Source organism: Hyperolius riggenbachi, chromosome 10 (assembly GCF_040937935.1).
Source record: "Hyperolius riggenbachi isolate aHypRig1 chromosome 10, aHypRig1.pri, whole genome shotgun sequence".
Taxonomy (NCBI): domain Eukaryota; kingdom Metazoa; phylum Chordata; class Amphibia; order Anura; family Hyperoliidae; genus Hyperolius; species Hyperolius riggenbachi.
Window position 1 is genome coordinate 240,004,142 of NC_090655.1, and position 113,195 is coordinate 240,117,336.

At 45.2% G+C, this 113,195-nt stretch overlaps 2 protein-coding genes across 3 annotated transcripts; both read left to right on the forward strand.

The window, feature by feature from the left end:
- The first annotated feature begins 10,187 nt into the window (after positions 1-10,187).
- LOC137535020 (gastrula zinc finger protein XlCGF57.1-like) lies at positions 10,188-47,317 on the forward strand. 2 transcript variants are annotated; one of them, XM_068256781.1, is made up of 8 exons: positions 10,188-10,354; positions 12,375-12,490; positions 12,618-12,785; positions 12,871-12,994; positions 13,113-13,210; positions 13,743-13,970; positions 21,059-21,188; positions 44,635-47,317. In XM_068256781.1, the coding sequence occupies exons 2-8, from the start codon at positions 12,398-12,400 to the stop codon at positions 45,918-45,920; spliced, it is 2,127 nt and encodes a 708-aa protein (XP_068112882.1). In that variant the 5' UTR covers positions 10,188-10,354; positions 12,375-12,397; the 3' UTR covers positions 45,921-47,317. The 2 variants fall into 2 exon arrangements, with proteins under 2 accessions (XP_068112882.1, XP_068112883.1); XM_068256782.1 differs by lacking the exons at positions 10,188-10,354; positions 12,375-12,490; positions 12,618-12,785; ... (2 more) ...; positions 13,743-13,970; positions 21,059-21,188 and adding exons at positions 31,932-31,994; positions 34,141-34,257; positions 34,385-34,555; positions 34,757-34,984; positions 41,831-41,960.
- Positions 47,318-55,069: 7,752 nt separating this feature from the next.
- Positions 55,070-95,025, forward strand: LOC137535016 (uncharacterized). The gene is made up of 19 exons (XM_068256778.1): positions 55,070-55,142; positions 58,367-58,483; positions 58,606-58,776; positions 58,885-58,963; positions 59,085-59,182; positions 59,288-59,420; positions 69,723-69,820; positions 69,905-70,132; positions 70,391-70,520; positions 72,497-72,594; positions 72,679-72,906; positions 73,307-73,436; positions 75,208-75,278; positions 75,362-75,589; positions 75,990-76,119; positions 77,618-77,715; positions 77,800-78,027; positions 79,319-79,448; positions 92,083-95,025. The coding sequence occupies exons 2-19, from the start codon at positions 58,391-58,393 to the stop codon at positions 94,230-94,232; spliced, it is 4,521 nt and encodes a 1,506-aa protein (XP_068112879.1). The 5' UTR covers positions 55,070-55,142; positions 58,367-58,390; the 3' UTR covers positions 94,233-95,025.
- The last annotated feature ends 18,170 nt before the right edge of the window (positions 95,026-113,195 follow it).

Here is a 113,195-nt window from a genome sequence, read left to right on the forward strand (position 1 = left end):
CTGAGGCGGGGGTGTTTGGCGGCGGGTGGAACCGGATCAGAGCTGGAACCTGCTGCGCTTCCCCTGACCCTGCTGCGGGGTGGCACCACCCACTGGGTTGATGATGCTGCTGTCCATTCCTCGCCCCCTTCCACCAAACTGACCTAGTGCGCGGTGAAAGAGAGGTACCGGCCTGTCCCAAACCGACTTGACCAGGAGTCCATGGTCACATGGACGCGTGCACCCACCGCATGATCCAGCCCATGCTCCATGTTGACCTTCACAAAACGGTGCAGTGCTGGAATGGCCTTGCGTGCGAAGTAGTGCCAGCTGGGGATTGGCAAATCTGCCGATGCGCACTGCAGGAGCGCACGCATCTGGCTTCCCTCCTGCACAAACGAGTACGGGAGGAGCTGGGAGGACATGGCCCGTGTAAGCAAGCAGTTCAGCTGGCGTATGTGACGGCTGCTGGAAGGCTGAGCCCTGACCACGAATGAGTCACTAAGGGTCTGGTGGTGGTGGCGTTTTAGGCTTGCACGGGAAGCCAAGGAGGGAGCAGAGGAGACCACTGAGGAGGACTGGCTGCCTGGACAGGCCTTAGTGTCAGCAGGAGTGGCAAAGGTGGTTATGGTGCTCTGACCTCTGCAAGGGCCAGCGCCAGCTTCCTTCAGCCTCTTGAATTCCTCATGCTCAGGTTTGTGCATATTGGCCAGATGATTTATGAAGCTGGAGGTGCCATAACTGGAGGGGTGAGACCCTCTGCTCAGCTTCACATGGCATAATTTGCAAGTTACAAACTTGCTATCAAGTGAGGGCAGATGGAAAAACTGCCTTACGTGGCTCAGAATGGGATGCTGATGTGGATCTTCTCCCAGTGGTGGTTCGGGCCTGGGGTTGAGTGGTGCGGCTGGTGGTAGTAGTGCCACTGGCAGATGGAGCAGCAGCCTGTGGGTCACGCATTCCATGCCCACTGCTGCTCCTGCCAATCCCTGAAATGTTGATCCTGCGTGCCGGACCCACTGACTCCTCCTCCTCAGAGTGAGAGCTGACATCCCCTCCGGTCGCTGGTAGTCCGGGTCCTTCACCTCATCATCAAACTCCCCCTCGTCAAACAACTGCTGGGATGATGAGCCCTCTTCTGCTGACACATCATGGACGGGCTCCCCCCAACAATTACTGTCAGTATCTCAGACTCTTCCGCAAAGCCAATTTTGCTGAGAATGTTTTCTCTAGGGCTGGTGGTGGGCTCACTGGCCTGCTCGTCATCATCCACCTTCAGCTGCATCACAGGCGCGGAGTCTTTCTCCTCCAATTTGCGCCACTGACCCTGCTTGAAAACTGACGCAACACGCTGCTGCGTCTCTGCAGCGTTTCTCCCCCTAACGGCTGGACGGCCAGTGGGTAGCAGCGGAATGACTGATGTGGCAGAACTTCTGCCTGAGGCCGCAACGTTGCTCCCTCTCCTTTTGGTCTTGCTGCCCCACCCCCCGCTGCCAGTGCCAGACATAGTACAAGACTGATGACGTCACAGATGATGTGTGGGGTACTTGCACTTTTATTATTGGCGGCGGGCTTGGACTGTGAATCAGCACGGAGTGACAGACAGAAGCAGAGTACAACAACTAAACACACTGACACTGCTCAGTCAGCAGCACAGCAGCTGCAGCACTGCAATAATCTGTAGTAGCAGGCTAGCAGCTAACACAGTAGTAGTACTACTCTCACTCTCTAACAACTAATAGCACTGCAACAACACAATATAACACAGTAATACTAACTACCTAAGTTAAAGGGGAACTGAAGTAAGAGGTATACGGAGGCTGCCATATTTATTCCCTTTTAATCAATACCAGTTGCCTGGCAGCCCTGCTGGTCTATTTCTCTGCAGTAGTATCTAAATAACACCAGAAACAAGCATGCAGCTAGTCTTGTCAGATCTGGCTTTAAAGTCTGAAACACCTGATCTGTAGAGTTGGGCCGAACAGTTCGCCTGCGAACGGTTCCATGCGAACTTCAGTGGTTCGCGTTCGCGTCCCGCAGGCGAACCTTTGCGGAAGTTCGGTTCGCCCCATAATGCACATGGAGGGTCAACTTTGACCCTCTACATCACAGTCAGCAGGCCCAGTGTAGCCAATTAGGCTACACTAGCCCTTGGAGCCCCACCCCCCCTTATATAAGGCAGGCAGCGGCGGCCATTACGGTCACTCGTGTGCTGCCTGCGTTAGTGAGAGTAGGGCGAGCTGCTGCAGACTGTCTCTCAGGGAAAGATTAGTTAGGCTTAACTTGTTCCTGTCTGGCTGTGCTGTGAACCCACCACTGCATACCTGTGCTGTGAACCCACCACTGCATACCACTGCATACCTGTGCTGTGAACCCACCACTGCATACCTGTGCTGTGAACCCACCACTGCATACCTGTTCAGTGAACCCACCACTGCATACCTGTGCTGTGAACCCACCACTGCATACCTGTTCAGTGAACCTGCCACTGCATACCTGTTCTGTTCAGTGGACCCGCCACTGTATACCTGTTCATTGAACCCACCACTGCATACCTGTGCTGTGAACCCACCACTGCATACCTGTTCTGTGAACCCACCACTGCATACCTGTTCAGTGAACCTGCCACTGCATACCTGTTCTGTTCAGTGGACCCGCCACTGTATACCTGTTCATTGAACCCACCACTGCATACCTGTGCTGTGAACCCACCACTGCATACCTGTGCTGTGAACCCACCACTGCATACCTGTTCTGTGAACCCACCACTGCATACCTGTTCAGTGAACCCGCCACTGCATACCTGTTCTGTTCAGTGGACCCGCCACTGTATACCTGTTCAGTGAACCCGCCACTGCATACCTGTTCTGTTCAGTGGACCCGCCACTGTATACCTGTTCAGTGAACCCGCCACTGCATACCTGTTGTGTTCAGTGAACCTGCCACTGCATACCTGTTCTGTGAACCCGCCACTGTATACCTGTTCTGTTTAGTGAACCCGCCACTGTATACCTGTTCTGTTTAGTGAACCCGCCACTGCATACCTGTTCTGTTCAGTGGACCCGCCACTGTATACCTGTTCAGTGAACCCGCCACTGCATACCTGTTGTGTTCAGTGAACCTGCCACTGCATACCTGTTCTGTGAACCCGCCACTGTATACCTGTTCTGTTTAGTGAACCCGCCACTGCATACCTGTTCTGTTCAGTGGACCCGCCACTGTATACCTGTTCAGTGAACCCGCCACTGCATACCTGTTGTGTTCAGTGAACCTGCCACTGCATACCTGTTCTGTGAACCCGCCACTGTATACCTGTTCTGTTTAGTGAACCCGCCACTGTATACCTGTTCTGTTTAGTGAACCCGCCACTGCATACCTGTTCTGTTCAGTGAACCCGCCACTGTATACCTGTTCAGTGGACCCGACACTGCATACCTGTTGTGTTCAGTGAACCTGCCACTGCATACCTGTTCTGTGAACCCGCCACTGTATACCTGTTCTGTTCAGTGAACCCACCGCATCAGTGCGCATACCTGTGCAGTTAAGTGAACCCACCTACCTACGTGAGTGCACGCAGTGTGATATACCACTCCGTGCATACCCGATATGGACAAAACAGGTAGAGGAAGAGGTAGTGCCAGAGGAAGGCCACCCGGCAGGTCTGCGCGAGGTCGTGTAAATGTAATTTCGTGTGGACCTGGCCCACAGTACAGTGCTCGGAAGAAGGCACATCCCATCACCTCCCAAGATTGTCAGGACGTGGTTGAGTATTTAGCAACACAGAACACCTCATCTTGCTCAGCCACCAGCGCTACTACTAGCACCACTTCCGCTGCATTTGACACTTCGCAAGAATTATTTAGTGGTGAAATCACTGATGCACAGCCATTGTTGTTACAGCCAGATGAATTTTCACCAGCTAATATGTCTGAGTTACGCGGCAACACTATGGATGTAACGTGTCAGGAGGATGAAGGACCTACTGATGGTGCAAGTTTGGATTTGTCTGAGGCAAGCGAAGCTGGGCAGGATGACTACGATGATGACGGTAATAGGGATCCTCTGTATGTTCCCAATAGAGGAGATGAAGAGGGGGACAGTTCAGAGGGGGAGTCAGAGAGTAGTAGGAGGAGAGAAGTTGCTGAAAGAAGCTGGGGCAGCTCTTCGTCAGAAACAGCTGGTGGCAGAGTCCGGCACCATGTATCGCCACCTATGTACAGCCAGCCAACTTGCCCTTCAGCATCAGCTGCTGAGGTCCCCATAGTGCCCACATCCCAGGGTGGCTCAGCGGTGTGGAAATTTTTTAATGTGTGTGCCTCAGATCGGACCAAAGCCATCTGTTCACTCTGCCAACAAAAATTGAGCCGTGGAAAGGCCAACACTCACGTAGGGACAAGTGCCTTACGAAGGCACCTGGAGAAAAGGCACAAACAGCAATGGGATGGCCACCTGAGCAAAAGCAGCAGCAGCACACAAAAGCAAAGCCACCCTCCTTCTCCTCTTCCTCCTCCATCAGGTGCATTATCTGCTTCTGCCGCTTTCTCCCTTCCACCTTCACAGGCACCCTCCTCCACTCCGCCTCTGCCCTTGAGCGCTTCCTGCTCCTCTGCCCACAGCAGCAGTCAGGTGTCCGTGAAGGAAATGTTTGAGCGGAAGAAGCCAATTTCGGCCAGTCACCCCCTTGCCCGGTGTCTGACAGCTGGCGTGGCGGAACTGTTAGCTCGGCAGCTGTTACCATACCGGCTGGTGGACTCTGAGGCCTTCCGTAAATTTGTGGCCATCGGAACACCGCAGTGGAAGATGCCAGGCCGCACTTATTTTTCGAGAAAGGCCATACCCCAACTGCACCGTGAAGTTGAGAGGCAAGTGGTGTCATCTCTTGCGAAGAGCGTTGGGTCAAGGGTACACCTGACCACGGATGCCTGGTCTGCCAAGCACGGGCAGGGCCGCTACATTACCTACACAGCCCATTGGGTGAACCTGGTGGTGAACGATGGCAAGCAGGGCGCAGCGGACCAAATTGTGACACCTCCACGTCTTGCAGACAGGCCTCCTGCCACCTCCTCTCCTCCTGCTACATGCTCTTCGCTGTCCTCCTCCTCCTTGGCTGAGTGGCAGTTCTCCTCTCCAGCTACACAGCCCCAGCTCCGCAGGGCCTATGCTGCATGCCAGGTAAGACGGTGTCACGCCATCTTAGACATGTCTTGTCTCAAAGCGGAGAGTCACACTGGAGCAGCTCTCCTGGCTGCTCTTAAGAAACAGGTGGATGAGTGGCTGACCCCGCACCACCTGGAGATAGGCAACGTGGTGTGCGACAACGGCAGCAATCTGCTTGCCGCTTTGCATATGGGGAAGCTGACACACATACCCTGCATGGCACATGTCATGAATCTAGTGGTTCAAAGATTTGTGGCAAAGTACCCTGGCTTAGCGAATGTCCTGAAGCAGGCCAGGAAGTTCTGTGGGCATTTGAGGCGGTCTTACACAGCCATGGCACGCTTTGCGGAAATTCAGCGCAAAAACAACATGCCGGTGAGACGCCTCATTTGCGATAGCCCGACTCGCTGGAACTCGACCCTGCTCATGTTCTCCCGCCTGCTAAAACAGAAGAAAGCCGTGACCCACTACCTCTACAACTACAGTAGAATGAAACAGTCTGGGAAGATGGGGATGTTCTGGCCCGACAACTGGACACTGATGGAAAATGCATGCAGGCTCATGCGGCCGTTTGAGGAGGTGACCAACCTGGTGAGCCGCAGTGAGGGCACCATCAGCGACTTAATTCCCTACACTTACTTCTTGGAGCGTGCTGTGCGTAGAGTGGCGGATGAAGCTGTGAATGAGCGTGACCAGGAACCGTTACGGCAGGAACAGGCATGGGACCAATTTTCATCAGACCCAGCTGTTTCCTCAACACCTGCGGCAGCACAGAGGGGGGAGGAGGAGGAAGAAGAGAAGTCGTGTGCAGAAGACGAGTCAGACTCAGAGGATGATGAGCAAGGTGTTTCTTTGGGGGAGGAGGAGGAGGAGGGGACAGCGGCAGGAGAACAACCTCAGCAGGCATCGCAAGGGGCTTGTGCTGCTCAACCTTCCCGTGGTATTGTTCGCGGCTGGGGGGAGGAGGTTGACTTACCTGACGTCACTGAGGAAGAGCAAGAGGAGATGGAGGGTACTGGTTCCGACTTTGTGCAGATGTCGTCTTTTATGCTGTCCTGCCTGTTGAGGGACCCCCGTATAAAAAACCTCAAGGGGAATGAGCTGTACTGGGTGGCCACACTACTAGACCCTCGGTACAGGCACAAAGTGGCGGACCTGTTACCAACTCACCGGAAGGTGGAAAGGATGCAGCACATGCAGAACCAGCTGTCAACTATGCTTTACAATGCCTTTAAGGGTGATGTGACGGCACAACGCCAGCAAGGTACCACTGCCACTAATCCTCCTCCCGTGTCCACGCAGTCAAAGACAGGACGCTCCAGCGATCTCATGGTGATGTCGGACATGCGGACGTTCTTTAGTCCAACGCCTCGCCGTAGCCCTTCCGGATCCACCCTCCACCAACGCCTGGAACGGCAGGTAGCCGACTACCTGGCCTTAAGTGTGGATGTAGACACTGCTGTGAACAGCGATGAGGAACCCTTGAACTACTGGGTGCGCAGGCTTGACCTGTGGCCAGAGCTGTCCCAATTTGCCATCCAACTTCTCTCCTGCCCTGCCACAAGCGTCCTGTCAGAAAGGACCTTCAGCGCAGCTGGAGGCATTGTCACAGAGAAGAGAAGTCGCCTAAGTCACAAAAGTGTTAAGTACCTCACCTTTATCAAAATGAATGAGGCATGGATCCCGGAGGGCTGCTGCCCGCCCCAAGACTAAGTCAGTCCCCGCACACACAGCATCTCTGCCTGCAAGCCGTGTGACTGGCTGCCTGGCCTGCCCCAAGAAGACTAAGTCGCTCCCAGTCCCTCCACACAGCATGTCTGCCTGCAGGCCGCTTGACTACCTTCTCCGCCACCACCAACAGGGTCCGGGACTCCAGGCGGATTGCTGAATTTTTTAGGCCGCTGCTAGCAGCGGCCGCTGTAATAATTTTTCTGGTGCGTGTACATGACTGCCTAATTTTTCTGGCTGCACTGCGGGCAGCTGCAACAACAAAAGAAAAGGCATGTACATGCGCCCATTCCCCTTCGTGATCATTACCTTGCCGTGGTGAAGGGGCTTGCGTATCACAATGAAGCAATGACCGGCGCCTAGATGAGTGTCTCGGGGGGCACACCCACGATAATAAGGTCGTTGCCTCATTGTGGTCAGACCAAATCAGCTGGACAGTCACTGTTCTGTCATTCAGCTACATCAGCCAGGCGACCATATGGGCTGTAAAGCCACCAAAACCTGCACTCTCGCCATGGTGCGCACCAGTCCAGCACGGCCGTCACTACACAAACAGCTGTTTGCGGTGCGTTACACGGTGAGTTTGGTGTGTCAGTGTGAAGCAGTACCTTAATTACACTACCTGATTGATGTATACACATGCAAGATGTTTGAAAGCACTTTAGGCCTGTCATTTAGCATTCAATGCGATTTCTGCCCTTAAAACGCTGCTTTGCGTCAAATCCAGATTTTTCCCCGGGACTTTTGGCATGTATCCCACTCCGCCATGCCCCCCTCCAGGTGTTAGACCCCTTGAAACATCTTTTCCATCACTTTTGTGGCCAGCATAATTATTTTTTTTTTTCAAAGTTCGCATCCCCATTGAAGTCTATTGCGGTTCGCGAACTTTAACGCGAACCGAACCTTCCGCGGAAGTTCGCGAACCAGGTTCGCGAACCTAAAATCGGAGGTTCGGCCCAACTCTACTGATCTGTTGCATGCCTGTTCAGGGGCTATGGCTAATAGTATTAGAGGCAGAGGATCAGCAGGGCTGCCAGGCAACTGGTATTGCTTAAAAGGAAATAAACATGGCAGCCTCCATATACCTCTCTCTTCAGTTCCCCTTTAAGGCTAATAGCAGGCCAGCCAGCACCAAGGAGCCTGGACTGTGTGCACACACAGACAAAGACACAGGACCTAGCAGCCAGGCACAGGCAGCTGCTGCAGCTGAAAGACTGAGTGACAAGACTGACTGACACTAACAAATTACACAGACTAGCTAACTACAACACAGTAAAACAATTGTATAGAGAAGGTGTTTAAGTGTTAAAACGCTGGGTTTATCACTCAGATAATGCACTTGCTTCAGCCAAACACACTGGACAATGTATCTCAGTGGCAGTCACAAAGCAAGGACGAGATTCTCATCATGGCCCACTCCTCATATACAGGAGGGACTGGCCATGGTTCCCCTCTGTGATTGGTTGCTTGGGCTTAGGCTGGGAGCACTCTGATTGGCTGAATGACGTCATGGACGTCATCTCCATGGTAACAGTACCCGGATCCGGATATCCGCAGATATCCGTGCATGCGACCAACTATCCGCAGATAGCCGGATTTTGGCCCAGGTATCCAGAATCCGGATCCGATCGGATAGGCCTAAAAAGTTCGGATATCCGGAATCCTGTTGAGCAGCACTGATCTGGGGGCATACACAGCTACCTAATACTGCTATCTGGGGGCACACACAGCTACCTAATACTGCTACCAGGCACACACAGGCTACTTAATACTGCTATCTGGGGGCACACACAGCTACCTAATACTGCTATCTGGAGGCACACACAGCTACCTAATACTGCTATCTGGGGGCACACACAGCTACCCAATACTGCTATCTGGAGGCACATACAGCTACCTAATACTGCTATCTGGAGGCACACACACCTACCTAATACTTCTATCTGGGGGCACACACAGCTAATACTGCTATCTGGGGACACACACAGCTACCTAATACTGCTTTCTGCTCTTAGGGGGTGGGAGGCTGTGTAATTCTGTGGAGAGGCACAACAGTACAGGAGCAGCAGCTGGAGAGATGGGGAGAAGGCAAGGCAGCCACAGCAGCTCAGTAAGGGGTCCTGTCCTGCCTGAAAAATAAAAGGGCTGCCACAGTAACATCCTGCTGCCATTTAGTACCCACCAGGCTGTATCTTAATTTAGCGCGAGGTTTTTTAGTTTATTGCTAAGCAGAGCCGGGACAAGGTCCTCCAGCACCCAAGGCTGAGACACCAAAGTGCGCCCCTCCATCCCTCCACCCCAGCCATCACACACTGATTGCTATTAGACTAAGAGGCACCTCAGGGCCCCCAACACCTTAATCTCTAGTTATCTGGCTTGTAGTCACTTCCATGTATCTTCTTTTCTTATATCTTTCTGCTTCAAACACAATTAGGAATGAATGCTGAATGAATTGTGCGCCCCCTCCTACACTGCGCCCTGAGGCTGGAGCCTCTCCAGCCTATGCCTCGGCCCGGCCCTGTTGCTAAGTAATAGTGGGCTGTGAGGCTGTGATCTCTGCAGCCTCATCCCACACACATACAGTAGTGTTGTCTGGATCATGAACGATTCGGATCTTTGATCCGAATCTATTTTGTGAGTCGAATCATCCGAATCATCAAAATGAGTGATTCGGATCGCAAAAGGGGCGGGGCCAGGAGCGACACGCCCCCTCTAAGCGGGCAGCGGGGTCCTGGAAGCAGAGCAGAGATGGGTCGCTCTGTTGGAGGGGACTCAGGGGAGCCAGCCTTGCAGGGACAGGTAGAGAGGACATGGGTGCCACTGCCAGATATGTGTAGAGCACACATACTGGCTATAACCTGCTCCTCATTACAGACTGCCTGTTCCATAGTGCTGCACAGTGAACACATTGGAAACTTTTGGCTCAGCTCAGCTCAGTAACTTTGCAGGCACTGTGATTGCAGTGTAATATGATCCTCCTGCACTCGGCACTAAACAGCTGCACTTATCTTTGGGGAATGCTTTCTTTCACTGTGCGACGTTTCCATTCAAGGTATACAGATGAACATGTAGGTGAAATATATGTAAAGCACATGATTGCAGCATGTGGGTATTGTGTGCAAGCAAACATTTCTGCTCTCTGCTTGCCTTCCCTCCTCTCTTCTCTGTCCACTCCCTGCCCTCTGTCCATCTTCTCCCCTTCTCTGTGTGTCCACCCCCCTCTCCTTCTCCTGTCCACAGCAGGGAAAGACCTGTCCTGCTAGTCATTTCACCCCGAATGCTTCGGTAGTAAAATGATCCGAGATTCGGATCAAAGATCCGGATCTTTTCAATGATCCGATTCGAATCATCTGGATCATTGAAAAGATCCGAACTTCCCATCTCTAACATACAGAGCAGGGCTAGGAAGGGGAGGAGCCACAGACCGGAAGTTATAGACGAAGCTGGAGGAAGTAGAGAGGAGGCATTGCTGGTGCTGGCAACACAGGAGGTAAGGCGAGAGAACTTTATTTTATATGATTTATTTGTATGTAGATATCATAGTACATGAAGGATTTATATACCCTGTAACACAAAACACCCCTATGTCTCCTCCCAGCTGCTGCGACATATACACTGTACAGAGATCACTGATCCCTTCCCATCATCTCTGCACCACAGGAACTTACACTCTAATGTCCTCACCACACACACACACTGATAATACTGTGCACTGCTATTCACTCTCCTGTAGTCAGTGCCCCTTTTATGCTGGGAATACACGTTTCGTTTTTGCCTTCGTTTAAACCTTCGTTTCGATTGTGCCTTTTGTCCTTTTCGATCCCGAAATAATCGATCGTACGGTTAATATCACCACCCACGGTTTCGGGTTTTTTTCGATTCTGATGGTTTCGTTTTTCCAATGATCGAAGGCTGCAAAGAAACGAAACGTAGTACAGGGACGGACGGCATAAACGAATATATATAATCGATCTGAACAGCCATCAAGCCTACCAATGGTTCGATTAGATGTATAAAGAGAGATAATATCAAACATGTTCGATCACTAGTCGTTCGTTTTTGGGGTCTATTAATCGAAACTATAATGAGATTATGACTATTTTCACATACGTTTTCAACATTCAATTCGTTTACCAAACGAATCGAAGGCTAAAACGAAGGCAAAAACGAAACGTGTATTCCCAGCATTAGTCACCTCAATTTTTTCCTCAATCCTGTTGTCAGATATCGGCACAGGGTAGCATCCAACAGTCTAGGGAGAACGTGTCCTTCCTCTTGTGTAGCGAGATAAAAAAATATAAATTCATGTAATACTGTACATGTTACAATGAAAACAATATTTTTAATTCAACATGAAATAGCCTCATGGAGGACTAAATATATATTTTCATGGTATAATTCTCAATACAAAACAGACAGTAGTTTCCTGTGGAAATCACAAATCCTATTTTATGGAACGACATCCGCTTCTTCAGAGGGAAGTAATAATTTAGCATACAGGCTGAGACAAAGGGGGTTTATTCATTAACCACTTCCACACCATGAAATTGTGTGCTGATCTGTGCTGCGTGGGCTCTCCAGCCCACAGCACAGATCAGCTAGCAGCCAGGGCGATCAGACTTCCCCCCCCCCCCCTTTTTTCCCCACTAGGGGGATGTCCTGCTGGGGGGGGGGGTCTGATCGCCGCCGGCTGCTTGCGCTTGCGGGGGGGGCTCTTCAAAGCCCCCCTCCGCAGCGCTTCCTGGCCTCCTTCCCTCCCTCTCCCTCCCCCTGTGAGCGGCGCAGGACGGATTTCCGTCCTGCGCCTGATGGGATAGGCTTTAGCCTATCAGATGCCGGCGATCCCCGGCCAATCAGAGGCCGGGGATCGCCGATCTCCTCTACGGCGCTGCTGCGCAGCAGCGCCGTATGCATGTAAACACCGGGGAAGATCTTCCCCGTGTGTTTACATTTACCCTGCGAGCCGCCGATCGGCTCGCAGGGTGTTCACGGAGACACCCTCCGTGAACTGACATGGAACGTTTCCATGGTATACACTTCAGGATTCAGGGGCGTATATATACGCACCGAGAATCCGGAAGTGGTTAAGCTGCGTTATAGCAGCAGCGCGAGATAAAAATCAGCAAACACGTTATGCGCGGTCTTGCAGAGTAGCGTGTGCTGTCAAGTTACGGGCGCTTCTTTTACTTGCCGTCCGATGTGAAGTAGCGTGACCGCAATACTTCACTAGCACAGCCACTACTACATTAATTAACGCAGTAGCGGCCGCAGTAGGGAAGTATCGTGGTCACGCTACTACACATCAGGTGGCTAATGAAAGGAGTGCATGCAACTTCTGAAGCACAGAAAATAGGTATAAAACTTAGTAGATGACAATTTCATCAGTGGTTCCTACATAAGTGTCACCAGAATAGTGACATGGGGTTCCTCCTCTGTATCTCCAAGTCAGGGCAGAAAAGTGTGTGGCTTCCTAATCAATGATTTGTCCTCCTTTTATTATCGCTCTACAGGGAAGGCCTTTCTAATACATCACATGACCACATCACTGAGGATGGAGGACTGGAGTCACATGACTGCGAGGATATTAGACCTCACCCTGGAGATCATCTACCTGGTGACTGGAGAGGTGAGGAGGATTCTGGGAAGGTTATATGACATCACTATTATCTTTAATAATAAGACACGGCTCACTGGAATGGTGAGAAGGATTCTGGAAATGTACACAGTGATTGATATTGTATATGTTTATACAGAATTATAAGATAGTGAAGGAGGCATCTGGTGAGCCACTGACACCCAGCAGCCATCGCCATGGACCATCCCCCATCACAGAGCGACCACCTCACTCCCTGATGTCTGAGAGAAACAAGAAGAAGATTGTAGAAGTCATCAACAAGATGATAGAGCTGCTGACGGGAGAGGTGAGCAGAGCTGGGAATTATGGGACATTATCCAGTAACAGCAAGAGATGTGCTTGTATGGTAACTGTATCACTGTGTGTGTCAGCTTCCTATAAGGTGCCAGGATATCGCTGTCTATTTCACCATGCAGGAGTGGCAATACTTAGAAGAACACAAGGAGTTCTATAAGGATGCCATAATAAAAATGCAGCCGCCCATCACATCACCGGGTAAGAGGAGACTTTGATTTCTTGTAGAGGAGAGAACAGTATGGAGGGTCCACCTAGATCCCCATCATCTGATAATCACATAGAAGCAATGTACTCAGTCAGTGTTTGTTCCCTACAGATAGATCCAATACCAGAACACCACCAGTGAGATACACAGGTCCTCATTTATCCCGGGATTGTTCACAGGAAGATCACACCATCCCTCCCCATTATCAGGTAAAAATTATTAATTACCACAAACAATGACATTTAATTTATACTTTGGCTGGCCTGAGTCCCCCAGCGCAAATCTAATAGGTTTACTGGCTTTATTACAAGTTAGCTAGCACTAGGCTAGCTTGTTCAGGTGCCCCCACCCCCCGATCACCCCCTGATAGAGCCGCTATTTACATTGCCAAGCCTCTATCCAGCGTTTGTGCAGCCTCCATGCACAGCTCCATTCTTCTCTATGGGGATGATCGTACATGAGGTCACCGAGGTCATGCGCAGACCCGATCCTCCCCATAGAGAAGAGCAGAGCTGTGCGGGGAGGCTGCAGCAATCGCTGGAGCCAGGCTGAATTGAGGGATGCCGGCCACCTATACTAGCTAGCCTAGTGCTTGCTAACTTGTTATAAAGCCACTAAACCTATTGGATTTACACTGGGAACACCTAAGGCCAGCAAAACCTCTGAAGCGGCATGCCCAACACAGTGTCAGGCATACCACTCAGGAGGTTAATATTAATGCTATCCTTATTATGTATTCAGAATGTAATGCTTAACAATCTAAGCATTACTGTTAAAGAAGAGGTGAAAGAGGAGGAGGGAGCAGACAGTGTGATGGAGGAGGCGGAGCTCTCAGGAGGACACAAAGATCTCTGCAGTGACGTTAAAATTGAATCATCCATCAACACAATCCCGCCAGAGAGAAGCACAGGTCCTCTTTATCCCCTGGATTGTGCACAGGAAGATTACAGCTATGCGCTGCAATATCAGGTATGTGGAACTGAAGGTTTACAATCTAAATCAACCGGAACTGAAAAGGACAAAGGTTTAAATGCTAGGTGGGACTTAAATTTAGGATACGATACCCCAACCTGATTTTTATTACTTTCTGCGGATCACACTCTGCGTGTCTTCAGGAGTAAAATGTTTTTACATTAAATGGGTCTTTCTGGGACTTTCACATGAAGAGTTTTCACATGTTGAAAGGGAATTATTTTAGAGTGGAGCTGAACTCTTGCACAGGACATAGGGAAAACAGAGAAATGTACCCTGTATGAATTTAAAGAGTTTAGCCTGTCTAATTCTCTCTCATTTGTGTCTAATCACAAGTTGTAATTTTTACCTCTCCCCTGTGTCACCTATATGCCACGCCAGATAAGGCAGTTAAACTAATTTCAAAGCACATGATGCTAACAATATGCCTGCTTCCACAAAAGCAGGAAGCAGAAACACTGCAGATTTATTGCAGGATTTGTATCAGCTGTAACAAAGAAATGTTTTCGTTTAAAATTTATTCTTTAAAGGTTATTATGCTGTTGCTTATCTTTTAGAGCAGAGAGGAAGTTCTAAGTTCAAGTCCGCTTTAAATGTGTGTTTTTTTCCCCCTTTAAAGGGAAGGTTCACGGTCCTGTGTAAAAAAAATAAAAATATAAATCCACCTACCTGGGGCTTCCTCCAGCCCGTGGCAGGCAGGACATTCCTTAGGCGCTGCTTCGGAGGCTCCCGGTCTTCTCCAGTGGCGCACCCGACCTGGCCAGGCCGGCTTCCAGGTCGTGCTCTCCATCGCGCTCCAAAGTGCGCCTCACGCGGGTGCGCTGATGTCATCGGACGTCCTCCGGGCTGTACTGCGCAGGCGCAGAACTACAGCCTTTAACTACTCTTCCCTTTAAGACTGGTGTACCCACCCGATAGGGGCGTTACTCCTCCTCCTCCTCCTCCAGTGGCTCTACAGCCCAATTTGAACCTTGGCAGAAAACCTTCTTCAGTTTTCTGCCCCATCCATCTCTGTCTATCGCTGCCTGTTTCCAGTTCTGTATCTTTAGCAGTTCTTTCAAATCTTTGTCAACTTCGTCTGCCTATTTCTTTCTAGGTCTTCCAGTTGGTCTTTGTCCATCAATGCTCCTTGTATAAATTCTTTTTGGGATCCTATGGTCATCCACATGTCCTGCCCATCTCAGCCTTGAATCCTAATGTAGTCTGATAGTGGGAGATCTTCATATAATTTACACAGCTCATGGTTGTATTTCATTCTCCATACACCATTCTTGTAGGTGGAGCCATAGACTTTGTGTAATATCTTCCTTTCAAAAGCATCAATTTTGCTTGCTAGGTTTTGCACAAGTATCAGTGTTTCACACTCGTAGGTAAGAATAGGCCTGATTATGGCCTTGTATACCCTGGATTTGGCCTTGTATACCCTGGATTCTGTTGTTCCTTTTGGATATCCCATGTGTGGAAGATGTGTGATAGGGCAAAGTATGCTCTGTTGGCTTGAGTTATTCTTTCATGGATTTCTGATGTTTTACTTCCATCGCTGTCTAGGTTGACTCCCAGATACTTAAAATGTTTTATGCTGGGCATACACAGCTCGATTTTGCCACTCGATTCCTCGCCCGATCCATTTTCTGCACTCGATTCTGCAGGCGATTCTCTTATCTTCCGCTCATTTTTCTTATTTCTTCCCATTGTCCTCCATGCAGAATCGAGCGCGGAAACGATCGGGCCGGAGATCGGACATGTCGGAAATGATCTATCGAGCCATTTAAATCAATATTCCCAGTATTACGGATTCTAGATTATCGTCGCCTATTATTATGTTCTGGGATGGTCCTCTCTTTCTTCACTGTCTTATCAGTGTTTGTCTGGCCTACCTCCTTGGCCTGATTATTTAGCTCGATATAGGTTTCTCTTATGCTGGAAATACACCATACGTTTTTTCCAGTAGATAGATGGTTCGATAGATAATTTCCGACCTTATTTTCCATCGTTTTTCTGATCGATCTCTCATACAAGTGAATGGAAATGGATAAGAAAAGATAAAAAAATCGATCGAAAATACGATCGGACAGTAAATCGACTGAAAAATCTAATTGTGTATTCCCAGCATTGTTCTGCCCATTATGCTGCTATCGTCTGCGTAAACTATTATCTGTACAGATTTATTTCTTAGAATGTTTGTTGGGTTTATTGATATTTTTCTGATGATGTATTCTAGGGCTACATTAACCTCCCTGGCGTTCAGCTTTGCCTGGATTTCTGTGCAAAAAGTGATCCAATTAATTTTTATAACATTTTTTTCCTGTAACTTACCAAAGTGTGTCATAATGCAAGGGTACACATTTTGAGTTTGATAAAAGCTTGAAACACAAAATCTAAACTTAATTTCAAAATGACTCTCCAAAATCTCTGATCATTGATACTTTCAAGCTGCAGCTGCTCAACCTGCACTAATACGAATGTAAAGGTGGCCATACAGGGAGTGCAGAATTATTAGGCAAGTTGTATTTTTGAGGAATAATTTTATTATTGAACAACAACCATGTTCTCAATGAACCCAAAAAACTCATTAATATCAAAGCTGAATATTTTTGAAAGTATTTAGTTTTAGCTATTTTAGGGGGATATCTGTGTGTGCAGGTGACTATTACTGTGCATAATTATTAGGCAACTTAACAAAAAACAAATAAATATATACCCATTTCAATTATTTATTTTTACCAGCGAAACCAATATAAACCAATATAACATCTCAACATTCACAAATATAGATTTCTGACATTCAAAAACAAATCAGTGACCAATCTAGCCACCTTTCTTTGCAAGGACACTCAAAAGCCTGCCCTCCATGGATTCTGTCAGTGTTTTGATCTGTTCACCATCAACATTGCGCGCAGCAGCAACCACAGTATCCTAGACACTGTTCAGAGAGGTGTACTGTTTTCCCTCCTTGTAAATCTCATATTTTATGATGGACCACAGGTTCTCAATGGGGTTCAGATCAGGTGAACAAGGAGGCCATGTCATTATACCCTTTCTTGCCAGCCACGCTGTGGAGTACTTGGATGCGTGTGATGGAGCATTGTCCTGCATGAAAATCATGTTTTTCTTAAAGGATGCAGACTTCCTCCTGTACCACTGCTTGAAGAAGGTGTCTTCCAGAAACTGGCAGTAGGACTGGGAGTTGAGCTTGACTCCATCCTCAACCCGAAAAGGCCCCACAAGCTCATCTTTAAGGATACGAGCCCAAACCAGTACTCCACCTCCACCTTGCTGGCGTCTGAGTCGGACTGGAGCTCTCTGCCCTTTACCAATCCAGCCACGGGCCCATCCATCTGGCCCATCAAGACTCACTCTCATTTCATCAGTCCACAAAACCTTAGAAAAATCAGTCTTGAGATATTTCTTGGCCCAGTCTTGACGTTTCAGCTTGTGTGTCTTGTTCAGTGGTGGTCGTCTTTCAGCCTTTCTTACCTTGGCTCTGAGTACTGCACACCTTGTGCTTTTGGGCACTCCAGTGATGTTGCAGCTCTGAAATATGGCCAAACTGGTGGCAAGTGGCATCTTGGCAGCTGCACGCTTGACTTTTCTCAGTTAATGGGCAGTTATTTTGCGCCTTGGTTTTTCCACACGCTTCTTGCGACCCTGTTGACTATTTTGAATGAAACGCTTGATTGTTCGATGATCACGCTTCAGAAGCTTTGCAATTTTAAGAGTGCTGCATCCCTCTGCAAGATATCTCACTATTTTTGGCTTTTCTGAGCCTGTCAAGTCCTTCTTTTGACCCATTTTGCCAAAGGAAAGGAAGTTGCCTAATAATTATGCACACCTGATATAGGGTGTTGATGTCATTAGACCACACCCCTTCTCATTACAGAGATGCACATCACCTAATATGCTTAATTGGTAGTTGGCTTTCGAGCCTATACAGCTTGGAGTAAGACAACATGCATAAAGAGGATGATGTGGTCAAAATACTCATTTGCCTAATAATTCTGCACTCCCTGTACATATAGAGATGATGGGAAGATTTGACCAAGAGACAAATCTCTCTCTAATGGAGTCTGATTAGAGAGAGACCGGTCAGCAGCCCTTACTCCACAGGCCGATTCCCGATTGATTTCAACATGAAATCTCTCGGGAATCGGCTGCGTCCATTGCCTCGCCGCTCCCCACGGAGTATAAATGTACCCCCGTATGTGCATTTATACATTACCTTCCCTGTGTCGCCCACTGGGCGGTGCCAATCTGTTTTCAGAATCCCCCGCAGATTATTGTCGGTAGGTAGCCAAATACATGGTCCCCAGTAAAGGCTAGCTAGGTACAGGTGTCGCTCAGTATAGGCTAGGTACGTAAAGGTTTTCCCCAGTATAGGTTAGGCAGGTACAGGTGTCCCCCAGTATAGACTACGTAGGTACAGGTGTCCCCAGTATAGGCTAGGTAGGTAAAGGTGTTGCTCAGTATAGCCTAGTTAGGTACAGGTGTTGCTCAGTATAGGCTAGGTAGGTGCAGATGTCCTCCAGCATAGGCTAAGTAGGTACAAGTGCCCCCCAGTATAGGCTAGGTAGGGACAGGTGTCCCCCAGCATAGGCTAGGTAGGTACAGGTGTCCCTCAGTATAGCCTAGGTAGGTACAAGGGTCCCCCAGTATAGCCTAGGTAGGTACAAGTGTCCCCCAGTATAGCCTAATAGGTGTGTGTGTGTGTGGGGGGGTTCAGGTACATGTAGGCGGCAATAGGTAAGCTAATGTATGTCCACCCCAATCCAGCCGCATTACATACCAAGCCTTGTTTCAGCAATGGCTGCTGTAGCCTCTCTGCAGTCAGCACAGCTTTGGTATTCTCCACTATGGGGAGGATCGGACTGACGTCGGTGATGTCATGACATAGGGTGTCACGACGTCAGTCCAGATCCTCCCCATAGCGGAGCATACCGAAGCTGTGCAGACTGCGGAGAGGCTCCAGCAGCCATCACTGGAACAAGTCTCGGTATGTAAAGCAGCTAGATCGGGGGTTGGGGGACACATACATTAGCTTCCCTATTGCCGCCTACATGTACCTGAACACCCCCCCACACACACACACACACACACACCTATTTAATCTATACTGGGGGGCTCCTATGTAGTGCAAAACCTTCTGAGCGGCATGTCTGACACTGTGTCGGGCATACCACTCTCAGCAAAAATGTCTTGCCCGACACAGTGTCAGGAATACTGCTCAGGAGGTTAAACAGTGCCGGGGTCAACCCATCTCCTTGCTTCTGACCTTGCATGATTTTGAAAGGGACCGTCAGTTGATTTGCTATCCGTACGTATGCTTGTGTGTCCTTCATTGTGATTTTTATTCATTTTAACAGTTTATTGTGAATTACTCACCTGCCTATAAATGTTAATGTAACCATTTCTTGTATTTAGCTCTGATTAAGGAGCCATGCTTACTCTGATACACGTGAGCTTGTTGAGCTATTATCCATAGATGTCGCAATAATCAATCTGGGGAGGTGGTGTTCATCTCAACTTACACTATTTGACTTTAGGCTTACTGATCCCTTGCTCCCAGTTGATGTGAAGACATATGTGGCGTGGTTGCTAGTGGACGTTTCCCTTCTTGAAAATAGAGAAATGTACCTATCCTACTTCTGGACAATATTTTTCTTTTTTAGATTTCTACAGTTTTACTTTTTGCTTAAAGGGACTCCGAGCTGGGATAAAGAAAACATTTTATACATACTTGGGGCTTCCTTCAGCCCATCCACCTGGATCGCTCCCATGCCGCTGTCCTTCGCTGTCTGCAGCTTCGGTACCGGGTCCCCGCACTTCCATCAGTCAGCTCCAGTCTATGCAGGAGAAGTGCGCCCTTTACGTATCTCTCCAGCGGCAGCTGGAGAGATATACGCAAACAGCGCAATTCACTTACGTCAGACTGGAGCCGACTGGCGAAAGTGCGGGGACCGGTTCCGAAGCTGCGGGCAGAGGAGGACGGCGGCATGGGAGCGATCCGAGCACATGGGGCTGGAGGAAGCCCCAGGTATGTATAAAAAGTTTTTTTTTTTTTCCCAGCTCCGAGTCTCTTTAAAAAAAAAAAAGTAGGTGTAATGTTTTTACTGTTTCTGCTTGACACCGTATTTGTGTTCCAGAGCTATAATCTATGTCCTATTGACATTTTTTTTTTAGCTTTCCCCTTTGCTCAAATGATATTTTCTGCCAGGCAAGTGTTTGAGGGCTTGTAATTAGTTTTTAGTAAGAGGAGTGAAGCTTTAGTTAGACTAGAGAGAAACTGTCATTTGCATACCTGCATTACTAATCCTTACAGTGAGTAAATAAAAAAAGGAACATAGCCTAGTTATGTGTATGCTTGGCACTGTACATACACTCGTTTATCTCGTCATGTCACATGTCAGTTCAGGTACCCTTTAAAGAGACTCTGAAGTCTCTTTTTCCCCCCTGATTTTGTCTTCTAATCCTGTTCAGCATGAATGCCCAAGTGAAATCGCCGCATACCCACGGCAGATGACTGATTTATGACAGAGGAATAGCCCTGCAAAGCCCTGCGAGCCAGGGCAGCATGATCTGCGACCTGCAAAGTCGTAGAACTTTGCAGGTCGCTTTCTCTCTATTAAATCATTAATCTGCAGGGGGGATACGGTTATTTCACTGGGGCATTAATGCTTAACAGGATTATATGACAAAAGCAGGAAAAAAATAGACTTCAAAGTCTCTTTAAGTGTTTATATTCATAATTAACGCTGTATGAAGAGCCGATGGAATAAAGCTATTTTAATTTGTTTGGAACAGCAGTGTCGAATCAATTTTCTCTTTCACCTGAACCTTGCTAACAAAAGAATCCAGAGTAAGCTAAGATGACAAGTAGTATTTACAACCAGTACATTGAAATTCCCCCTCCAACTTTGAAAGGCCCTGATTGCTATATACACATTAATTATTGTGCCTGCTCTTTATCTTCTGTTGCATTTCAACCCTTTAAGTGTTTCCAGTCTCTGAAATGATACTCTTCTATAGAGTTTCAGTAAATTAATTCTAATGTGTGAAATGTACTTTCTTCTATGATTTGGTGGGTTTAGGCTGAAAAACTGACTGATATCAAACATGAGATTAAAGAAGAAGAGGAGGAGACAGAAGTGACGGGTGGCTGGCAGTGTATGGAGGAGGGAGACATGATGGTGACCAGTGAATTAGGAATGCCAGTTTCAGGTGAAGAAATAACCTTACCTGACCTATTCTATGCTGACACTGAGATCCTCTCCATCCCCTCATTTGTTATAAGCTGCTTGCCATTACTATGAATTATCCTGTAGTCTGGTTTGGTAGATGATGAGCATAATTTGCAGCAGAAGTACTCTGGCCAAATAATGATATAGTTATTAACCATTTTCAGATATTTTTTTACCTTATGGACGAGAGGAATTTTCCCCTTTAGGCGCTCCTCCCTTTCATTCCCCAATAACTTTATCACTACTTATAACAAAGAAATGATCTATACCTTGTTTTTTTCCGCCACCAATTAGGCTTTCTTTGGGTGGTACATTATGTTAAGAATTTTATTTTATTCTAAATGCATTTTGATGGGAATAATATGAAAAAAATGGAAAAAAATCATTAATTCTAAGTTTTCAGCCATTATAGTTGTAAAATAATATATGCTACCATAATTAAAATCCTCACATTTTATTTGCCCATTTGTCCCGGTTATTGCAACGTTAAAATTATATCCCTAGTATAATGTATGGTGACAATATTTTATTTGGAAAAAAAGGTAAATTTTTTTACTTTTACATCCATCGCAAATTTTTAGCCCATAAATGTATAATAATATTGCCCTCTTGACATTCATATTGTTTTTTTTTTTTTTTTATTCCCTAATGTCTGTAGATGTAATTTTACTATTTGGCCACAAGATGTCCCCGCTGAGCAAAATACTATGTAGCGTACAAGTACGCTACATAGGAAACAATGTGTTGCTACATTGTTACTAGGGAACTGACGCGGGTTTCGATGGAAGCCTGCATCATGGGTGGGCTGCAGGAAGATTAATGAATGGGAACAAAGCTTCCATTCATAAATCTAAAGATCAGGCGTCGGAAATCGTCGGAAGCGCGGCGGCTCTATTTAAGAAGAAAACACTGTTTTTGAACAAAAACAGTGTTTATTCTTGGCGGACGTGTTTGGATTGGCTGGCCCCTACAGCCAATCCCCCCTGCACTCGGAAACATTGCAATCGCGGGCAGATGCCCGCACTATCGCCTGCACAGCCCCCCAAGCTGCAGGGATGAGACTATCGTTCCCCTGCGGCTCTAGCAGCTGCCGCTGCGGACATGAAGCTCACGTCCTTGCGGCATAAATGGTTAATATGGAAATTTGTTATATTCTTTAATTTTTTTCAGTGGACCTGTAGGGCTGGTAGTAGTGGCTCAGTGTGCCATGTTCAGACTATTTGAAAGGCCCATCTGCATTCCTCAGTATAACCTCATAGTACCAACAAATGAGGAGGGGATACTGTACACCATATGAAAGGCCCATCTCCATTCCTCAGTATAACATCATAGTACCAACAAATGAGGGGGGGATACTGTACACCATATGAAAGGCCCATCTTCATTCCTCAGTGTAACATCATAGCACCAACAAATGAGGAGGAGATACTGTACACCATATGAAAGGCCCATCTCCATTCCTCAGTGTAACAATAAAGTACCAACAAATGAGGAGGAGATACTGTACACCATATGAAAGGCCCATCTCCATTCCTTAGTATAACATCATAGTACCAACAAATGAGGAGGAGATACTGTACACCATATGAAAGGCCCATCTCCATTCCTCAGTATTACATCATAGTGCCAACAAATAAGGGGGAGATACTGTACACCATATGAAAGGCCCATCTCCATTCCTCAGTATAACACCATAGTACCAACAAATGAGGGAGAGATACTGTACACCATATGAAAGGCACATCTCCATTCCACAGTATAACATCATAGTACCAACAAATGAGGAGGAGATCCTGTAACCTAAAAGAAAGGTCCATCTCCATTCCTCAGTATAAAATCATACCAACAAATAAGGGGGGAGGGGGGGATACTGTACACCAAAAGAAAGGTCCATCTCCATTCCTCAATATAAAATCATACCAACAAATGAGGAGGAGATACTGTACACCATATGAAAGGCTCATTTCCATTCCCCAGTATAACATCATAGTACCAACAAATGAGGAGGAGATACTGTACACCATCTTTCCTCAGTATAACATACTAGTACCAACAAATGAGGAGATACTGTACACCATATTTTTAAGTATTTTTTATAGTGCTGAAATATTACGCAGCGCTGTACAGAGTATATTGTCTTGTCAATAACTGTCCCTCAGAGGAGCTCACAATCTAATCCCTACCATAGCCATATGTCTATGTATGCATCGTGTAGTGCATGTATCATAGTCTAGGGCCAATTTAGGGGGAAGCCAATTAACTTATCTGTTTTTGAGGTATGAGAGGAAACTGGAGTGCCCGGAGGAAACCCATGCAGACACGGGGAAAACATACAAACTCCTTGCAGATGTTGACTTTGCTGGGATCCGAACCAGGGACCCAGCGCTGCAAAACGAGAGTGCTAACCACTATGCCACCGTGCTGCCATATGAAAGGCCCATCTCCATTCCTCAGTATAACATCATAGTACCAGCACATGAGGAGGAGATACTGTACACCATATGAAAGGCCCATCTCCATTCCTCAGTATATCATCATAGTACCAACAAATGAGGAGGAGGAGGTACTGTACACCATATGAAAGGCCCATCTCCATTCCTCAGTATAACATCATAGTACCAGCACATGAGGAGGAGATACTGTACACCATATGAAAGGCCATCTCCATTCCTCACTATAACATCATAGTACCAACAAATGAGGAGGAGATACTGTACACCATATGAAAGGCCCATCTCCATTCCTCAGTATAACATCATAGTACCAACAAATAAGGAGGAGATATTGTACACCATATGAAAGGCCTATCTCTCCATTCCTCAGTATAACATCATAGCACCAACAAATGAGGAGGAGATACTGTACAACATATGAATGGTTCATCTCTATTCCTCAGTATAACATCATATCACCAACAAATGAGGAGAGGATACTTTACACCATATGAAAGATCCATCTCCATTCCTCCCCAAATGGTATCCGTATACATGGATATATACTAGTGAACCATGTAGCTTTACCTGATTAACAGCAAACCTGAAGTGAAAATAAAGTGATGAGAGAAACAAATGGATTGTAATTGGATAAATAGTCCTAATCCCATATAGAATGTTTTTAAACACCTGAATGTTATCTTTTATCTAAAATTTTAAAATGTAGGTTTGAAGTTTTTGCTGTCTCAGGGTAATGTTGGTGGTGTGATGTATCAGCTGTGATTGGTTATCAGTTACTAAACTCAGACCCCAGAGAAACTATCATGCACAAACATAACGTATTTACTGTTACAGTGGGGAAATTAACACCGCCTAGTTGTAAGTAAGATTGGGACTTTACATGCACATATATCTCATCATGTTACGTCCCTTCATATTTTTTTTAATTTCAGGTCTTCATTTTGTTCTGCAGCTAAATCTATGCTGGAGCTCTGTGACACTTCTGCCTACTAGAGCAGCATACAGGATTCCCAACTACAAAACAGGAACTATAAACATTGTTTTATATTTGTTCCCCCAACAGGCAGAAATTATGTGAGGAACCCCTGGGAGGTCCATCCTATTTCACATCCAGATGGTGCTACAGAAGATGATGGCGTCACACAATGTTCTCCAATCACTGGAAATACACATCATAGAGATCACAGTGCAGATGGGTCACCCTCTGATCCTGAGGAATCTCCTGGCCAACCACATTTAACGAAGGGTCCATCTAATGCTGAGGACTCTTACAGTAACATAAGTGCTGATAGATATGGAACTGGTAAACGATTGTGTTCTGAATGTGGTGAATGTTTTGGTACGAAATATTCTCTTACTGTACATCTTAAAACACACTTAGAGGGGCAATCTAATACATGTTCAGAGTGTGGGAAAGGTTTTACTGAGAAGAAAGACCTTCTGCAGCACCACAAGACTCACACCGGTCCTTTTACATGCTTACACTGTGGCAAACATTTTGTTACTAAAGGAAACTTTGTTAAACACCAGAGATACTTTCATGAAAGTGAGCAAACTTTTTCAGGTTCAGAGCGTGGGAAAGTCTTTTCTAAGAATAGTAACCTTTTTAAGCTTCAGACAAATAACACAGGTGTTCGACCTATTTTCATGTCCAGAGTGTGGGAAGAATTTTTTAAGAAACAGTGACCTTGTTAGACATTACAGAAGGCATACAGGTGAGAAGCCTTTTTCGTGCTCAGAGTTCAAAGTTTTGCTGAGAGCGGGACTCTAATTAAACACACGAGAAGACACACGGGCGAGCTTCCTTTGTTTGAAATGCGGAAGCAGTTTCTTTGAGAGAAGAAGCCTTCAGAAACGCCTAAACACACACACAGGTGAGAGGCCCTATTCACCTGCAGAGTGTAGGAAATGTTTTACTGAGAGTGTTTAATCTTAATAGACACATGAGAATACACACTGAGGAGTATCCTACCTCCTGTTCAGAGTGTGGGAAAGATTTCATTGACAGAGATAAAAGTACATAGACCCCAAGTAACTCACACAGGTGATAGACATTTATGTTAAGTTTTACGGAGAGTGGAACTCTAATTAAACACATGAAAAGACACAATGGCGAGCCTCCTTTGTTGTGTTCAGAACGTGGGATCATTTTCTATGAGAGAAAAAAACTTTCAGAGACACCTAAAAAGTCATACATTTGAGAAACCTTATTGTACAGAATGTGGGTAATGTTTTACTCAGAGTGGGAATCTGAATAGACACATGAGAATACACATTGGGGAGCATTCTTTCTTCTGTTCAGAGTGTGGGAAAAATTTCCTTGGTCGAGATGGCCTTTATAGACACCAGAAAACCCATACTAGTGACAAACCTTTATCATGTTCAGAGTGTGGAAAATGTTTCCATTTGGAAACAAATCTTTGTTCTCATCGGAGAAGACACACTAGCGAGAGGCCTTTTTCATGTTCAGAGTGTGGGAAGGGATTTTTAACAAAAAGTGGCCTACGGGTTCTTTGGGGACTTTCGATGTGGGTGTCTAAAAACTTTTTAGTGACTCTAACTGCCTATATGAGACCATAACACATTCTGCATAATTATATTCCCTCTTTTTACTTGGGATTGAGTACAAGATTACATTTGCTGTATATATAAGACTCTGGCTATTGTATGTAACAGTTTTGGAATTGATGGGAAAATGCTGTTCAGGACATAAATGTGGTTTAATGTTCTTCGTTTTCGGTTATGTTATTTATTATTGCTGATTTGAATTAGGGGTGAAACCCCCTTTTGTTAAAGGGGAGTAATTTAATTGTCCCTAATTGGTTATTCTAGTTCAATTTAGATTTTTTTCTAAAAGGGCTCCTAACTGTCAAGTGTTATTTTGATTGAACCCAAATTTTACCTAGGAAGCCTTTTATGTCATTGTATATCAAGAATATACAAAGGAGGAGGGAGGGGTGAAAATGTTAAAAATATTGTATGGAAGCGGTTTGTTAAAATCGAAAGTGTACTTACTTTATGACATGTAACATTTCATTGATGTTTACCTAAGATGTTATAAGTACTGTATGATGTTCTCTGTCTACCACTTTGCTTATGCTTCCAAATAAAAAGTATTTGAAAAAAAAAAGTGACCTAAATCGATATTTTTGATGTCACACAAATGAGAGGCCTTATTCGTGTTCACAATGTGGCAAATGTTTTTCTGATAGTGGAACTCTTCATAAGCACATGAGAAGAAATAAAGGCAAGCATCCTTTTTTCATGTTCAGAATGCAGGAAAGGTTTCTTTGAGAGAGATTGCCTTCAGAGACACCTGAAAATGTAAACAGGTTAGAAGCCTTATTCATAGATGTGGAATGCATTGCCACAGGAAGTCGTTATGGCAAACTCTATACCTGCATTTAAAGGGGGCTTAGATGCTTTCCTTGCGTTGAAAGACATCCATGGCTACAATTACTAGGTAATGCCTAATGATGTTGATCCAGGGATTTTATCTGATTGTCATCTGGAGTCGGGAAGGAATTTTTCCCTTTAGGGGCTAATTGGACCATGCCTTGTAAGGGTTTTTTCGCCTTCCTCTGGATCAGTGGGGATGTGTGGGGAAGCAGGCTGGTGTTGTACTTTATACTGGTTGAACTCGATGGACGTATGTCTTTTTTCAACCAAAATAACTATGTAACTATGTAACTATATTCAGAATGTGGGAAATGTTTTACTGAAAGTAGAAGTCTTAATAAGCACATGAAAAGACATAGGTGAGGGGCCTTTTTCATATTCAAAGTGTGGGAAATGTTTCATAGAGAATAAAGATTTTGTTTGACGCCAGAAACTTCAGAGATAAGCCATCTTTTTGATGCATGCAGTGTGAGAAGCAGCATCTTAGTAAAGAAACCAGAACATTCATGAGCAGGAGCTTCATTTTTCATGTTCAGAGTGTGGGAAAGGCTTTCATGTGTAAAAAGATCTTTTTTTTTTTCTCATGGGAAACATCACACTGACAAGCAGCCATTTCATGTTTAGTCTGTGGGAAAGTCTTTACCCAGAAGAGTCACCTTTTTTAGGTAGAAGGCGTGTCACACAGGCTAGCATCCTTTTCGTTAGTGTTCAGAATGTGAGAAAAGTTTGTTTAAAGCTATTTACACTGCAGACATTTTGCAGCTGCTGAAAATTCTCTCTTGTCCCTGCCCACCTTGTCATGTGACTACCCTTGGTTTGCTTTTCTTATTTGGTCTGGTGGTCCCGCCCCCACAGTGACCAGCTATTCAGAGACAGAGTCAGGAGACTTGGCTCTTGTAATGTTAGAGGCCTGTATGTTACAGCATTAAAGTGAGAAGACTTCTGCTTACACAACTCACCAGTCACACTAGCAGGAGGCGCTCCATGAAATCAAATGTTTATTTGTAATACTTCACAGCAGGCTGGGGAGTGGGAAGGAGCTACATAGTTCCTGGGGAGGAGCAGCATAATGGCTGGAGAGGAGCAGCATAGATCCCGGAGAGGAGAAGCATAGCTCCTGGTAGGAGCAGTACAGATCCTGGGGAGGAGCAGCATAAAGGCCGCTGGAGAGGAACAGCATAAGGCTGGAGAGGAACAGCATAGATCTTGGAAAGGAGCAGCATAGATCCTGGGAAAGAGCACAGCATGGGTGGAGCAAAGGACTGGGGGAGGGGCTCAGGATGGGTGGAGTACAGGATGGGTGATACAAGTAGATACCAGGAAACTATATGGGGTAGGAAAGGCCACTAGATCCCCGGGCAATGCAATATGATGGGGGGCACAAGTAGACTGCCATGGAATATTGTAATGGAAGTGGAGCTACTAGACTACCAGGGATCTCTATATAAGGGAGAGCGCTATATATGGGAGGGGGAGCCACTGGACTGCCAGGGAATGCTGATTAGGGGAGGGGGACCACCAGACTGCCAGGGAACGCTGTATAGGGGAAAGGGAACCACTGGACTGTCAGGGAGTGCTGTATAATTTCCCATTCCGTCCCACCTTATTGGACCCCCACATAGCTATTATTTCATGCTACCCAGTTGGAAAGAAATTCTAGGGAGAACACAAAGTGTTTGGCAGCAGTACGCAGGAGATACTACTGACCTCAGCCTCATTTCCATCTCTGTGAGGAGAGTAGGAATGATTGGAAAGAGCAAATTCCATTCTGCTGGAATTCGCGGATTCCGCCAGCGCTGAATTCCGTCGCTATGAAAATTCCGCCGGATTTTTGCGAAATTCCGGATTCTGGCGGAAAAATTAAAATAATCGCAAATGGAACCTTGTTTATGCTATATGGAAGCCCATAGACCCTATTGACTGTTCCCTTAGTCCTTTTTCTCCTTCCTCCCGGAGGGTCTCGTCTTCCAGGGAATTGTAGGATTTCAAAAACCAGCTTACATACCTTGGCTGGGAATTGAACCCAGGTCTAGTGCTCGGTAGGTAGCTCTCTTCACCACTATACCACCACCAACACTACATGCTGAAGCCAGCATAACATGTACCATTGTGATGTATCCAAAATAAAAATTAGCTTGCTTAGGGATTTGTAGGATGCCAACTCACATACATTGGCCAGGCCCAGGAATTGAACCCAGGCCTACCGCTCTGTAGGCTGCTATCCTAACCATTAGACCACCAACACAACACACTACAATGCTACATGCTGAAGCTAGCTTAGCATGTACTATTGTGATATATCCAAGAGAAAAATGAGCTTGCTTAGGGAATTGTAGGATTTCAAAAGCCAACTCGCATACATTGGCCGGGCTTGGGGGCGAAAAAGTGCAACTTATAGTACAAAAAAACATGGTAATACTGCCATCTGAGAGGCACACACAGCTGCCTAATAGAGATGGTCAGAAATGCCCACTCCTGATTCCCCGGAATAACAATTTCCGCCAATGCCATTTTCCGATCTCTGTTTTTCTAGTTTTCCGATTTCTGTATTCTGTTATTTTTTGCATCAGAGGATGCAAAGAATTGAAGGAAAAAAAGAAAGAAAGATAAGAAAACGGAAATCTGAAAAACGCATTCTTGTGATTGGGCTAAAATTACAACGGTAAGCCGACTTTTGCAGAAAAATGTGGCATTCTCTGATTAGTCCAATGCTTCTGAGTTCTGAGAGATGTGAAGGGGGTTAAAATGACAGAGTTGTGGTAGTATATCTGATTTCCATTCCTATTTCCGAATTCCGATCGGAGATGCTGAAATTTTAATTCTGTGGAATCCAAATGACCATCCCTACTACTTAATACTGCTATCTGGGGGGCACCCACAGCTACCTAATACTGATATCTGGGGGCACACACAGCTACCTAATACTGCTATCTGGGAGCACACACAGCTGCCTAATACTGCTATCTGGGGGCACACACAGCTACCTAATACTGCTATCTGGGGGCACACACAGCTACCTAATACTGCTATCTGGGGGCACACACAGCTACCTAATACTGCTATCTGGGGGCACACACAGCTACCTAATACTGCTATCTAGGGGGGCACACACAGCTACCTAATACTGCTATCTGGGGGCACACACAGTTACCTAATACTGATATCTTGGGGCACACACAGCTGCCTAATACTGCTATCTGGGGGCACACACAGTTACCTAATACTGCTATCTGGGGGCACACACAGCTACCTAATACTGATATCTGGGGGCACACACAGTTGCCTAATACTGCTATCTAGGGGGGCACACACAGCTACCTAATACTGCTATCTGGGGGCACACACAGTTACCTAATACTAATATCTTGGGGCACACACAGCTGCCTAATACTGCTATCTGGAGGCACACACAGCTACCTAATACTGCTATCTGAGGGCATATACAGTTACCTAATACTGCTATCTGGGGGGACACACAGCTACCTAATACTGCTATCTGGGGGGACACACAGCTACCTAATACTGCTATCTGGGGGCACACACAGCTGCCTAATACTGCTATCTTGGGGCACACACAGTTACCTAATACTGCTATCTGGGGGCACACACAGCTACCTAATACTGCTATCTGGGGGCACACACAGCTACCTAATACTGATATCTGGGGGCACACACAGCTACCGAATACTGCTTTCTGGGGGCACGCACAGCTACCTAATACTGATATCTGGAGGCACACACAGCTACCTAATACTACTATCTGGGGGCATACAGTTACCTAATACTGATATCTTGGGGCACACACAGCTGCCTAATACTGCTATCTGGGGGCACACACAGTTACCTAATACTGCTATCTGGGGGCACACACAGCTACCTAATGCTGATATCTGGGGGCACGCACAGCTACCTAATCCTGCTATCTGGGGTCATGCACAGCTACCTAATATTGCAATCGGGGGTACACACAGCTACCTAATATTGCTATCTGGGGACACACACAGCTACCTAATACTGCTATCTGGGGACACACACAGCTACCTAATACTGCTATCTGGGGGCACACACAGCTACCTAATACTACTATCTGGAGACACATACAGCTACAGTACTTAATAGTGCTATCTGGGGACACATAAAGCTAACTAATGTTGCTATCTGGGGGCAGAGACGGGACAAGGTCCTTCAGCACCCAAGGCTGAGACAGCAAAGTGTGCCCCTCCATCTCTCCCACCCCAGCCTTAACACACTGATTGCTATTAGACTAACAGGTGCCCCAGTGCCCCCAACACCTTAATCTCTAGTTATCTGGCTTGCAATCACTGTCATGTATCCCCTTTTCTTATTTCTTTCTGCTTCAAACACAATTGGGAATGACAGCTAAATGAATTGTGCGCCCCCTCCTACACTGCGCCCTGAGGCTGGGGGCACACAGCTAATTAATGCTGCTATCTGGGGGCACACAAAACTAGTTAATACTGCTATCCAGGAGACACACACAGTTACCTAATACTGCTGAGGGCACATACGACCTACATATTTCTGCAATCAGGGTGTGTGTAGAGGCTATGTAATTCTTCTGAGGGGCACAACAGTACAGGAGAAGCAGCTGGAGAGATGGGAAGAAGGCAAGGCTGCCACAGTAACATCCTGCTGCCATTTACCATGATTCTGTTCTATGGCTAAAGGGATTTTTCTGAACTAATATTTTGTGCTGCACTGACTGTAATTTAGTCTGAGGTTTTCAGTTTATTACTTAGTGAGAATCAGAGTATGAGGAGAGCTGTGATCCCTCTGCAGCCTCATCCCGCACACACACATCATCACAGTACAGGCTAGGAAGGGGAGGAGCCACAGACAGGAAGTTGTAGAGGAGGTTGGAGGAGGAAGTAGAGAACTAGAGATAGAAAGAGGAGACAATGCTGGCACACGGGGTAATTACATAGAACTTTTTTATATATTTTTTTATATGTAGATATCATAGTACAGGAAGGCTTTATATAGCCCTGTGTCTCCTCCCCATTACTAGCTGCTGCTACATATACACTGTGCAGAGATCACTGATGATCCCATCCCATCATCTCTGCACCACAGGAGCTTACACTCTAATGTCCTCACCACAGTCACACACTATTAATGATAATATTATTATTATTACCGGCATGTATATAGCTTTGACATATATTCCACAGTGCTGTACAGAAATCGCTCATCCATTTCCATCATCTCTGCGTCGCAGGAGCTTGCACTCTATTATTCACCACAGTTACACACTGATACTACAATCATTGCACTTTTCGTCTTAGTCCTGTTGTCAGATATCAGCACAGGGTGGCATCCAGCAGTCTAGGGGAAAGGTGTCCTTCCTCCAGTTTCCATTGTAGATGCATGAGCTGGCAGGTCACACGATACTGGACAGAAGACTGGTTGGAATGCCTCTAGTCAGTGTGACTGGCGATAGACTGTTTCTGCTGTGTGCGGCCAGTACAGGGTGATAGGTGGTGAGAGCCATGTCTCTGCAGTGACCGGGCACAGAGATAATGCCTTGTTACCAATTAGTGAGTCCCTGGCTCTGGGACCATTATGTCACCTCCTGTTCCTCCATGTCACTTGGAACATCATCCCCATCCTAATAAACATAACCATAAATATGTACGGAACAGTAAAACACTAATCTCCCAGTAGAACAAGTGGGTTATTTATGGTATAGGATAGGCTTGAAAGATGAATCGAATTTAAATCGAAATCGCGATCACCAAGATCACAATTTCAGAATCGTCAAAGCGACGAATATCGCGATCACGTCATTTCCACATGAGGAAGTTTGAAGAAGCGCCTTCAAACTTTCCCAAAGTCCCAGTGCCCGCAGCGTTGGACATACCTTCCATCTTCTATCGCCCTCTGCCGCCTCTTGTGCTTGGCAAAACTTCGAGTTCCTGTATGTCACATGATATACAGGAAGTATGCCGTGCATTAGAGCCTGCAGGAGGCAAAGTGGATAGACGGGCATCGCTGGACTAGTGCTTGAAGCTATGTCCAGAACTGATGCAACTTGGGGGACAGAGGAGGCACAGAGAGAGAAAGAGCGGGCACAGAGACACAAAGGAGGCAAGAGAGAGACCCAGAGGAGGCATGAAGAAGCAAAGGAGGCACAATGAGAGATGGGGACAGAGGGGGAAAAGAGAGGCACAAAGGGGGGGGGACAAAGCTTGATTTGAAGGAAATCGTGAATCGAATCGAAATCGTAATTTTGGACAGAAATCGCTCTATTCAATTTTTTCCTAAAATCGTTCAGGCCTAGTATAGGAAGAATAAAATATAAATTGATATAATACTGTACATACTACAATGAAAAAATATTCTTATTAATTAAACTTAAAATAGCCTCATAGAGCAGTAAATATGTACAGTATTTCCATGGTATAATTCTCCATACAAAACTGGCAATTGTTTCACAGCCAAATCACAAATCCCAATGGGAGTTTTATGGAACGGCATCCACTTATTCAGAGGTAAGTCATAACTTCAGCTGTGCTGTACATTGGTTGAGACAAAATGGTTGATGCACTAAGCTGCACTGCTATAGCAGTGTGCATTAAAAACAGCAGCGCGGGTTAAGAAATCAATGTGTGCACACTACGTATGGTAGTGCTTGTAGCGTGTGCTCCTATGTTACCCAAGTACCAGGCGCTCCTTTAATGTGAAGGATCGGGATACTTCACGGGTGACTAGTGAAGTATTGCGGTCGCAATCCTTCACATCTTGCTGCAGATCTAAGGAGTGCCCAGTACTGGAAAGCAGTGTAGGTAACATAGGAGCGCAAGCTACAAGCACTACGATGTGCACACATTGATTTCTTAACCTGCACTGCTGATTTTAACTATAGCAGTGCAGCTTAGTGCATCAACCTCAAAGTCACTGAAGTACAGAAAGTAGGTATAAAAATTTCATCAGTGGTTCCTATATATGTGTCACCAGAATAGTGACCTGGGACTCCTCCTCTGTATCTCCAAGTCAGGGCAGAAACGTTTGTGGCTTCCTGATCTATGATTTGTCCACCTATTCCTTATCCCTCTACAGGGAAAGGATTTTCCAATAAATCACATGACCACATCACTGAGGATGGAGGACTGGAGTCACATGGCTGAGAGGATATTAGACCTCACCCTGGAGATCATCTGCCTGGTGACTGGAGAGGTGAGGAGGATTCTGGGAAGGTTATATGACATCACTCGTATTTCTATTAATAAGAAACAGATCACTGGAGAGGTGAGGTGGATTCTGGGAATGTACATGGTGACTCTTATTGTGTATGTTTGTACAGAATTATAAAATAATGAAGGAGACATCTGGTGAGCTACTGACACCCAGCAGCCATCTCCATGGACCATCTCCCATCACAGAGCGACCACCTCACTTCCTGATATCTGAGAGAAACAATGAGAAAAAGATTGTAGAAGTTATCAACAAGATGATGGAGCTGCTGACAGGAAAGGTGAGCAGTGGTGGGAATTATGGGTCAGCTTGTGTATATATATATATATATATATATATATATATATATATATATATATATATATATATATATATATATATATATATATATATATATATATATATATATATATATATATATATATATTCTTGTTACTTACTGTCCCTCAAAGGGCCTCACAATTATTTATTATATTTTCAGAATGTAAAGCAGAACAATGTAAGCATTGCTGGTAAAGAAGAGGTGAAAGAGGAGGAGGGAGCAGACAGTGTGATGGAGGAGGCAGAGCTCTCAGGAGAACACAACGATCTCTGTAGTAACTTTAAGACTGAATTATCCATCCATACAAACCCACCAGAGAGCAGTACCGGTCCTCTTTATCCCCAAGATTGTCCACAGGAAGATCACAGCTATATGCTGCAATATCAGGTAGGTGGAATGGAGGGTTTACAATTTAACAATTTAAAGTAAACCTAAACTGAATATAAACAATTGTATCTATCCTCCTACTCCTAATCGACACAGTTTTATTTGTGTTTAAAAGCCACAAAGTGTGCTTTAATGTTTTTACTGTCTCAGCAGATTGACATTGTTTTTCAGTTTTGTAGAGCCTTAATTGGTGAACTATTTACTTTTCTATTCCCTTCTCTCAAAAGTTGTTCTCTGCCAGGCAAGAGTTGGCTTTATGTATATGTATTTTTGTACACATCGGAAAAAGGCAGTGCTTCTTAGAACAAACTAGATCTGAATGACTAGCTGCATCAGTGTGTAGACTAGAGCCTACTTATAGACAACATGCACACCTTGCATTCAAGCCAGAGGCATCAAATTACTGTTGTTGGAGGATGTTAACATTTATATGTTTGCAGCTTGTGCATATGCAGTGCTTCTGTTTTGGATTCAAGGTGTGTTCATTATATCTGGGGGGCTCAGCACCTCTCTGTAGATACTCATTCAGAGGCAGCCTGGTGATGCGCTGATTTACCCTTTTTGTATTTTTAAATTCTTTCACGTCTATTCGGACCAGGTTATGCATATGCATGTTTTTTAATTTATTCATGGGGGCGTGGCCTGCAGCGCATGCAGTAGGACGCAGTAAGTCAGAGCTCCGTTCTGCTTTCCCTCTTTAATCGGCTCTAATCTGCCTTACAAAGCTCCAAATGTCCCTAGACAGCGGGGAGTTGCCGATGGACTTAGAGGCAACAAGAAAAAGGAAAATGGGTTCCGGAAAGCCGCAGAAACTTACGGACTATTTCAAAGAGCGGCAGCCCCGCTCGGGAATCATCAGCCAAGATGGCGCCGCGGCTCTCCTTCCCGCCCGCAGCTACACCTCACCAGATACAGCCCTGGATGCTCAGCCACAAAGCTCCGATAGACCAGCGCTCTCAGCAGATGAAGCAGCTCACCCGGAGGATGCTTCCCCTCCTTCCAGCTCTCCTGCCTCCAAAAGCCCGGTCAAGTCTCGGCCCAGACTGGCAGAGTGCTCGCAGCACACATCATCCACAGGATCCGAGGTTAGTAGCCATAATGCTCTTCCAGACTCCCTCTCACTAGAAAATATGCCAGCATCAGATCAAGCCCTCACTCACGACAGCATGAAAAGCATGCTTCTGATGCTAAAAGATTCCATAGCCAGAGACTTTGCATCCCTGTCCACGGCTGTGCAGCTATCAATTTCAGACATGAGAGACAGAATATCTGTAGTGGAGGACAGCATCAAAATCATCACAAGAGAGCACGACAAGGTGGTTGATACACTAGATGAGAACACAGAGGATGTCAGTCAGATTAAACTCAAGCTCATTGATATGGAGGACCGTAACAGGAGACAGAATCTTAAAATAAGAGGGGTTGAGGAACAGTTGTCAGGGGACCAGATCAAGCCATACCTATTCAAGTTGTTCAAATCCCTGCTACCAAGCACTGCAGAACGCGATATTATGATTGAAAGAGCTCACAGGGTGCCAAAGCCCAAACACCTGCCTGCTTCCTCCCCCAGAGACATCATTGTCCGGTTAGCCTTCTACCATATAAAAGAAGCAATCCTATTTGCCATGCAGAAACCTAACGCACTAAATGAACATTATAAACACATCCAAATCTATCCGGACTTCTCTCAAGCCACCCTGAAATTCAGACGCTCAATGCAGCAAATTACCCAAACCCTAAGAAACCACCAGGTGAATTATAAATGGGGATTCCCCCTCAAACTAATTATCTCCAGAGGCAACACCACACACGTTATTACCTCAGTCGAAGACGGTGTTAAGTTGATTAAAAGCTGGAAAATCAAGCTGGACAACCCAGCCCCAAATAGGGGCTACACCACCTCACCTGCTCAGCTCAAGGAAGGCAGACACAATAAATGAAAAGCAGACGGACGCTCTACTAGAAAGACCGGTCTAGTAACTTCTCCTTAAGGCCGCTGCTGCCTGATATTGTAGTCTAGTTACTGCAATACACTTACCCCACCCAGAGTGTCACCCACCCACATCTTGGTGACAGCTCTCGGAGGCAATTCAAATATGCCACAGTTTTGGTTTTTATTTCGTTCTCTGTTATGTTCTAGTTCTTCGGGCTACTTACCTTCTCTCTGCTTTCTCTCTCACAAAGCCTACCAATATCCTACAATACGACACTTAACTAACTGCCTGACACATAAACCCTGTAAACCAACGTTAAAACTATCCTGGATATTGGGAAAATGGCACTAAACGTTACCTCGTTAAACGTTAACGGGCTGAACACCCCTGTTAAAAGATTCTCCCTAAACAAAGAACTACAAAGACTGAGCACGGACATAATTATGCTTCTGATTGCCTTTAAACAAAATCTGGCAGTACAGATCGACAACGTAGTTAAAGATAATCAAGGGAGATACATGTTTATAATTTGTGAGATCAACAACCATAAATTAACTCTTGCAAACATATACGCCCCAAACACTAACCAATTAAACTTCCTGAAGACCGTTCTCAGAAAGTTAAGACTTATACAACAAGGAGATCTCATACTAGGAGGTGATCTCAACATATGCGCGGACAACAAGATGGACGCCACCAACCCTCTTCGGATAAGAACCCCTTCACTGAAGAAAACCCTCCATACAGAACAACTTTATGATGTGTGGAGAGTCCTGAACGCCAATGACAGAGACTTTACATTCTACTCAAATGTTCACAAGTCGTGGTCGAGAATAGACTATCTCATAGTAGGGAAGAACCTACTACAAAAAGTTAAAAGCGCAAAGATACACAACATCACATGGTCTGACCATGCCCCAGTCACTATGAATATTATTCTTGGGGGCCCGGGCCCTGATAGACCTTCATGGAGGCTGAACTCCAACCTACTGTTTCCTGAACAAAACAAACAATTGATCAATGACACCTTACGAGAATTTTTTTTATTTAACGACAATGGGGAGGTTGGAGCTGCTACTCTGTGGGCTTCCCATAAAGCAAATATAAGAGGTGTACTAATTAAATTAGGCGCCCAAAAAAAACGCCAACATACAGAAAATTTAAACAACATCCTAAAAGAAATTGATTCTCTGGAAAGAGTGGCCAAAGCCTCTAATAATCCACAGACCTTACACGCCCTCTACAGACGAAGGCAGGATCTGAAAATACTCCTACAAGGAGAACACGAATTTCTCATTAAAAGATCAAAACTACATTTCTACTCACAAGGAAATAAGGCTAGTAAAAAATTAGCTAACATAATCAAACAGAGACAAGCAAAATCTAACATTAGAATGATCATCCATCCCTTTACAAAACAACCCACCTACAATCCTAAAGAGATAGTTGACGCTTTTAGCGAATACTACAGTTCCCTGTACAATCTTAAAAATTATCCAGACACTACCCAACCCTCAAGCAAAACAATATTAAAATTCTTTGAAACTATTTCGCTCCCCCGCATCTCCCCCGACGACCTTGCACTCCTAAATAGCCCATTTTCACTAGAAGAAGTACTCTTTGGTATAAACTCTTTGAAACAAAACAAAGCCCCTGGGCCTGATGGCTATAGCAATGAATATTATAAAACATTCAAAAACATTCTTGCCCCCAAATTAACAGACCTTTTCAATTCCTTCCTTCAAACTGGCCACATACCGCAAGAATATTTGGCAGCAAAAATTATCATTTTACCTAAACCCGGGAAGGACGCAAGTAGCACCTCCAACTACAGACCTATCTCCCTTTTAAATGGTGATACCAAGCTGTACGCGAAACTTATTGCCTCTAGATTATTAAACATCATGCCAAAAATAATAGGAAATGAACAAGTTGGATTCACCAAAGGTAGACAAGCCAGTGACGGAACAAGGAGGTTTTTAAACATCCTCAGATTTGCTGAGTTAAATCGGGTGCCTTCTCTGTATCTCTCCCTGGATGCAGAGAAGGCATTTGATAGGGTACACTGGGGATTCCTAAAAGAATCTCTTAATAGATTCGGCCTAACAGGAAATATTGCAACAGGAATCATGGCTTTATATTCCCATCCAACAGCATTTGTAGCTTCCTCAGGTTTTAGCTCTAAACCCTTTAATATTTCAAACGGAACTCGCCAAGGGTGTCCCCTCTCCCCCCTCATCTTCACCCTCATAATGGAATCCCTAGCAGTCAAAATCAAATCTAATACAGCAATAAAAGGGGTCCCATGCCCCGACTCATCCCATAAAATTGGCTTATTTGCTGACGATACAATTCTAGCTATATCAGACCCCGTCAAATCAATGCCCCACCTAATTAAAGATCTAGAAGCCTTCTCCAAAGTCTCATACTATAAAATCAACCAGTCCAAATCATATATCCTCGGATCCAACATCTCCCCCGCCAACAAACAGTTAATAAAAGACTCTTATCCCTTCCCCTGGACAAAAGACTCCATACAATATTTGGGAATAAAACTATCCAACAAAGCGACTAATCTATTCAAAATGAACTACCTCCCCTTACTGACAAATATTAAAAAGGAACTTCAGGACATGTCCTTACACCATCTGTCCTGGGCAGGTAGGCTGGCTGCCTTCAAAATGTTCACACTGCCGAAAATAACCTACCTGTTCAGGACAGTAAACATCCCCCTAAGCAACAATTTTTTATCTAATTTACAATCACTGGTCTCCTCCTTTCTATGGAAGCACAAGAAACATAGAGTAGCACTGAACACTCTATTCATCCCAAAAAAAGGGGTGGTCTGGGAGTACCGTGTCTCAAAACTCTCTACTATGCTTGCAATCTAGATATTTCCAAACACTGGTGGTCAGCCACAAATCTACCTCTCTGGGTAGCTCTGGAGACCAAACTCTTGAAAAACGACCCAAAACACTTCTTACTAGCTTGGAGTTTATCCAACAAATTAACAATTCCCCCCTATCCCACCATCCAAACCACTATTAAAGCTTGGAAATATGCTATATCACTCCTTTTTCCAATCACCTCATGCTTTAAACCTCCACTCCCACTCCATAGCATTACTAATATAATAGGCAATATTAACATACACAAGTGGGTTACAGCGGGGGTCCTCAGTGTCCAACAGCTGTCCACAACATCAGGAGTACTTAGCTTCCAACAAATCAAAGAAACATTCAACCTCCCCAACACTGAGTTCCACACCTATCTTCAACTAAGGCATTTTATAACCAGCTACGAACATAAATTCCCACTCTGGCCCAAAGCACTATACACCCTGTTCGACAGGGGGCTCATTACCAAAAAAGGTATTTCTTCATGTTACAATCAGCTCACTTCACAACTCCAAGACAACCTCCTTGAATATACAGAATATTGGTCCTCAGAAATGAATACCAACCTGACAAGCGAAAAATGGGAAAAAGCCAGCAGGTATATTTCAAAATATTCAAAATGCACCACCCACTGGGAAACATTACAAAAAATCCTCTTGGACTGGTATTACACCCCCACAAAACTATCAAAATACTATAAAGGGGCCCCTGACCTGTGCTGGAGACAATGTGGTGAACCAGGTACACTATACCACATTCTATGGCATTGCCCTAAAATTAAGCCAGTATGGTCATCACTTTTCCAAGAAATTTCTAACACCATAGGTTATAATATACAACCCCAATCCCAATTAGCCCTACTTAATATTGACTTGGATCAAATCCATCCGACGCACAGATTACAGGTAACCCACCTGCTTTGTGCCACGCGACACCTAATAGTATCTAACTGGAAGGTGCGCTCAGCCCCCACAATTGACCATATCCTAAACCTAGCCAATCTCAACCTAAACATGGAATACAGGCTTAGAGGCATTCATGATCAGTAAACGTCAGTCGCCCCCGAGAGTCGTGTAAGCAGCCCATATTACCTGTTATATGTTTTATGTTAGTTGTTATCTTTTATCAATTAAAGCTGCACTATAAACGCCCATAGGCTAAAATTTGGGACCAATTCAGGGATCACAACATGCTATGGTTACGCCTTTCTCTTTCTCAGCAACACCCTTAAGAGGAGCACGGCTGACACACTCCAGGCCATATCTCTGTTTTGTCTGTTATAACTCGGTGTAATTGTAACCATATGTCCAAGGTAATCTGTTCTTCCCAAGCCATGTTGTAACCCCACATTATCGCTTTAAAAAAAAAAATTTAATTCATGGATAGGGCCCCTCTTGCAGAGGATGACTTCATAGTGGTGGGAGGGTCAAGTACTTAGAAATTTGAATACAAACTATTTTAAAAACTAATATTCTCCAACAATGGTTACTTGGTGCATGTGGTGTAAATGCAAGATGTGCACATTTTCTATAAATAGGCTCTACACACTTAAGCAGCTAGTCATTCAGATGTAGTTTGTCCTAAGAAGTGCTGCCTTTTTATGCTGTGTACAAAAACGTATGTATATTTTACGTCCAGCCGCTTCTATTTATATGTTTGCAACTAGTCAGGGCTGGATTCACCATTAGGTACTGTAGGTGCGTGCCTACAGGTGACCTATTTGTGAGAGGCGGGTGGCTCACTGCCCACCCAAAATCCCTCCTTCTCCCTCCCTCCCTCCCTACGCATATTTCTGTAGGTACCCATTCAGAGGCGTCTTGGTGACGCGCTGATTAACGCTTTTTGCTAGTTATATGTATGCTTGGTACTGTACATAAACATGTCATCATGTCGCAGTTCATGTCAGTTCAGGTACCCTTTTAGTGTTTTTAATCTGTGGAATGATATTCTTCTATAAAGTCTGAGTTCATTAATTCCAATGTGTGAAATGTACTTTTATGATTTTGTGGGTTTAGGCTGAAGAACTGACTGATATGAAACATGAGGTTAAAGAAGAAGAAGAGGAGACAGAAGTGACGGGTGGCCGGCAGTGTATGGAGGAGGGGGACATGATGGTGACCAGTGAATTAGGAATGCCAGTTTCAGGTGAGAAAAACACCTTACCTGACCTATTCTATGCTGACACTGAGATCCTCTCCATCCCCTCTTTAGCTGCTCACCATTAGTATGAATTATCCTTTAGTCTGGTTTGGTAGATGATGAGCATCATTTGCAGCAGAGGTAATCTGGCCAAATAATGATATAGTTATTTAGCTGGAATATTGTCTCCTGTGAATGACTGTAGATGGAGTTGTGTTTTTCCTTTGTACCATACAAGTGGGATCACAAATACGTATGCTGTGCAAAGCTTGTTGGGATCAGGCGAATCAGTATGCCAGGGGGACACATCATCTGTTATCCCCTCCCTCTCTTCCTTCATTCATCGTGTCCCCCACATAACAAGCGCATCATGTCCCCCATGTAATATGTGCAGCCATCATTCACTATATTTTTCCCTTCCCCATAAAACATCAGTTCACTCTTCTTGGGCTCCACTCACATTATACATCTGCTATGCCTACTATACAGCATACATTTACCTCTGATTCCAACTTACACTATACATTCCAAACTTCCCTGCCCTTCACTTACAGTCTTATCTCTCTCCTCAATCCCCCCTACACATACATCCAGTACTACGCTCCACCCTCCTGTTACATTGATGTTGTCTTCTTAACCAACAAATGAGTAGGAGATACTGTACACCATATGAAAGGACCATCTCCATTCCTCAGTATAACATCATAGTACCAACAAATGAGGAGATACTGTACACCATATGAAAGGCCCATCTCCATTCCTCAGTATAACATCATAGTACCAACAGATGAGGGGGAGATGCTGTACACTATATGGAAGGTCCATTTCCATTCCTCAACATAACATCATAGAACCAACAAATGAGGAGGAGATACTGTACACCATATGAAAGGCCCATCTCCATTCCTCATTATAACATCATAGTACCAACAAATCATGAGGAGATACTGTACACCATATGAAAGGTCCAACTCCATTCCTCAGTATAACATCATAGTATCAACAAATGAGGAGGAGATACTGTACACCATATGAAAGGCCCATCTCCATTCCTCAGTATAACATCATAGTATCAACAAATGAGGAGATACTGTACACCATATGAAAGGTCCATCTCTGTTCCTCAGTATAATATCATAGTACCAACAAATGAGGAGGAGATACTGTACATCATATGAGAGGCCCATCTCCATTCCTCAGTATAACATCATAGCACCAACAAATGAGGAGATACTGTACACCATATGAAAGGTCCATCTCTGTTCCTCAGTATAATATCATAGTACCAACAAATGAGGAGGAGATACTGTACATCATATAAGAGGCCCATCTCCATTCCTCAGTATAACACCATAGTACCTACAAATGAGGAGGAGATACTGTACATCATATGAGAGGCCCATCTCCATTCCTCAGTATAACATCATAGCACCAACAAATGAGGAGATACTGTACACCATATGAAAGGTCCATCTCTGTTCCTCAGTATAATATCATAGTGCCAACAAATGATGAGGTGATACTGTACACCATATAAGAGGCCCATCTCCATTCCTCAGTATAACATCATAGTATCAACAAATGAGGAGGAGATACTGTACACCATATGAAAGGTCCATCTCCATTCCTCAGTATAACATCATAGTACCAACACATGAGGAGGAGATACTGTACACCATATGAAAGGTTGATCTCCATTCCTCAATATAATATCATAGTACCAACACATGATGAGGAGATACTGCCAACATTAAAACTGATCTATAGTAATCGTGGGGCTCACAAAAAGTTTGATAGAGTATGTTCCAAATGGCTTTATCTGCAGGGTATAGACCTTGACTTGTAGAATGATGCGCCCCACTATTAGGTAGGTCCCTACCAATATTCATTGTCAGGTGACCCCCCCCAATATTAGCATAGCAGGTGGTTTCTGGGTGTGGCAACGGCCATGTTGCGCCTGAGTTTGTCACCATTATAACACTAGTGCTATAGTCCACAGCCTGGGCCACCCATTTAGGTGCTGGACCCAAATTACTTTTAAGTTGCTACAACTCGAAGGGGGAATAGTATTTAACGCCATCAGGAATTGAAGAGCCATTCGTCTCACCCTGAACCCAAGTCATTGACGGCGGGATAATATGTACGTGTTATTAGGTAGGTACCCCCTATATGCATAGTTAGGTATGCAAATTTGCTGCAGCATTATCTCTCCGTGCTAATCTGTCCTCAGCAGCTCCTATCTATGACTCCTCCAGCAGTGACACTGGAGGCGTCACAGAGAGGAGGCGCTGCAACTGCTAAGTACAGATCAGCAGTGGTATGTTATGTTGCAACATTCTCTGCGCACCTAACTCTGAAATGGCTGGGTTGGAAGCCTGCAGAGAGAAGGTTTCCGCCCAATCAGCAAACCAGGCAGCAATATAAAACCAGACGTATATGGCCTTCGGGCCGCAGTTTGCCCATCACTAGCCTTGTGGTAAGTATTATTGGGACTTTACATACACATGTATCTCATCATGTGACGTTGCTTCATATGTTTTCATTTCATGTCTTCATTTTCTTCTGCAGCCAAATCTATGCTGGAGCTTCTGTGACACTTCTGCCTACTAGAGCAGCATACAGGATTCCCAACTACATAACAGGAACTATAAACATTGTTTTGTGTTTGTTCCCGCAACAGGCAGAAATGATGTGAGGAACCCCTCGGAGGTCCATCCTATTCCACCTCCAGATGGCGCTACAGAAGATGATGGTGTCACACAATGTTCTCCAATCACTGGAAATACACATCATAGAGATCACAGTGCAGATGGGTCACCCTCTGATCCTGAGGAATCTGCTGACCAACCACATTCTATAAAAGCTCCATCTAATGCTGAGGACTCTGCCAGTAACACAAATGCTGATAGATGTGGATTATCATGTTCTGAATGCGGTGAACGTTTTAGTAGGAAATCGATCCTTACTCTGCATCTTAAAACTCACACAGAGTGGCATCCTTATTCATGTTCAGAGTATGGGAAAGGTTTCAGTGAGAATAAAGACCTTCCTCAGCATTTGAAAACCCACACACGTAAGCATCCTTTTTCATGCTTACATTGTGACAAACCTGTTGTTACTAAAGGAAACCTTATTCAACACCAGAAAATAAATGAAAGTGAGCCTCATTTTTCATGTCCAGAGTGTGGAAAAGGATTTTTAGCAAAGCGTGTTTTTGTTAGACACTTAAGAGGTCACATAGGTGAGAGGCCTTATTCATGTTCAGAGTGTGGGAAAGACTTTTCTCAGAAAAGTCACCTTATTAGGCATCAGGTATCTCACACAGGGGTGCACCCTTTTTCATGTTCAGAATGTGGTAAGGGTTTTTCAGCAAAGGCTGACCTTGTTAGACACTTCAGATGTCACACAGGTGAGAAGCCTTATTCATGTTCAGAGTGTGGGAAAAGTTTTATTGACATTGGAGCTCTTCAAAGACATGTAAAAACTCACATAGGTGAGAAGCCTTATTCATGTTTACACTGTGGCAAACATTTTAGTACGAAAAGAAGCCTTGGTAAGCACCAGAAAATTCATGAAAGTGAGCCTCGTTTTTCATGTTCAGAGTGTGGGAAATGCTTTCAGTTTAAAACAGATCTTTGTTCCCACCAGAAAAAACACACTAGCGATCGGCCTTTTTCATGTTCAGAGTGTGGGAAGAGATTTTTGAGAAATAGTCACCTTGTTAGACATTTTAGGAGTCACACAGGTGAGAGGCCTTATTCGTGTTTAGAATGTGGCAAATGTTTTACTGATAGTGGAACTCTTAGTAAGCACATGAGACGGCACACCGGAAAGCATCCTTTTTCATGTTCAGAGTGTGGGAAAAGCTTCTTGCAGAGAACAAACCTTCAGAAACACATGAAAACTCACACAGACAAGAACTCATCTACGATAAAATTAGAAACAGCTGATGTTGCCGGCTGCTGATGGGTGAAGGGGAACAATGATTCGGGATGGTGAATCATCTGGGTCTGTTATTATTTTGGCTCTGGGGACTTTCTAAAAATTAAGATGAATTATTGTGTAACTAGTCCCCCTTCCCCCCGGTTGGAAGTGGCCTCCCATGCGGCCCACCCACTTTCCTGCACAGAACGGATTTGGCACACATGGACACAGGTGGACGCAGACTCCTGGCGTCTTATTAGGTAGGATGCAAGCTGCCTTTCCTGCACAGGAAGTGAGGTCTGTGATGGCAGAATTTATTGTACATCTATTTGTAGAGTGATATTTTACACACTAACTTTAGGTAGTCAGAAGCCACCATTATTAATTAGCCCTCCAGTAATGGCAGCCAGAGATACCCTCCAGTATTAGACAGCCCCAGCCAAAAGTAACCCTCCTCAGTATAGGTAGCCAGAGAGCCCCCTAGTAGTAGATTAGTGGTAGCATAAAACAAGTGACTCACCTCTCCATACCCCACCAATGATCTATCATCTCCAGGCATCTCTGTCTTTATGATTAATAGTGGCTGGATAGTGTAATGCTTAAAGGCTCTGCCTCTGACACTGGAGACCTGGGTTCGAATCACGGCTCTGCCTGTTCAGTAAGCCAGCACCTATTCAGCAGGAGACCTTAGGCAAGTCTCCCTAACACTGCTACTGCCTATAGAGCGCGTCCTAGTGGCTGCAGCTCTGGCGCTTTGAGTCCGCCAGGAGAAAAGCGCTATATAAGTGTTTGTCTTTTAGAGCACCTTCTCTTGTCACATAATGTGATAAGAGAGGGCACTGTAGTTATGGAGACGAGCATGCCTATAGATTGTATATCAACATTATGTCGCTACTCTGCACTTTGGGGGGGGGGGGGGGTGCAATGTGGCTCGCCATGGACCCCCATATTACTGGCCATGCACACTGGGCTTCATAGCAGGTGCTATGACTGCTATGGTTATTGCTTACGCCAGTGGCTTTTGGATGCTGCATCGGTGACTTCTCAATGCCTCCATTCCTGGTTTTGCTCCTGCAGACATTTACCTGTTGCTGAAAAAACTCTCTGGTGTCCTCGCCTACCTTGTCATGTGACAACCATTGGTTTGCTATTCTTAGTGTCTGGTGTTCCCGTCCCCCACAGTGACCAGCCAATCAGAGTCAGTAGACTTGGTTCTTGTAGTGTTAGAGGTCTGTATGCTACAACAGTAAAGTGAGAAGACTTCTGCTTACACAACTCACCAGTTCCACCAGCAGGAGGCGCTCTATTAAATCAAACATTTATTTTTTATACTTAAAAACTTGTTCCTGATTAATGTTTATTTTTCTTTATACTGCTAAAGACCACAAATAAATTATATGAATATATAGAATAACACTAGATGTTATTTTTAAGATGGCATGTGATGTATGTTGTAAGTTTTTACTTTTGTTGTAGAAAAAGTAATAAAAAGTATCTGTATACTAGCTGTCCCAAGGCCCACCTGTACCATGCAAATTGCTCGCCAACAGACGCCTCCTTCCTAACAGGGACAATATATATTAAGGAGGTCACATTTATTCCATACTATGCTCCAAATGCACCTCAGTCAGGATTCTTCTCCCACCTGCTCCAGGTAATTGCTCACTGTAGTGTAGATTGTGTGATCCTGGCAAGAGACTCTAATGTTACGCTTCATTGCAGAATAGTTAGGCAGAGAGGCCAAAACCCATCGCAAACCATGGATGAGCAATGGGACAGGGTCCTGGACCTCCTAGTGAACTTTGGTTTCATAGACCTCTGGAGAGATCTGAATGACACCTGAAGTTAGAGGGATATGGAGACTGTCATATTTATATCCTTTTGACCAATACCAGTTGCCTGGCTGTCCTGCTGATCTTTCTAGTCTAAATCACACACATGAAACAAGCATGCAGCTGGACTTTTTGTTAGAAACATCTGATCTGCATGCTTGTTCAGCGTCTCTGGCTAAAAATATTATAGGCAGAGGGTCAGCAGGACAGCCAGGGAATGTCCATTGTTTAAAAAGGAAATAAAATGGCAACCTCTATATACATTCTCACTTCAGGTGTCCACTATTCCTATGCTTATTCAGCCATATACAGTAGATCATATTTCTTTTAGACAAGACCACCCTGGTTTCCGCCTGTTGTGCCTTAGCTCTACCAAAAACGTTCTCATGTCTCACTAGTAACTAATTTGGTAAATGCCGCTCAAATAAAGTCCAGAATTATAGGATACTTTAATGTCCTCGGGTTCAGTGTCCTCCACATTAGTTTTATGGGAAGCTCACAAGGCCATGATTTGTGGCTTCCTGATTGGCTTAGCAAGTGACATAATGTGCCAAAGAACCCATCAAATTGAAGTGCTAATGACAAAACTACAGGCAGAGCAAGGCTGAGAGGTATCTCCAACAACACTAAATAGAAAAGTCAGAGACAGACTTAGGACTAAGCTAGATTGACTTTTGACTAGGCGCATCGCTAGTAGTAAAGATCTGGAGCCCCGAATCTATGGTGTAGTGCGCCGTATGTCGGTAACTGGACCCCTACCCCCCTGACTTCCATAGGCAGAGTAGAGCAGCAGGCAGAACTATTTACCTACTCCAGCCACTCGGTCTCCAGAGACATCTTTAGTACCAGGTTTCTCACCATAGTGTCTGATAATTAATCAGATGCTTAAGCTCTAGCATTTGATTCTCAAACACTAGGGGGGAGAAGCCAGCTATAGAATTTGTCTCCAGACTCGGAGAGTGGCCAGAGCAGGAAAATAGTGCCACTTTCTACCTGCTGTGCTACTCCGCCTTGGATGGCGCGGGAGGTAACCCACTAGATGACCAGTGAATACTATTGGGAGAGTTGGGAGCAGCCACTACATGACCAGGCAATACTATAGGAGGAGGGGGACCCATTAGATGATTAGGGAATACTATTGGGGTCCCACTAGACTACCTGAGAATATTATTTGAAGGGACCAATAGACGACCAGGGAATACTGGGGGGGGGGGGGTGTTATTACTGTATTGCCCCCCTCCAGTGGAAGAATAAACACATCTTGTTCATCAGAGCTGACTTCCCCAAGTAGACAGTGACTGTCTGCTTGTGTGACGGATTCACCTGCGCCAGATGCTCCCATCGCAAGAAAGTACGTGCACAAGGCTTGCTGCAGAATACCACTTTACATATTAAGATTTGCTCAAAAATAAATGTTTCTGTCAGAGAAATCTAAAAATGTAAAGGGGCATTCCGCAGCAAGCCTTTTGCGCGTACTTTCACGCGGTCGGCGCATCTGGAGCAGGTGAAGTCGTCACATACACAAATTATGCCTGTCCCAGTATAGAGAGCCAGCTATGCCCTCAGGATATAGTAAGACAGATCTGCCCACAATATTACATTGGTCCTCGTGTTATGCTCCAATGCAGTGGCCCCTATGCTGTGCCAACCTGACAGTGGCCCCTGTGTCATGCCCCCTGTTGGTCAAGTTATTTCACTCCCCCCTTTCCATGCAGAGGCTGACAGAAAAGTGCTGGGTAAGCATTATCTCACCTCTCGCCATGCCAGTGATCAGTGCAGTGCTGTCACTCCAGACAGTTTCCTGTGCCAAGAGGTCCGAGTCACAATTAGAGATGGCCCGAACCTCCGATTTTAGGTTCGCGAACTGCCATAGACTTCAATGGGGAGGCGAACTTGTAAAACTAGAAAAAATTATGCTGGCTACAAAAGTGATGGAAAACATGTTTCAAGGGGTCTAACACCTTGAGGGGGACATGGCGGAGTGGAATACATGCCAAAAGTCCTGGGGAAAAATCTAGATTTGATGCAAAGCAGTGATTTAAGGACAGAAATCACATTGAATGCTAAATTGCAGGCCTAAAGTGCTTTCACACATCTTGCATGTGTATAATTCCTCCCTCCTCCTCCTTTTCCTTCCTCCCTCTCCTCCTCTTGTCTTTCAGGGATTTGTAGGATGTCAAAAGCCAGCTTACATACACTGGCCAGGAATCGAACCCAGGTCAACTGCTTTGAAGGCAGCTATGCTCACCACTGTACCAGCAACGTTACATGCTGAAGCCGGCCTAGCATATACCATTGTGATATACCTAAGAGAAAAATGAGCTTGCTTAGGGATTTGTAGGATGTCAAAAGAAACCTCACATACATTGGCCAGGAATCGAACCCAGGTCAACTGCTTTGAAGGCAGCTATGCTCACCAATGTACCACAAACGCTACATGCTCAAGCCAGCCTAGCATGTACCATTGTGATATACCCAAGAGAAAAATTAGCTTGCTTAGGGATTTGTAGGATGTCAAAAGCAACCTCACATACATTGGCCAGGAATTTAACCCAGGTCAGCTGCTTTGAAGGCAGCTGCCAGCTATGTTCACCACTGTATCACCAACGCTACGTGCTGAAACTTCTTGGAGCAGATAGTAAAAATATCACTAGATTACATTATTGTTATTATAGGACTTACCCTGCACCCATTCTCACACTAACCCCCCTCATAGTGCCTACCACTAACCTGCCCCCCTAATTCCTAACACTAACCCCTGGAGCCCAAACGACCGCAATTTGAAGCCGAGAGTCTACAAAATAGATAATTGGGTCCTCTAATTGTTCCCTTTATAGTAGCCGATCAGCTCAAAGTATCTTATTAGGTGCACAACTCACAGCATAGGTGTCCCAATACCAATATTTATAATTGCCATCTATTTGACACCTGCAAATACAGACAATCAAATGACCTGGTCTGCCCTAATACTGCTATCTGGAGGACACACACTGCTACCTCATCCTGCTATTTGGGAGGCACATACAGTTAACTAATACCACTATCTGGGGTCACACACAGTTACCCAATACTGCTATCTAGGAGGTACACACAGCTACCTAATACTGCTGAAAGCCCCCACAGCTACCTAATACTGCTATCTGGGGGCACACACAGCTACCTAACACTGCTATCTGGAGGACACACACAGCTACCTAATACTGCTATCTGGGGGCACACAGCTACCTAATACTGCTATCTTGGGGGGCACACACAACTACCTAATACTGCTATCTGGGGGTGACACAGCTACCTAATACTGCTATCTGGGGGTCACACAGCTACCGAATACTACTATCTGGGGGCACACACAGCTTCCTAATACTGCTATCTGGGGGCACACACAGCTACCTAATACTGCTATCTGGGGGTCACACAGCTTCCTAATACTGCTATCGGGGGGGGGGGGGGGGCACACACAGCTACCTAATCCTGCTATCTGGGGGCACACACAGCTAAGAAATGCTACCTTCTGAGTTTGGCACAGGGTGGTGTCGATAGTAAAAATATCAGTAGATTACATTATTGTTATTATAGGACTTACCCTGCACCCATTCTCACACTAACCCCCCTCATAGTGCCTACCACTAACCTGCTCCCCTAATTCCTAACACTAACCCCTGGAGCCCAAACGACCGCAATTTGAAGCCGAGAGTCTACAAAATAGATAATTGGGTCCTCTGATTGCTCCCTTCATAGTAGCCGATCAGCTCCAAGTATCTTATTAGGTGCACAACTCACAGCATAGGTGTCCCAATACCAATATTAATCATTGCCATCTATTTGACACCTGCAAATACAGACAATCAAATGACCTGGACTGCCCTAATACTGCTATCTGGAGGACACACACAGCTACCTAATACTGCTATCTGGAGGACACACACAGCTACCTCATACTGCTATCTGGGGGCACACATAACTACCTAATCCTGCTATTTGAGGCACACACAGTTAACTAATACCGCTATCTGGGGTCACACAGCTACCCAATACTGCTATCTGGGGGCACACAAAACTACCTAATAGTATCTGGAAAGCACACACAGCTACATAATAATGCTATCTGGGAGGCACACACAGCTACCTAATCCTGCTATTTGGGAGGCACATACAGTTAACTAATACTGCTATCTGGGGGCACACACAGCTACCTAATACTGCTATCTGGGGTCACCCACAGCTACCCAATACTGCTATCTGGGAGGTACACACCGCTACTTAATACTACTAGCTGGAGACACGCACAGCTACCTAATATTGCTTTTTGGAGGCACACTCCGCTACCTAATACTGCTATCTGGGGGCACACACAGCTACCTAATACTATCGGGGGCATACACAGTTACCTAATACTTCTACCTGGCGGAAAACACAGCTACCTGAATACACTTTCCCTGAAATGAAGAAATCCCCTGAAAGTAAGCCCCAGCAGGAATTTTGAGCATGCTTAAAATATAAGCCCTACCCCGAAAGTAGCCCCTAGCTGCAGTAAGGGAAAAAAAGCACAGCAACCTGTGTTTCTACTGGAGCAGATGGTCTCACAGGCAGGAACAAGGCTCCGTCATTGGGACAATCACTGCACTCAGCGACAACACTACTCAGAGAGTGCGGCCCAATAACAGAGCCATGGTCCCGCCTATTGGCTCCGGTAGAAACACAAATTGCCGCACTTCTTCCCCAAAAGCTTAAAATCTGTGAAACAGCAGAATGGAGCTGGAGGGAAAAAGAGGATTAAGGGGGTGATTCGCAGGACACAGGAGGCAGCACGACATGGAGGTAGGGGTAAGAGGAGGATGCAGGGGGACACCAAGAGGACATACAGTTACATAGAACACAGGAGTTTAGGAGATAGAGGAGGACACGGCTACAGAGGGGGACACCAGGAGGACACTAAAGGTGCAAGGGGAACACATAAGAGGTGGATCTAGCAGAGGAAGAGGTGGCACAGTGGGGAAAGCAGGAGGACACACAGCACAGGAACTTGTGTGTTCATAGCAATATAGAACATCCACTGAAACAAAGCCAGAGCACACCATTTGGAGCAAAAATGAATATAAGTATTATTTTTGGGGAAAGGCGGTACTACTACCTGGGGGTACACACAGCTGCCTAATACTGCTATCTAGAGGCACACACAGCTACCTAATACTGCTATCTGGGAGCACACATAGCTACCTAATACTGCTTTCTGGGGGCACACACACAGCTGCCTAATACTGCTATGGGGGAACACACAGCTACCTAATACTGCTATCTGGGAGCACACACACAGCTGCCTAATACTGCTACCTGGGGGCACACACACAGCTGCCTAATACTGCTATCTGGGGGCACACACAGCTACTTAATACTGCTATCTGGGGGAACATACAGCTGCCTAATACTGCTATCTGGGGGCACATACACAGCTACCTAATACTGATATCTGGGAGCACACAGCTGCCTAATACTGCTACCTGGGGGCACACACACAGCTGCCTAATACTGCTATCTGGGGGAACACACACCTACCTAATACTGCTATCTGGGGGCACAAACAGCTACCTAATACTGCTATCTGGAGGCACACACAGCTACCTTATACTGCTATCTGGAGGCACACACAGCTGCTATCTGGAGACACCCACATCTAAATAATACTGCTATCTGGGGGCACAAACAGCTACCTAATACTGCTATCTGGGGGCACACACACAGCTGCCTAATTACTGCTATCTGGGGGCACAGACAGCTACCTAATACTGCTATCTGGGGGCACACAAAGCTACCTAATACTGCTATCTGTGAGACACACAGGGCTCGGGATGTGGAGTCAGAGTTGAGGAGCAATTTTTGGGTACATAGAGTCAGAGTCTGGGGTTTCATAAACTGAGGAGTCAGATTCGGTTGATTTTTGTACACATTCCATTGCCCTCCAAGGGCTAAGGAGTCAGAGCAATTTGGGGTACTTAGGCTATCATTCATAAAGGACCAGTCGGTAGTGCGGGAAAACACCGTTCTTCTCCGCAAGCGGCACTTAAGACTTCTGGGTGGTCATTCATAAAGAAGTTGCCTGTTGCGATAGAAGTGCAGAGGTTTTCTGGAGGAAGCTGGCGGTAGCGTGGCGGAAGACATGCGGAAACATAAAAGCTGCCCGATTCCCTCCGTGCGCTCCTCTGTCTGATGCTGCTTGGGAGGTCCGTCCCATTCATTTACACGTAATCCGCCCGCCTATCGCTACTGTCGAGCAAGCGGTATTTTCCTTCTGCGTACCGCTTGCTCTAATCTTTATAAATGGACGTGTTTGTAACTATTTCTAGATAAATCTAGAAAAACTCCGCACAAGGCGGAAATGTATCGCTCTGTCAGCTTTTCATGCGGAAAGAGCCTTTATGAATGGGGATTTTGCTGAGTGTTCGGTAAAGTCACCGGTATTAAGCATTTCCGCATGCGGAAATGCTTTATGAATGATAGCCATAGGCCTCGATTCATAAAGCATTCCCGCATTCGGAAATGCTGAAAACTGCTCACTTTACCGACCACACAGCAAAATCTGTATTCATAAAGGCTTTTTCCGCATGAAAAGCCGACATTCGCGAGCAGAGTGATCAATCACCGCCTTGCGCGGTGATTATCATAGCAAAAGTAACAAGTAGTCAATTCATAAAGATTAGAGGTAGCCATATGCGGACGGGTATTACCGCTACCTCTGATGTGGCGAGAAGCGTGCGGAATACATTGCAGTGAATGGGACAGACCTCCCAAGCAGCTGCAGAGAGAACACCGCACGGAGGGATTCCGCCTGCTTCTCCTGTTTCCTCATGTCTCCTGACAGCCTAACGCCTGCCTACAGCGGAATATCTCCTCACGCCTGTCACAACTAGCAAAATTTTTATGAATTACCACCCTGAAGGCGGAAATACCGACAGCGGTGTTTCCCCGCTCGACGTTACCTTCCCGACAGCACTTTTATGAATCGAGGCCTTAGAGTCTGAGGTTTCATAGACTGAGAATGATTTTTGAACTGACACCACAGCCCTGCACAGTGTCACACAGCCACCTATTACATACTGCAATCTGCAGTCACGCACAGCTACCTTATTCCTGTTTTCAGCCCCGAGGTTGTTTCTATGGCTCAAGTGATTTTTCTAAACTAATATTTTGTGCTGCACATCCCACTGACTGTAATTTAATTAAGCATTTAATTTAGCGTTTCAGTTTATTACTTAGTGGAGTGTGAGAGGGGAGCTGTGATCTCCACAGCCTCATCTCACAGTCACACACGTGTGTCCAATCAATGCAGGGGCAGGAAAGGGAGGAGCCACAGACACTCAGACAGGAAGTTATGCAGAGGCTGGAGGAAGTACTAGAGACCAGGAGACATTGATGGTGCTGGCTGGCAGCAGAGGAGGTAATGACAGAGAACCTTATTGTATATGCGTTATACCTAGATATCATAGTACAGGAAGGATTTATATACCCTGTAACACATAACACCCCTGTGTCTCCTCCCAGCTGCTGCTACATATACACTGTACAGAGATCACTGATCCCTTCCCATCATCTCTGCACTACAGGAGCTTACATTTTAATGTCCTCATCACAGTCACACACTATTATACATTTATATGTCTTTGACATATTCCACAGCGCCGTACAGAGATCACTGATCCCTTCTCATCATCTCTGCACCACAGGAGCTTACACTCTAATGTCTTCACCACACTCACACTAATTATCATATATTTATGTACCTCTGATAAATCCCACAGCGCCGTACAGAGATCACTGATCCCTTCTCATCATCTCTGCACCACAGGAGCTTACACTCTAATGTCTTCACCACACTCACACTAATTATCATATATTTATGTACCTCTGATAAATCCCACAGTGCTGTACAGAGATCGCTGGTACATACCCACCAGTCTCTGCTCCACAGGAGCTTACACTTTAATGTCCTTACCACACTCATGATATTGTTATTATTATTCCATTTATAAAGCTCTGACATATTCCATAGTGCTGTACAGAGATCACTGATCCCTTCCCATTAGGCTCTGCACCAGAGAAGCTTACACTCTAATGTTCTCACCACAGTCGCACACTATTATTAATATACATTTATATAGCTCTGACATATTCCACAGTGCTGTACAGAGATCACTGATCCATTCCCATCAGTTTCTGCACCTCAGGAGCTTACACTCTAATGTCACCACCACACTCACACTAAAGTAGAATCTCGTTATAATAAACTCTGATATAGTAAACCTCCTAATATAGAATACTCAGTCCTCAGGTCCCAGCAAATGGGTCTGTATAAATACATAATGTATGACCAATTCTGATATAGTAAACTCCTTCTGGTATAGTAAACTACTTTTCCTGGTCCCTTGGAGTTTACTATAAAGGGATTATACTGTATTATCAATATACATTTATATAGCTCTGACATATTCCTCAGCGCTGTACAGAGATAAATGATCTCTTCCCATCATGGTCTGCACCAGAGTAGCTTACACTCTAATGTCCTCACCACAGTCACACACTGATAATACTGTACACTGTTATTCTCTCCCCTGTAGTCACTGCACTTTTCTTCTCAGTCCTGTTGTCAGATATCAGCACAGGGTGGCATCCAGCAGTCTATGGGGGGGAGGTGTCCTTCCTCCAGTTTCCATTGTAGATGCATGAGCTGGCAGGCCACATGATACTGGAGAGAAGACTTGTTGGAATGCCTCTATTCAGTGTGATTGGTTATAGAATGCTTCTGCTATGTGCAGCCAGTAAAGGGTGATAGGTGGTGAGAGCCATGTCTCTGCAGTGACCATGCACAGAGGTAATGCCTTGTTACCAATTAGTGAGTCCCTGGCTCTGGGACCATTATGTCACCTCCTGTTCCCCCATGCCACTTGGAACATCATCCCCATCCTAATAAACACAACTAGCTATACACGAATAACAGTAATCACCAATATCTATTTATTAATTAAACATAAAATAGCCTCATTATAGATGGCTAAATGTTTATTTCCATGGTATAAATCTCCATACAAAACTGGTATGTACACATATAAAACACCCCAATGAATTTACATTAAGCATTGATTGCACACAGTCCGCAGTTCAATATTTCATTATTCCAGTCCACAGTAAATAAGCTTCTCCTTATCGCCTCTCCTATAGGTTCTTTCTAAGATTGAACAGATTAGCCACCACCACACCCCAGGTGAGCCACTCACTGCATATTTTGACCCACTGGGTCTGATAGCACCTTGGGACCGTTCCTGAGTCATCCCCCACCTCTCTGACAATTTTACGCTACTCTCTGCAGACTTTTTGTGGCCGTTTCCTCGTATAGTTGCACCTCAATGAAGACAAGACAAATAACATTTATATTGCGCTTTTCTCCTGGCGGACTCAAAGCGCCAGAGCAGCAGCCACTAGGGTGCGCTCTATAGGCAGTAGCAGTGTTAGGGAGACTTGCCAAAAGTCTCCTACTGAATAGGTGCTGGCTTACTGAACAGGCAGAGCTGAGATTTGAACCCTGGTCTCCCGTGTCAGCGGCGGAGCCCTTAACCATTACACCATCCAGCCACCAATGAAAATGCCTCAAATAGTGTAATATTGCTAAAACTTTTATTAAGCATAAAATAGATGTGCCCTCACAGTTTCCGTGTAGTAAAATGGGCGTAGAGTCACTTAGAACGGGCTCTCCCCCGTGTGTGGGCCGGTTGGCAGGCTCATTGTGTTCCAGGTCGATTCGCCACCATCGCGCAGTGCGGTGTCGGTATCGCCTCTAGTTCCTGGAGCCTCTCCCTCCCCGGTATCCGCCTCTCCACCCAGGGCGGAGACTGATGCAGAACTGAAATAAGCGTGGATGGGCACTCGGTGGTGGAAGCGGCTCCAGGAACTAGAGGCGGATACCGTCCATGCGCCCAATGGTGGCGAAGCAACCTGGAACACAATGAGCCTACCAACCGGCCCACACATGGGGGAGAGCCCGATCTAAATGACTCTACGCCCATTTTACTACACGGAAACTGTGAGCGCACATCTATTTTATACTTAATAAAAGTTTTAGCAATATTACACTATTTAAGGCATTTTCATTGAGGTGTAACTATACGAAGAAACAACACCACAAAAAGAGTCTGCAGAGAGAAGCCTAGAATTGCCAGAGAGGTGGGGGGCGACCCAGGAATGGTCTCAAGGCGCTATCAGACCCAGTGCGGTGAATGGCTCACCTGGGGGTGTGGTGGTGGCTAATCTGTCCAACCTTAGAAAGAACTTATAGGAGAGGCAATAAGAAGGAAAACCTTATTCACTGTGGACTGGAATAATGGAATATTGAACTGTGGACTGTGTGCAATCAATGCTTAATGCAAATTTATTGGGGAGTTTAAAGTGGAAATATTAGGACTGCAGTCGTGAGCGCCACCTCTTGGTTATATACATTGTTTTGCATAAGAGGAGGTGAACCGACTTCTACTAATTCAGCTGAGAGCACATACCTCTTTTACTGAGAATAGTTACCTGTGGCTCCTCCTCTGTATCTCCAATTCAGGGCAGAAAAGTATGTGGCTTCCTGATCTATGATTTGTCCACCTATTCCTTATTATCTCTCTACAGGGAAAGGCCTTTCCAATAAATCACATGACCACATCACTGAGGATGGAGGACTGGAGTTACATGATTGAGAGGATAATAGACCTCACCCTGGAGATCATCCAACTGGTGACCGGAGAGGTGAGGAGGATTCTGGGAAGATTTTATGACATCACGCTTATCTCTATAAATAAGGCTCACTGGAGAGCTGAGAAGGATTCTGAGAATGTACACGGTGACTGTTATTGTCTATGTTTGTACAGAATTATAAAGTAGTGAAGGAGACATCTGGTGAGCTACTGACACCCAGCAGTCATCAACATGGACCATTCCCCATCACAGAGCGGCCACCTCACTCCCTGATATCTGAGAGGAACAACATAAAGAAAATAGTAGAAGTCATCAACAAGATGATGGAGCTGCTGACAGGAGAGGTGAGCAATGCTGGGAATTATGGGACATTATCCAGTAACAGCAAGGCATTTGCTTGTATGATAACTGTATCATAATGTCACGGTGCGTCTGTCTATTTCTCCATGCAGGAGAGGCAATACTTAAAAGGACACAAGGAGTTCTATAAGGAAACCATGATAGAAAATAAGCTGGCATTCACATCACTGGGTAAGAGGAGACTTTCATTTCTTGTGAAGGAGAGAGCAGTATGGAGAGTCCATGTAGACCCTCCATCATCTGACAAACACATAGAAGTAATGTATTCAATCAGTGTGCATGTTTCCTACAGATGGATCCAGTTACAGAATCCCACCAGATGGATGTACAGGTCCTTTTTATTCACAGGATTGTCCACAGGATGATCACACCATCCCCCAATATAAAAAGGTAGATGAAATTGTGAGTCTTCTATAATCAGCAGTGACTCCAAACTGTCTTTTCATGAATACTAATGTATTAAATATGTTTTCTTATATAACTTTCTGGTTTTAGGCTGAAAAGCTGAGTCATATCAAACCTGAAGTTGAAGAAGACATAGAAGAGGAGGCAGAAGTGACGGGTGGCCGGCAGTGTGTGGAGGAGGGGGACATGATGGTGACCAGTGCATTAGGAATGCCAGTTTCAGGTGAGGAAATAAACTGATACTGAAGTGATCTTATTTTACTTCTTAGTTTTATGGGTGTCTCCAAGAGTAAGATGACTATAGGTGCAGTAACAGCATCAAAATATGTTATGTCATTTGTGATAATCAGTTTATTTGCACTAACAAAAGCTGTTATAGGATTAGCTTTTGAGAATCACTCCCTTTGTCACATTAGCTGTATTAGTAACAAACTGTAACACAGGAACATCAGGTATGAATAATTATTATTTTTTTTGTTTCACTAATTTTCATTTTAGTATAGATAAAAGTCAAACAAATCTTTATACATACAGATATTGAAGCAGGGACAAACAATATATAACTTGTCATTTATCATGAACAGATAATTACGTAACATCCAAATTATATTGCCTGGATTGAGCTCTACAGGCATGCTGAGATGAAGAGAGTAGTACAGAGTACCTTTAACCAGGGCTGTGGAGTCGGAGTCGTGGAGTCGGGCAATTTTGGGTGCCTGGAGTCGGAGTCGGGAAAAAATGCACCGACTCCGACTCCTAATGAATTTGTAACTGTAATTAAAATAGAAAATATGATAAAATGTTCTATTTCTCAGATAATAGTCATTAAAAATAATGTATATATACAGTAATAGCTGTGCTTAGTCCACAAAAATGAAATAAACCAATCAAAATTAGTTACTTGTGCTGCTTCAAAAAAGCAGTCCCCGTATTTTTAAGGTCAGATATACATATCTGATTGTGACTGTATATATGATGTGTACACAGGAATCTCTTATATATACTAAATAACATCTATGCTGTAAGAATAAAGCCTGATGTGTAGCCGTGTCACTAATAGAGATGGTCAACGAGATGGAAATAATTCTGCATTGATGCTGATTTATGCAAATGTATGCACTCCCTTTGCTGATGAAATCAAATAATTTGATATGTTATTAAAATTTGGTTTGGTGACTACAAATTAAAGGGTAACTGAGACGGATGAAAAGTAAACTTTTATACATACCTGGGGCTTCCTCCAGCCCCCTTCAGGCTAATCAGTCCCTCACTGTCCTCCACCACCCGGATCTTCTGCTATGAGTCCTGGTAATTCAGCCAGTCAGCGCTGTCCGGCCGCATGCCGCTCCCACAGCCAGGAACATTCTGCACCTGCGCAATAGTGCTGCAAAGGTGTAGTATGCTCCTGGCGGCGGAGTGTGTGCATGCGCACTACGCCTGACTGGCTCAATTACCTGGACTCATAGCAGAAGATCCAGGTGGTGGAGGAAGACAACGAGGGACTGATTATCCTGAAGGCGGCTGGAGGAAGCCCCAGGTTTGTATAAAACTTTAATTTCATCTGTCTCAGGTTTACTTTGTTACACAGTAGTACTATACTCTACATATGCACTCCCCACAGAGCTGCAGGGAATCCACTGAGAATGCTGTGCACATTGAACACAGAGGTGTTGTCTGTTTACAATCTCCTCATTCCCCTGCAGAGTACCTGCACATCATTCTTACATGCAACCACACTTACATTGCCTAGGGCCTGATAGATGTTCTTTGTTCCGGTTTGTACCTTTTACAAGTACTCTTACCAAGGACTAGTTTTAGTCTAAAGGGAATAAATATAGTAGTCTACATATCCTTCTCACTTCAGTTGTCTTGTAAAATTCCTAAGCGTTGGCAGTTAAGAGACGAATTTCATGTTACATACTTTTAATCAACAAAATTGTAATATGCAAATTAGAGGAGTCGGAGTCGTGGAGTCGGAGTCGGTGGAATCCTAAACTGAGGAGTCGGAGTCGGTGGATTTTTGGACCGACTCCACAGCCCTGCCTTTAACAGTCTATGGACTTCAGTTTGAGGCATATTTCCTCTTATACTGAGTTTGGTCACTTTTAAGTGAGCGTGAAGGGATTATAGAGCATCAATCCGCAGAGTCCGGGTTATACAATCATCGATATAAATGATAGTAAAGATATCGTGGTCCTGCTGATTAAGCTGTTTTGAAGATGCAGAAGACATTCTAATAAGTAAATAGTATCAGCAGTAAAATAAAGTAACATAGAACAAATAAACATGAAGGTCATAATATAAGGGTGGGTCACAATGGTTCAGGACAGATTAATTCAAGAATCTTTGTATGGTTGAAGATAGTTGCAAGGGCCTATCACATCTCCTGACCATTTTTTACATAAGACTGTATCATTTGGGATTTCTGAGAGGATATTTTATAGATACTTGCCCCTTTATGGAGGATTGTGGTCTGTAGTGGTATATTCCCATGGGTCCCAAACCCTATGGAAGTTGATTTCTGTGTCTCTAAGTGTGGCAGTCATCTGCTCCATGGTTTTAGTCCATGTTATTTTATTTTTAATTTTGGAAATGGTAGGTGGAGCTATATTCTTCCATGCTGTGGATATTGCGAGCCTGGTGGCTGTTAAAATGTGGGTTATGAGCCTGGAAGTATGTCGGTTAACATTTAGAGGGGGTTTACCCAGTAACATTAGTAAGGGGTCCATGGGAATTACAGTGCCTGTGGTAGATAAGATTAAATCTTGAACTTGTTGCCAAAGGGGTAAGATCAGTGGACAGTGCCAGAAAATGTGTTCTAAGGTTCCTTTCTCACCACACCGTCTCCAGCATAAATCAGAGGTGCCCGGGTAAATTTTTGCAAGTATGGAGGGAGTCAGGTACCATCTGTAGAGAATCTTATATATATTTTCTTTAATTTGTATACACATTGAGGAATGTTTTGCATTCTCCCAAATGTCTTTCCAGTCTTCTAGAGGGATAAGTATGGATAAGGCTTTTTCCCATTTTTGCATATAGGGGTGGGAAGGAATTGCTGTGCCTGATTTATTATGAAGCTTATTATATATTTACGATATAAGGTTTTTTTGGTGTCCTCTATATAGGCAGATGGTCTCAAAGAGGGTTTGTGAAGAGTTATGAGTGTATTTACAGGCCCTGGATTGTTGCTGGAGGTAGTGTGCGATTTGGTTAAATTCCAATAGGGTTTGGGAATTGAATTGTATCTTATCCTTTAGTGTGGATCTATTTAGTAATTTATTGGTCTTCGGGTCTGTCCAATCGAGGAGGTTGAAATAGCCTAGATTAAACCATTTTGTCATAAAGGTTTTTGATATACCTGGAGGGAAAGATGGATTTCCTAAGATTGGAAGAAGTGGTGAAGGGCTAGATTTTAGATGGGCTGTGTGGGCAATAGATTTCCAAATGTGTATTGTGAAAGTAATGGTAGGTAGGAGTTCAGATTGGGTCAATTTGGGGGGGATATCTGACCATATAAGTGAGGCCAGTGATATAGGGAGTAGACTAGTGGCTTCCAGGAGACCCCATTTAGTAAACACTTTAAAGTTAGTCCATTCCTTTATTTGTCTAAGGTGTGCGGCTAAGTAGTAATATTTAATGTGTGGAAGACTGAGCCCCCCCATCTCACTTGGAGAGAGTAGAACCGATTTAAGAACCCTGGGGTGCTGGTGGTTCCATACAAATTTGAGAAATTCTGATTGTAGCCTTTTTAATTGTGTCGAGGGTACCTGGACAGGTAAAGTTTCAAAAAGGTATAAGAGGCGTGGTAGGATATTCATTTTTAATGAGTATAGCCGGCCTAGCCATGAAATTTTATAGGCGGTCCACTTGTGAAGGTCTTGAAGGATTTTTTTGAAAGAGGGAAGGAAAATTCTGTTTATATAGTGTAGAATAGGAGGGGGTGATGTATACACCTAGATACTTGAGAGCTTGGGTTTTCCATTTGTAGGGATATGAAGCTTTTAGAGTGGCCAATAGGTTTGTGGGAATCTTGATTGGGAGGGCTTCCGTCTTGTCACGGTTTAGTATGAAGTTTGAGAAGGATTTAAATTCAGATATGGTGGCGTGTATGGCAGGGAGTGATGTTATGGGTTGCGTGATAGATAGGATGATGTCATCTGCAAATAGGGAGATTTTATGTTCAAATTTATTTTGTTTGATTCCTTGGATGTTTGGATTTAATCTAATTGCTGAGGCTAGGGGTTCAATGCTAATAGCAAACAGAAGGGGGGAAAGGGGACAGCCCTGCCTTGTGCCATTGTTTATAGCAAAGGGTGATGGGGAAGCAAAGGGGAGTTTAACTGTAGAGGTGGGGTAGGAGTAGAGGAATTGTATTAGAGAGATGAATGGGCCTGTGTATCCCTGGGAGTCCAATCATTTGAAAAGAAAGGGCCAGGAAAGTCTGTCGAAAGCCTTCTCTGCATCCAAACTTAGGAGCAGAGAAGGCTTTCCAGATTTATTCATCAGTGAGACAAGGTTTATGGCCTTCCTTGTATTGTCACCCGCTTGACGGCCTAGAATGAAGCCAACTTGGTCATTGTTAATGAGGGTGGTTAATATGTGGTTAAGGCGATTAGCCATTGTTTTAGTGATGATTTTTAGATCTGAATTTAACAGAGAAATTGGGCGGTAACTCTGGGGTAATTGGGGATCTTTTCCTTCTTTGGGGATCATTGTAATAAGGGATGAAAGGATGGAAGTTGGGGGTTTCTCGCCCTGCATAATTTTATTTGCCAATGTAGTTAGGTAGGGTAAGAGTATCTCTTTAAATTTCTTATAATAGGAGTAGGGTAAGCCGTCAGGGCCTGGGCTTTTCATTGATGGGAGAGATTTTAATACTTCCTCTATCTCAGAGTATGAAAAGGGGGCGTTAAGTTGAGAGCTATGTTCGTCAGAAAGTTTAGGTAGATTAAGAGGTGTGAGGAAGGATTCTAGTTTAGTGAGGAGTGAAGGGTCGGAGTATTGGTCAGGTAGGTTATATAGTTGTTCATAATATTCTGAGAATATCTGGGAGATTTTTTGGGGATCATAATGGATAGTTCCTTCAGAGTCTTTCATGGAGTATATTGCCTGTTGAGATGTTTTAGGATTTAATTTACGCGCTAGTATTGTGTGAGGCTTGTTGCCTCTTTCAAAAAATTGCCTAGACCACCTCAGGCTTTTCTCTAGCTGGGTTGTTTGGAGGGAGCGGATCTCTTGTTTGAGTTGTTGGATATGAGAGAAATGAGCTTGTGTGGATGAAGTTTTGGGTATATCAATTGTGCTTTGGCCAGGGTGGTTTGGAGTGTTAGTTTTTGGGAGGCTTTCTGCTTTCGTCTGGTACCCTCAGCTATAAAAAGGCCACGTATAAATGCTTTATGTGATTCCCAAACCATTCCATATGAGGTTATTGAGTTAATGTTAGTGTTGAAGTATGATTGTAATTCTATGGTAAGTTTAGAAATCAAAGATTTATCCTGGAGCAGGGATTCATTTAGTCTCCAATGCATTGGTTTGTGCGGTCTATGTAACCAGTTAATGTTTATCGTGACACTTTGGTGGTCTGACCACGCCATAGGGGAAATTTCTGAGGAGTCTAGGAGAGGTAGTAGTGGGGTGTTAGCAAAAAAGTATGCGTGAGTGAGAGGCATGGCGGGGCGAAAAAAAAGTGTATTCAATTGACCTAGGGTTCGCTATTCTCCATAAATCTAAAAGGTTATATTTTCTCATCAATGATCTAAATTTGCGGGAGTTACGATCATGTGTGGATTTTGATGAGAGAGATGGAGTGCTTCTGTCTTTAATGGATGAGAATGCGAGGTTGAAATCTCCTCCTAGTATAAGGGTGCCTTGAATGTTTTTGTGGAGTTTGGTTAGGAAAGAAGTGAGAAAAGGGATTTGCTGGTTATTGGGAATGTAGACATTAGCTAAAGTGATGGGCTTACCGGTTAAAGTGCCAGTTAAGATGATGAAATGGCCTTTGGGATCTTGGATTGTTTTGGAAATCTGTAGGGGTAGGTTAGTTTTGTGAATAATTGCTACTCTAGCTCGTTTGGACAGACCCGAAGCAAGATATACCCCAGAATAATGTCTGTCTCCTAGGCGTGTATTATCTTGTTGCCTGAGGTGAGTTTCCTGGAGCATGGCTATATCAATATCCATGCGTCGGAAGTCTCTGAGGAGAGAGAATCTCTTCTGGGGAATATTGAGGCCCTTGGTATTAAGTGTTAGGAGCTTAACCATAGTCAGTGTTGTAAGGGGATTTGGAGTAGGACTGGGTTAGCCATTGTGACAGGGTGGTAGATAGGAAAGGGAAGGTGTATGACCTATTTTTACAGCATCCATTAAATAATGGTAATGATAATATCAACGATAAAACAGAGCAACAAAGACAGAAACAAAAACAGGTGTCCGAACGGACAAACAGATTCAAAAACTGCGTTCTCATAACTGAGTAATAGGATAAGCCACTGTGGGTGTTGTGGCCACAAGAAGGGACAACTAAACCATGTTGTCCTAAACAGAATGTTTCGGAAGTGCCTGGTCCCCGAAGGGGCCCAGCAGATCCGAGAACCAAACTCCTGAGGGGCATGTGGTATCACCAAGAAAGGGGAGGCCCATGATCCAGAGGATCCAACATCAATAATAGGTTATAACCTAGGCATATTTAAGCATATATGCAAACATGGCAGCATAACAATTTAAGATTGTGATATGAGCTGTGAAGGAAGTCTCGGAGATGGTCATATGATAAAATTATCAAGTGGGTGGTAGGTCATAGGAGAGTTATATTCAGGTTGGAAGGGCTTCTATGTCTTCTGATTCCTGCATGCAGGTAAGGGCTCGAACTGGGTTCCTTGTTCCATTTGAGGTGTGGCGAAACTTCCTGGGTGGTGAGTAGAGTTGGGCCGAACCTCCGATTTTAGGTTCGCGAACCCTGTTCGCGAACTTCCGCGAAAGGTTCGGTTCGCGAAAAAGTTCGCGAACCGCCATAGACTTCAATGGGGAGGCGAACTTTCAAAGTTTTAAAAAATTCTATCAACTGGAAAAATGATAGAAAACATGTTTCAAAAGCTCTAATACGTGGAGCCACACCTAATTAAGTGAAATACACATCACTGCTGGAGGACCCCCCCCACCCTCCCTCCAAGCAAGGTCCTTTATACCATTTGCCTACCTACACTAATTAGTTATGGGACAGCTGCTACACACTCTGCTAGAGAGATTTTAATTCCTCCCACCTCCCTCCTCCCTTCTCCCTTCTACCCTTCTACCTATTCCCTCCTACCGGAGGGAGGAGGGTCTCTTCTGCCAGGGAATTATACTATTTTAAACACCAGTATACATCATACCATAGCTGGTACATCATACCATAGCTGGTACATCATACCATAGCTGGGAATACATACATGAGTATACATCATACCATAGCTGGGAATCAAACCCAGATCTCACTGTGTGGTGGGCACGTCACCCTAAGCACTGTACCACTACAGAAGTAAGTGAAGCTAGCCTAAAATTTAACATTTATGCTCAATGCAATAGAACCATTAGGTTGCTTAAAGGAGAACTGTAGTGAGAGGTATATGGAGGCTGCCATATTGATTTCCTTTTAAGCTATACCAATTGCCTGGCAGCCCTGCTGATCTATTTGGCTGCAGTAGTGTGAATCACACCAGAAACAAGCATGCAGCTAATTTTTCCGTTTAAAATAATACCAGTTGCCTGAATTGCCTGCTGATCCTGTGTCTCTAATACTTTTAGCCACAGCCCCTGAACAAGCATGCAGATCAGGTGCTCTGACTGAAGTCAGACTGGATTAGCTGCATGCTTGTTTCAGGGTGTGATTCAGCCACTATTGCAGTCACAAAGATCAGCTGGACTGCCAGGCAACTGGTATTGTTTACAGGAAACAGCCATATCACTCTCAGTTAAGGTTTCCTTTAAAGGAGAACTGTAGTGAAAGGTATATGGAGGCTACCATATTGATTTCCTTTTAAGCAATACCAGTTACCTGGCTATCCTGCAGATCCTCTGCCTCCAATACTTTTAGCCCTAGACCCTGAACAAGCATGCAGCAGATCTGGTGTTTGATATTTTTGTAAGATCTGACAAGATTAGCTGCATGCTTGTTTCTGGTGTGATTCACACTACTGCAGCCAAATAGATCAGCAGGGCTGCCAGGCAACTGGTATAGCTTAAAAGGAAATCAATATGGCAGCCTCCATATACCTCTCACTACAGTTCTCCTTTAAGCAACCTAATGGTTCTATTGCATTGAGCATGAATGTTAAATTTTAGGCTAGCTTCACTTACTTCTGTAGTGGTACAGTGCTTAGGGTGACGTGTCCACCACACAGTGAGATCTGGGTTCGATTCCCAGCTATGGTATGATGTATACTCATGTATGTATTCCCAGCTATGGTATGATGTACCAGCTATGGTATGATGTATACTGGTTTTTAAAATAGTATAATTCCCTGGCAGAAGAGACCCTCCTCCCTCCGGTAGGAGGGAGGAGGGAATAGGTAGAAGGGTAGAAGGGGAGGAGGGAGGTGGGAGGTGGGAGGAATTAAAATCTCCCTAGCAGAGTGTGTACCAGCTGTCCCATAATTAATTAGTGTAGGCAGACAACTGAGTCAAATGGTATAAAGGACCTAGCTTGAAGGGAGGGTGGACGGGTTCTCTAACACTGAAAGCAGTGTGTTTGACAATAACATGTCTGCTGACAGTGAAATGGAGGCTAAAAATTTTGCTCAATACAGCATTATGGGGCGAATCGAACTTCCGCAAAAGTTCGCCTGATGCAGGCGAACGCGAACCCCCAAAGTTCGCCTGGAACCGTTCGCAGGCGAACCGTTCGGCCCAACTCTAGTGGTGAGGAGGTAGAGGGAGACCTCACGTTTTGAAAGGAGGTGGGAGGTGGTGGTCTAATTCCCATTTGCTTCAAGAACATAGGGGCATTGTCAATGTCCGTGAGTGTGAATAGAGCTCCTTGTCTCCTTACTCTAAGGCAGAAGGCGAATCCCCAGTTGTAGGGAATGTTCGCATCTTTCAGAAGCTGGGTGACAGGCTTAAAAGCTCTGCGTTTGGCAAGTGTGATGAGGGAGAGGTCATTGTATATATGCAACTCGTCTCCTTTAAAAGTTATGGATGACATTTTGCGGGTTGCTTGCAGCAGGGCTTCTTTGGCCTCATAGTAGTGCAGCCTGATGATAACATCTTTGGGCTTTTGAGAGGTTGCCCTTTCCCCCAGTGATCTATGAGCTCTGTCCATTCGCCATAATTCCTCTGTAATGTTAGGAGCAAGTGATTGAAACAGTTCTAACAAGTGGGGTCTAATCTGATCAGGTGTAATAGACATGGAAATTCCCTTTATCCGTAGGTTTTGCCTCCTCTCCCTGTTTTCAAGATCTTCATGAGAGACACAGAGGAATTTTATGTCAGAGTGGAAAAGCTGATGATCCTCCTCTATCTCAGCCTGTTTTTGTGCTATGGCTGTCATTTCGTCCTCTAAGGCACATGTGCGTTCCCCCAGCCCTGTGATTTCAGTTTTTAGCTCCCGTACTGCTGAAAGCAGGAGCTGCTGGAATGAGCTATTGATAGCTTGGAGCTGTCTTTCCAGAGCTGTCTCTAGAATGGCTGCAGTGATGGGGGGGGGGGGGAGTCAGGAGAAATACAAGCCTGTGGAGGTGGGAGCTCCGCTTGCTCCGGGTGTTGGGTTTCGGCTGGGCGGAGGAAGCGGTCGATCGTGCCCGTCTGTTGCGCCATCTTTGTGGCTCCTCTCCTGGACATTAGCTGCCAGGGGTCCTTAGGGTGCTGTCCCGGCAGAAACCGCGCGGTAAGGCTGCGTCTTAGAGCTTTATGCGGCTCTGTTAGCGGAAGGTAGGGCCAGAGCTCCGGGTCCAAGCCGCCATCTTGGTGACATCGCGCATGCGCCCTCATGAATAATTATTTTTATAATTAGAAGTCGGTAACAAAAAACAAAAGTTAGAGACTTACCTCAGTAGTTGAAAGCCTGTGGATAGTCCAGATTTGTCCTGGATCCTCAAAGATTCCACCATTACAGCATAGGATCCTTCTTCATCTTCTGGCCGGGCTCTTCACCATGGATGAGGGATTCTGGACTGAGTATGTGCAAGCAAGGTTCATGAATGCCCATTGTACAAACAAATAAGGAGGAAATATAGTACACCAAATGAAAGGCCCATCTCCATTCCTCAATACAACATCATAGTACCAACAAATGAGGAGGATATACTGTACACCATATGAAAGGTCCATCTCCATTCCTCAGTACAACATCATAGCACCAACACATGAGGAGGAGATACTTTACACCTTATGAAAGGTCCAACTTCATTCCTCAGTATAACATCATAGCACCAACATATGAGGAGGAGATAAGCCCAGGTTTGCTGATTCCCTTCTGCTATCCTCTCGGCATATGCATGAATATGTTTGTAAATTATGCTAAATGTATTCAGTCAGTGTGTGTTTCCTTCAGATGGATCCAGTAACAGAAACCCACCAGAAGGATGTACAGGTCCTCTTTATTCCCAGGATTGTCCACAGGAAGATCACACCATCTCTCACAATTACCAGGTAAAAAAAAGTGATTAAAAACCACAAACAATGAAATCTGATTTTTGCTTTGTTAATATTAATGTTATCGTTTTATATATTCAGAATGTAAAGCAGAACAGTCTAAGCATTGCTGGTAAAGAAGAGGTGAAAGAGGAGGAGGGAGCAGACATTGTGATGGAGGAGGCGGAGCTCTCAGGAGGACACATAGATCTCTGTAGTGACTTTAAGACTAAATCAGCAATCCACACAAACCAACCAGAGAGATGTACAGGTCCTCTTTATTCACAGTATTGTGCAAAAAAAGATCACAGCTATGTGCTGCAATATCAGGTAGGTGGAACTGAGGGCTTACAATTTAAAGGAACCGTATTGTGTACAATAGTAATACATGTATACGCATACATATAAAATGTACATTTGTCCCAGAGTAAAATGCACTATGAATTACTTTTTGCTTGTATTTCTGTCACTCACAGTAAGTAGTAAGACTCAAACAGATCTTACAGTTTTTTGACTAGTTCATCTCCAGTGTTATTCATTTATTCTAACGTGTGAAATGTACTTTCTTTTATAATGTTGTGGGTTTAGGCTGAAGAACTGACTAATATAAAAGTTGAGGTTAAAGAAGAAGAAGAGGAGACAGAAGTGACGGGTGGCCGGCAGTGTGTGGAGGAGGGGGACATGATGGTGACCAGTGAATTAGGAATGTCAGTTTCAGGTGAGGAAATAACCTGATACTGAAGTGGTCTTATTTTACTTCTTAGTTTTAAGGGGGTCTCCAAGAGTAAGAGAACTATAGGTGCGCTGATAGCATCAAAATATGTTGTGTGTTATTTGCGATAATCCGTTTTATTTGCACTGAAAAAAAAGCGTTATAGGATTAGCTTTTAAGAGTCACTCCCTTCTTCACATTAGCTGTATTAGTACCAAACTGTAACACAGGAACACCAGGTATAAATAATTATTTTTATAGTTAGACGTCAGTAAAAACAAAAACAAAAGTTGTGGTGGCCATACATGGTACAATTTTTTCATCCAATCTTAACAATTCTATGTAGTATAAGGGAACTGCCTAAATTATCCTTTCAGTATATTCACTTAATTTACCCTTATATTACATAGAAATAGTAAGATTGGATGAAAAAATTGTACCATGTATGGCAACCATTAGAGACTTTTACCTCAGTAGTTGAAAGTCTGTGGATAGTCCAGATTTGTCCTGGATTCTCATAGATTCCACCGTTACAGCATAGGTTCCTTCTTCATCTTCTGGCCGAGCTCCTGGCCATGGATTCAGTATGTTTAAGTTAGGTCCAGGAATGTCCATAGTATAAACAAATAAGGAGGAGCTATTGTACACCATATGAAAGACCCATCTCTATTCATTAGTAGTATAACATCATAATACCAATAAATGAAGAGGAGACACTGGACACTATATGAGAGGTCCATCTCCATTCCTCAGTATAACATCATAGTACCAACAAATGAGGAGGATATACTGTACACCATATGAAAGGCCCATCTCCATTCTTCAGTATAACATCATAGCACCAACACATGAGGAGGAGATACTGTACACCATATGAAAGGCCCATCTCCATTCCTCAGCATAACATCATAGTACCAACAAATGAGGAGGAGATACTGTACACCATATGAAAGGCCCATCTCCATTCCTCAGTATAACATCATAGCACCAACAAATGTGGAGGAGATACTGTACACCATATGAAAGGCCCATCTCCATTCCTCAGTATAACATCATAGCACCAACAAATGAGGAGGAGATACTGTACACCATATGAAAGGCCCATCTCCATTCCTCAGTATAACATCATAGCGCCAACACATGAGGAGGGGATACTGCACACCATATGAAAGGCCCATCTGCATTCCTCAGTATAACATCACAGTACCAACAAATGAGGAGGAGATGCTGTACACCATATGAAAGGCCCATCTCCATTCCTCAGTATAACATCATAGCACCAACAAATGAGGAGGAAATACTGTACACCATATGAGAGGCCCATCTCCATTCCTCAGTATAACATCATAGCACCAACAAATGAGGAGGAGATACTGTACACCATATGAAAGGCCCATCTCCATTCCTCAGTATAACATCATAGTACCAACAAATGAGGAGGAGATACTGGACACCATATGAGAGGCCCATCTCCATTCCTCAGTATAACATCATAGCACCAACAAATGAGGAGGAGATACTCTACACCATATAAAAGGCCCATCCCTATTCCTCAGTATAACATCATAGCACCAACAAATGAGGAGGAGATACTGTACACCATATGAAAGGCCCATCTCCATTCCTCAGTATAACATCATAGCACCAACAAATGAGGAGGAGATACTGTACACCATATGAAAGGCCCATCTCCATTCCTCAGTATAACATCATAGTGCCAACAAATGAGGAGGAGATACCGTACACCATATGAAAGGCCCATCTCCATTCCTCAGTATAACATCATAGTACCAACAAATGAGGAGGAGATACTGTATACCATAAGAAAGGTCCATCTCCATTCCTCAGTATAAAGTCATATTACAAACAAATGTGGATATAAGTCCAGGTTTGCTGATTCCCTTCTGCTATCCTCACTGCAGATGAATGTAGATATTTGTAAATTAGACTAAATGTATTCATCCAGTGTGTGTTTCCTTCAGATGGATCCAGTAACAGAAACCTACCAGAAGGATGTACAGGTCCTCTTTATTTCCAGGATTGTACACGGGATGATCACACCAGCCCTCACAATTACCAGGTAAAAAAAGTCATTGAACACCACAAACAATGTAATCTGATTTTTACTTTGTTAATATTAATGTTATCTTTTCTATATTTCCAGAATGTAAGGCAGAACACTGTAAGCACTACTGGTGAAGAAGAGGTGAAAGAGGAGGAGGGAGCAGACAGTGTGATGGAGGAGGCGGAGCTCTCAGGAGGACATAAAGATCTCTGTAGTAACTTTAAGAACGAATCCTCTATCCACACAAACCAACCAGGGAGATGTACAGGTCCTCTTTATTCCCAGGATTGTGCAAAAAAAGATTACAGCTATGTGTCACAATATCAGGTAAGTGGAACTGAGGGCTTACAATTTAAAGGAACCATATTGTGTACAATAGTAATACATGTATACGCATACATATAAGTTGTACATTTGTCCCAGAGTAAAAAGCACTATGAATTACTTTTTTCCTGTGTTGCTGTCACTTACAGTAAGTAGTAGGACTCTAACATATCTTACAATTTTTTTGACTAGTTCATCTCCTCATGGGGGAATCTCATGATTTTATTTATTTTTGAAAATCCCTGGACAGTAGTTGTTCAGGCCAACTGCCAAAGCAGTGTGGACACCAGTAGAAAGACTGCCCTGTATCCTTATCAATCTTTTATAATTATATTCTTCTGCAGTCTTATTCATGTATTCTAATGTGTGAAATGTACTTTCTTCTATGATTTTGTGGGTTTAGGCTGAAGAACTGACTAATATAAAACATGAGGTTAAAGAAGAGGAAGAGGAGACAGAAGTGACGGGTGGCCGGCAGTGTGTGGAGGAGGGGGACATGATGGTGACCAGTGAATTAGGAATGTCAGTTTCAGGTGAGGAAATAACCTGATACTGAATTGGTCTTATTTTACTTCTTAGTTTTAAGGGGGTCTCCAAGAGTAAGAGAACTATAGGTGCGCTGATAGCATCAAAATATGTTGTGTGTTATTTGCGATAATCCGTTTTATTTGCACTGAAAAAAAAGCGTTATAGGATTAGCTTTTAAGAGTCACTCCCTTCTTCACATTAGCTGTATTAGTACCAAACTGTAACACAGGAACACCAGGTATAAATAATTATTTTTATAGTTAGATGTCAGTAAAAACAAAAACAAACGTTGTGGTGGCCATACATGGTAAATTTTTTTCATCCAATCTTAACAATTCTATGTAGTATAAGGGAACTGCCTAAATTATCCTTTTAGTATATTCACTTAATTTACCCTTATATTACATAGAAATGGTAAGATTGGATGAAAAAATTGTACCATGTATGGCAACCATTAGAGACTTTTACCTCAGTAGTTGAAAGTCTGTGGATAGTCCAGATTTGTCCTGGGTCCTCATAGATTCCACCGTTACAGCATAGGTTCCTTCTTCATCTTCTGGCCGAGCTCCTGGCCATGGATGAGTGCATTTGGACTCAGTATGTTTAAGTTAGGTCCAGGAATGTCCATAGTATAAACAAATAAGGAGGAGCTATTGTACACCATATGAAAGGCTAATCTCTATTCATTAGTAGTATAACATCATAATACCAATAAATGAAGAGGAGACACTGGACACCATATGAGAGGTCCATCTCCATTCCTCAGTATAACATCATAGCACCAACACATGAGGAGGAGATACTGTACACCATATGAGAGGTCCATCTCCATTCCTCAGCATAACATCATAGTACCAACAAATGAGGAGGAGATACTGTACACCATATGAAAGGTCCATCTCCATTCCTCAGCATAACATCAAAGTACCAACAAATGAGGAGGAGATACTGTACACCATATGAAAGGCCCATCTCCATTCCTCAGTATAACATCATAGTACCAACAAATGAGGAGGAGATACTGTACACCATATGAAAGGCCCATCTCCATTCCTCAGTATAACATCATAGTACCAACACATGAGGAGGAGATACTGTACACCATATGAAAGGCCCATCTACATTCCTCAGTATAACATCATAGTACTAACAAATGAGGAGGAGATACTGTACACCATATGAAAGGCCCATCTCTATTCCTCAGTATAACATCATAGTACTAACAAATGGGGAGGAGATACTGTACACCATATGAAAGGCCCATCTACATTCCTCAGCATAACATCATAGTACTAACAAATGAGGAGGAGATACTGTACACCATATGAAAGGCCCATCTCTATTCCTCAGTATAACATCATAGTACTAACAAATGGGGAGGAGATACTGTACACCATATGAAAGGCCCATCTACATTCCTCAGCATAACATCATAGTACTAACAAATGAGGAGGAGATACTGTACACCATATGAAAGGCCCATCTCCATTCCTCAGTATAACATCATAGTACCAACACATGAGGAGGAGATACTGTACACCATATGAAAGGCCCATCTCCAATCCTCAGTATAACATCATAGTACTAACAAATGAGGAGGAGATACTGTACACCATATGAAAGGCCCATCTCCATTCCTCAGTATAAATTCATATTACAAACAAATGTGCATATAAGTCCAGGTTTGCTGATTCCCTTCTGCTATCCTCACTGCAGATGAATGGAGATGTTTGTAAATTAGACTAAATGTATTCAGTCAGTGTGTGTTTCCTTCAGATGGATCCAGTAACAGAAACCTACCAGAAGGATGTACACGGGATGATCACACCAGCCCTCACAATCACCAGGTAAAAAAGTCATTGAACACCACAAACAATGTAATCTGATTTTTACTTTGTTAATATTAATGTTATCTTTATTATATTTCCAGAATGTAAGGCAGAACACTGTAAGCACTACTGGTGAAGAAGAGGTGAAAGAGGAGGAGGGAGCAGACAGTGTGATGGAGGAGGCGGAGCTCTCAGGAGGACATAAAGATCTCTGTAGTAACTTTAAGAACGAATCCTCCATCCACACAAACCAACCAGGGAGATGTACAGGTCCTCTTTATTCCCAGGATTGTGCAAAAAAAGATTACAGCTATGTGTCACAATATCAGGTAAGTGGAACTGAGGGCTTACAATTTAAAGGAACCATATTGTGTACAATAGTAATACATGTATACGCATACATATAAGTTGTACATTTGTCCCAGAGTAAAATGCACTATGAATTACTTTTTTCCTGTGTTGCTGTCACTTACTGTAAGTAGTAGGACTCTAACATATCTTACAATTTTTTTGACTAGTTCATCTCCTCATGGGGGAATCTCATGATTGTATTTATTTTTGAAAATCCCTGGACAGTAGTTGTTCAGGCCAACTGCCAAAGCAGTGTGGACACCAGTAGAAAGACTGTCCTGTATCCTTATCAATCTTTTATAATTTTATTCTTCTGCAGTCTTATTCATGTATTCTAATGTGTGAAATGTTCTTTCTTTTATGATGTTGTTGGTTTAGGCTGAAGAACTGACTAATATAAAAGTTGAGGTTAAAGAAGAAGAAGAGGAGACAGAAGTGACGGGTGGCCGGCAGTGTATGGAGGAGGGGGACATGATGGTGACCAGTGAATTAGGAATGCCAGTTTCAGGTGAGGAAATAACCTGATACTGAAGTGGTCTTATTTTACTTCTTAGTTTTAAGGGGGTCTCCAAGAGTAAGATAACTATAGGTGCAGTAACAGCATCGGAATATGTTATGTTATTTGTGATAATCTGTTATATTTGCACTTACAAAAGCTGTTATAGGATTAGCTTTTGAGAGTCACTCCCTTTGCCACATTAGCTGTATAAGTAGCAAACTGTTAAACAGGAACATCAGGTATAAATAATTATATTTAGATTCAGAAGTCAGTAAAAAAAAAAAGTTAGAGACTTACCTCAGTAGTTCAAAGTCTGTGGATAGTCCAGATTTGTACTGGATCCTCATAGATTCTACTGTTACAGCATAGGCTCCTTCTTCATCTTCTAGTCGGCTCCTGGCCATGGGTGCGTGATTCTGGACTGAGTATGTGCAAGCAAGGTTCATGAATGTCCATAGTACAAATAAATAAGGAGGAGATATTGTACACCGTATGAAAGGCCCATCTCCATTCCTCAGTATAACATCATAGCACCAACAAATGAGGAGGAGATACTGCACACCATATGAAAGGCCCATCTCCATTCCTCAGTATAACATCATAGTACCAACAAATGAGGAGGAGATATTTTACACCCTATGAAAGGCCCATCTCCATTCCTCAGCATAACCTCATAGTACCAACAAATGAGGAGCAGATGCTATACACCCTAGGTTCTCAACATGTGGTACGCGTACCCCAGGGGGTACTTCTGATGGTTCCAGGGGGTACTCTGGTTTGATATACTTAACCAAGAACAACAAATTTAGAGTTTTAGAGAATGATAAATCTTATTTAAACTACACTAAATTAGTATTTTAGCTAATCAAAAGCAATAGTAAATGCTTGGAAATTGTTTAGCACCAATTATAATGTACTACGATTAAATAGATATTTGTCAAGGGGTACTTGGGATAATGTTTATTATGCTAGGGGGTACTTGGTGAGTACAGGGTTTTAAAAGGGGTACATACCAATAAAATGTTGAGAAACACTGCTATACACCATATGAAGGGTCCATCTCTGTTCTTCATATAACATTATAGTACCAACAAATGAGGAGGAGATACTGCACACCATATGAAAGGCCCATCTCCAGTCCTCAGTATATAACATCATAGTCCCAACAAATGAGGAGGAGATACTGTACACCATATGAAAGGCCCATCCATCTCTATTCCTCGGTATAACATCCTAGTACCAACAAATGAGTAGGATGTACTGTACACTATATGAAAGGTCCATCTCCAGTCCTCAGTATAACATCATAGCACCAACAAATGAGGGGGAGATACTGTACATCATATGAAAGGCCCATCTCCATTCCTCAGTATAACATCATAGCACCAACAAATGAGGAGGAGATAAGTCCAGGTTTGCTGATTCCCTTCTGCTATCCTCACTGCAGATGCATGAAGATGTTTCTAAATTAGGCTTATTGTATTCAGTCAGTGTGTGTTTTCTTTAGGTGGATCTAGTAAGAGAAACCCACCAGAAGGATGTACAGGTCCTCTTTATTCCTTGGATTTTTCACAGGAAGATCACTCCAGCCCTCTCAATTATCAGGTAAAAAAGTTATTTAAAACCACAAACAATGAAATATGATGTTTACTTTGTTAACATTAATGTTATATTTTATAATATATTTAGAATGTAAAGCAGAACAATGTAAGCATTACTGGTGAAGAAGAGGTGAAAGAGGAGGAGGGAGCAGACAGTGTGATGGAGGAGGCGGAGCTCTCAGGAGGACACAAAGATCTCTGTAGTAACTATAAGATTGAATCATTAATTCACACAATCCCACCAGAGAGAAGCACAGGTTCTCTTTATCCCCAGGATTGTCCACAGGAAGATCACAGCTATGTGCTGAAATATCAGGTAGGTGGAAGTGAGGGTTTACAATTGAAAGGAACCGTATTGTAAACAACTGTACAATAGTAATACATGTATATGCATACATATAAGATGTACATTTGTCCCAGAGTAAAATGCACTATGAATTACTTTCTTCCTGTGTTGCTCTTACTTACAGTAAGTATCATGATTCGAACAGATCTTACAGTTTTTGACTAGTTCATCTCCTCATGGGAGAATCTCAGGATTTTCTTTTATTTTTTGAAAGCACTGGACAGTAGTTTTTCACTCCAACTGCAAAAACAGTGTGGAAACCAGTAGGGAGACTGTCCTGCATCCTTATCAATCTCTGAAATTATAATGATATTCTTCTGCAAAGTCTTATTCATTCATTCTAATGTGTAACACAAGAAGTAAGAAGCCGGCACCATCTGTATCTTCTGCTCTTTTATTGCATTAAAGCATAGACATATTCCAGCAATAGTAATGCAACGTTTCAAGGCTGCACGCCTCTTTATCAAGCTAAGCTGGGAATGACACTTGCATAACAAACATACATGTATTTATACTGATCATGGATGGCAGCAGCCAATAGAATTCAAATACACTCGTACCAATCATAATGGTCCTAGTATTGCGGACCTGATGGGGAACTTTTATGCTGCTAACCTGATAGGATGCTGAGTCCAGGAACCTCCCATCTGGTGTGTCCCTCCTGGCCACCGGCTCGAAACCTCCTTTGTCCGCCTCCCTATGCCGCCCATAGCGTGACGACATGCAGGGCTCCCATCAGGTCCGCTATATGCGGAGGAGGTGGCGCCCGTGCATTGGGAGGCGGACAAAGGAGGTTTCGAGCCGGTGGCCAGGAGGGACACACCAGATGGGAGGTTCCTGGACTCAGCATCCTATCAGGTTAGCAGCATAAAAGTTCCCCATCAGGTCCGCAATACTAGGACCATTATGATTGGTACGAGTGTATTTGAATTCTATTGGCTGCTGCCATCCATGATCAGTATAAATACATGTATGTTTGTTATGCAAGTGTCATTCCCAGCTTAGCTTGATAAAGAGGCGTGCAGCCTTGAAACGTTGCATTACTATTGCTGGAATATGTCTATGCTTTAATGCAATAAAAGAGCAGAAGATACAGATGGTGCCGGCTTCTTACTTCTTGTGTTGCTGATTGATCAAAAGTGCTGTTGGATCGCTGGCCGGGCATGTCGATTTGAAAGTCTCACAGAGTGTGCAGTCACACAATTGCAACTTCATTCTAATGTGTGGAATATTGTGTCTTATATGATTTTTGTGGGTTTAGGCTGAAGAACTGACTGATCTGAAACATGAGATTAAAGAAGAAGAAGAGGAGACAGAAGTGACGGGTGGCCGGCAGTGTATGGAGGAGGGGGACATGATGGTGACCAGTGAATTAGGAATGCCAGTTTCAGGTGAAGAAATAACCTTACCTGACCTATTCTATGCTGACACTGAGATCCTCTCCATCCCCTCATTAGATATAAGCTGCTCGCCATTAGTATGAATTATCCTTTGGTTTTTTTTATTGGTAGACTAGTTGAAGACCCAGCATTGGTTGGGTATGTATTTGAAGTGTAACAAGTAGAGCAAAGAAACTGGCACTGCAGATAGTCAGGAAGCATGCATAGGGATAAGCATGAGGTGCTGAGGAGTTAGTAACGGGTACTGCTGATAATTGCGTGCTCAAACTAAGAAACAACAGCAATTTCCAATGTAGCAAATAGTAGGGAAGCAGTTGGCACATGCAATGTTTACAGCATAAAAAAGCTTTATTCCATTTGGCTTCATGCAAAATGCTAAGCAAACATGTCCATTTAAAATTGGTCCTACCCGATACTCAGATGGCTGTGGGGTGAGGTGGGAGCAGTGGGGGTCGCCTTACGATCGTTTCGCTCTCCTGAGCGTCTTCAGAGGCAATGCGCACGTGTTAAATGGGTATGTATTTGGTTGTTGCTGAGCCCGGACATTCTTCTAACCTTGGCAAACAGTCAATCAGTAACCAAGTTTGTGAGCTTTGGGGTCCTGGTCATCAATAATGTGAGAATGGATGCAGTTCAAATTTTCCCATTGAAATCAAGCAAAACTATAATAATAATCCAAACATTTGTATAGCGCTCTTCTCCTGTTGGACTCCAAGCGGTCAAGAGCTGCAGCCACTGGGATGCGCTCAAGGGGCCACCCTGTTGTGTTAGGGAGTCTTGCCTTGAACTCCTTACTGAATAGGTACTGATCCTAGCCAGGATTCAAATCCTGGTCTCCCATGTTAAAGGCGGTGCCCTTAACCAGTACACTATCCAGCCACTGGATAACAAAAGTTTATTTTCTTAAAACAGAAAGTATTTGCAATAATTCAGGTTGGTGTAAGCATATGATGCCTCCCAGTGCATCACTGCTGAAATATGCAAATTCTCCATTGTTGTCCCTGTAATCTAAACACGCCTCCAGATCCACTGGAATGCAATGATGTGTCAGCTTGTTAAATATACATAACTACAATAATCCAACATGCATACAGACCGTTTCAGACTGATCGGTCTTCATCAGTGCATGGCATGGATTAATGTGGCTCTATGGGGTAGGACTTGAAACACACAGAGTTACAGAGTACTCAGCAAGACCATGGTGAACCAGAACTCCTAGAAGTGTGTAATGCTGGGCATACACGGCGTCGAGGGAGGATTATCAATTGAGCCTTATGGCTCGATTGATGATATCCGACGTGACCGATCACCGCGGGGATCGATTCCGCGCTCGATACCCGCGGGCGGACGATAGCGGTGAATCGAGCGGAAGATAAGAAGCGTCGGCGGGGACGAGCGGGAATCGATCCGGGCACACGCGGGGATGAGGAGGGAGTCGATCTGGCGGCTAATCGAGCCGCCGAATCGCCTCGTGTATGCCCAGCATAAGAGGCCACATTGGACCAACAAGCTGACACATCTTTGCATTCCAGCCGATCTGAAGGTATGTTTAGCTTACAGGGACAACAATGGGTGATTTGCATATTTCAGCAGTGATGCTGCTATTTTACTAAGAGGGCCTTTTTGGTCCATTGTAGCCCCTTACACACCCCTAGGAGTTCTGGTTCACAATGAGCTTGCTGGGTACTCAAACAACTCTGATTGGCTGTTGCAGGCTCCACACACTTTCCTTAATATTAATCCCAGTCATCCAGTGACCAACCGTGCCAAGTTTGAGAACCCTGCCATTAACAGTGTAAGAATGGCTGCAGTTGAAATTTTACCATGTAAAAATGTTGTTGGCTCTGCCCACTTTTCTAACCTTGATGCACAGTTAGAGATGGCCCGAACGGTTTGCGCGAACAACGCGGGTTCGCGGTCGTGTAGAAATGCGAACGTATAGCGAGTTTGACCCGCCCCCAATACTACATCATTGGGCTAAACTTTGACCCTCTACATCACAGTCAGCAGATACATGACAGGCAATCAGGCTGCACTCCCTCCTGGACCCCGTCATCCACCCCCCCAGCCCCCACCCCCCGATAAAAGGCAGCAGCGTCGGCCATTTTCTCACTCTGTCTGCTGCTGCTATAGTGAGAGAAGGGAGAGACATTGGAGAGATAGGGAAAGCGTTAGTTAGGAGGTCTTGTTAGCTTGCGCCTTGCTGATATTTGATGCTGAAAAGCACCACAAAAAAGCTCTTTTGAGAGCTAATGTTCTTGGGATGTGTTTTTTTTTTTTTTTTTGTGTGTGGCCCACTGACACTGCATATGCAGCCCTGTCTGTCGCAGCTGGCCCTTGCTAATTGCTATACTGTGCCAGGCCCAACACATTCACTGCATACCTTTTCACTGCACCTGTGTGACTTCACATTGTTATACCACCAGTCACTGCATACCTTTCACTGCATCTGTGTGACAGCACACTGTTTTATATACCAGTCAGTGCATACCTTTTCACTGCACCTGTTTGACTGCACATTGTATTATAATACCAGTCAGTGCATAACTTTCACTGCATCTGTGTTACTGCACATTGTATTATACCAGCAGTCAGTGTATACTTTTAACTGCATCTCTGTGACTGCACATTGTATTATACCAGTCAGTGCATACCTTACACTTGAATGGATGGTATAATTGCCCTCCATAACAGATTCTCGTTATAGGATTTCAAGTGTATTCATCTCATCATTATACAGCAGTCAGTGCATACCTTTCACTGCTTCTGTGTGACTGCACATTGTATTACACCAGCAGTCAGTGTACACCTTTCACTGCATCTGTGTGACTGCACATTGTATTAGTCAAGACAGTGCACACCTTTCACTTCATATCCCCCCCCCCCCCAATATGGACAAAACAACAGGCAGAGCCAGAGGCAGGCCACCCGGCAGGTCTGTTCAAGGTCGAGCTGACGTGATTTTGTGCGGCCTTGGACCAAAGTACAGTGTTCAGAAGGCACGTGCCATCAACTCCCAAGATTGTCAGGATGTAGTTGACTATTTAACACAGAACACCTCATCTTCCTCAGCTTCCGCATGAAACCGTGACATATCTTCCTCCTCCTGCTCTGATTCTGGCAACCCACTTAACACTTAACGCTCCATTTGACAGTATGCAGGAGTTATTTGGTGGGGAATTAACTGATTCACAGCCATTATTGTTACAACAAGATGAAGGCGCTAAGCATGTTACACCACCTCATATGTCTGAGTTAGCCGTCACTATGGACGTAAGGTATGAGGATGATTAAGTACCTGCTGTTGGTGCAGTTTTTGAGGTGGCTGATACAAGCAAAGCTGTTGAGGATGATGATGATGATGATGATGATACTGCCATGGATGTCACGTAGGTTCCCAATAGACCAGATGAACGGGGGGACGGTTCAGAGAGGGAGTCAGAGAGGAGTAGGAGGAGATGAGTTGCTGAAATAAGCAGGGGGAGCTCGTCATCAGAAACAGCTTGTGGCAGTGTCCAGCGGTATGTATCGCCATCTATGGACAGCCAGCCAACATGCCCTTCAACGTCAGCTGCTGCCGCCACCACCACCACAATGCCATCATCCCAGGGCTCAGCAGTGTGGACATTTTTTCATGTGTCTGCCTCAGATGAGAGCGATGCCATCTACTCTCTGCCACCATAAATTGAGTCGTGGAAAGACCAAGACCTGCATAGGGACAACTGCCTTACCTAGGCACATGATGAAATAGCACAAACTGCAATGGGATGACCACCTGAGGAGAAGCAGCACACAAAAGCAAAGCCACCCTCCACCTCCTCTTCTTCCTTCAGATGCAGCATTTTCAGTCGCTTTAGTCCTTGCACCTTCACAGCCACCCTCCTTCACTCCGCCTCTCACCTTGAGCGGTCCTGCTCCTCTGCCTACAGCAGCCAGGTGTCCGTTAAGGAAATCTTTGAGCCCAAGAAGCCAATGTCTGCCAGTCACCCCGTTGCCTGGTGTCTGACAGCTTTGGTGGAACTGTTAGCTCTCCAGCTGTTACCATACCAGCTGGTGGACTCTGAGGCCTTCCAAAAATTTGTGGCGATTGGGACACCACAGTGGAAGATACCAGGCCACAATTATTTCTCAAACAAGGTGATACCCTAGCTGTACCGTGATGTTGAAAGGCAAGTGGTGTCATCTCTGGCACACAGCGTTGGGTCAAGGGTCCATCTGACCACGGATGCCTGGTCTGCAAAGCACAGTCAGGGCAGGTACATTACTTATACAACACATTAGGTCAACCTGGTGACCGCTGGCAAGCAGGGAGTACAGCGGACCTAGTTGTGACACCTCCACGGCTTGCAGGCAGGTCTGCTGCCATCTCCTTCTCTTCCTACTCCTCCTGCTACATCCTCTTCGCTGTCGTCCTCCTCGGCCGAGTGGCAGTGCTACTCTACTGGTGCTGCGATCTCCTCTCCAACTACACACCCCCAGCTCCCCAGGGCCTGTGCTGCATGCCAGGTACAACGGTGTCACACCATCTTGGACATGTCTTGCGTCAAAGCCGAGAGTCATACTGGAGCAGCTCTCCTGGCTGCTCTGAACAAACAAGTGGATCAGTGGCTGACCCCGCACCAGCTGGAGATCGGCAACGTGGTGTGGGACAAAGGCAGCAATCTCATTTCGGCTTTGATTTGGGGAAGTTGACACATGTACTCTGCATGGCACATGTGCTGAATCTAATAATCCAAAGATTTGTGTGTAAGTACCCAGGCTTACATGAGGTCCTGAAGCAGTACAGGAAGGTGTGTGGGCATTTCAGGCGTTCCTACATGGCCATGGCGCACTTGGCCGATATTCAGCAGAGAAAACACTTGCCGGTGAAGCGATTGATTTGCCATAGCCCTACTCGCTGGAATTCAATGCTTCTGATGTTTGACCACCTGCTACAACAGGAGAAAGCCGTCAATGAGTATCTGTACAGCTACGGTGCTAGAGCAGGCTCTGGGGAGCTGGGGATTGTCTTGCCGAGGTACTGGACATTCATGCGTAATGCCTGAAGGCTCATGCGTCTGTTTGAGGAGATGACAAACCCGGTGAGTCGCAGTAAAGGCGCCATCAGCGACTTGATCCCATATGTTTTCTTCCTGGAGCATGCTGTGGGTAGAGTGGCGGATCAAGCTGTAGAGCAACGTGAACAGGAAGAGTGGGAACAATCATCAGCAGAACAGATTTGTCATCGACACCTGCGGCAGCACAGAGGAGGGGGGAGGAGGAGTCGTCTGGGGAAGAGGAGTCAGATGAGGGAGGTAGGTTTTTTTGAGGAGGAGGCAGAAGAACAACCGCAGCAGGCGTTGCAGGGGGCTTGTGCTGCTCACCTTTACCGTGGTATTGTTCATGGCTGGGGGGAAGAGTAGAACTTCCAAGATGCCATGTAGATGGAAGAAAAAAGAAAAATGCTGGCACTGCACTAGCCGTATGCTGTCCAGGGAGGAGAGGGGGGGGGGGGGGGGGGAAGGGCGACACAGTCCAATGTTGACACGTATGTGCTGTATGTTGTATATCTTCAGCGTGCTCAGGTCAGAGTAGTATCTGAATGCCAAAGGAAAAGGAGGAAACCGGCACTGCTGTCATATACTTTAATCCAAATACTTAAAAAAGCGGAGTAACATTATCCATTTCAAGAATCAAAATCCAAAGACACATACCATTGGTGACTGTGGGTGGTGCGGTGGGTGCGGAGGGTGCAGAGCCTTACGGCCGTTTCACGCGTCTTGCGCTTCTACGGAGGCTGCAGGGGGGTACTGGCGCAAGCAGACTTATATATTGTAACTAAACCTGCGCGCGGCATCTCGCCGCTAAAGGCGCCGCCCCCCCTGGCCATCACAACAAGCCTCCCGATAGGCCGCTCAAACGAGCGGAGGCTACTGGGAGCGAGTGACGTCAGGCACTTCCTGACTACGGTGGCCTGTGTGTGAGACACTCTATTAGGTCTCCCAGGCAACCCATGCAAACCAGGCCAACAACGTAAGTCAGGAAAACCTGCTGCCATCTTGTGGCAATATAAAATATAGACGTTGTTTTCCGTCTACGCATTGTGGTGCCCCTGCGGTAGGTTTTATATGGGGGAAACCACTAGGTCTCTCAACAGGAGATTTCGTGAGCACTTCCACTCAATTGGGTCAGGCAGAGGCTCTACTCGGGTGATAACCCACATGAGAGAAGCCCATCAAGCAGACCCTACAAAGTTGACTTTTGCTGGTTTGTTGCACGTCCCACTCCCAAGACGCGGAGGGAACAGAGAAAGCAACCTGAAAAGGGAAGAGGCCCGCATGATTTTAAAAACTGATGCTATGGGCCCACTTGGAATGAACGACCACACTGACCTCTCATGTTTTTTGGACCCCTGACCCCTGGGAGTGTGGGTTGCACTCTCGTCTTAGATGAATTGACCTATTGTATTAGAGAATATTGGGAAATGTTAGAGTATTCCTTCCTATTTGCACAAATAGGGGCACCCTGTCTTTGAGTCTGCAAATGTGAGTGTGGTTTTTCCCCCCCTTCCTTCCTGATGCCTCTCCCTTGCTCATGGTTTCCTCCCCCCCCCCCCTTTTCTCCTCCCCCCCCCCTTTTTTTTTTTTCCCCAATACCCTCCCCTCCTCCCCCTCCCACCCTTCCCCTCCTTCTCACCCTCCCATCCGAACTTTTGTTCCCCCCCCCCCTTTTCTTTTCCCCCCCCTTTCATCCCTTTTTCCCTCCCCCCCCCCCTTTTTCTTTCCCCGTGCTCCTCCCCCTTCCACCTCCGGTCCCCCAGCACACACTCATGTCATACTAATAGCTCCCATTTTTTACTATTCCCTTTGATGTGCCCATCCTTCCAATAATGGTCCATTTCAGCCCCCCACAGGTATAGGCCTAGGTTTTGCCTGTACTTTTCATCATGCCTTGCTGACACAAACATTTTTTTGAAATTAATGTCCCATAACTTTCTTCTCTCTTGATTACTTTGGCCCTCTCCAGCATAAGGGGGAACAGGTAGTTATTTTTCCATCCCGGTTCCCCCTTGTTGATTGTTTTTAAGTTTCCAACATATATTCCCGTCACTTCTGGTCAGTATGAATAAATATTTGCACAAAAACCAGGGTCCCTGGCCTATTCACATGCACTTTTTCATTATGCATTTTTGCACAATATTTTACCTACTACCTCACCATACAAGTGTCCCAGCTATTTGCACTATCCATTACAGGTTTACCATGAAATATTGTCACTTAGTCATGTTTATTGATGCACAATCATGTTTTGATCTTCCATGTCCAGGGACAGCACTGATTGCACTTTAAAGATATGTAGGAATGTTTTACATGCATTAATATGCTCTTATAATTTTAACAATGTTTAAATTTCACACTATGTAAATGTTTTGAAGCCTGACAGACGCAATATTTTATATTGCCACAAGATGGCAGCAGGTTTTCCTGACTTACGTTGTTGGCCTGGTTTGCATGGGTTGCCTGGGAGACCTAATAGAGTGTCTCCCACACAGGCCACCGTAGTCAGGAAGTGCCTGACATCACTCGCTCCCAGTAGCCTCCGCTCGTTTGAGCGGCATATCGGGAGGCTTGTTGTGATGGCCAGGGGGGGGCGGCGCCTTTAGCGGCGAGATGCTGCGTGCAGATTTAGTTACAATATATAAGTCTGCTTGCGCCAGTACCCCCCTGCAGCCTCCGTAGAAGCGCAAGACGCGTGAAACGGCCGTAAGGCTCTGCACCCTCCGCACCCACCGCACCACCCACAGTCACCAATGGTATGTGTCTTTGGATTTTGATTCTTGAAATGGATAATGTTACTCTGCTTTTTTAAGTATTTGGATTAAAGTATATGACAGCAGTGCCGATTTCCTCCTTTTCCTTTGGAAGAGTAGAACTTACCTCACATTACTGAGGAAGAGCAAGAGGAGATGGCTAGTAGGTCGGCATCCATCTTTATTCAGATGGGGTCTTTCATGATGTCCAGCCTGTTGAGGGACCCCCGTATAAAAAAATTCAAGGGGAATGACCTGTACTGGGTGGCCACGCTACTAGACCCTCGGTATAAGCACAAAGTGGCAGACCTGTTACCAACTCAACACAAGGCGGAAAGGATGCAGCACTTGCAGAACAAGCTGTCAATGATGCTTTACAATGCATTTAAGGGTGATGTGACAGCATAACGGAATAAAGGGGACACTGCCAGTAATCTTCTTCCTCCTCCTCCCATGTCCATGCAGGCAAGGACAGGACGCTCTAGCGATCTCATGGCGATGTCAGACATTCGGACATTCTTTAGTCCAACGCCTCGCCTTAGCCCTTCCGTATCCACCCTCCACCAATGCCTCAACTGGCAGGTAGCCGACTACCTTGCGTTAAGTGCGGATATAGACACTCTGAGCAGCGATAAACCCCTGGACTACTGGGTGCGCAGGCTCGACCTGTGGCCAGAGCTGTCACAATTTGCCATCCAACTTCTGGCTTGCCCTGACTCAAGCGTCCGGTCAGAAAGGACCTTCAGCGCAGCTGGAGGCATGGTCACTGAGAAGAAAAGTCACCCAGGTCAAAAAAGTGTTCAGTACCTCACCCTTATCAAAATGAATGAGGCATGGATCCCGGAGGGCTACTGTCTGCCCCAAGACTAAGTCAGTCCCTGCACACAGCATCTTTGCCCGCACGCGTGTGACTGCCTGCCCCGAAACTAAGTTGGTCCCCAGGCACCACACAGCATCTCTGCCTGCAGGCCACTTGACTGCCTTCTCCGCCACCACCAACAGGGTCCAGGACTCCAGGTGGTTACCTGAATTTTTAAGGCCGCTGCTAGCAGCGGCCGCTAACAAAATCAATAATAATTTTTCTGGTGCGTGTACATGCCTTCCTAATTTTCCTGGCTGCACAGTGGCGGCTGCAACAACAAACAAAAGGCATGTAAATGGGTCAATTCCCCTTCGTGATCGTTACCTTGCTGCGGTGAAGGGGCTTGCATATCACAATGAAGCAATGACTTATATGAGTGTGTTGGGGGGCACACTTGACCCAAGATAATAAGGTTGTTGCTTCATTGTGGACAGACCAAAGTCAATCAGCTGGACACTCACTGTTGTTCTGTCATTGAGCTACCTCAGCCCGACCATATGGGCTTGAAAACCACCATCGCCTGCACTCTCGCCATCGTGCGCACCAGTCCAGCACGGCAATCACTACACAAACAGCTGTTTGTGGTGCGTTACACAGTGAGTTTGGTCTGTCAGTGTGAAGCAGTACACTTCTTACACTACCTGCTGATCCATGTCTACACACTCAAGATGTTTTCATGCACTTTATGTCTCCAATTTAGGAATGCAATGTGATTTCTGCCCTTTAGGGATTTTAACGCTACTTTGCGTCAAATCCGTTATTTTCCCAGGGACTTTTGGCATGTATCCTACTCCGCCATGCCCCCTCCAGGTGTTAGACCCCTTGAAACATCTTTTCCATCACTTTTGTGGGCAGAAACAGTGTCTGTAGTTTTTAAAGTTTGCCTGCCCATTGAAGTCTATTGCAGTTCGCATGGTTCACGCGAATGCGAACTTTTGCGGAAGTCCGCGTTCGAGGTTCGCGAACCTAAAATCGGAGGTTTGAGCCATCTCTACACACAGTCACTCAATGGCCAAGTTTGTGAGCCTTGGGGTTTTTTGGCATCAGTAATGTGAGAATGGAAGCAGTATATCGATCAAACAAATCTGATTAGCTGTATGCGGGTCCACCCTTTTTCTAAATTAAAATCCCAGTGCAGCCATCATGTCCACCACATAACAACTGCGGCTGACATGCTTCTACACGCACGCACGCACGCACGCGCACACACACACACACACACACACACACACACACGTGCTATCATCATCTCTTCCACATAGCAAGTGCCGCCATCAGAAACCTTCCCCCCCCCCCCCCCGCATGACAAGTGCAGCCATCAGAACCCCCTCCCCAACCGCTTGCATGACAAATGCAGCCATCATGTCCCCACATAGCAAGTGCAGCCATCATGCCCCCCCTTCCCGCTTGACAAGTGCAGCCCTCTTCTCACGCACATAACAAGTGCAGCCATCATGTCCCCCAGGTAACATGCAGTCTTCATTCACTATATTTTCCCTTTGCCTACAAAACTCCAATGACTGACATTATTCATCTGCTATGTTTAGTATACATTACCTATTATCCCTGGTCCCGACTTATGCTGCACATTCCCAACTTCCCAGCCCTTCACTTGTCTTATCTGTCTCCCCAACCCCAGCTACACATACATCCAGTACTACTCTCCAGCCTCCTGTCCCCACTGACGTTATATCTTCTTACTCCCCTCCTCCAATATACTGTATATTCTCTAATACCTCCCAGGCCCCACGCTCTATACTACCCCCTTAAATATCCCCATATTCCAGTCATTTATTATCATTAATCGTCTCAGTGCTTCCCTGGTGCCTCTATGTATTTCTCTTTAACGCTTTCCTCCCATTTACTCCGACCAACATAATCAGATTCAAAGAACTCGGTCCAAATATTTGCGGATATTGAAGGGGGAGGAAGTTCTGTCTGATTTAATACCACACCTTCCAGCTGTCATTTTTGGGAGAGCCCCTCAGGAGGGGTAAGCTTCTGGATCCTAAAGAGGCCTCCCCCATCCTCCTCAATTCCGCCGCTAGCACCCCCAGAAAATGGCGGGGGGGGGGGGGGCAGAAGCAGCTGCAGTATGTGCCACTATTTACATCTGCACAGGCGCAGTTCCAGCTCCCCCTCTGGCTCCGACGGAAATAGCTGGGGATCCCAGCACTGGAACGAAGAGACGGAGGAGAACGGGAAGCCTCATTAGGATCCAGAGGCTTCCCCCTCCTGAGTACCTTCCAGGGGCATTTTATTTTCCTTGCGGGTTTTCTTTAAACCTTGGTGGGACTTGATTGGTCCATTTTTACGGTGCATACAGATTTATCTAATCCTGCATGAACTTGGAAATATTTGCATGTCATTGGTCATCCTTAGCAGCTAATGCTTCATACACACTTGAGATAAAAGTCTTTGGAAAATGCAAGATCACAGACCAATTTTACCCCCTTCCATGTAGTATGAGAGCCATACTCTACAGAGTCTATTCTATGGAGCTGAACTCCCCATCAGATAAAACCTTTGCAAAATGCTGCACACACAGATGCCCGTACACACTCAAAAGATCATTCTCTGCAAAAGATCTGTTCCTGCAAAATGCATTCATAGTCTATGAGATCTGCAGATCCTCATACACACTTGGTTTAACAGACAATCATCTGCAGATCAGACAATCATCTGCAGATCAGATCCACCAGGATGGATTTTCAGATCTGCAGATGATTGCCAGATATGCAGATGAAGTCTGTTAAACCAGGTGTGTATGAGGATCTGCAGATCTCATAGACTATGAATGCATTTTGCAGGAACAGATCTTTTGCAGATAATGATCTTTTGAATGAGTATGGGCATCTTTGCGTGCAGCATCTTGCAAAGATTTTATCTGATGGGGAGTTCAGCTCCATAGAATAGACTGTGTAGAGTTTGGCTCTCATACTACATGGAAGGGGGTAAAATTGGTCTGTGATCTTGCATTTTCCAAAGACTTTTATCTCAAGTGTGTATGAAGCATAAGACTCTCCATATGCGTGGCAGACGGCCAGTTTGGGACTCTTGTTATACACAAGAGGAGACACATGGGTGAGCTTCCTTTGTCAGGTAGGAATTTACCTGTTAAACTTAACAAGCCTAATAGACCTAAACCCAGGAAACAGAATCCAACCCCTGGAGCATCTGGACCTATTGTCCCAGCTACAAGTCCTCCCTCTCAGGGTCACCAGCCTCCCTCCCACCATTTTTCTTAATTGTTATGGACTTGTTTTCTAATACAACAATCATTGTTATCTCCCTACTTGAGGCACTGTATTTTCTATATACATATAGGGGAATTGGGGTTGGTTTCTGCAATGAAGGACACCCACTACTAACTTCCAGGTGATTTCCAGTTTAGTTGACCCAGGGATTTATCTGAACTTGTAAGGGTTCTTCGTCTTCCTCTGGATCAGCTGGGATATGGGCGGCTTTGGGACAGTGATTTTGTTTCTTTGTTCTTCTGCTTGAACTTGATGGACAGATGTCCTTTTTCAACCAACTATGATACTGTTACTTCATATGTTTTAAATGTATGTTTAAAGAGGGCTTGGATGCTTTTCTTGAAGGGAAGGACATCCATGGCTATAATTATTAGGTAATTCCCAGTAGAGTTGATCCAGGGATTTATATGACTTCCATCTGGAGACAGGAAGGAATATTTCCCTCAAAGGCTAATTGGCCCAGGCCTTGTAAGAAATCTTCACCTTCCTCTGGATCAGCTGGGATATATGCGGCTTCATGGCAGTGATTGTTTCTTTGTTCTTCTGGTTGAACTTGATGGACAGATGTCCTTTTTCAACCAACTATGATACTATTTTGTACTGCAGCCAAATCTATGCTTGAGCTCTGTGACACTTCTGTCTACTAGAGCAGCATACAGGATTCCAAACTACACAACAGAAGCTATAAACATTGTTTTATATTTGTTCCCCCAACAGACAGAAATGATGTGAGGAACCCCTTGGAGGTCCATCCTATTCCACCTCCAGATGGTGCTACAGAAGATGATGGCGTCACACAATGGTCTCCAATCACTGTGAATACACATCATAGAGATCACAGTGCAGATGGGTCACCCTCTGATCCTGAGGAATCTTCTGACCAATCACATTCTATAAAAGCTCCATCCATTGCTGAGGACTCTGCCAGTAACACATGTGCTGATAGGTGTGAAGCTGGTAAACGATTATCATGTTCTGAATGCGGTGAAAGCTTTAGTAGGAAATCCACTCTTACTTCTCATCTTAAAACACACATAGAGTGGCATCCTTATTCATGTTCAGAGTGTGGGAAAGTTTTCACTGAGAACAAAGGCCTTCTTCAACACCAGAAAACTCACACAGGTGAGCATCCTTTTTCATGCTTACACTGTGATAAACATTTTGTTACTAAAGGAAGTCTTATTAGACACCAGAAAGTTCATGAAAGTGAGCAACCTTTTTCATGTTCAGAGTGTGAGAAGCAATTTTCAACCAATAGTGACCTTGTTAGACACTTGAGAGGTCACACAGGGGAGAAGCCTTTTTCTTGTTCAGAGTGTGGGAAAGGCTTTATTCATAAATGTCACCTTATTAGGCATCAGGCATCTCACACAGGGGTTAAACCTTTTTTATGTGCACAATGTGGGAAGCGTTTTGTAGAAAAAGGTGACCTTGTTAGACACTTCAGAAGTCACACAGGAAAAAAGCCTTATTCATGTTCAGATTGTGGGAAGCATTTTATAAAAAAAGCTGACCTTGTTAGACACTTTAGAAGTCACACAGGTGAAAAGCCTTATTCATGTTCAGAGTGTGGGAAGCACTTTTTAGAAAAAGGTGCCCTTGTTAGACACTTCAGAAGTCACACAGGTGAAAAGCCTTATTCATGTTCAGATTGTGGGAAATGTTATTTTACAAGTGGAGGTCTTCTTAAGCATAGGAAAAGACATAGAGACATGCAACCTTTTCCATGTTCAGAGTGTGGGAAGAGATTTTTATCGAAGAGTGAGCTTCTTCGACATCTACAAATTCACACACGCGAGAAGTCTAATCCGTGTTCAGAGCGTGGGAAAGATTCTAGTTCTAAAGAGCGTCTTTGTACACCTCAGAGACATCATTCTGGCAACCGGCCATTTTCATGTTCAGAGTGTGGGAAGAAATTTTTAACTAATTTTGTCCTCGTTAGACATGTCAGAATTCACACAGGTGAGAAGCCTTACCCATGTTCAGAATGTGGGAAATGTTTTAGTGATAGTGGAGCTCTTATTAAACACATGAGAAGACACAAAGGTGAGCATCTTTTTTCATGTTCTGAATGTGGAAAAGGTTTCTTTGATAAAACCAGCTTAAATAGACACCTGAAAACTCACACAGGTGAGAGGCCTTATTCATGTTCAGCTGAGAAGCCTTATGCATGTTCAGAGTGTGGGAAATGTTTTCGTAATAGCGGAGATCTTAATAAACACATAAGAAGACACAAAGGTGAGCATCTTTGTTCATGTTCTGAATGTGGAAAAGGTTTCTTTGATAAAACCAGCTTAAATAGACACCTGAAAACTCACACAGGTGAGAGGCCTTATTCATGTTCAGCTGAGAAGCCTTATGCATGTTCAGAGTGTGGGAAATGCTTTTTTCATAATGGAAACCTTAAAAGGCACATGAGAAGACACACCGGCAACCGTCCTTTTTCATGTTCAGAATGTGGGAAAAGCTTCTTTGAGAATGAAAATCTTCTGAGACATCTTAAAACTCACACAGGTGAGAGGCCTTATTCGTGTTCAGAGTGTGGAAAACGTTTTACTCAATGTGAAAATCTTAATAAGCACATGAGAAGACACAGAGGGGAGCGTCCTTTTTCATGTTTAGAATGCGGGAAAGGTTTCTTTGATAAAGGAAGCCTTCAGAGACACCAAAGAATTCACACAGGTGAGAAGCCATATGCATGTTCAGAGTGTGGGAAATATTTTGTTGAGAAGAGGAACCTTCATAAGCACATGAGAAGACACACCGGCAAGAGCTCCTTTGAGAGTGGAAACCTTCAGACACATGAAAACTCAGACAAGAACTCATCTGCAATGAAATTAGAAACAGCTGATCTTGCCACCTGCTGAGGGGGGAAGGGGAACAATGATTGGGGATGGTGACACGTCTGGGTCTGTTGTGATTTTGGCTCTGGGGACTTTATAAAAAGAAAGATGAATTTATTGTGTAATCTGAGCTGCCTTTCCTGCACAGGAAGTGAGGTCTGTGAGCGCAGAATTTATATCTGTATTTCTGCAGTGATATTTCACAGGCTGACCTCTTCTGTCACTAGAAAGATGGATGATGGGGAGGAGCCTCTAAGAGATTGCTCCGCCCAGAATCTATAGGCAGAAACTGGTGAGGGGAGGGATTTGCTGGCTTTTATCTTTTGGGGACCCCAGTGCCATCATTCCCGACTTTGCTCCTGCTGACATTTAGCTGTTGCTGAAAACTCTCTGGTGTCCCCGCCCACCTTGTCATGTGACTGCCCTTGGTTTGTTATTCTCCGTTTTTGGTGTCCCCATCCCCCACAGTGACCAGCCAATCAGATGCAGAGTCAGTGTTAGAGGCCTGTATGCTACAGCAGTAAAGTGAGAAGACTTCTGCTTACACAACTCACCAGTCACACCAGCAGGAGGCGCTCCATTAAATCAAACATTTTTTTGTAATACTTAACATGTTACAGATGTTTTTTTTTCTTTTTACTGCTAAATCCCATAAATAAATAGTGTGAATATTTAGAATAACAGTAGAAGTTGCTATGGTGAGGAATCCCTAATCTCTTTGTACATGAAATGTTATTTGGATGATTATGGGTACATGTGATGTATGCTGTAAGCTTTTACTTTTGTTGTGGAAAAAGTTATAAAAAGTATCTGTATACCAGCTGTCCTAAATATGTTATCCGCCACTTCCCTCTAGCCTACATAGCGGCATGGGCACAAGCTAACATCCGTGGAGTGATTATTGCTTTCTGTAAGAACCTCCCTTCCAGCTGCACCAAGCAAAGTGCACCACCAACCGGCATGTACCACCTCCTAACGGGGACTATATATGATAAGGAGGTCACATTTATTCCATACTATGCTCCAAATGCCCCTCAGTCAGGATTCCTCTCCCACCTGCTCCAGGTAATTGCTCACCATAGGGTGGGTTGTGTGATCCGGTCAAGAGACTCCCAATGTTGCTCTTGATCCCAGATTAGTTAGGCAGAAAGGCCAGAACCCATCGCAAACCAAGGTTGTGCAAGAGGACAGGGTCCGCGAAGCGAAGAAAAACAGCGCAGGAGATTTAAAAAGTGCTGCCCTAGGCCATAATACGAATTATGGCTAAAGCGGAACTGAATATTGCTAAAATCAAACAGTTTCACATACCTGGGGCTTTCCCCAAGCCCCCAGCAGCCATTCTGTCCTGCGCCGGTCCTGCATGATCCTCTGTTCTCCCGCCACCAGCAAGTTTCATTGGCAACTGCGCCCACGTGCCCAGGGCTACACGAACCTTTCTTCATGTTCCTGCCCACTATAGCATCCTGTGCTAATGCTATGCAAAGCTTTCTTTGCCTTCCCACCCGCTATAGCATCCCGTGCTAATGTTACACAAAGCTTTTTTCACGTTCCTGCCTGCTATAGCGTCCTGCGCTATCAGCGCAGAATGCTATAGCGGGCTGTAACGCGAAAAAAGCTACACGTAGCCCAGGGTGCACAGGCACAATTGCCGTCGACTGTCACGAAACTTGCTGGCAACGGGGGAACAGAGGATTGTGCAGGACCGGCACGGGACCGGACGGCTGCTGGGGGCTTCAGGAAGCCCCAGGTAAGTGAAACTGTTTGTTTTTTAGCAATATTTAGTTCCGCTTAAAGCAGCACTCAGACAGTAATTTGGGCGACATCAAAAGACGGATTCCAAATGACTTTAAAAACAGCGTAATTTGGACGCCAGCAATAGCTGGAACTCAATTACATTATACCCCCTGAGTCCATGGCTGCCTGTAGGGTGAATAGTAATGAATGCCCCTGGGACTTTTTCAGGAGCAGGGTGAAATGTTTTTTTGCTTTACCCTGTACTCAAGTTTCCAGAAGGCTTAATTATATGTACGCCAGCAGCCGGCCGGGTCCCACTAGTGAAGAAGAATGGATTCGTAGATGTCTGGAGAGATCTAAAGGACACCTGAAGTTGAAGCAGACCTGAACTCGGAACTCCTCTCTGCTCTAAAAGATACACAACAGCATAATAACCTTTAAACAAAAAAAATGTCTTTTGTTACAGCTGATACAAAGCCTAAAATAAATCTACACAGTTTCTACTTCCTGATTCATGGATTATATTGTTTACAGCCTGTACTTTCAAATGGGCTTATCTGCCATAGGCAGTCACGTGACACAGGGGGGACATCAAATTACAGCTAGTGATTAGACACAAATAGGGGGGAATTAAACAGGCTCAACTTTTTAAAAAACAGGGTACATTTCTGTTATGTTTTCCTTGTGTCCTGTGCAACAGTTCGGGTCCACTTTAAAGGGATATGGAAGCTGCCTGGCTATCCTGGTGATTTTTCTGGTCAGTAGTGTCCGAAACAAACACCTGAAACTGGCCGGGGCAGCTAAATAGCTAAAAACTTCTCACCATTGCTCTACTCTGCCTTGGGAGGTCCGGGAGGGAACCTACAGTCCTGGCCAAATGTTTTGAGACTGTCAAAAATATTAGTTTTCACAAAGTTTGCTGCTAAACTGCTTTTAGATCTTTGTTTCAGTTGTTTATGTGATGTACTAAAATAATTATAAGCACTTCATACGTTTCAAAGGCTTCGACTGGGCATGCTCTCAATCAACTTCTGGGCCCAATCCTGACTGATAGCAACCTATTCTTTCATAATCACTTCTTTTGAGTTTCTCAGAATTAGTTTGTTTTTGTTTGCCCACCCGTCTCTTGAGGAATGACCACAAGTTCTCAATGGGATTAAGATCTGGGGAGTTTCCAGGCCATGGATCCAAAATTTCAATGTTTTGGTCCCCGAGCCACTAAGGGCCTGTTTTCCACTACACGCAGATTGGATGCAGAATGGATGCAGAAAAACTGACTCCAATGAATGTCTATGGGCCTGTTTCCACTAAACGCGATTTTTCAGATGCAGATTTTCCCATAGGCATTCATTGGAGTCAGTTTTTCTGCATCCAATCTGCGTGTAGTAGAAACAGGCCCTTAGTTTATTACTTTTGCCTTATGACACGGTGCTCCATCGTGCTGGAAAATGAATTGTTGTTCACCAAACTGTTGTTGGATTGTTAGAAGAATTTGCTGTTTGTGGGTGTTTTGGTACCATTCTTTATTCATGGCTGTGTTTTTTGGCAAAATTGTGAGTGAGCCCACTCCCTTGGATGAGAAGCAACCCCACACATGAATGGTCTCAGGATGCTTTACTGTTGGCATGACACAGGACTGATGGTAGCGCTCACCTTTTCTTCCTGATGCCCCAAACATTCAGAAAGGGGCTTCATCAGAGAATATGACTTTGCCCCAGTCCTCAGCAGTCCATTCACCATACTTTCTGCAGAAGATCAATCCGTCCCAGATGTTTTTTGGGAGAGAAGTGGCTTATTTGCTGCCCTTCTTGACACCAGGCCATCTTCCAAAAGTCTTCGCCTCACTGTGCATGCAGATGCGCTCACACCTGTCTGCTGCCATTCCTGAGCAACCTCTGCACTGGTTGCACTCTGATCCCGCAGCTGAATCCTCTTTAGGAGATGATCCTGGCACTTGCTGGACTTTCTTGGACGCCCTGAAGCCTTCTTAACAAGAATTGAACCTCTTTCCTTGAAGTTCTTGATGATCCTATAAATTGTTGATTTAGGTGCAATCTTAGTAGTCACAATATCCTTGCCTGTGAAGGAATTTTTATGCAATGCAATGATGGCTGCATGCGTTTCTTTGCTGGTCACCATGGTTAACAATGGAAGATCAATAATTTCAAGCATCACCCTCCTTATAACATGCCAAGTCTGCCATTCTAACCCAATTAGCCTGACATAATGATCTCCAGCCTTGTGCTCGTCAACATTCTCACCTGAGTTAACAAGACGATTACTGAAATGATCTCAGCAGGTCCTTTCATGACAGCAATGAAATGCAGTGGAAAGCTTTTTTGGGGATTAAGTTAATTTTCATGGCAAAGAAGGACTATGCAATTCATCTGAACACTCTTCATAACATTCTGGAGTATATGCAAATTGCTATTATAAAAATGTAAGCACCAACTTTTCTAATTTCCAATATTTTTGACAGTCTCAAAACTTTTGGCCAGGACTTTACTAGATGACAAGTGAATCCTATTGGGAGGGATGAGAGGACCCACTAGATAGGAAGAGGGGGCCCATTAGAAGATCAGGGAATACTATCGGGGATCCTTTAGACTACTTAAGAATATTATTGAGATTATGACCAAGGAATACTGTGGGGGTTGGGGGGACCACTACATGACTAACCACTAGATGACCAGGGCATGCTATTGGGTTATGGGGGGACCACTAGATGACAAGGGAGTACTATTGGGACTTAAGGGGACCACTAGGCTACCAGGGAATACTTTGGGGTGATGAGCAAACAGCTAGGCTACCAGGGAATATGGTGTTGGTATGGGTCGCACCAGGGTTCCAGGGAATACAGTGGGGGGACTGCAAGCCAACCTGGCATCAGGCCACCCAGCTCAGGATCATGCCAAGGAGCAAGCCCAGGCCAGCCAGCACAGCATGCAAGCTAGGTAAATTTGGTTAGTTATGTTTAGGGGACACTGCCTACTTATATGATATACTGCCTATTTATTAATTTTTTTTTTATTTTCGTGGGCATTATAATTTTTTTTTTTTTTTTTTTGCATGAAAGGAAATGGTGCTTCATCCATTGTTTTGCTGGGCAGCCTTACTTACACCACTGCTAAATTCCTGTACATGTGCTCCACCCATGACCCAGCCCATGTTGTGGTGCATGGCCACACCCATTTTTCTGTGTGAGTCCCCATGGGTGCTCCGGATCTCTCAGGATCCTAGTAACACCACCACATTATTCTTTGTTGCCTGTCTGCTCTTACAGAAACATGGTGTAAATCTTCAATCTCCTGGAGGGGCAAAATCAGCTCAGTGAAAATGACCAACCTGCCAAAGCTCTTCTATTATTTCAGAACCCTTCCCATTATAGTTCCTAATCACTTTTGTGATCCTAGAGAAGGATCCTGTCCTGTATTTAAAGTACCAAACACCCCAGAGTCAGAAAAACCACCATGTTTGCACATAAATACGATGGGGGACTGGGAGTCCCACAGAAAAATGCATACTATTAGGCTAGTGTTATCTCACAGATTGTTCGTCTCATTCAGAAACAAGATATGCCACTGTGGGTGTTATTTAGATATCCCTGACTGTCAGCCTTGTGCCCCAGGTACCCACTTATGGCTCCCTGCAAAGCACTGATCTTGGCTTCCAGGCTCCTCACATCCCTGTTTGGAATTACCATTTCTCAAAACCCTTGGCATGATAAAAATGAAGCCTTATCTGAGGCTCAAAGTAAGTTAGCAGTCCTGGTGGCAACTATGACCATGGCCAAGAGCTGAAAAAGCCTTCCGCTGACTTCAGAGGTCAAAAATTGGATCAGTTCCTTTATGATAAATAAGAAACTGTAATGATCGGTGTAACACAGAGATGGTCTGATTACCGGTGAACTGCAGGATCACCGAGAGTGCAAAATATACCCGATTATTGGTGATCTGCAGTTTCACCGATAATCAGATATATATTCTAACCTCTGGACACCTGAGTAACGAGTGAGTGTTAATGCAACAGTAATACTTTGAGTACACACAGAGGAATGTTCCTTCCGTAGGCCTAGACTCTCCCGGGGGAGGAGCTAGGCTGAAAGTAGGAAGGACAGAGTATGAGTGACACCAGTATGAGGATGTCACTAACGGGTCTGGGAACTGCCTCTGACAGTGAGGCTAGTTCTCGAGGTCGGGCAAGCCAAGTCGTTAACACACAGACAGATAAAGTACAGATTCAAGAGACAGATACGGAATCCAATGAACAGGCAGGGTTTGGCAACAGAGTATCAGAATAGCAGGGTACAGAATCAGGAGGCAAATACAGAGTCTAGGAACGAGCAGAGTTTGGCAACAGGATATCAGAAATAGCAAGGTACAGAATCAGAGTTCAAATGAATAGTCAGGCAGGCAGAAGGTCATAACAAATAATACAGTTCAATATCCTAACGCTAAGGTGTGAGTTCTTTGGCCGTCAACACCTTTGGAAACTATGCTAGAACACAGACACAGACAAGGTCTGAGTGCTACCATGTAGTGATCGCAACGCCAGACACCAGAGAAATGACCAGCACCCAGTATCTATACCTTAGCGCTCTCCAGCGCCACCCCTAAGTGCTGGACCAATGGATGGTGGTGAAAATTTCAGCTGACCAGCCTGGTCAGCTGACTCTTCTCTGGCTGTCATATAAGCTCTGCCTCTCAACGCGTGCACGCGTCCTTCTGAACCTGTGTGGACTAGCAGTCCCTGCCACACCAGACATGTTTTGCAATGTATCAGCTGATTCAGGCGCGGGGGCCGCCGCACCGCTCTCTAAGCAAGCGGCGGCGGCTTCCCCGCGTCCCTCCATCATGTCAGCGCCAGTGCCATGCGTACAATCCGCCGCGTCCAATGCGGACTCCACCGCACTGCCCATGCGGCATGCAGCGGTTTCTCCGCGTTGTGTCGCCATGTTGGACGCGGAAACAGCCGCCTCACTCTGAGCACTTGCGGCGGCTTTTCCGCGTTTCCTCACAGAAACTAACTAGCATTTTAAAAGAAACCCACCATAAATCTCTGAAGCTGTGGGATCCCTGGATTAAGCTTGAACATACTTTTGTTGTTTAACCCTTACTATCCAGCTTATCGGTGAGCTCTCTTCTTCCTCTCTCTTTCCTTAGGTTGGAACCCATCACACACAGCTGAAGGAGACTGGCTGCAGTATGGAATACAGGATAGTCACAATCATCACTGGAGGTACTACTTACCTCAGTATCATTTCCAACTGCCAATATCTGTGCTCTGTGCTCATTAGTGATGGCCCGAATGGTTCGCATGCGAACATCGACGGACACAAACTTTATCCGACTTCGACCCGCCCCCTATACTACATCATTGGGCTAAACTTTGACCCTCTACACCACAGTCAGCAGGCACATGGCAGCCAACCAGGCTGCACTCCCTCCTGGAACCCCCCCTACCCCCCAATATAAGGCAGCAGCGTCGGCCATGTTCTCACTCTGCTGCAGTATTAGTGAGAGAAGGGAGAGACATTGGAGAGATAGGGAAAGCGATAGTTAGGAGGTCTGTTAGCTTGCTTTTTGCTGATATTTGTTGCTGAAAAACACTACAAAAAAGCTCTTTTGAGAGCTAATGTTTTTGTGATGTGTTTTTTTTTGTGTGGCCCACTGACACTGCATATACAGCCCTGTCTGTCGCAACTGGCCCTTGCTAATTGCTATACTGTGCCAGGCCCAGCACATTCAGTGCCTACCTTTTCACTGCACCTGTGTGTGTGACAGCTGCACATTTGTAATACCAGTGCGTGCATACCTTTCACTGCACCTGTGTGTGTGAGACAGCTGAACATTGTGTTGACAGCATGCAGTTTTATATACCAGTCACTGCATACCTGATCCCTGCACCTGTGCGTGTGATAGCTGCACATTTGTAATACCAGTCTTTGCATACCTGTTCACTGCACCTGTGTGACAGCACACAGTTTTATATACCAGTCACTGCATACCTGTTCACTGTACCTGTGTGTGTGACAGCTACACATTGTATTGATACTAGTCCGTGCATACCTGTTCACTGCACCTGTGTGACAGCACACAGTTTTATATACCAGTCACTGCATACCTGTTCACTGTACCTGTGTGTGTGACAGCTACACATTGTATTGATACTAGTCCGTGCATACCTTTCACTGCACCTGTGTGACAGCATGCAGTTTTATATACCAGTCACTGCATACTTTTTCACTGCACCTGTGTGACTGCACATTGTATTAGTCAAGTCAGTGCATACCTTTCACTTCATCCCCCCCAATATGGACAAAACAGGCAGAGGCAGGCCACCCCGCAGGTCTGTTTGAAGTCGTGCTGTCGTGATTTCATGCAGCCCTGGACCAAACTACAGTGCTCAGAAGGCACGTGCCATCAACCCATCCCCCTAACTACCAGCTCTGGTATGCCACCACACTAGCAACCATACTAGTAAGATGTGCCACTAAACGGAAATGGAGGGAAACTTAACCAGGATTTCCTACAGTACAAGGCTAACCTGCTGCATTTCCACACTGCCCTTGCTGATGCGAAGGAGGAATACTTCACCAAGCTCATCGGCGCACAAGCTCCAACCACCAGCATCTCTTTGCCACTTTCAACTCCCTGCTTAAACCCACCACCCACCCTCCATTTCCTCCCTCTCTGCCATGGATTTAGCCACCCACTTCACCAACAAAATTGTCTCCATCCATCAGGAAATATTCAGCCTTCAATCCTCACCTCCCATCCAGCTCATCCTCCACTCTATCCTGCCGTCACCTACTGGCCCCAGTCCTCACTGTCCTACCTCTCCCTATCCACTGACACCTACCCCTCAGACTTCAAGGAGGCTACTGTACTTCCCCTGCTCAAGAAACCCTCCCTCGAAACCTAACTACACTTAAACTACCACCCTATCTCTCTCCTGCCCTTTGCCTCAAAACTCGTTAAGCGTCAGGTTCACAAATGCCTGACCCAGTACCTCAATGACAATTCCCTACTGGGCCCCTGCAATCTGGTTTTCGGCCTGCCCACTCAACCGAAACAGCTCACACCAAATCGGTCAATGACCTCGCCTTGGCTAAAGCTGAATGCAAATACTCCATTTTCCTCCTCCTTGACCTTTCAGCAGCTTTTGACACAGTAGACCATCCCCTACTCCAGTCCATGGGAATTCATGACCTCGCCCTGGCCTGGCTCTCATCCTACCTCTCCAACCACTCCTTCACAACCTCCTTTAATGAGTTCTCATCCACCCCCAAACACCTCTCAGTGGGAGTCCCCCAAGGATCGGTCCTTGGCCCCCTATTGTTCTCCCTATACACGTCCTCCATTGGCAAGGTTATCTCCTCCATGGGTTTTAACTATCATCTGTATGCATATGACACTCAGATCTACCTCCACACCCCTGACCTATCCACCACTACCATGGACAAGGTCTCCTCTTGCCTATCAGCCATCTCTTCCTGGATGTCTGCTAGGCAGGGCTGGTTCTAGTAACAATGGGGCCCCCAGGGAAAATTAACCCTCGGGGCCCCCCAATAGACACCCCTCAATCAAAAATCAGCAGTAGGGACCCTTTGTTGCAGCCAAATTTCCACCCAAGGACCCTGAGGCAGGGACTGACACCACCTGGCTCACCAGAAGACTCTGCAGGGGCACCGGGGAACAACAGTTAAGTTGGGGTGAGACACCTTGGGGGCCCCTACAGGCTCTGGGGTCCTAAGGCAATTGCCCCCTTTACCACTATGGTAGCGCCGGCCCTGCTGCTAGGTTCCTGAGACTAAACCTGGACGAAACAGAATTTATGATCTTCCCACCCCGGCCATCCCCGGCCCTCCCAGATGTGTATCTCACTGTTAACCACACTACCATATACTTTACCTCTCAAGCCCGCTGTCTGGGTGTAACCCTGGACTCTGCACTCTCCTTCACCCCCCACATCCAAAACTTCACAAAGTTCTGTAACTTCCACCTCTGTAACATATGCAAGATCCGCCCTTTCCTGACCTCGGTCACCACCAAACTCCTCATCCATGCCCTCATAATTTCCCGCCATGACTACTACAATGCTCTTCTGTTGGTCTCCCTATGACCTGAATTGCCCCTCTGCAGTCCATCATGAATGCGGCAGCCAGAATTATCCACTCCACCATGGCGGCTCCCCTCTGTGAATCCCTCCACTGGCTTCCTATCCAGTCCAGAATCCGATTCAAGATACTGTGTCTTGCCTACAAATCTGTCTACAAAACCTGTCCAACTTACATTTCTGATCTTACTCAGAGGTACACACCTAGCCACTCACTCTGCTCCTCCAATGAACTTCGCCTGACCACCCCCCGCATCACCCAGTTCCATGCACGCCTCCAGGAATTCTCAAGAGCTGCTCCATCACTTTGGAACTCCCTACCTCCCACCACTAGGGTTGCCCCCTCCTTCAACAGCTTCAAGAAGGCTTTCAGAACTCTGGTCCCCTACCTTTTGTGTCCTTACCTCTCCCTCTAGATTTTAAGCCTTCGGCCAGGGTCCTCCTCCTTATGTCTCCTACTGTACCTGTTCACGCACCTCCATTACCGTACACCCATCCTATGGTTCTGAGTAAACTCTTGAGTGATCTCGACTTGCCTAATGTCCATGCTCCCATCCAGTGACTGACAAAGCATTTCCTTGTACTCATACTGTGCTGCGTGATCTAGTTTGCATGAATTCCTGTATTGTCTTATTGGCATGTCACCCCTAAATATTGTCTGTAACCTAAGCTACCTATACTGGCTATTTATACTTGGGCAACCAAACCTGGCTACCTACCTACTGTACCTATACTGGCTGGGTACTGTGCTATCATTCCAAATGGGGAGGGGGGGGGGGGCATCCTCACAAATTTGCCTCAGGCAGCAAAAAGTCTAAAAACGTATATTTCACATTTTTGAATAGGACTATTACTGTTGCTTGTGAATGGATGTATTTATTTAAGAAATTGTCATGTATTTTTTGCACTTTTGTATTTTGGAAACATTGAACAACCTCATCTTTATTACCGGTTTCCAGATACTTTTCCTTCTATTACATATCCTTGTACTTGATTAAGATGACAAAAGTGTTGTGGAACACCACTAAGGACATTATTCTTGGCAAACCATCTCCCAATATTCTCAACTATAGTATATACTCAGCACCCAAGGAATCATGAAATATAAAAAGAAATATGAATTTTTGGGTTATGGGGAGTTCAGGGCTTGCATGCTGCAGAGCAGCTGTGTGGGGACATCTCAGTCAATCTCCTCTGGTAGGAAGTGTCAAGACATGGAAAGGTGTAAATGGTTGTTTCATCCACACACACAGCTATTTAATACTGCTATCTGGAGGCACACACAGCTATCTAATACTGCTATCTGGAGGCACACACATCTACCTAATGCTGCTATCTGGGGGGCACACACAGCTATCTAATACTGCTATCTGGAGGCACACACATCTACCTAATGCTGCTATCTGGGGGGCACACACACTTACCTAATACTGCTATCTGGAGGCACACACAGCTGCCTACTTCTCTCTCTCTCTGGGGGGCACACACCGCTATCTAATATTTCTATCTGGGGACACACACAGCTACCTAATACTGCTATCGGGTGGCACACACAGCTACCTAATAACTGCTATCTGGAGGCACACACAGCTACCTAATACTGCTATCTGGGGACACACACAGCTACCTAATACTGCTATCTGGGGGCACACACAGCTAACTAATACTGCTATCTGGGGGCACACACAGGTACCTAATACTGCTATCTGGGGGCACACACAGCTACCTAATACTGCTATCTGGGGGCACACACAGCTACCTAATACTGCTATCTGGGGGCACACACAGGTACCTAATACCGCTATCTGGGGGCACACACAGCTAACTAATACTGCTATCTGGGGGCGCACACACAGCTACCTAATACTGCTATCTGGGGGCACACACAGTTACCTAATACTGCTATCTGGAGGCACACAGTTACCTAATACTGCTATCTGGGGGCACACACACTTACCTAACACTGCTATCTGGTGGCACCCACAGCTACCTAATACTGCTATCTGGGGGGGGACACACAGCTACCTAATACTGCTATCTGGAGGTCACACACAGCAACCTAATACTATTTGGGAGACACACACAGCTACCTAATACTGCTATGTGGGGGCACAGTGGCAAATCTATAGTGGTGCTGCCTTCCTAAATGAGGAGTCTCGCCGCTGCCCCCGGACTCCGGCGCTGTCGCTCATCTGATCCCTGGAGGGGTGTCCGACTTCTCTCCTCCCTCCCTCTCCTAGGGCTGCTCTCCAGTGCTGTCTGTTCCATGCGAGTGAGGGTGAAGTCCCCCTCCAGTTTCTGTTCCCTTTGCCGCACTTTACCATTCAACCTCAGAACCTGAGGGAATCCTGAAGGCATTCAGCACTGCAGGCAAAATAACCTTTTGGATTGGTTGGTGAGTCCACACACAGTATAATAATTTTCATTGTATGCAAAATCAATACTATCTGCAATCTCATATAGAGACCAGGTCGCTGCCACCAATTCGCAAATAAGTGTGCGATTACGCAAATCTAATTCTAGCTAACTCCTGTAGGAAAAAGGATTAATTCGACAATCTTTCTAGAGATAGCTAAATATAACAATATTAAGAACAAAACGATGATGGTAACATTTCCCTTAGGAGATTTCAGAACAAGCATTTAACAAACACTTTTTAATCATTATAATAAAATAATGTATAAACTAAAAAACAGTAATTGAACCAGATTGTTATGGTTAAAATAACTCTTCTATAAAAGATAAAAAAATCAGCATAATAACCTTAAAAGAAAAATATTTCTTTGTTACAGTTGATACAAATCCTAAAATAAATCTGCACAGTTTCTACTTTTCTGATTCATGGGAGCAGACATATTGTTAATAGCCTGTGCTTTCAAATGAGCTTTTCTGCCATCTCTGCCGTGGCAGTCATATGACACAGCAGAGAGATCAAATTACAACTTCTGATAAAAACACAAATGAGGGGAAATTAAACAGGCTAAGCTCACTAAATAAATACAGAGTGCATTTCTTTATGTTTTCCTTGTGTCCTGTGCAAGAGTTCAGGTCCACTTTAACCCTTTCTCTGCTGGAGGGTGGAGATGGCAATCAGGGATGGGAGTTGGCGGGTGGTCCTGCACCCCAGTCCGCTCCCCTGATCCTCTTCGCTGCAGGCATCAGCCGTGATGCGAAGAATGAAGAGCGACTCCGACCAAGTAGGTGCGTATACAGGAAGTAATTACTTCCTGTATGCGCGATGTTATCGGGGGAGCTTCTCTTCTGTCTTTCTGTCGTGGCAGCTGCAGTGATGCCTGCAGTGAAGAGGATCAGGGGAGCGGACTGGGGTGCAGGACCAGTCGCCAACTCCAGGAGGTAAAGGAGCGGAGCCGAGGAAGGAAGGGGGGTAAGCTGGCTACCTACTGCTGGGACCTAACTAGCTGCTTACCTATCCTGGGTGCACTTAAGCCAGCCTAACTATACTGGGGGAACCTACCTAGATAACCTATAATGAGAGCACCTAAGCCTGTCTATACTGGGGGCACCTATCTAGCTAACTTATAATGGGTGGATCTAATCCTGTCTAATTATACTGGGGGCACCTACCTAGCTAACCTATACTGGGGGCACCTACCTAGCTAACCTATACTGGGGCATCTACCTAGCTAACATATACTGCGTGCACCTATGCCTGACCAACCTACACTGGGGGCACCTACCTGGCTAACCTATACTGAGGCCATCTATACCTGGCTTCCTATACAGGGGTACCTACTTATACTGAGGATGTTTTTTTTCCCCCCCACAGCAGTTATAGAATGCAGTGCAAATAGTTGGGTGCTGTGTGATCACTCCAAATGGCGGGGGGGGGGGGGGGATATGACTGTTGGCCCGCGACCTAGTCCAAGTTTTTCATTTCGGCCCTCCATCTATTTGTGTTTGACACCCCTGCTATACAGTGACCCCTTTGTTGGGGGGGGGGGGGGGATAACTACCTTTAAAGGCTACACAGGGACACCTTTGGCTTGGGTGGGGTTAAACTACCTTTACAGGGACACCTTTGGCTGCATCGGGGAGGGGAAAACTAGTTATATGGGGGGGCATCTTTGGCTACCTATATAGGATACTACCTGTCTCGGTGGGGCACCTTTGGCTACCTTTGGGTGGACTACCGATACTGGGGGGGGGGCACTTTTGGCTACCTGGCTACCTATGGGTGGAGGGCCACCTTTGGCTACCTAGGGGCAGCCTATACTGAGGGACACAGATTTGGCTACCTATGGGTGGGGGGCTACCAATACTGCGGGAAGACAGCTTTGGCTACCTTATACCGGGGGGACCACCTTTGGCCACCTACAATGGGGGACTATCTATACCAGGAAACTAAAGTTGAAGAGAAATCGAGAGCCCAATATGGTGTAGTAAGTCAAAATTGATTGGATAAATGAAACAGTGAGATGGTAATACTCACAAACACGGGTTACCACCTAGGTAACCACTCATTAGGCAGGTGAGGAGATTAGACCTGTCCTCACTCAGGATTAAGAAGTCGCTCTCTGTAGATAGAAAGAAAGGGGGTAGATCACCCCTCCACCCCCAATATATCTATACCAGGCTTCCTCAACCAGGGTTCCTTGAGTACTCTGCAGGGGTTCCTTGACATTTTTCCCTATCGTGGGGGAAATATGATAGAGCACATTAAGATAGATATCCTTGAGATTCAAAAATTATTTGCAGGGTTCCTCCAGGGTAAAAAGGGTGAGAAAGGCTGACCTATACAAATGTCTACTTATTTTGGTTATCTGGGGAACATGGCTACTTAAATTATGTATATAGGGGCATGTGGTTACTGAATTATCTTGGCGCACCTGGTTATTTGTCTATTCTGATTATTATTCCTTTATTTTGGGGTGTCACAGGAGCCCTGGTGGCTGACCGCAATTGGCCTTCTAAACGGTGCCAGCGCACAGATCGTGCGAACTCTGGTCGCAGTCAATGCGCAGGAACCGCTAAGAATTAGCCGCAGACAAACCAGAAGAGAGCCTGTGAGATATGTGTAATTACAACGTACACACGATTCCACGGTATCTGCCACCACCACTGGTATGGGCCAGTGGACCCGATTTACTGACTGACTAGTCCTGCGAATAAAACGGTTAAACACACGGTATTCTGTCTAGCCAACAACAAACAAACAGTAGCGTATCTTCAGAGACCCGGGATCAGTTCTGTGTGTGCTGCTGATAAGCAGGGTAGCGGACAGTGAATGACTTGGAGAAAGTCGTTTATTCACGCAATATAAATAATGAATATATACAGACAATTATTAAAATCAACAATTATTAAAACAGTAATAGCCAGTATAAAAAATAAAAGAAGGGAGAAAAATACTTAGGGTTTGTGGAAATATGTCCTTTTTGTGGGAAAAATCAGAGTTCTGGGTTTCAATCAAAGTTCAGAGTTCAGACCAGGTGGATGCCAGCATATCCTCAAGCTGGCACCGATGAGTTCAAGATGTTTTCAGGGTGGAGGACACTGAGTTTGGCTCCTCTGCCATTCTTATGCCCCTGATTCAGTAGGAGGGAGTGAGGGCGGGCCCACATACCCCCTTAGAACATGAGATGAGTCCTCCCCTTGTCCTGGGGGACCAGAAATCATGCCTTAACCATATATGGGCTCTATCTCACAGAACCGTACAGGTCAGGGCAGATTTACTAATATTTTCAGGTCTGCCTCGATGTACCCAGCAGCCTGATACCAAACATGAGGGGTGGGACCCCTGTGGTATCATAAGGGCACTGTTGAACTGCCTAACGGGCAGTCTTTACCTCAGAAGGTTCTGAAATGTTCTCAGAACCAACGCCAGACCGGGCCCTACATGCTCTGTTAGTTTGGAGGGTCTGCCAGCCTGGCAACACAGAAAATATGATACATATAGCCGTTTATGGAATATGATCTACATTTGGGATTGATAGCAGGTCATTCCCAGGCAAAGGCTCTTTGAAGTTTGGGGCAGCTAGCTAGGTGTCAGCTCCCCTGCTGGGAGGGAGCCGGAGGGTCTGGCTTTTCTCCCAACTAGATTGCTTCTGTCATGGTCTATACCTGATGGATGGGCCATCAGCCCAGCTTGAAGCCAGGGACTCTCTGGGCCCAGGCTCATTAGCATATCAAAAGAGCCATCCAGCAGTTGGGCTGGTGCTATCTCTCTGCTGAGAAAAAGACTTCAGCTGCCCCTACACACTCAACCCAGATTGTATCGATTTGAAGCGCAATCGATGCAGAGAATTGAGTGCGATCGCTTTTCTTCACGGGCGGTTACAGGACGCGCCTACGGCCCCGCAACCGTCCATGACAGCCCCCCCTGGGGAGAAGGCAGATAGACATGCATCAGCAAGATGTGTGTCGTTGCCGCTAACCTGCGATATCTGATCTAGTTCCCCGTTGGCGTTCTGGGGTCGGCTGCCCGCTGCGTGTCGGCCAACCTGGCTGACGGGTCTCGGGTTGCCGGTGCGGCGGGAAAACCTATTGGAGCCTGTGGCTCGGTTCCCCTGGACCGGTCGCGGTCTGCTACCCTCAGGGTTGACCCGACGTGGACCGTTCTGGACAGGGCGTTTGCGCCACTGCAGTCGGACGTGGTGTCTGCCGGGACTGCTGACAACGGGCAGTGGGTTGGTTAGGTCAACAGCCAGCCCACGCAGGGTTCCCCTGCTAAGTGGCTGTGGACCTAAGGGAACCCCGCGGGAATCCCTGGACCTTCCCAGCTCCTGACAGACGGCACATGCTCCGCAGTAGTTTGCTACATCCCTGTTCATCTGGGGCCAATAAAACTGGTTCCGAATACCGGCAAGTGTCTTGCGGACCCCTGAGTGCCCTGTCAGAGGATTACCATGTGCGGATTTCAGCACATGTCCCCTGAATGCACTCGGGACCACAAGCCATTTGGTATTCGCGTGGGATCTACTTGTAGGGGGCTGTACAGACTCACTGTACAGTCTCCCACCTTCCCAGTACACCTTGAAAGCGGCCCCATCTGCGAGGGGCTCAGAGGCTTGCTGCCTGAGCATCTCCAGGCTTGGGTCGCTTTGTAATGCTGTGAGTACAGCGCTGTCAGTTTGCAGAGAATCGAGTGCGATCGCTTTTCTTCACGGGTGGTTACAGGACGCGCCTGCGGCCCCGCAACCGTCCGTGACATGGGGGAATAAGGCTCAGCTTGGGGGGAGGGGCGCAATTTCAGTGTTTGCCATGGGCGCTATTTTCCCCAGATACGCCACTGGCTACCTAATACTGCTAACTAGTCACATATAGCTACCTAAAACTGCTATCTGGGCACACACACAGCTACCCAATACTGCTATCTGAGGGGCATATACGATCACCTATGTCTGTGTAATTCTACAAATGGCCACAACCGTACAGGAGCAGCAGCGGAGAGATGGAAAGAAGTCATGGCAGCCACAGCAGCTCAGTAAGGGGTCCTGTCCAGCCTGACTGAAAATTAAAGGGGCTATCACAGTAACATCCTGCTGCCATTTACCCGGATTCTGTTTCCCTCTGAGGCTTTTTCTATAAAGTGATTTTTCTGAGCTAATATTCTGAGCTGCACATCCCACTCACTGTAATTTAGCGGGAGGTTTTCAGTTTATTACTTAGTGGGATGTGAGGAGAGCTGTGATCTCTGCAGCCTCATCCCACACACATTCATACACTATGCATTAGTGTTGTCCGGATCATGAACGATTTGGATCTTTGATCTGAATCTCTTTTGTGAGTCGAATCACCCGGATCATCAAAATGAACGATTCGGTTCACAGAGGAGGTGGAGCCAGGAGCGGCACGCCCCCCTCTCAGTGGGCGGGGGGGGGGGGGGTGTCCTGGAAGCAGAGCAGAGATGGATCGCTCAGTTCGAGGGGAGCCAGCCTTGCAGGCATGGCCGGATTTCTGGCAAGGCCACATAGGCCATGGCCTAGGGCACCAGATAAACAAGGGGCGGCCTGCAGACAATGGGCATTATTTGCAAGTGTCCAAACAAATGAAAGTGGTCAGGATAACTACACTATTAGTACCAGCTGGCATCTGCCTGTGCTGTGTTACAGGCAGCTGCAGTCCGTTAACCAAACGTTTGTGAACAGTGTGTGACTAGCAAAAAGCCAGACCTTGTCCAATGACATAGCAGCAGCTGCAGGCAGTTACAGAAGGCCGGTACAGGACTCACTTTTACGTGTTGCTGACCCCACCCAATGTCCACTTGTGAGCCACTTTTGACTATGTGTGTGTGGTGGAAGGCTCCCAGCACGCCCATCACCTGTAGATCGCTTGATTGACCAGTTCCCCCGTGTGACGTGATTGATTCACTTCACGTTGCCATGGAGACCTCGGCACTAGCCGCAATAGGGGACACCATCGGCCCAAAAAGTTTGGGTGTGTGTGGAGAGAGGTGGTAGGATACGGTTTCGGTTGGGGCGGCTGGTAATATTCGGCCTTGGGCGGTAAGAAGTACAAATCCGGCCCTGCTTGCAGGGACAGGTAGATGAGAGAGGGGACATGGGTGCCACTGCCAGATAGGTGTAGAGCACACTACTGGCTGTAATGTGCTGCTACTTTTAGGCTGTCTGTTCCGTAGTTGTGAATAGTGAACAAATTGGAAAGTTTTGGCTCAGAAGCACAGCTCAGTAACTTTGCAGACAGCGTGCTGGGCTAGAATGACAGGGCAGGCACTGTGATTGCAGTGCAATACGATCCTTCTGCACTCTGCTCTAAACAGCTGCACTTGACTTCTCCCTAAATTTATGATGAGTAATCAAGGTGAGAAAAGGACACATTGGGGAATGCTTTCTTTCACTGTGAGACGTTTGCATTTAAAGTATACAGATGAACATATAGGTGAAATATATTTAAAGCATATGATTGCAACATGGGGGTAATGTGTGCAAAAAACATTTCTGCTCTCCCCTCTTCGTCCACCTCCCTTCTCTGTCCACCTCCTCCCTTCTCTGTCCACCTCCTCCCTTCTCTGTCCACCATCTCCCCTTTTCTGTCCGTCCACCCCCTCCCCTTCTCTGTCCACTGCAGGGAAAGTCCTGTCCTGCTAGTCATTTCACCCCCCAATTCTTCCCTAGTAAAATGATTCAAAGATTCGGATCAAAGATCCGGATCTTT

What these genes read in the sequence shown, in the direction of transcription:
- LOC137535020 (XM_068256781.1), top strand. Translation starts at nt 12,398, where the DNA reads ATGACCACATCACTGAGGATGGAGGACTGGAGTCACATGACTGCGAGG. An exon ending in TCTACCTGGTGACTGGAGAG is followed by an intron (nt 12,491 to 12,617) that starts GTGAGGAGGATT and finishes ATGTTTATACAG; the next exon opens with AATTATAAGATAGTGAAGGA. An exon ending in TAGAGCTGCTGACGGGAGAG is followed by an intron (nt 12,786 to 12,870) that starts GTGAGCAGAGCT and finishes TGTGTGTGTCAG; the next exon opens with CTTCCTATAAGGTGCCAGGA.
- LOC137535016 (XM_068256778.1), top strand. Translation starts at nt 58,391, where the DNA reads ATGACCACATCACTGAGGATGGAGGACTGGAGTTACATGATTGAGAGG. An exon ending in CCAGCCCTCACAATTACCAG is followed by an intron (nt 72,595 to 72,678) that starts GTAAAAAAAGTC and finishes CTATATTTCCAG; the next exon opens with AATGTAAGGCAGAACACTGT. An exon ending in CCAGCCCTCTCAATTATCAG is followed by an intron (nt 77,716 to 77,799) that starts GTAAAAAAGTTA and finishes TAATATATTTAG; the next exon opens with AATGTAAAGCAGAACAATGT.